Source organism: Cuculus canorus, chromosome 11, assembly GCF_017976375.1.
Source record: "Cuculus canorus isolate bCucCan1 chromosome 11, bCucCan1.pri, whole genome shotgun sequence".
Classification (NCBI taxonomy): Eukaryota; Metazoa; Chordata; class Aves; order Cuculiformes; family Cuculidae; genus Cuculus; species Cuculus canorus.
The window spans coordinates 5,790,028-5,930,955 of record NC_071411.1 but is presented as its reverse complement, the minus strand read 5'-3'; the positions used below and the strand labels follow the sequence as shown (position 1 = coordinate 5,930,955).

Sequence of the window (140,928 nt, the reverse complement as noted above, 5' to 3'; positions counted from 1 at the left end):
CTGTTTACTTAAGAGTGAGGGTAATTAACCACCCAAATGGTGAGAGAGGAATGTGAGTCACAAGGAGTCCCTGTTATAAAGCAGATCAATTAAATGGAAATCATTGTTCTTCCTTGCCTTAAAAAGTTGGCATTGCACTCCAGCACCTTCACCCACTGCAGACTGGCACCAAAACCACACAGGGAACTGGTATCCCTCAAGGGCAGCACTGGGAAGTGGGGCCAGCAGGAGCCACGCTCTTTGTGGCAGGACTGGAGCTGGGCTAAGCCTCCAGCATGCAAACATTTCTGCGCAACACAGGAATCAGCGCACAAGGTTTCCCAGCCCAGCAGATCACAGTGCTAATTTGAATGCTGTAAATATTTGACTTTCATTTGCAATTTAACCTTGCCTGCCTTCAGCTGAGAGCAATTTCCAAGTAAAGGGCTGACCTCACCGTGCCTGGGGGGGGATGTGAGCCACATCACCAGCCCCCAAACTCCACTTCTCTGCAAAGACCGCTACTCCAGCAAACATCCCTGTGCACCACAGAGCTCATGGCCACGTTCAGCTCAACCCCTGCTGGAATTTTCTATGTCCATAACTTCTCTGGGTGGGTTTTGATGGAGGAGGAGGTAGAGAAGGCTGAAGGAATCTGCCTGCATCTTTGTCCCACTCCCCACCCAACATCCACACTGGGGATATTCATGTCACCGGGCCACACTTGTGGGACACTGGTTGTATCATTGAGCTGCATTTCAGGAGGGACCCATTTGGCGGATGCAGCAACCACCTGTGTTTACCCACTCCCGCCTGATATTGGCACACACATGACTTTCAGTTTCAGCCTCCCATCTATTTATATGCCTTTGAGTGATGTGCTACCTCCTCCCAGAAGTGTTTCTGTCCTGGGCCAGCCTGCCTGGCACCTCCTTGTCAGAGACTGCCGCAGGGTGACTCGGTCACAGGCTGAGAGCACCGACACAGGGAATAGAGCTTCTATGATCGTCTTCCTGCCATCCCTGGCACACTTACAGGGCTCTGAAGCCATGCTGAGGAAATAGGTTGGGTCCTGATGAGATGTGACCGAAGCATGGGATGCCAAGTGGCTGCACCATCCCCATCCTCAGGGACAGAGATCTGCCACACTGTCCAGCAACTGCAGAGCAAGGTCACAGCCTGGATGGTTCTGCTTTGCAGCCCCAGGAGCCAGTCAGCAGGGTCCCAGTCATGGCAGCAGGATGCAGGGGTCAGCACTTGGAGGACAGAAGAGGTGTTGGTGAGCAGCAGAAAGGGGTGCTGCAGTGAGATTTAGTCAGGGGCACCTGCAGGGCTGTTGCCATCAGAAATAAAAGGAGGAGGTAGCCCCAGACAAGCCCACCCACCCATTCCCTTTTCCACAGACTAAAACGTTACGCATCCCTGCTGGGAAGCTATCTGTTCACGTCACGCCTGAGCGAGAAACGGTAATAGCTGGGCACATGTAATCAAGAGCAAATCCTATTTATAGCCCCATATAATAAGCTACATCTGAGAGAAGATGAAAGGGAAGAAGATGAGTCAACAGGGCAAATGGGGCTGAACTTTCCTCTAGCGGGACAGTTGGTTCACATAGAGACATTACCAGGAGAGCTCTCCCTGGCACTTTCAGTTCCAGTGGGTAAAGGCTGACAGCCATATCCTACCCAGGACATATCCCGTTCCCGCAGAGGCGGCCGTCGGTGCACCCCGGGAAAGAGAGGCCAGGGCTGGCAGCCAGGCAGGGGCTGTGCAGACCCTGTTGCTGCATTGTGGCCCTTTATCTTCATCCTGCCCATTAGCTCCTGGCTTTCTCCTTCCTAGCCCTGGGGAGAGGTTGGGGGCCTCAACACCCCCTTGCTGGCACTGCCCCGGCTGCCTTGTGCACTCCGTGCCATTAGTAATGGTTCCATGGGGACTCTCCATGTCCCCACCCAGTCAACAAGGGCTCACACCAGGAAAGGGGACATCTCTGCCCCAAATGCAGCACAACCAGGCTTAGCTCCAGAGAAAAGCAACCCAGAGCTCGGCCCATGAACCAGCCCACGTGCTCGGGTGCAGTCAGGATGAACCATCAGCGAGGGTCCCCAGAGTCACATCCCCGGGGACCACCAGGTCCCCTCCCTGGCTCAGCGGGCAGGCAGCTCGCCCAGCCCAGTGGCTCAGGCAGCCAACGGCTCACGCAGGGCTATTTTTAGCCTCCTCACTCAGCCTTTCATTTTAAGGCCACCCACAGGAAACATTTCCATTTCATCATGAAAACAACTCTGCTGCAAAAATAAATTATAAGGAAATCAAAGCTCTGAAATAAAGGGCAAAAAGAAAAGCCACCTTACACCAGGGAGTGGGGAGAGCAGAGGGGTGGCCTTGCTTCCTCCCAGCGGGCCAGATGCAAAGAGACCTCGTAAAGCTCTTTCAGAACAAAATAACAATGCAGAAAACAAGAAAAGCAAATGAAAATAGAAGAGCTGCAGCAGCAAGTGGATACATCAGCAGCGATGCAGTGACCTCTCACAGGGCAGCCAGCTCTCCTCCATGTGGGCTGGAGTGGGCCTTCCCAAGCTGCTTCTGCCAGGGTTTTACTGGAACGTGTCCCAGGGAAAGCCTTGCTGCAGGTCACCCACTGCTCCAGGTATGGTCTTTGGGTCTTCACTAGCTAATGAGGCTGTGGGATGCTCCCCAGGGTCCTCAGAGCACGGCAGCACCAGCCCTTGGCTCCCTCTACCTTTCCAGGTCATGAAGAAGCTGCTCTCATTAATCTGATCCATCCCAGCACCTTTTCTAACTCATGGTATTCGGAGCACGTTTCTGGGCTGTAAAAATAGCCATGGACACACTGGGAATGCGGATGAGCCATGGCCAGTGTTGCCATCCCACTGCTGTGCCAACACGTGCTCCCTTCCTCAGCTGGCAACACCCTGAGTGTGAAGGGATGCCAAGGTCACCCTGAACTCTGTGCGGTTCCCCATGCCTCAAACCCAGATCCTGTGGGACATCCTGGAGACCCTCCACGCTGTTTCCTCATCCCTGAGCAGCAGCTTCTTCACTGCAAACAGCCACACCAACACATGCCCACGAAAAACACGGGGGAAACAGGGCAGGCAGCAGAGATGCCCTCACTGCCCAGGGGACACAGCCTTTAAATGAGGGCAGGCAGGGCAGGGGACAAGCCAAGAGCCTGACCTCCGTTTCATGTCACAGCAGGTGAAACCCAAACCTCAACCAACAGTGTCTATTACCTAATTAATAGATTATAATATGCCCGAGGAAATGAACCTTTCCCAGCCCAGTGGTGAAGGCTCTTGCAGGAAGGAGGAGGAGGCAACTGCCCGCGCCTCCCCTCTAGTATTCACTGTACACACAGCCCAGCTGGGCAGGAGCAGCGTCTGGGTTCAACTGTGCCAGTTTCAGTGATTTAAAGCCTTAAGCCCCCTGCAGAAACTACTCAGGGAGAAATCCAGAAAGACACAAGGCATAGGGCAGCCCTTGTACCGTCCAGGCTCCCACGGTGGCCACCACCACCCTTGCCACAGCAGGGACACAGCAGGGGTGGGACAGACAAAATTGGCTGTCATCTGCCAGTGTGCTGGGGAGAAGCCACCGAGAAGTCACCCCCTGGGCTGGTGACGCAAGGAGCAAAACCCAAAGCCTCTTCTTCCCTCTGGCTGGGAACACTCACGACTTCTCCCAGCATGGGGTCCTGTGTGCTGAGAGCTGAGGAGGCTGCAGGCACCATTCATTTGTGGTTTTTGAGGCGTCCCCCTGTGCTCATGCCAGGAGGACATGGTGTCCCACATGGAAGGGTGACCCTGACGGATAAGCTATTGCCTCCCCAGTGTGCAGCTCCACAGGGACCAGGCTGCGCTCACTTCCCCAGGGGAATGACTAGAGTTAAACACTGAATGATTTGCCACTGATGGTCCCCACCCCACAGCCATCTGAGGCTGGAGCCAGCCGATAGCTCCCCTTAAGAGACTCACCAGCCCATGATCCTCTGTCCAAGGCAGCCAGGCACAGCTGGACCACACCAACCCAGCAGCAGCTCCGGGTTACAGCAGCTCCTGCTCTGGTGGCAGCCCCAGAGCATCCCACAGGATGCATCGCTCTCTCTCTGGCCTGCCTGGCAGCTCTGGTCCCAGGTGTGCTTCCTCACTCCCAGGACCAAGAAGATTTCCTCTCGAGGTCTGTATGAGCAATTGATGCCCCATTCGCTGCCATCAGCTCTTTGCCAGCCACGGAGCTGTGTCAGCTGGTACAACCCCAGGCATGGCCAGCTGTGGTAACCACCCTGGACAAGAGCTGCAGTGTGTCCTCCCTGGGATGCCCACAGCTTTGCCATCTCCCCTGGGGTCCACGCTGTCCCCTTCTCTGCCAGGTGACACTGGCACGTGACAGAGCTTTTCAAGGATGTGCTTAGGACAAGCAGGCACATTGCTCAGGATACCTGGCACGGAGAGGGGCTGCACCACAACCGGGTCCCCTCTCAACTCAGGGGCTCCTGGGGGCTGCACGCTCAGCGAGGAGCAGCAGGGCTCATGCCCTGCGAGACTGCTGCCTACAGCCCAGCGCCCGGCGTGGCTGTGTGCTGCCGTCAGTATTCCCTGCCCACCGACAGCCTGGCACGCAGGGCAGGGCCAGCAGGCAGGTCCCCACGCCAGGTGCTGGGTCACTGCCGAAGGAGGGACTCAGATTTATTGCTGGTGATTTAGATAGGGCTTGTCAGCAGAACGGGTCTGGGGATAGTCCCGGTGACGTCAGACGGGGAACATATCCCATGGATAAACGTTGTCAAGTGTTCCCAACTCAGGGGCAGTTACTGGCCAGAGGTAAATGAGTTCACGAGGACAATCAAAGGCATAGGGAGTGGGGCTGGCACCAAAGTGCCAAGGGGATTCCCGGGAGTGGCTGGTGGCAGGGCAGGGTGGAGCTGGCAGCCAGAATTTGCTGCAGAGAGGGCTTGGAAGACAGGCAGAGCCAGAGCGGCATTTCGTGGGCTCAGCAACCCCCTCTACCACATCCCCCCCCGCGGTCTCCTGCCTCTTCCCTGGCACCTGCCACCAGCTGCAACACTTCTCTGCTCAGTTACACCAGGACCCAGCTTTCGGGAGGCCCTCCAAGAGCACAGCCAGCATCCTCCTCTCTTCTTTGGTTTTTAAATGTTGCAGATTCACCTGTATGGGGAGGGAGTGCTGAATTACTCTGGTTTGCCCCCTCCCTGCATCAGGGCTGGCACCCCACAAACTCCTGGCTTCTGTTAGCTATTAACTGTGTTTGGTGGAAGGTCTCTCCTCAGCCCAACTTTTCCAATTAAAGAAATACCCTTTGCAAGAAAGCCCCACGTCTTATCATTAATGATGATATGAACCTACATTGACCCCAGGTGAGAAAGTGGATGTGGTTCAGCCTTACAAGATGTCTTGGTCCATGGTGAGATGGGTGAAGTGATCCTGCAGTTCAACCAGCACACCTGTGTGTCTCTCCTGGAACCCTCTCCCCTTTGGCATCACGAAACTGCCTTTGGTTTAGTCTCCTTGCACTAAACACACTTGCTACCGATTTATCTTAAGAAGCTAGCACAGAGAGAAGCACACGGGCTTTCTTTGGAGTACCAGCCTCTACCAGGTACCCCTGGGAGACAGCCAGCCCCGTCATTAGCAGAGGTGCAGATTTCGAGAGCATAGGTGGCTTTGTTTGCTTTGGCTTTTGCACATGCACTTGTTTTCCTTGGTATTTGCTCTCGTAGCTCCACCTGGGCGCTTACCCTGCAGCCCAACTTAGAAAGCTACTCTTGCAGTTCTGACCTTCCTGGTGTCCTGTTCCCCTTTGCTCCAGTTTCAGATAATTTCAGGCTTTGCTAGCTAAAAATACTGACAAGCAATTAATCCCTGTCTGCGAGATGGGACTTTCACCCTGCCATGCTGTGCAGGTGGGGAGGTGAAGCTGAAGTTTGCCAAGTTAAAAATTTGAGAGAAGGCAGCCAGCGAGGCAGCACATTTCTGCTTGAAAAACAAGGCTGAAGTTCATCCCTGCCTGGAAACATGTGGCCTCTGTTGTTCAAAACCCTTCCACCAGCTGAACCCTCATTGCTGCACAGCTAGGTCTCAGCTCTACCATTAATTCGGAAGACTTTTGAGGAAAACATCTCCCAGTGCTGCTGACATGGGGTTTCTATGGCCCCTTGTGTCTGGTACCTCAGTGCCCCACCATCCCAGGTTATTTAGTCCTGCTGACAAGCCATCGCCACGGCCAGGACCATGCCCATGTCTCAGAAGGGTGCGGAGGAGAGGCCGACTGCAGTTACGAAGTGCCTGGCCCCATGGGCAACTTTCTAATTGGTTTTGGCCACAGGAAAGCTGCAGCGGAGCTAAAGCTGAGAACATTTCTGCTAACTGGTTGTCCATCCCCATCCTGCCCTAGCAGAAGCAATGCACATCCCACCTCCTTCGATGCACCACAGAAGGCTTCCTTCAGGATTTGCTGGGGAGTCCTCATGGGGCTGACACTGGGGGTGTTTACCAGGACCCCTGGAGCATGTGGAAATCCACCAGAACAGGTTATCTTTGCAGCCCAGGACAGTCTGTGCTGTTCCCATGCCAGGTACAGATGTCATACACATACACCCGCTCCTCCCCACTGCCCAAACACACATATCACCAAGCTTATAAAAGCAGCTGGTTTTCTATCCGGTGTGCTGTGGTCACACCTCCGCACACAGAAGGTGTGAGCGTTGCGGTGACGCACCTGAGGCCTTTGGGTATCTGCACAGTGATGCTCAGCATCAACCAGGAGTGGCGATTGCTGCCACCTCACCCAGCAGCAAAAATTGCTGCAGCCACCTCTGCTTTGGCTTGGCTGCCCACAGCAGCGTTTCCCAGCCTGGGGCTCCCAGAGAGCCCACAGCAGAAATACCATTGAAGGGGATATCCCACAGCAGCAGCACTGGGACCCCTCCCCACGGCACATCTGCTGGCAGGCCAGGGGTGCCACCACTCCACACCCTCCTGCAGCCTTTGTGAGGGGGTCCCCAGAGCTTGCTGCCCTCGAGGCACCACTGCCAAGGGCAGTAACGTGCGTTTCTAGTGCCAGGGTCCACGCTGGGGACATCAACAGTCATTTAGAGTCTTACAAGACGAGGGGTGACAGGAGGTGACCCTTTATCCCCTGCAATCCTGGCCACGCGCTTTAGCTCCAGGAGCATTTTGGATCCCATATGATGGCCCATTTGGGTCCCCAGCCTGAGCACCAACGTAGGCGGATATAGACATACACATCTATTTTATATATAAATATGCATTTCTCCCTTGTACACAAACAGAAGAACCCTCCACCCAGGCAAGCACCCGCCTGGGGCCACAGGTTGGCCTTGGCTGCTGGCACAGGACTCGGCACGGCGTGACATTACCATTTATTGCCCGATGCTGGAACACAGCAGGTGCGCCTCCCTCCTGCTGCCCTGGACTTCACCCCACCTTCCCTGCCCTTCTAACTCCCCCAGCTCAAGCTGACCAGCATCCACGGCTCTATTTTAGCACGAGAGACTGGTTGTTTCCCTGTCACAGGTTCATGTTTTTATTTAACTCCCTTCCAGCTTCCCAAATTAGCACGGACAGGCCCCTGCTCTTGTTTGCTTTGGAAGAAGATGCATTGCCACAAATTATTTTTGCTTCAAGTAAACAAAGCCTCTACCTCTTTCTCTTCCACGCTCCTCTTTGATGTTGGTGGCTAATTTCAGTGATCAGAGAAGCGAGCGCAAGGGCGCTGGCCGGGGCCCAGCATGAACTATCGGGGACGCCCTGGGCTCGCTGTCCTGCCTGGGCACTGCTGCAAAGCCCGCAGAGCTGCTCTGTGCCCCTGGCCCCCCAAACGGTCCAAGGCTGGGAGCTCATCCCAAAGGCAGCACCCAGGAAAACATGCCCCACCCGCAGAACACCAGTTTCCAAACACAGTAGGAGGCGGCACAGCGGGTGGTACAGTGCCAAGCTGCTCCCGGTCCCTCCTGTCCCACCACCACCCGTGCCTACTGATGCCAGCCCGATGCCAGGCTCCCTGCTGGTGTGCTGCAGACCTCTGCGTTGCTTCCCCCACCCACTGTCTCGCTGTGGGGGTTTCCACATCCAGAGCAGCTGGGGAGAGACACAGCCAGTGGGCATCCTTCAGCCAGGCCACAGGAAACCACGCTTTGGGACCGGTGTGAAATGCGCTGGCTTGACATTGCTGCCTGGTGATGGGGACGAGGACGAGTGGCCGTGCTGTGAGGGGACAACAGCCCATTCCCAGCATGTATTTGTGGCTGCAAAAGCAGAGGTTCGTCCAAATTCAGCTCTTCCCAGTGGCTCACTGAGCCAAGGGATTAACCGCTGCAGTAATTCCTCCTTAATCTGTGGGGAGCAGCACGGGTTCCCATTCCCACTTCCCAGGCTGTTGCTCCCCCCCTCTTCACTGACCCCACTAATCTTCCACTTGGAGGAAGGGTTTCTTTTGCTGCCTCCATCCCAAAGCTTCCTCCGTGTTTGCAGCCAAGAGGAGGCACATCGCCCTGGAGGTGCCAGCACAGCGGATCAGCCAAGCCTGGGGTGTAGGTATTAAATTATGGGGTGCTGGCAGCCTGTCTTTGGCCATCACAGGGCACTGTAGGGGCTGTAGCCAGCGCTGGGTGGCACAGCATGGTGTGCCAGCATGGGGTGAGACCGTGAGCGGGATGAGATCAGATAGGAGCCCCGCAGCCACCCCTCAGGGCAGGGTCCTGCAGCCAGGGGTTTTTCAGGTGATGAGTTGCACAAGACCCCATGTCAGCAAGGGCGCACGGGGCAGTGTTTATTCAGCACTCATCATGGACTATTTCTGGGAGATGTTTTGCAACGGGAGAGAACTTCCTCGCCCGTGAGAATGCAGTTACCTTGGAGGTGCAGCCCTTCCCAACACAGCGAGCGCTTTGGCCCCATGGCAACTTTGCAGCCCGGTGCAACCAGATCCCTTGAGGGACAATGACCCCACCGAGAACCCATTCACTGCCATCTGCCCTCACAGCCTCTGTGACAGCCCTTCTTCCAACATCAATCCAGCTAGACATACACACAGCTATTTATAGCTGGGGCTGGTGTTGATTTGGATCAAGTGGAAGATAACAAGGCTATTTTTAGTTTTATCTCTTGGCCCATGAGGGGAAATAGGCTTTGCTGGCCCAGGCAGGCTCTGCCCACCCTGTCAGGGCACAGCTGGGTGCTGGGATGAGCAACTCCCACAGTGGGGACAGAGGGAGGATACACTTCAGCTGCACTGAAGGCACAGAGGATGCAGTAGAACAAGCCCTGATGGGCTGGTACCCATCGTGCCACGCTACCTGCCTGGCAGGTCTGCTCCTGGCACCTCTGTTGGGGGAACAGTGGCACAGGGAGCCCGTGGCTCCAGATTCACAAGTCTCAAAAACCAAAGCCCACGCTGGCTGCACTCCCTGAGCCTTTCCATTCCTCCTGGCAGGGCAGGTGGGTACCCACAGGGATTCTGCTCCTCCTGGCATAGCTGTGCCCTCAATGGGACAACGCACTGCCAGTGCACGTCCTTCTGCAGGAAGGAGGTTTCAAACCAAGAGCTCCAACTCAGCAATACCCAACTACCAAAAGAGTTACTTTAATTATAAAGTTCCTAGTGCTTCTGTTTGCTGTGCCGAGTGGCATCTAAAAATATCAAAAAAACACTAACTCGCCCTGTAATGAGATATTTAGCAGAGGGAGCCACCACAGAAACAAAACCAGAGGCGCCGGGAGGCTTTCCCCATCGGGAAAGCTCATAGAGTCGCTATGCACCCCTCCAAAATGCTCCAATGAAACCATGGCTTTGGAGGGAGGGGAGACAGCTTCCTCACAGCTGTGTTTCCCCTTTGCCTCAGCTCCCTGTGTGAATCCCAGGAACACAGGGGTCCTGGCAGGTCAGGGTCCAGGAGTGGTGTGAGGATACCCCAGGTGGGGCCAAGCATGCCCATACTCATCCTACAGGGATGTATTGCTGTAATTCTGTGTATATTCTTCTAGATTTTATATGTCATTTCCAATTATGCAGAGACATTGAGGTGACTTTTGGTCACATCTAAATTGATTTCGGCAACAGCCACCTCGGACTCATCCCATACGGCACCAGACCCGGGCCAAGGTGGGGTAAAGCACCAAGTGGTTCCAATTAAAGTTAAAATTGCTCAGAAATTCTCTTTTTAAACACTAAGCAATGCTGGTCAGCCCAGTTGTAACAACTGGATTGCTTTGTGAGTGCTTGGACAGATTTTAATGGCCAGATTTTGTTGGCACTGGCAGGGCTGCAGTGGGGCAGGGTCCGGCAGCAGCTCTGGGTGCCCTCGGCCCCAGCAGGCTGACACAGGACCTGCGAGAGGTGCAAGTATGACAGGAGTGAGCTTTGGCCATGACCGCACTGCGGAGGAGTGTCGATGTCACATCCCATCCCTGCTGTCTGGAACATGAGGGCACATCCCAGGAGAGTTCCTGGTTGCGGTTCAGCTTTTGATTTACAACAGCTCTTATCAAGAAAGCTTTCTGTGCTCTTCATAATGGAAGAAAAAGCAGCTAGGACTTTACAAAGGTTTCTTCTGCTCTTCCAGTCTCTCCCAGCACCACCAGTGAGAGGCTGGTGTTCCTAACGCCACCCATATCATCACATCCATCTCTCTAAGGGCTTGCACTCCCTGGAGCAGAGTGATGCTTCCATCCCAAGGGTTTGCCAATGCTACTGAAGTGGCTTTGCCTCCTTTCCCAGGGATCTCTCAGTTCCTTGGAGCAATGTGAATGACTCCATCTGAACCCACCAGTATAGCCAACAGCTTTCCTAGCTCTGATGATGACACATGCAATTTTAAGGACACAGTCCTGCCCACGCAGGTCGGAGCAGGCAGGAGGGCGCTGCCTGGGCATGCTGCTGCCAGCTATTGGTGCCCTTTGACATGCCAGATTCTCTTGGTCAGCAAGGCGAGACGTTGGCCTCCCTCCTCCCGTGCCTGGCACAGGATTGCACCGGGGAAAGCTGGAGCCGACTCCAAGCTGCTCTTTTGGCAGGAGCCTTGCTCGCTCAATTAAAGGCAAACCCACCAAGAGCAGCGTCCCAAAGATACAATGCAGTCAAGCGACAAGCGTTCAGTTTCTAGCATGCCTGGCATGAGAGCACGGTCACCTCGCTCTGATGGGACACGGGGATGAGCCAAAAAAATAACCTGAAAGAACAGGAGGGTGTTTTGCAGGTGGCTGCGCTCTGCCTCGTCTGATCCACCATGTCCCACCTCAGCCCTGGACACCTTTGCATGACCCGATTGCTTTTTGCTGGTGGATCATTGGCACGGTGGGGGTCTGGAGACGGAGGGGAGAGCACTCCTTCCCTGTGGGGCCCCACCTAAAAGCAAGAGTGAGAGAACAACTACCCCATACCTACCGCCAGCCATGCACAGGCTGCTCCCTGCAGCCACTGTTCCTGCCACCACCTCTCAGTGCCCAGCACAGGGAGGGCTGCCCTGGACCCCGCTGCTGACAGAGCACCCCACTCCTGGGACAGCACATGCACCAACAGCACCGTGAGCAGCAGTGCTTCATCACAGAGGGGGCAGGAAGTCAGTGCCCCCCAGGCTTCCACCAGCGTTATTAGCCGCTCCAGGGTTTGTTTCTCCAAATGCTGCCCATGCCCCGATGCCCCCTTGTAAAGCACCGATTCGTCCTGTCGTGAGCAATGGATGGTGTGCATTGCCGCACGTCTCACGCTCTGTTCCCCACTCTGTTTTTTGCAACTTTTCCTGGACTTTCTTCCCCCGTGCATCTCGGGTGGCTTTGCTCCAGGAAGCTCAATGCCCAGGGAGCCAGCTCTGCTGCCCATCCCACCAGGAGCAGGTTGGGCTTAAGGCTCCCTGCACACCTGGGCACGCACTGCCCACAGCACAGCCACCCCTCACCGAGACCTGCAAGGAGAAACACAGCAAGGTCAGGGAACAGCCCAAACACTGCTCTGGGGAAAGCCTGAAACCAAGTAAATACGGGCCTTGCCAGAAGGTGCTGGTTGGAGCGTGCAGCTCCTGGCTCCAGCTGCACCCCGGGATCGATGGGGAGGGAACCAAGCCAGGGCTGGGAAGCAGGAAAGTATCAGTAAGAGCAGGAAAGTCGTAGGTTTTGGAGCAGAGAGGAACTCCCACCTCATCCCTGTGCAGCCAGGAGCCTGAAGTGCAACGAGCAGAGCTCACCCAGAGCCCTGCACACAAGCGAGATGAGCTCAGCCATCCCCTGCCCCCAGCACAAGGTCTGAGGCAAGGGTGATGGTACCCAGGGCCCCCTACACGGGCGAGGGATGGATGAGCAGGCTCGTACTCCAGGCTGAACTATTACATAAGAGCAGGAACACGTGCAGGCTGCCAGGCGAAACTGTAAATAATGTTTGTGCCAGAATTCCAGCTCCAGAGCCAGAGGGACCAAGGAGCTGTGTTTGGGGGAAGCTGGAGCTGGGCAGATGAGGGCTGCTGGGCTGGGGATGGCACATGGCACTGCAGGGAACGCTAGGGAGGGTTGGTGCCCTCTCTCAGACTGTGCTATTCAAATCTTTCGCTTGGGAAAGCAAGACTCGAAACAAGCAAATAAACATTAGCTGGAAACACAAAAGCCCTGACAAATCTCTCAAATATTCTCTACATGGGCTGCGTGGCAATTGCACAACAGGAAAAGAGCCTGTTGATCTCTTTTGCTCTGTGTCAGCCCCGTGCTAGCCTCCACCCAGAGTCGCCAGCGCAGGCTTCAAACGCAGCTAAATCCACAGTCAGGCAGATATTTCCAGGTAGCCTGTGGCCAGTTGCATCTCCCTCTAACTGAATCCTGACCAGTAGCTCTCCTCGGGCACTGCACGTAGATTCGCAGGAGCCCTCCTGGCTGCAGCGCTCTGGTGGCGTAGATGTGACATGCTGGCAGGCAAGCGGGTGCTGAGGAGAGATGTGGAGAGGAGAGGATGCTGCTGCAGAGGCTTTCCTGAGCTGACTGGGATGGGAGGCCTGACATCGCTTCTCCAGGAGAACAGGGCGCTTGATCCTGCATGTGTTGCCCCATCTACTCCAGCCCCTCCAGGGAATGGGGTGCACACACTCACACCACTCCCAACAGTGGTGCTCTGGCCCAGCATCTCCTAATTTTCTCCTTTCACATCCCTCGCATCATCCCTGCTCTCAGCCAGACACCAGTAGCCACCTTCATGAGCTGGTGACAGTGTCTCTAGGAGCACGGAGAAGTTTGCTTGCAGGGCAAATCAAGACTCTTGCAAACCAAGTTAATAATTTAACTCTTTTCAGGGGTGACTTGCCCTTAAACTTGTAAGTCTGGACATCTTATGGAATGAGAGAATTTGACCCTGAGAGCACCCAGCTCTGAACACGAGACAGGAATGCTGGGCTTTGGCCCTGGACAGCTGACACACGGGCTGCGGGGAGAGCGGCCAGACCCTGCCTGATGATCACCAGCCCAGAGCAAGGAGCAGGACTCTGGTGGGGTGCTGGGCTGTGCTGGGTGCAGGCTGCAGCAAAGGGGCTCCCCTCTGCTCCTCTGTGTGCTGCAGCATCTCCCCATGCTGGTCACTTGCTGCCACCTGGTGCCACCTCACCACAAGCACTGGGAATCTGGGGTGTTGAGGATGGAGATTAGCAAATCTTGGCACCCATGAGGTCCCCATCCTCAACACTCGTGGCCTCAAGCAGCCCCACTTGCCCTCCAAAGGACAACCTTCACCTGGTTCTCCAAACAGGCCACTGAACTCTCCTGCCTACAGGGTCAAAGCCAGGACTCCAAATATTTCCCAACCTCCCGGACACCACTGGGGGTTGTTTCTCCTAAGGCGGGTGGCTGTTCCAGGCACTGGATCTGGGGGTGGCCCCATGGTGTCCCAGAACAGCTTGGAAAAGCGGATGCAAAGTACCCAGAAACCAGCAGGTTGGTAGATAACAACAATTATTCATGTTACTCCAAATCAATTTTCTTTTGCAATAGGGTCACAGGCATCCGAGGCAGAGAGAGAGCATTAGGGGCTGTATTTCTTCAGTTGGGTTTTTGACAACCGAAGTGGTGTCATTTCCAAAGAAAGAATAAGGAAATTTGAGATTAACCCAGCCTGCAAGGTGGCTGCAAAACATGTGGCGAAATTGTTCTCCCTTGTTACTAGTGGTTCCCTGTGGCTGTGGAAGGAGATGCGCCCATTTCTACAGTAGCTCACTAATTGAGCTGTAAAATAGGGACAGGATGCTTAATGAATACACAGCTGATACCATCCCAAGGGGATGCACTGGAAAGCTGGGGTAGGATACAGATTAAATTGGCAAACAGACAAAAAAAAGGCGGGGGGGGGAAGAAAAGAGAGTGTAATTCTGGAAAGACTAATGCAGGATTCTGCTGTAAGGTGTTAATAATGAGCTGTGTAAAGGCAAGCTAGAGAGAAAGATTGCAGGAAAGGGTGAATCATAGCCTGAGCAACGTCATTTGGGGGAGGATGTGGTTGTTATTGTCAGTATTTATTTATTTTACAACTAAGCTGACTGGGATGTTTGCTCTTAACACACTTGTGAAGCAAGACACCCAGTGGTTGAAGCCAGCAAAGTCAAGCCTGGAGTTAGTGCCCAGCTGCCTGTGTTACCCCTGCAGGTACAGGAGGAGCAGCTGGCAGAACCTGCAGGGTTTTATTTCTGACACACCGAGTCTGCAAATACACAAGAGGATGCTGCAAGGAGTTATGAACATGTTCACAGCATCCAATGGACATAAAAGACAGAATAAGCTTAAATTGCAGCAGAGATTCAGGCTACTCATTAGGATGGCTTGTGAGCCCAGCAGCTTTGGGGATGCTGTGGTAGGATGTCCAAAACCACTTGGGTCACTCAGTGTTGATGCATGAGTTGATTTAGGGATGATTTCTCAAGGTTTCTCCCAGCCCTACCTCCCTATTATCCCACTAAATCAGTGTGGAGCAGCACAGGGTGCTCCTTCAGGGCAGAGACTCTGACCCGGCGCATGTGATTGCCTTGGCTTTACCCACACTTGGGTGACAAAGGCAGATGCCAAGGCAAGCCTGCATGAAGCCTCCCTTGAGGCATTCTCCTGTGCCTTGCAAGGACTTTGTGTTCTTCATCCAAGGAATGCAGGCTATCTGCACCGAGGCAACAAGGGAAAGCTCTGCAGAGCCAGGGCAGAAGCACCAGTACCTGTGCTTTTCCTGGAAACCTGCTGGTTCTCCTAATGCTCCTGTCCAGGAGCATTCTGCTTTTCCCAGAATGTAAGAAAACAAATAAAATTAATAGAGCAGCACACCAGGGCTCTGTGGGGTCCTGCTCTACAAAGCGAAACGAAGGGTTCTGGGAAAGAGCTGGATTCAGAAAGCGGCCCTATGCCACCACCTGTGCCCGGCACAGCCCCCGGCTCCGGGCAGCAGCCAAAACCCCGGCCAGAGCAGCACCATCACAGCGATTTGCTGGGTATATATACAAGTAAAATAAAATAAAGCAGTCAGCCTGTTGAGATGGCTGAAGGCAAAGTTTTTCCTGTAAGAACAGAAAAAAATAAGGCTCTCTCTGTGTCGCATGCTGTGGGCAGGAGGCAGCGCTGTTGGGCAGGGAATGGCAGGGAGAAGCCACCCAGTACTAGTGGTCCAGGGAGCATCCACTCAATAAACCCAAACCGCCCCCAAGAAGCTGGTCCTCAGAAAAGGGCCTCCCAGGAGGAAAAATAACCAAACCCAACCCCATTCCACCAGATCCTGTGTGTTTTCCTTGGATTTGCCGTAAATCTCAGCTAGAGGGTCCAGGCAGGGGACACCCCGCAATGTCACAGGGCAGCATGCGGGGACAGGGGTGGAGGGGCTGTGGTGCCCCCTCCCACAGTGGGTGAGGGGGGCTGTGCCCCAGGCTTTTGTCACCCAAACTTCCATGGGAAAAATACAGTTTGTGTCCAAAAGGAGCTTGAAACAGGTTGAACCAGGGGAAGGTTCAGCTGGGTAGCAGGCTCCTGGGGTGGGGGACGTCAGCAGCAGCACCCAAACCAGTGTCAGACACCCTAAGTATTGCTCTGCCTTCCCAGAGGAGCCCTTCCAAGGCAGCAGATATGGTTATTCTCCTTTGCTGAAGAAAGGACAGAGATGCTTCCTCACTGCAGGCAAAAATCTGGCGGCAGCTGTGCAGAGCATAACCCAGCCCAGCTCTCCCTGGCTGCCTGCTTTCTGGGGGCACTGTGTTTTCCCCTCTCACAGCAGCTGGGCACACACTGACAGTGAGCGCCCAGGAGCAGCCGCCACCAGCTCCGTCCCTCCTGCTGCCACCAACACCCAAGGAGCAGAGTGATGGGCACCATCACGGACCTGGATGCTCAGCAGCAAACCAGCTTGCCGAGAGGCATCATTATGTTTATTAGTGAGCCAGCAAGTTATATTTAGCAACCTCTTTTCAGGATGCAATAAATCAACCTTGCAAGCCCTGTAACAACCAAGGGCTGACTCCTTAGTTAGCTTTCATACGAGCCTCCACCACCACGAGCCTCGCTACCAAGACCTGTTCAGGCCCAGAACAAACCTGGTTTATTCATTACAAGGAAAACAACACTTAAACACCAGGCAACAAACCAGAAGGCAAACTCCTCCCTCCTGCCACACTGGGACGCTCAGGCTACGTGTATAGTTTACCAGTACCCAGACTTGCTGTAACTGGGATCCACTGGTTTTCCTACAGCTCCCCCAGCACTGCCTGCAGGACAGGCAAAGCCACCAGGGAGCCACAGGAGCCTCTGCCCTCCAACAAGCCCCAAGCCCAGGGATGCAGCCTTACCTGGGGAGATGCTGGGGCTCATGGGGTGGAGGTGGCAGCGCTAAGGGACCAGCAGCTGCAGACGTGGGAGCAGTCCTTGCATAGCATAGGGCTCCTGCAGGCTCCCAGCAGGAAATGAAGGGTACTGGGAGTAGCAGCTGGTGTTATTTGGTGCATTTTCAGGTGTGTTTCCAGGTGCAGGGAGCTTCCCTTACTGCCTCTCCTCAGTGGGCTCAGCTGCTGCTCCGGGACCAGCTTGGGTACGACCCCTCTTATCCTCCTGTACTGCATTAATTACTAGCTTTCCTGCAGCCAGCATCACCTCAACCCATGCATGACCATAGCAGCATGGCTGGGGCACTGCAGCAGTGCCGAGGGATGAGGAGCCAGGAGGATGCTCCCCAGCCTGCCCCGAGGGATGAGGGGCCAGGAGGATGCTCCCCAGCCTTCCCCGAGGGATGAGGGGCCAGGAGGATGCTCCCCAGCCTTCCCCGAGGGATGAGGGGCCAGGAGGATGCTCCCCAGCCTTCCCCACAGCTCCTCTGTCACATAAAGCTGCTGCGGGGCCTCGAGAGCCTTCTGGGGAAAGCAGAAATGCAAATACTTTTGTCTAGATATGATGTAATGCTACTCCTAGCACACTGTGTGAATTCAGTAAGGCTTGTAATTACAGTTAAAGCTGGTATTTAATACACTGTCACGACTTTTAAGAGGATTCTTTGCTCTCAAAACTTAACTGCACTGCCCCTTGGGGTTTTATTTTGCTTCTTGAGTGTTCAGGGCCTCCTTTTACTAAAAAGAAAAAAGAAAAATTCCTATTGTCTTTGAAGAGGGGAGGCTTGAGCCTTCCCAATCTTTACCACCTCTCTTGACACTATCAAATATTCCTGGAGGCAAAATCTCCATCTCCCAGAAACGTGGAGAGGAAAGAAAAACCAGAGCAAGTCCCCTGTGTCATGCATCATCCCATATCACAGGGCCCCTCATCTCCAAAGATGCAAATCATTGCACACTGGACTTTTTAAATCACTAGATTTTAATAGCCATACAAATCCTTTGTATACAGCAATCTGTGGCATTTGAGAAACCATATAGACACTCAACAACTTTTTTTTCTGGCTTTTACCACATAAAACTATCAGCAATTTTTTTTTTAATCAACTCCTGTAGTAGAAATACTAACCAAGCTATTAACAGCTAATGTCTAGTTTTCTAAAAGAGCAATTTTCTCTTCTCTTAAAAAGAGCAGAAAAGCTGATGGGGAGTTTCAGATGTATGTACAGGTCGGGGTGCCTCGGAAAGACGGCAAGAAGATGGCTGTGAGCACCACAAGTGTGCGTACCAGACCGCGGGAGGGCTCCAGCAGCACCCAAGGCTGACCCCTGAGGAGGGCTGGGGGTGATGAAGGGGTGACGGCCGCCTCTGCTGCTTTGCCTTTGAGAGAACCATGCACCACCTTGCCCTCCAGCAGCCATGGGTCCTGCTGAGACCAGGATCATCCTTCTCCTCCTGTGACACACAGCGAGGGACGGTACCCAGAGAGGCGCAGGATCCATCCCCATATATCACCTTGCAGGCTGCAAAGTGCAGCTTGTCTGCATTGCCCGTTTCTATCTATAATTTCACTTGGCCAGGAGTTATGAACCATCAAGAGGACGCAGAAGCACGCTGTACGTTTCCACACCACTACCAGAGCCTCACGGGACAGCTGTCCCCCTCCTCGCCACCCAGCAACGCCAGGAGCCCACCCCACGCTATCCGCAGACATAAACCGCTCCCACCCCTCACGCCTGGTTTCAGTGATGTCGGCATTCACAGAATTCACGGAATTCATTAAGAAAATCGTTATTTACATCGACGTGTTCAGCAGCATACGTAGTAGAAGAGCTGAGACAAGAGTTCGCCCGTGTTTGCTGACTCGTTCCCTGCCCACGGGCTTATTGCTGACTCAGGCTCAGGGACTGAACCGCTCCAGGCATTTTCCATTCCTCCAATTCACACGATGGATTGGCAGCGGCGAAGCTGCTGTCTGTCCCCCAAGTTTTCACTTGCTATGTTCACCCTCAGGGGGAACCGTCCCCTCGGCGAGGTGGGCTGTGCACAGATGCCGTCCCCTGGGCAATGTTAAGGCATTACATATACACAGGAGCTGTTTGGGGATTTAAAAACACCCACTCAAAGTGTAAACATTTTTGCACATACAGTCATTGGACTTCCACATATGAAGTTTTCTGTTGTTTTCTGCATAAACCACGAGTTAAGGAGCTACACAAAGAGCACTCGAGCAGACACCTGGAGCACTGGGGTTCTCTTACAGCATGGCAGCATGCAATGCGATGGACTCTAAGTAGTAGAAATATTGTTAGCCTCAGTCCAGGATGCTTCTTCCTTCCTACACTTCTTATATAGTTTAGGTAGATGTCATTAAGAACTATGTGCTGGTAACTCAGGTAAGATGGGCAGCTGCATAAGGAGCATCAGCACACGGCATGGTTAGCGCTTGGTGATTTCAGCTCATTTCTACTTTATCTCTAGGTAGAAAAGGGAGAGATTGCTTCCATTCCTGTATCTATGGAGGTTGCTCAATGACCCCTAGGTCGCTGTGCCGGTGGTGCTATAGGTTTAGGTATCAGCGATTCTGCCTTCCTCAGGGACTTTGGCACATTCACCCCGATTTGTACAAGATCCCTGAGAACTTATCAAAGCTGCAGTACTTTACAATTTAAAAGACCCAGCACGGGCCCACAGCTCCCTGACAAGCTCATGCTTGCTTCTTGTTGTTGTCCATGCTGTACAGCAGCGCCAGGAACTCCAGGATGAGGTTGGCAGTCTTGCGGGGCCGCTCCACCACCACTGAGTGTCCGCAGTTCTCCAGGATGTATACGTGGCAGTCCGGGATAGCGCTCGCTAAAACACTGGCACCAGAAACATCCAAGACCTGGATGGCAGAGGAAAAAACAGTCACTCCCGTGGGCAGAGCTAGGTTTTGCCTGGCGCCATAGAAACCCCACTGGAGCTGCCTTTGCAAGTCCAAGTGAGATGCTGAGCAGGGATGGGGACACAATCCTTGCAATGCCAGCACCATCTCGCGGTACCCACGCCTGGGGGCAAAGCAGAGAGGCTGCACGGTGCTGGTCTCATCACGTGGCAGGGAAGTCTCTTGGATGTTTTCTGGTGTCCAGCTCAGTGCAAAGATGTCATTGCAAGAAAACGCTTGCACCTTTTCATTTACAGAGCTCTTTGCGTGCCTGCAGCTTGCTCCCTCCCACCTCTCTGTCCCCGCTCCTCCCTCTGTAATCAGCCCTACACAAGAAATACAGAACAAGAAACAGAAGCTCCATGCTTTTGCCTCGCTGCCTGCCCACAAACAGCACATTTCTCCCCAGTTGCCAGGACAACTCTCTTTGCTGGTACTTTCTTCCTCTCCCCAGCCCTCTCTGGCCCCGTGCTGCCTGGCAGCTTTTCACCCACCGCCTTGCAGAGCCCCTGTGTGCTAACTGTGCACAGCTCAGCAGCACAACCCACGCCGCACCCGCGGGGGCAGAGATGGAAACGAGATCCCGTGGAGGAGGCGGAGGGGGCCCCATACCTGGTCCTGCTTTCCCCAGATGACCTGCGTCGGTGCTTTGATCTTGCTCATGTTCTCATGGAGAGAATGCCTGGACTTTTCATCCACAATTTCTAAAAACACTAGTGGGGGAAAGAGGAGAGTCAGTCCTACAAGGAGGATGCCTTGCCTTCCCTTCTTGCCGGGATCTCTGCAGGTCAGCCCTGACAGTGTGTCCTCGTTGGGAGACCCACGCAGGGGCGATGGAGAGAGATCACAGAATCACAGAATCACCAGGTTGGAAAGGACCCACTGGATCATCGAGTCCAACCATTCCTAACATTCCCTAAACCTTGTCCCTCAGCACTTCATCCACCCGTTCCTTAAACACCTCCAGGGAAGGCGACTCGACCCCCTCCCTGGGCAGCTGTTCCAGTGCCCAATGACTCTTTCTGTGAAGAATTTTTTTCTGATATCCAACCTGAACCTCCCCTGGCAGAGCTTCAGATCCAACGGACTGCCCTTGCAAAGGCTGAGTCCTGTACTGCCACCAAGCCCCTTTGCAGAGAGATCCTCCTCCACGCCCATCTCCTTATAAATATTAGTACTAATTAATCCAGCTGGCAGGATGATGGCAAAGCTGCAACTCCATCATGTGAGGACAGCAGTGGGTTGCTACGGGTGACCAAGGCACATCCTCAAATCCACTAACGATGTTGCCTCCTCCCACCCTTAACAAGGCAGCAGAGGGGTGCAGGGGACAGACGACAGACAGGGACAGGCGGCCAAGGTCACCTTGTCCCCACGCCCCCGGGATTTGGCTGGAAAACCTGGCGAGAGGGGCTGCCCGCCACACACTTACATTTCCGGTAAAAATCATTATGTGGGATGCGAACGTCAACGAGGCCTTGGAGAATCTGCAGGGAGAGCAGAGGAGAGCTGCCGGGGTTGGGGGAATCCATGCCCCACACGGGGCTGAGCATGCTCAAGAGCACCTGTGAGCACAGCAGGCAGGTGTGCTCCCCACCACCCCAATGCGCCCTGCACAGCCCTGGCAGGAGCTCCTTCCCAAGAATGCCCGGCTGTCGCAACCACGCTTAGGTAACCTGCATTTCAGCAACAAGTATTTTTGTCTTTTATGATGCAAACCCAGATTTCTCCCCCAGGCCAGCAATTCAGAGCCAGCAGGCGCCTCAGCCATGACTGTGCTTTTCTTCCTTCTTCTATTCTTCTGCCAAAAAACCTCAAAAAGGTCTTGGCATTACCTTACATTTTTTTCTTACTCTCCAATCAACTCATCCCAGACTTCCTAAGGAAAACCAACTTAATGGCCAGCCCCTCCCAAAGTTCCTCTTGCCTGACAATAAAGTGATTAACATTTCCATGCCTTTTGCTTAAAAAGCAGCAAACAACCCCCCCTCCGGGCTGGACAACAGCTGCCTTAGTTATTTAATGCTTCCTGCCAGCCATATTCAGTGAAAAACTCTTTGACATCCCAGTCCACGGCCAAAGACCTGGCTAGGAAAAGTGGGTTTGAAGGGAAAGTGCTGGAAGGGTGGTCCTGCCGAGGTGACTGGGGGGGTGGCAGCTCTGGCTCTGCTTCCAGCATCACCTCGGCTGCCGCTATACACACTCAGGGAGAAGCAAACCCACTTCCCAGCTCCGAGTCCCACTTTTCTGGCCATTGCAGCCAGCCCAGGCTTCTCACCTGCTGTGGCACCTTGAAGCGAACGTAGGAGCAAAGCTTCAGCATATCTGCCATCTCCTCAGGTGTTGAGGGAATTAAAGGGATCCTGTCAATGCGTTCGGACTCTTGTAGCTCCCGGAGCTGCTTAATGAACTTGCTGTCAGTGGTACTTGGCAGACCTGGGTTGAACAAGAAGCCAGATGAGACCCCCAACAACCCCAGCAACCAGAGCATCCCTGTACTGACCTCCCTCAGCCCTGCATCTCGCTTCCTGCCTGTTCAATCATTCAAAAAAATAATCATTAAAAAAAAAAAAAATTAAAAAAGGGGGAAGAAAACAATCTGTATGTAGAGCAACCACAATGTGTACCCAGAGATACCCCAGCCTCCCTCCGCTCCAGGGCTTGATGCCACCAAGCCCGCGGGCTGACACGGTGTATTCCCTCTAGACACGCAAGAATAATTTGGCAAGAACTATAGTGCTTATTTTTCTGTGGCCACCAGATATGAATACTAACGCCTGTGCCCAGCCTGCCGCAGCACAGGGTGGGACAGAAAACTTCAGAAGCCCCATCTGCACGCAGTACTGCAGGGAAAATCCCCCAGCAGCTTAACCCCAAACCTCTCTGCAGCCCCCACACAGAGGTTTCACACCCAGAAACACTGGGCGAGCCTCTCCCAGAGAAGAACGGGAACTTTGCCACTCCCAGAGGGGAGCAGGAATCTTGCCGCCCCCAGAGCCTGGTAGCTAGGTAACGTTCGCTTTGCTTCACTACTTATTTCTTAACTGGGAGCCACTTTCCTTGTGTGGGAGGGGAAGGAGCCGCTATAGCAACCAGGATGCAGCAAAACCCTCCCCACCAGAGAGGCTCCCTGCCAAATCCCCTGTGCTTCTCGCAGCATGTCACAGCCAGGCTCCTCCAAGCCCCTTGGCCAACCGGACAGTGCAGATAGAGAGGATGGTGGGGATGGAGGAGTGCTGTGTGGGCAGATATATCCCACTGACCTGTGCCCAGCCCTGAAACACTCAGAGTATCCAAATGTGGGAGGACAGAGCTCTCCAGCTCCCTTAGCCCAGCCCTCCAGCACACTGGGGCTCTCAAGAGGCCAGACTGGGACTGGGGAGACTTTTCCCATTTCTGCTTGAGTTCCCCCTCCAGAACCGAGAGGCTGTGGACATGCCATATAAAATGCCTGCCTTCTGAAGGGAAAAGTCATTTTCCTCCAGAGCAGGACTTGTCCCATCTGCCCTTGTCCCAGCAGTCAGGACAAGGCTGTGATTTCCTCCTGTGCCCTGCAGAGATTTTCAGAATGTACGTACAAATTATTTCAAAATGCTTCGCCCTAAAAGCCTATTTTGCTCCCAGCACTGTTCTGGGATCTGCAGTAGCTCTTGCTGGCCCTCTCACCATCTCGCCTCCCCTGCACTGCCCACCTGCAGGACAGATGAGGGTCAGGCTGCAAATGTCTTCTGGGTACTGAGCAGCATAGACGCCGGCAACATTTCCCCCCATGGAAGTGCCAACCAGATGAAAGGGCCTTCTGTTCAGCTTGATGCACTCCACGAACTGGCAGGAGAGCAGAAGGACCATTGTTAGGGGACAGAAAGTGACAGCGTGGGATCATTAGAGAAATGAGACTCAAAAGCTTGAGCTTTGTGGCTCTGGCTGCCTGGGAACAGAGGGAGGAGGGATGCACGAGGCAGGGCTCACAGGGCTTAGCATCCCTCATGTCACCACATCCCTCATGTCCCCACATCCCGCATGTCCCAGCAGAGGTGAATCAACAGCAGGGCTTTACCTGGTGTATTCTCTTAGCTTGCCCACTTATAGAGTAATCATCCAAGTCCGAGCGGGTCGTGCCCTCGTGCCCGGGCATGTCAACGCACACCAAGTGCAGGTTCTTCGGCAGGAACTGCAGAAACAAACCAGGGGTGGTTACAGGGCAGGGGAACCGCTGCAAAGCCCAGGGATGGATACTGGTGACCACGTGTGGGAGCAGGGGGTCCCTCTCCTCCTAGCAGCCCCTGGTTACTCATGCACCAGAACGAGTCAGATCATGTATGAAGAAAGACATGTAGAGAAATCACAGCCAAGACTTGCTTCCCGTGGAGGAAGCAGGTATGCACTGTTCTCCCTCTGCATGTCATAGGGATAAAAAGGATCCAACAAGCAATGAGCACAGAGCTAAGGACGGTGTTTCTAGCACTTTAGAGCAATCATCACCTCCCACATGTGCAATCATTGGGTCTTCACACCACCCCCAAGCCCAGGACCAAGTAGCAACATGATAGAAATGGAGTCCCACCTTGACTATGGACAACCACATGTCTTTGTGGGCTGAGAACCCATGTAACATCAGGATGGATGGTCGGTACCCAGGTCTCCCTCTATAGGAATAACAAAACTGATAGTCATCGTAGTTTGCATATCTAACTTGCATACCCAAGGCTCGTCGCCAGTACCTGAAAACAAGGAGAAAACAACACCAGTGAGTGAGGCAAGATCAGGCCCCAGCAGCAATATAATCCAAGTTCAAAGTCCAAACTCGGCCTCACAGTTGCTAGTTTGCTAAGGCCAGTTTTGTTGGGCTCACACTGGTGCTGTTGTGGGACTAACAGGGACTAATTCTGATCATCTGGTTCCCGGACCAGACCCTGTGCTGACATGCGGTCCCTTACAGGTGCAGTACCGGCAGCTGGCTACTCACACTGCAGATGGCTCGTGGAGATTCTCTGTTAAAAACTTTTTAAAATACCCTAAATAACTGATTTAGCAATAGAAATGGGCCAAAATAACAACCCTAAAACTGAAAACACCTTGTCATGAGGAGAGGTTCAAGAGAGGCAGCAGACACGGCAAGGCAGCGTGCAGGATGGACAGGTCGAGGTAGGCACTCGTTCCAAGCGGGTAAGGTGGGTCTATCACAGGTTTATTTGGGCACAGTCTTGCAGCGATGAGGGAACATTAGCCCAGAGACAAGAACATCAGATCCTGGCCAAAACAACCCTCTCACCCAGGAGCACCACAGAAACCCAGTTCCCATATACCAATTAGATTATGTTTAGAAATGTATTTATACACACACAAAGGACCAGGGCAGGGGGACACCATCCTTACACATGGACCTAGGGCCATGTGTACTTCTAGGGCCAAAGACCTAGAAGATACCTGGCTAAATCCAGGGAAACCTGGGTTGTTCCTCTGAAAGCAGAGGCAGGCAGCTCCTGCTAGTGCACACTTGCAGCCTGCTCAAAGAGGATGCCATGAAACTGCCAGCCAGAGGGGACCTGGACAGAGATTATCGGTGACACTTTGGACACATGATGTGTACGTGCAGTCCAAGACGGAGGAGCAGGCTTGCTTTCTCTGTATTTCCCCTGTGCTCACATGTAACCCTTATCAGGACACCTACCAGGCTACTCCTGATAGCCAAGATACTGGCAAATACTTTTATATGTGATATCAGAATTTATTCAAGACACAAGAGCAAGGTCACCAGCGCTGCTGGGCTGTCCTAGCTCTCTGCCCACTCAAAGCTTATGCATAGTGCAATCCTCTTTTAGCATAATCCCTTTTTGGAGGGAGTTAGTGGGACTTAAGCAGCATCTCGGCTCTGTGCTGGTCCTACAAGGAGAGGTGAATTTCTCCCTGAATAAGTGTCTTAAGAGTCCTCGCCTCAAAGGCACCGGTGTAAACTACTGATGGGCAAGATGATAACATTTTTAGCAACTGATCCTAATGGATCACTTCAGCAGAAGACAAAATAATCTGTGCAAAGCTGAACTGATCCCTCGCAAGGTGTTAACGCGCTTAGCAGCAGCGGCTAAACTGATTAACCCTCAGTGGCAGAGCAGGCAGAGCAGGCTCCAGGGCTGGGGTCAGCGGGGCAGCCCTGGACGTCACACCCAGCAGGGAGGCGCATTAGCAGCAGCGGAGGGAGCATGGTCATCGGTGACAGGAGCCCTGCATGACCCTTGGCTGCGCCAGCTGAGGACACGCAGACCGGCAGCGAGGAGGAGGAAGGTGGCAGCGAGCGATGGGAGAAACATTCCCAGAAACCTCTCAGGGTCCTCCCCAGGGTGGTGCAACAAAGCTGGAGCTGCGCGGGGCTGAAAGGGAGGGCAGCATGGCACGCTGCCTGCCCGCTCTCTCCTGACTTTACTGATGGAGAAACACAATGATTTCACCCCAAAAAACTGACTCCGAAAGAAGTGAATAAGAAAGGAAGGGTAAAGGGCAAACCCACAGTTCTTGCCCACTGCCCCTAAGAAAAAAGATGCCCATGAAACACTGAACATCACAGTTACTCCTGCAAGATGTCAATGCTGCCAGAAATGCTGGAAGAGGAAGAGACGGAGGCATGTACCCTTCAAAATAAAAGAGCCCTGCTGGTCTCTGTTCACATACTCCTTCCTTCAGCGGAACAGAGATCGACGTACCCATGGTGCCTTTTCACTCACCCCTTAGCTTGCAACCCTGAAGGACAAGGCAGCAGGGTCTTCTCTTACCTCCCACTCAACCTGCTCCTCAAAGCTCCTGGCATCAGCCTCTCGTGCTTCCTTTGCCCTGTTCCGCTATCCCAGCCTGCAGCTCTCTGAAGGCTTCACTCCGACCACTCTTGCTCTGCTCTGGTGTGGCAGCATTCCTCCACCCATCCTCCTCTGAACCTGAGCCCACCGGGGTCCTCCCTGGCTTCCACAGCCACTCGTATGTCCAAAATAAAATAAACCCCTTCGGCTGACAAACCCAGCGCAGTCTGGACCTGCCCCTGGGCAGCAGCTTGGCTGTCCCTGGGTCAGGAAGCTGTCAACCCACCAGCTCACATTTGCAGAGTGACGTTTGGCTTTGCAGCTCCCCATGCAATGCATAACAGCAAGAAATTCTCCCATGCTGACCCAATCACTGGGGATTTCATCACACCCTTCCCTCCTCTCTCAGACCCCAGGTGCTGTGATTAAAAGGTTGCTAAGAAATGCACCATTAGAAAAAAACAGCTTTGTCACGCTGCTGCATCTGAGAGCCGGGGTGGGCTAACATCCTCCTCTCACAGGAGGTCACTTTCATTTGGGAACACCCCATGAGCAAAACTGCAAGGAGCCACCATCTGCCAGCGGCACGTGAGGACAGCCTGCTGCGCTGCCTGCTGCTGCCCGCGCCGGACCATGAGAGGCTGCCCCAGCTTCTGAAGGGAGCGTTATTCCAGCTTTCCTCTGCACCAAATCCCAGACAGGAAAGCTGCCAGTGTGCTTATCACTGATTTCCTGGGACAGATGAGGACTGAAGGACGTAGTGCCTGCCTTTCGGTATCAGCAAGGATGAGATGCAAATGGGTAAGGAAAAGCACCTCTCCATCTTCTGTGGCGCTCCAGCCCAGAAGGGAGGGGGAGAATGGGAAAGCTTCATCTGGAATTACTAGGGAGAGAAAAGTCGCTGCCTGCTGAGCAGGCTGTTAACCAGGAGGAAGCGTGTGAGCCTGGGGAGCTGCGGCAAAGCTGAGGACACCCACGCCGATGGCCGCATTGATGAGGTGGGAGGTCATCTGCCTGCCCAGCTGCCAGGCTGGGGGATGCACAGCAATGGTGATGCTTTTTCCAGCTGCAGTCTCGTCCTTAGGAAAAACAACCAGAAAGGTTCAAAGACTACCCTGGGACAGCAAGATGCCAGCAGCCCAGCTGAGGCTGCCCCAGACATAAGCCTCAGCAGCAAAAATGCAATAAGGAAATCCCATTTTCTTTTCCCAGAGATGCTTAAAGCTATACATAGCTGGTACGCCCTTGGAGAATCCCACCTCACTTGCTCCTATCGCCATTGTCCACCTCTGTCCACGCTACCTTGCTGCCCATGAGCTCTTCACAACAAGCCCTGTGTGTGTGCAGGAACCTGCTGGGGACCAGCAGTAATTCCATCCCTGTGCTAAAACGAGGGCAGCCAGGCTAATGAACTCACCAGTAGTAGATGCGGATGAGCGCTGAGGGCCAGAGGAGGAAGGAAGCCACGAAGGCAAGGATGGGGATTGCCAGGGTGCCACCGGCAATGACAAACATATTCAGCACATCCAGGTCCATGCTGCTCTTCACTGCCCAGCTTCACCTGCCCACAGTTAGGGGAGGATCAGAGATTAAGCACCAGAAATTATGACAAGTCAACGTTAAATGAGATCTCTGCAGCCAGGGAGGAGAAGAAAGTGGCCCGAAGAAAGGCAGAGGAAACCACTCAGAAGTGCAGCAAAGTCTTTTTCAAATTTAAAACTCGATTATTTCTTCTGACTCCTTAATGGAGCTAATTATTACAATTATCCTCTCAGGAAAGCACATCTCCTAACAGGTATGGACCATGTCCCGGGCAATGGGGTGTGATATGGCCCTTGGGGGACTTTGCAGATGAGGAAGCACAGCACCCCATGGGTGCTGACACCCTTTTCCCCCGGATGGGTGCAGGCAGGGCTGCCTTAACACAGGCTCTGTGTTGCTTTTTTGGAGGCGGGCATCCAACTCCAGCTTCCCTCCCCCTGCCCAATCCCAAATCCCCAGCACACAACCACTGACCTAGAACTGATGGCTTGAGCCTGGCTCTCATTACTGCTCCACACAGGCACCAACTAATCAAGGGAGCAGAGCGTATTAATGGGCTTGGGAAACGAAGGAAACAACCTGGCAGGGCACTCTTTGGCGACCTGCCTTTATCAGAGAAATATTCATCCCCACCCCCACATCTTTGCTCCTGTTCCACTGGGTGTTTCGCACTTGCTGTTGATCACATATCCCCATCCCAGCTCCCAAGCATCCTTCAGACAAATCTCAGGTGAGGCAAGTGGAGGACGCAGGGTGCTGGGGCGAGTTCTCACACAACACCGCTCTCAACCCTGAACTCGCCCCACCACAGGCAGCTGGGATATATTTTTCTCATTAAGAGATTAAACCCTGTCACACACACATCTCCTCTAATTCCTCCTGCTAACCAACTTATGCCTCGCCCTTTCCTCCGCACTAGCTCTTTTATCACACATTTATAAAACGAAACCTCCTCAATGCCTGCCCTCCCACCAGCCATCCCCTCCCATCACCACCACCACATTTCTCTGTGCCAGGACAGCAGATTTATTTCTGCTTCCTGCAAGACTCACGGCGGTGTGAGGCACATTCTATGTTCTGCCGTGAAGCAGGAACAGAATTGCCGCAGTCACATCCTCTCCTTCTCCAATGCTGTCACTCTGGATCACATCAAACCCCAACATTACACAGGATCAAGAAAAACGGTTTACAGAACCTCTGAAGCAACAGACAGGTTTGCTCTCTTCCCGGAGGGAAAATAAGAATAACAGAAATTTAAGGAATACTGCAAATATTTCCCTCAGGCACCTCCTTAACAAAGCTAAACCTCATTTCCTTCCTGAAGCCTCAACAACACAACGGTATTCGTTTAATTAACATTTTGTAGAAAGATCTTTGATATCTGCGTGGATTGTTCAGAGAGAAACCCTTTGTGCAACAGACAAATCTCGTAGGTGAGAGCAGGGCTGCACCAGAGCCCACCTAAGAGCACTCGCTGCCTTCCACCCTGTCACTGAAAATAAGGAAGAAATTAAGCACAGAAAATTGCCATCGTCCTCATCAGCGGTGTGCGACAACAGAAGGCTGCAGCTAGGGAAAAGCGTGGGGCAGTGGGGATCCCTTGTGCTCCAGGGCACGGGGTCACCACCTCCACCTCCACCGCTCTTGGAAAGCAGAACAAGGAGAAAGCCTTTAAAAAGCCCAGCTTACTTTGTAGAGATCCCCTCCTCCTGTCAGCACAGGTCCTGCTCGCTGTGGGTGGTGGCAGCGTCTGAAAACACTGTTGGAATAGAGGTAAAAAAAAGGTTAAAATTGCCCTCCTGCTTTTTTTTTTCCCCCCTCCTTTCAGACTCGGTAGCCAGGCGAGACAGGGAGTTTGGGGTATTTAAGCCACTGGCTTCCCTTCAAGATGCCTCATCTTCGCCTTCTGGCTAACCTTTCCCCTGTTTATGTAAATACAGTCTTTTACGCAGTAAACCCAAAGGAGGGCACTTGTTCCAAGCTGGAACAAAGTACAAGCTGCCATCGGAGACGAAGCGAAAGACAGTGTGACACAGCGGGGAGAGCCGATGCCAGCAGCCCCCACCGCGGCAAGGCTGCGCGGCACCCAGCGAAACGGGGCTCACGGTTGCGCTTTGGATGATTACAGCTATTAGAACAAAGCCAGCTAAGCTCCTTCCTATCCCCTTCCTCTTCGTCTTAAATGTAATTTTCCAAAAGCTCTCAGTGCCCCCCCCCCACCTCCAAGACTTCCGTGTCCAAGTGGGGTTGAAGCGCAGTGCAGCCACAGGAAATTTCTGGAGAGGCAGGAAAACGCTGGCCTGAACTCACCGCAGCTTTGGGCTGTAGAAATTCAAGCTGGAGGTGCAGTGAGAACACCAGAGAATCCCCCTGCGTGAGTGCTGGGGGCTGCTTGGAACCAGAAAATCCCTGAGAGATTCTCCCTGCTGTGGCTGTGGGGCTGCAGGTGCCCGGGGGGGGGCTCCTGGCCCCATCACGCCAGAGCGTTTCGGGAGGGCCATGGCAGACACCACTCACCACGTGAGCTGCGGCGTCCAATGCTGGCCACGCGCACCCAGCAAGCCTCGCTCGGGCCCCTCCTGGCCATGGGTGCCTCGGGGGGAGGGTGACTGGGGAGCCTTGCAACACAGGCAAGCGTTCTTCTGGGTGGGCAGAGCATCACCGATTACCCCTGGAGTTACCCCTGATGGAGGCAGCAGGAAGCAAAACACCAGCAAGCCCAGTTCCATGGTTGGCGACAGTCACTATCAGCCCATCTCCAGCACCCCTCGCCTCAGAAAGCCACCCTGCACCCAGCAGCACCGTGAGGACAGCCACCGTCACCCCATCCCCAGCACCCCCAGCCTGAGAAAGCCACCCTGCACCCAGCAGCACTGTGGGGACAGTCATCATCACCCCATCCCCAGCACCCCCAGCCTGAGAAAGCCACCTTGCACCCAACAGCACTGTGGGGACAGTCACCGTCACCCCATCCCCAGCACCCCCGGCCTGAGAAAGCCACCCTGCACCCAGCAGCACTGTGGGGACATCACACCCCAAAGCCACATGTGAGAAACCGTGGTGCCAGCCCCTCGCGATGGTGCTTTGCCCAAAGGATGAGCACCCTCCCTGCTGCACCAGTACCAGGGGTGGGAGCAGGCAGCATTGCCCCACGCCCCAGCACAGTCCTTTGCTACCAGCTAGAGAGACATCGTGGGCTTAAAAATAAAAGCTAGCCCTCTGGTAACAGCTGTGAGTCTTCAGACCACAGCTCATCCATCACTTTGAGGTGCCCTGTGACCAAGTGTCACAATAAATGGCCATGAGCATTGCTACTGCTACTTGGAAGGATCTCCAAGTACCTTATAAATTAACTTGCAAACATCAATTAGGCAAGCCTGATGTCACTCGATCACAGCAGTGATAAGGCCAAGTGGGCTGCACAACCCCGGCAGGGCATGGAATGCGAAACCAGGAATACCGGTTCCCACAGTGGCAGCTGATCCGCAGGCAGTAACCACTGCAGCCCCGGTGTCCCGCTGGAGAACCCTCCCAGGTAATGGGGTGGATGGACCCAGGACAGATGCTACGGAGAGGCTCCACATCTCCACTTGCCTCCTACTTCCTCCCTTGCACCAAATTCAAGCAGGTGCAAATTAAAGCAGGTGCCTCATCACCTGCAAACAGAGGGGCCAAGAGGCAGGAGGGGGCTGCGGGTTTCTAGAGGACAGCATGTTCATGACAGTCCTCAGGGCCAGCAGCCAAAGGGACAACCAATTACTGTGAGCAAGGTTTGAATCAGTACTTTGTCCTTTTCAAGCTCGGTGGGTCACACCAGGGAAGCTGGAAAAGACCTAGTGGTGGAGCTCAGGTGTGTATATTGATTTTTTTTTCCAAGCCCCACATAAGATGCAGCAGAAGCAGCACATCGCAGCGTGTGGGATCAAAAAACTGCACCTAACACACACACACAAAGCAATCCCACAAATGTAAAAGCAGCTCAGCTTGTTACCCAGGGAGACAGAAGGGTCTTGGCAGGATCAGCATCCCTTACAGAGCAGGTCTCGGAGCCAAGCTCTCCGTGAAGGGGCACCTGGGGGTAACGTTGGGGGGCTGCGACACAAAAGCCTTCACAAGGCAGAGGGGCTCAGCTGGGAACGGGGAGCGGCATCAAACGCACTGGGCAGCCCTGTGCAAGGCCAAGGAGGATTGTCACAATGCAGTAATCACACGTGCATGCTTTACCGCCCGGATGTACCAGAATTCCAGCACAAAGGTTGTATCAGGCTGTGCTCATTGGGACTGGGCTGCAAAACCAGGGCTGCTGCCCTGCATGTGATGTTTCACTTGCTGCTCCCTGCGCCCAGAGCACCCCGTGCCCGATCGACAATCGATTTAAGAACTCCAAACAGCTGAAAGCAAAGCACCACATATAGGCATACTTTAATTTTTTTTTTGAAGAGCTGAAGAAGAAATATCAACCAGTTTTAAGATCCCTTTGCAGAAACAGGGGGCTTTGACAGGTCTCTGGCTGAAACAAGGACCCAGAAACCCTGAGTGGCACCACTGACTGCAAGAAAACAAACCCAAAACATGCAAGCGAGCCATTCCCCTTGGAAATTGCCTCCCCCACAGCATCCTCAACAGCCAGAAAAGTAATATTGACCACAAACGACAACATAACTAATATTACGCTTCCGCAGCGGTGCATTTTGCAGCGCTATCTTTTAAGTGCCTATCACAGTGAAGCTATAATTTAAAATCTACTGACATTTGAAAGATCTCTGCCCATCAGCCGGCCAGCTCTCAATCTTAATGCAGCCTCCAGAGGGCCGGGAGTAGGAAATGCGCCCTTTCACCTTCATTTATTTATAGATGGCAGAAATGAGATCATGATTTCTAGAGCACCGTGCATCTCTGACCCATTTGCATCTGTGCAATAGGGTTGGTAAACGCGAGCGGCAGAGGCCAGGCTGCCCCAGCCCCGCTGCTGCACCCCGGGCTGGGGGGACACGGGGACGAGCTGGCGGTGACACTGCCAGTCAGCCTGCCTGGGGACACTGAAAAGCACGGCTGGAGCGGGCTGTGCCGCCAGCCAGCTGCCGGTTTAGCAACTCAGAACGTGACTGTCCTCCTGCTGGACTCCGTCACCACCGCCATCCTCCCCATCGCCATCCTCCGCACCCGAGGATGCTCGGCACAGCCCGTGTCACGAGTGCGCCCGGGCTCAGCCCTCTCCGAAAGAGGGGGGGCGGAAGCGGTAGGGAGGGATGGAGTAGGGGTAGCGGGGGTCCCCTCTGGGTCCCCTCTTCCCCCAACCAGCCCCTCCCCTCCCCCCTCACAAAGCATCCTCCTCCAGCAAAATGACGGCATCCTCCAAAGAGCAGCAGCCGGGATGCAACGCCGCTCTCCGTGCCCCATTTTCTGCTTATTTTGGGGGCAGTTTTAAGGCAAATTAATTAAATCTTATCTATATATATTTGTATTTTAAATGCTTTCTTGCATTTTGGTCTCTTGCCCACTCTCCCCCCCCACACACACCCCCAGCGATGGAACGGGGAGGAGGAGGGGGGTGGTGGACCATTCGCCGCCCGGGCTCCTCGCCCCGCTCCCCCCCACCCCCGGTCCTGGCATTGCTACCGTCAGCCCCGCATCACCCCCCCTTGCCTCTCACCGTGCCGATCCGAGCCGGGCCCGGCCGCAATGGCAGCGCTGAGGAATGGAAACGAGACGGCTCCGTTGCGCCCTCCTTCCTTCCCGGCTCCGCGGGGGCGCAGCGGAGCGCGGCGGCGAGGGGGGCGGGGGATGCGAGAGGGGCTGGGGGGGTACGGAGGGGTTACAGAGCGGGGGACAGGGCGGTGCGATGGGGTGCGAGGAGCGGCACGCAATAGGGCTGCAGGGGGGGTAAAACGGGTGCAAAAGGGTGGGCATAAAGGGGCTTCCGTGAGGGTGCAAGGGGGGGTCGAGAGGGATGGAAGGGGGGGCTGCAGTGGAGCTGTGATGGGGGTTCAAAGGGGGGGGGAGCAGTAGGGCTGCAATGGGGGCGCGAGTAGGATAAAATAGGGGTGCAAGAGTGGGGGCATAAAGGGGGTACAACAGGGATGGAAGAGGGGCTGCAATGGAACTGTGATGGAGATGGGATGGGAATTCAAAGGAGGGGCGCAATGGGGCTGCAGCGGGGGTGCAAGTGGGATATAACGGGAAAAAGGAGTGGGCATAAAGGGGCTTCCATGGAGGTGTGCAAGGGAGGTACAACGGGGATGGAAGGGGGGTGTAGTGGAGCTGTGATGGGAATACAAAGGGGGATGCAATAGGGCTGCAGTGGAGATATAATAGGGGCGCAAAATGGTGGGAATAAAGGAGCTTCCTTAGGGGGTGCAACAAAGGTGGAAGAGGGGCTGCAATGGATCTGTAATGGGAATTCAAAGGTGGGATGTAGTTAGGGCTGCAGTGGGGGCACAAGTAGGATAAAACAGGGGTGCAAGAGTAGGGGCATAAAGGGGCTTCCATGGAGGTGCAAGGGGGGATAGAAGGAGAGCTGCAGTGGAACTGTGATGGGAATTCAAAGGGGGATGCAATAGGGCTGCAGTGGGCATAAAGGAGCTTCCATAGGGGGTGCAACAAGGGTGGAAGAGGGGCTGCAATGGAGATGTGGTGGAGATGTGATGGGAATACAAAGGAGGGATGTAGTAAGGCTGCAATGGGGGTGCAAGCAGGATAAAACAGAGGTGCAGGAGAGGGGGCATAAAGGGGCTTCCATGGGGGTACAAGTGGGGTGGAAAATGCAATACAATGGGGGGGATACAGTGCAAAAGGGCTGCAAGTTAGCTACAGGGGTGGGGAGTGTGTGATGGAACTTCAATGGAGGTGCAAGGAGAGGTGGAATGGAGGTGCAACAGGGATGGAAGGTGGGGGACACAGTGGAACTACAATGGAGGTGCACAAGGGGGGATGCAAAGAGAGATACAACAGGGGTGCAGGGGGGCTGCAATGGGAGTGTGAAGGGGATACAACAAGGCAGGAGGGTGCTGCAATGATGCTGCAGCGAGGGTATGTTTGGATACAATAGGAGTACAAGGCAGCACTTGGATTACAGCGAGGATGCTCAGGGGGATTCAATGCCACTCCATTGGGGGAAGGCACGAGGCTGTAATGGGGATAAAATGCAACAGGGCGGCAGAGGGGAGACTTGACAGGGATGCAAGGGGGAACACTGGGGAATGCAATGCTGCCACAACAGGAAAGTAAGGGAGTACGCAAAGGAGACACAGCAGGGATACAAGGAGGATGCAATGAAGCTACAGAAGTTGTACAATGAGGTTGCCATGGGGATGAAACAAGGATAAAAAACCTAAATGCAATATGGCTGCAACAGGGTTACAACAGAGAGGTACAAAGGTGGATCCAGCATGGACGTAAAGGGGATGTGGTACAACTGCCACAGAGATAAAGGGGGATGCATTTTTGCATCCCACACAGAGACTGCACAGCCCTCTTGCACCAGGCCTGGGAGTGAGCTTGGGGATGGGGGACACCTGTCCCTTTCCCAGGTCCTGGGGTGGGGCTGTGATCAGGGAGCACAGAGCTCTGCCACTCTTCCTGTGGAAAGGGCACAAAGGTTAAAATCAGAGCATCCTACTGATACTTCTACACCTGAGACAGCTTTTTTTTAAGCCTGCCGTTTAGGTTACAATCCCACTACCTGCCCTCTCTTCCCAACAGATGACACTGCTCACGAAATGAGTTGCATTTCAACCTGCATTTAAAATCTACTCTGATTTTTCCTAAACTGCCATCCAAATCCTTTTGCTTTAAGCAAATTTACTTTCATTCCCCCTGGGTCACATATCAGCTTGGTATGCAGCTTGAAGATATGCCCAGAAATATGAGAAAACTCAATTAAATTGGAAATGAGATCAGCTCCTAAGTAAATGCAAGCAAATTGGGTCAAATCCTCACTGCATTTGTGCTTTGATAAAGGATGTCCCTTTGGTCTGGTGGGCAGGGAGAACTAAGAGGAGAACTGGTGGAAAGAAAGGGCTTTCCAGGTCAGGGTTTACTACGATAACTGAAAGCTTTTGGTAAGATGAGCCATCAAAAGAGGTTTGTAACTGAAACTGAGGGGTTTAGGTGGCCCAGTGAAGGCAAGGCACAGCTTTGTGCAGGTTTTTGGTTTTTCCTTTGAAGAGCTTCCCAGCCAACCTGGCCAAAGCAAAGATGAGCTTCCACTAAGTTGACAGAAGCAGACATGGGAGGGATTTCACAAGCCTTTACATGTTGTTTGCTGTCGTAATTGTTTGCTCAACTTTCATGTGTACAGCCCCAGGCTCCCACGGGACACGTGCAGAGCAGTGCTGACTCACGCCAGGGATGGATTACCCACTGGGGGGTGGGGGGGTGGTTAGTCCAGGCCACCTGCTGGGAACAACCCTGGAAATAGTCATAACAAATGACGCTTCTTAAAATAGAGAAGATGAAGAAGAGACCTGTGGTGGTTTTACGTTAAAATGGCATGAGCTAACAGAGGAACACTCTCTTGCAATCCTGGCGTAGGCATGTAGTCATCAAGAAGAGTCATCAAGTGTCTCCTTTGATGGTGGGGGGAAGAGAGGGATCTTGAGGGCTCTCTGAGCCAGCCACCACTAGGATGAGGCCACAGCTTCAATAAGTCACAGTCCCAGTGAAGCATTTGGCAGCACTGTGATGACTTTGCCAGGCAGGAGCCAAGGTTGCTCCTCTGTGTCAGCACAGTGGAGGAGGCCTTGGGCTTTCTGGGTGGCACAGGGGTCATGGGGGACCTCAGGGCAGGGCTGGGCTCCCTGTCCCTGCAGAGAGCAGGTGAGCCCCAGGCTTAAGGCAAAACCCCCAGCAGATCCCATGGCATCTCCTTGATGAGCGCCTGCGCTGACCTGCCCTGTGGGCTGCATTTCTCCTCTCAGCCCACAGCCACAACCCATCCCACAGCTGCAGCAGCTGATGGGGAACAGTCACTTCTGCGTCACCCTCCAAGGCCGCCGGCATTTCACAGCGCAGCACCAGCTGTCACGGCCCTCAGCTGAAAATTCCTCATTCCTAATGCCAGTGTCAGGAGCCAGGCTTCCATGCTGTGAGCAGGGCAGGGGATGACTTATCATCCAGTTAGAAGCAAAATGCCTTTCTAAATCGGAGTAGCCACCCAGAATTAGCTGTCCTAAGTGCCCAGGGATAAGGCAGCGAGACTTTCACATAAATGATCTTGTTTTTCATAGGAAGGTGGAGGCTCTGGCTGGATTCAGGCCAGGGTAGCTGTGGATAACTGATACTTTGGCCTCACCAAGCTGAGGCACAGTGTTGCTCCACCAGATGAAAGGTTTCCAGGTTGTGTTCCACTGCTGGGTGACAAATCCCCAGGGAGCGTGGTGGGATTGTTTGCAACCACAAGTGATGGCACGGCACTTTGGCAAAGTGAATCATCTTCCCAAGGTGACTCGTCCCCTTCTATTTCCACTCACAGTGCCGGCCCCACAGGACAATGCTGTGAGCAATCCTGGGAGGCTTTGGGCATGGAAGGGAGCTGGGGCAGGTGGGTGCTTTGTGGGCTGGGTATGGCCCCACCACCCATCCGTGGGACACGCTGTTGAGGAACACCTTGCCTTCCTCCAAGCAGAGGGCAATTTTGATGACACACAGATGCCAAAACTGATCCTCCAGGGCAGGGATAAGATCTCAGCTCACCCCAGTTTGCAAACAGAAACTCTCAGGGAGCACAGGGGTAAGTAACGCCTCTAGGCACCGCTTCAGGGGTGAAGAATAATGGAGCACTTTCATTGCACAACCTGTGACAAACACAGGGCTCCTTACTTCTAAAACATTATAAAACAAGACCTATTTGCCTAGTAACAGCTTTAAATAATACTTTCTTAACTCTACAAAGTTAACGCTTACATTACACACATTTTAATGACATCTTTAACTGCTAACAACATTGTCACAAAACACTGCGCATTTGCTGGCTGCAATATCTTTATGGAGGCGTAACTTCAAAGCCTTGTCTAATTGTCATGCGTCAAAGCCTGTGTTTCAGATTACCCTGTGCTCTCCTACATCTCAGCTAAGTGGCCTCCTTCAAGAAACTGAAAACATGATGAGGCATTTTTCCTTGAACTGCTTTAGCAGGCAGGCTTTCATGCTTAAACCGCTATTTGAACAATACTGACGTGTTAAGTTGGAAAAGAAAACCCTACCAAAGTGTCATACCAGCAAAGGAATTATGGTCTGACAGTAATTTATGAAGTAGAACATGAACCTTCCAAAATTATAAACAAAGATAAAGTATCAAAGAGGACCCCACTGATTCAAAACATACCATGTATCTTGCACAACACATATTTTTTAACCTTCAATTATACTGAATTTCCAGAAGGTCACATCAGGACACTTGTCACCACTAGAGTGACACAAGCCATTTCCCAAATGACCATGTTTGGTCAGCAGCTCAACTGCAAACTTTAGCAACATGAAATGGCCTTAGTGCATTGGCTACTTATTAACTTGAGATTCCAGGAGACTGCAATAAAATACTCTGCCTGATAATTGTGTTAAGGCCACCAGGAGACCAAAGGTCATCTCATTTGCCCAAAGGAATGTACTTTTATGGTGATGTTGGTGACTTTGGAGCTGGTCCTTCCCGCTTCTCCCAGAGACCTGCCTTTACCGCAGTGGATGCTGACAGAACCACAATTTGGGTAAAAATGATAAAAATAAAGAAACATACGACACCTTAAAGCCTGGCACAGGGGAAAGGAAGCACATGAGCTGCTTGCGTGGAAAACAGGGATGTGGTGGCAATTGCACCACCCCCTCACACCCAAGCATCACCCCCTGCCCACGGTGCCAGCACTTCCACAGGCCCTTTGGGGGGGACAGGCTTATGGGGGTGCTGGTGGGGGCAGCAGGGACACACGGAGAGCCTGGGGCTCGGGCAGCCTGCCCCAGCCTCTGCACCCTCTGCAGAAGGGGCGCAGCAGTGCTGGTGTCCCCAGCAGTGCTAAACCTCTAGCCAGCACACAGTCACCGTGTTTTTCCCATGAGAGGAGAAATAAAACCTTAGTGTTATTTTCAGATCCTCAACAAAGCCCTAGGGCAACCTCATGCTCCAGGGGTGCCCCCCCCGCCTGCCAGAGTATTCCGTGAGTCATTCTGCCCTTTGAGCCCAGAATAGGCTTCCTCTGCCAGAGCAGAAGGGGATGTGGGCTCACCCACAGTCTCTCTGCAGCCCTCCCAAAGAGGTGCAGGAAGCGTCAGTGATCCTCTCAGTTCATCTCTGCCAGCAAAAACAAAGCCAGGGGTGCTCCAAGAGGCAGCCCTGTGGCTGAAAGGAAGCAGCTGTACATGAGGGGAGAGAAGGAGCGCCCACAAAGCTGCCAGACACTTACGGCCACACTGTCCCACGGGGAACGCTAAGACACACAACATGGTGACACATCCCACCCCATCCATCCCTTAGCACCTTCTTGGGAGATGAAAGATGATGAAGGGCTGAATTGTAGTGCAAGGGATAGCAACACATCGGCCAAATCCACTGTGCATCCAGCATAGGGCATCAGCAAAGCTTGGCTGAAGGACTATCAGGAGGAGCAGGCAGGGCCTGGCAGCACCTACTCACTCCTCCAAGCTCTTGCCCAAGCTGGCTGTAGCATTGCCTGCAGCCTCATCACCTGCCTCTTCTTCCCTGGGAAGCAGCGGAAGCTGAGGAGGGGCTTTATTAGGGAACGTCCTACAGGTGCTGCTTGGCTGCAGGTGGTATCCCTCACCCAGCATCACTCAGAGTAGGGGCAAAAACCCAACCCACATTGGTTTCACCCTCTTTTGCAAGATCAGGACAGCCCTGAACTGGTAGGGCTCAGAAGCCCATATCAAGTGAGTTTTATGTCTTGATAAGGAGTGAAGAGTAGGTGCACAGAAAATGCAGTAAACAGAGAGATAAAGCAGTGCAGAAAGGAGTGCGGACTCCCTGCATCCACCCCCGTAGGTCACCTTGCTGCTCCCTGTCCCTGGGGAGAGTGGCTCTGCCTGTCCTGCTGATAACGCCTGGGTTGGAGAGGAAAGGGGAGGCTGATAAGCGAGCACTTCTGGGGACAAACACGGCATTGATAAAGGCGGGTCCCTTTGGTTCAGGGTTAAGGCTTTTATAGACACCACAATAAACACCTGCTTTTTGACACCAGGGTAGCCAAAGTGAGCTTGGTTTTGGGGGAGCTCCGGATTTTGATGACTCTGACCCTGAGACTGCAGCTGCCATGGCCAGCCCTCGGCTCCCACTGTGCTTCTAGCAAGGTCAAACGAGAGATTTACAACTACTGAAGCTCTCGTTTACCCACCCTCTTTATGAGTTCCCTCCAGAGCCCATGCTGGCCAAGGCTGTCTCCTTAGAGACTCAGCAGAGAGAGAGCTCCATACAACCCTAGAGAGCTGCAGCTGCCTCCCCAGCAAGACCTGGATCTCACTGCTTTCAGCAGTTCTCCAGCTTTGGGAGCCCCTCTGTGTGCTGCATTTTGAGCCAGCTCCATCTGACCCTGTTTAATTGATTCAGGCAGGGTGGGAAGCCGTGCTCTGGTGCTTCTGGATCTAGATCTGCACAGGGCAGGTGGGGCAGAGAGGTGCAAGCAAGCTGTGTGGCTGTTCTCAGGAACAGGTGAGAAGATGTGAAAGTACCCTGTAATCACAAGACACTTACAGGTGCCATTTAGACTTCTTGTTATACCTCCTGTCACTATACCTGATTGGGGGCTGACCAGCGTGTCTCCAGCCAAGGACTGGCACGTGGCAGACGAAGAAGGGAGAGCAGGGGGGTGTTTTCCTCGCAAAAGCCACCCTGGTGTGACCAAGCGGTCCCAGCTGCAGCATCCTCCTGTATCCCGTTCCACCATGTGGCATGAGCCAGACCCATTTGTAGGCACCTTGGGTCACCAGCCCAAGAGTGCTGTGCTGGGGACACTTAGCCAAGAGTTTGGGGGTAGCACTGGGGCCATCACGTATCTTCCTGTGGCTGAACCAGCGGGCCCCATTAGCTGTAGGCAATCAAATGTGGCCATCCCACAGCAGGGCACGTCACGGCTCTGGGTGAAAGGAGAAGCAGGTAAAAGTGCATGGCTTGGGGTGATGGGCTGTTTATCAGTTTCTCACAGTGTGACTTTTTGATCATGGTGAAAGCAGAACAAAACATAGACAAGACCAAAACCTCCATGTCCAGGGTGTCCCACCACCATTGCTTTTCACTAGGGCTTCTGGTGCCCACCAGGGCTTCTGGTGTCCTCTACTGATACCCTCCAGAAACCGCTCTCTCCTGAATGCTGCTTCCCAGAGCCTTTCCCCATCCACCCTATCCACCTCCTGGTCCTGACCTCTTGCCTGGGACCTTAGCCCTGGCCCAACGCTGCCCAGGGTGGTCCTGGCTGGTACACAGGTATGCAGGCATCCCACAACCAGTGCCCCTCTGTGGGGAGGATGCTGGGATCTGGAGGAGCAGTTGTTTCTCCAGGATGGGGGGGCTGGCTTGGAAGAGACAGCTTTCCCCCAAGGCAGAAGTTCAAAGTAGGAGATGGAAGTGAGGGAAAGGAGGAAACAGCGTTCCTGTTTGTGTTTGTGATCGACACAGCTGACTGCTCAGTCTGACCTCCCAACTGGCCACAGAGGGACGGATGCATAAACACACATGTATATATATTTATAGCCACACTCACAGCAACTCATTTTGTCCAAGTCTCTGAAGATGTTGTTCTTCATCTTGCTTTCGCTCTTCAATTTCAACTCATCTCTGAGCCTAAAAATCTGCTCCTTCAATGTGAGGTCTTTTGGAGAAACTAAAATAGCCAGACCTGAAGTCGTCGATGCTGTGGTAAAGGTACGTTCATTTGCCTGGATGAGACAGACATCGAGCTTTCCAAGGATTTCTTAGCTGCATAATCTTGGACTTTACTTACCTTTTCACAGTCGAATTTCAAGTAGAAGAAAAAAATAATTTAAAATTTGAATTATTGAATAATAATAAATTGAATAATTTAAAAAATTTTATACTGTTAAAGTCAGCCTGTGGTGGAGTAGGATGTTTGCTGTTATTTTAACATGCATGGGAAAATAACAGAAACAACATTTGCTGTTTCCTTTGGAAATGGAGTTGGGAAAGGAGGAAAACCTCTGTGCACAGTAAAAATAATTTTTACTTTAAGTCCGTAGAGCTTTGTTTGGTGATACATTATTTACCTTGCTTATGTGCTAATTATTCTGAAATATTCTTGCCTAATTAAATGTATTCTCAGGACAGCAGAATGTATCATATTAGAGTGCAGTACAAAATTGAAAAGCCTGATTGTCAATTTATGTGGACAAACCCTCACGGTCAGGCTTCCTCTGCAGCAGCTGAAGATAACCCAGCTTTTTAAAAGAACCACATTTTAGACTCTTAGCTTTTGCAATTGCCCTCCGAGACACCACAGTTAGAGAGGACACGGTGCTCGGTGTCAGCAGGATAGCTGTGCGTGCTGAACGGCAGCAATGAGGAATGCCACTATTAATCCTTTCATTGCAAGCAGCTGGAGAAGAGGGGTTTGCCTGGGGGTTGTATTTCTGCACCGTTCTTCCTATACTGTCAGCACTGTGTGTACTGTATACTGAATTATGGGCAATATGTTGATTGCTCCAAATTGCAGAGGCAAAAGGGGGCATTTTTCCCCATGAATATCACCCACAAAATTTGAAGACCAACAAAACCAGGGGCAGAAGAAGCCCCTGAGCATGCCAGGGTGTGGGGTGAGCCAGGCTTTCCCACCGGGAAGCCTAGCCCTGGCTATGGGAGACGAGCCAGGCTGTGGCAGCCTCTCCCCAGCACCCTGTGGTTCCTCTCTAGTGCTGCAGCCCACCGGTGCCAAGACCTTGTCTTCAGACTGGGGGTCATTCTGGGCTCTACAGGCTATTTCAGAGGGATCTGCAACAGATGACTGGATCAGGCAAATGCCGAGAGCATAGGAAGCTTTTGGAAGGCGTGGTGTAGTGATAGGACCTTAGGGGGACACACACCAGAAAAAGGATAGATATCATTGCAGTGGATTGGTGACAGACGCCAAGAGGCTCTCCTCAATGCCCCCCCAAATCCTCCTGCCACATCCGCCTGGGCACCCAGTGAGCTGGGAAACTTGGGTGCAGCACCGGTCTGAAGCAGAGAAGAAAACCGACATGGCAAGGAGCAGGGAGGAGAGAAAAGCATAACCGAGCGGGGATGGGGGGACCTGGGGCAGCACCCTCACAGTGGAGGAGGGAGAGTGGGCTCTCAGCAGCAGCAGCTCTTGCTTCCCCTTCCCTTTCACACTTCCTCCTTAGGGGCAAGCACAGAAGTTTTTCAACAAACCCAAACCTGCTCTGCTCTCGAGTTCCCTTTCCCAACTCTGAGGCAATTCTGAAAGCAGAAGGGCTTTGCTCCAGCCACTGTCCCTCTGCCATCATCCCAGGCCGGGCACTGCTTCTTCCACAAAGGACTTCCTTTGCCCCAGGAAATCCCTTCTTTCCAAGCTCTTTCAAGTTCTCCAAAACCCACCACACGCAAATTTTCTTCTGCTCCTTCCTCTTTCAGATTATTTCTCGCTGTGACATCGCATTACTGATGGAAATAAAGGAGAACAAGAACCGAGTTTGTCCTCTCCTGGTGGAGAAGCTCACCAGGTAAGGTGACCATGGGCAAATATTGAGAAAGATGCTTGGCAAGAGCCTGTGCTCTGCTCGGTGCTGCCTTACGAGGGTGAAACCACAGGGTCTGGGCTGTGCCTCAGTTGTCCAGGACAGACCAGGCTCTAGCAGCTTCGCTGAATACCAGGAGCAAAAACAGCTCCAGACCACTGTAAAACACATATTTTTAAATAAGTAAGTCAGATTCAATTTGTTAAAGATGAATTCTCAAAAGAGAACAGAAGAGAAGCACAGGCCCTCGCCTGGATAGCACCAGGCTGCGGCAGGGCAGCTGCCTTTCTGCAAGGCTGGGAATTGCCCTGGGTTGGGGATTGTGTGCTTGGACTGACAGTCCAGAGGAAAGAGCAGCATACGCCTGGATGAAAGTGAGATCCATCTGAAAGAGAGACAGGGCTGCAATAAGAAGGGGGGATATATAGTGAATGGAGCACAGCAATGGAGCTCAGGTGCAGACCACAGGTCCTGAGAAGGCTTTTTGCCTCTGTCACCCACCCCCGAGGCCAGGCAGGCAATGCCCCCTACCCTCAGGCACAGGCAAACCAGTCTCCTACTTGGCCCTTTGTGAAATTAGAAATAAATTCAGGAAAACCACTTTCTTTCCAGTCAGCTGAAGAGGTCAGAGGAGCAATACAGCTGCGTGGCCAGCGAGAGGCTGGGAAGGAAGAGCTACAAGGAACAGTACGTCTTCATCTACAGGTGAGTGAGCTCCTATCAGCAGCAAGCCAGCCCCTTACTCTGCCCTCCTGTCTGCCCTGCAGAGACAGAGGAGACACGCTGGTGATGGCTTTGTTGTGAGGGAGCTGGAGAGGTGCAGGTAGGATGGGCTGTGCCTGGGTGTCGGGATCATTCCAGGTGCAGCCACCAGCCTGTCTGTATCCACCCTGGACCGTGGCCCAGGGCCCGAGTCAGTGCATAGAGTGAGCGTTAGACACATTCCTGCAAGCCACGAGCATGACAACACCTATCCTGTTTATTCTGCTGCAGGCAACATCTGGTATCAGTGAAGCAAACCTACCAGTACCCTGACAACCAGCCTGGAGACGAGGATGTCTTCTCTAGAGAGCCCTTCACCATCTGGTTCCAGTCTCCCAAAACCGGTGAGACATTTCAGAAACAAATTCTTTTCCCACTAGTGAGTCTCATGGAGCAAGACAGTGCCAGCTAGACCCAAGCACGTAGTGGGGACAGGCAAAAGGGGCTGCATCCTGATTTCATTCTGCGTTTCCTTACAAAGGCAGCATTTGCCTTTGGGACTACTGCCTCCAACACTGCCTGCATCTCGGTGCACACCACAGCCCCAGGAAAGCCTCTGCCCTAGCCATGGGCAGTGGTTTGGTGGATGCGCTCCATGCTGCCGGCACAGCCCCAGGAGCAGATACTACCTTGGGTGTCGGAGCAGGGTTTGCCTTGCCCTGACACAGCACCTCACTGCATCTCAGCTCAGCCTCAGCTGGTGGGGAGAACTATACAATTACACAGCAAATATCTCCAATCCACAGCCGGAACAGAAGTTGTTTCTTTTTAAGGAAACACGTTCTTGCTTCCAAGTCAATCTCTGTTTCTTTGTGATTCAGTGTGTGTTTAACTGCTACATTTTTTTCCTGTTCTTTTGCCTTGTTTTAAGCTGTCAAGGAGTTTGCTATAATCCCTCTGCACACTGCACCAGAGACAGCAGTTCAGGAGATTGACGAGCTCTATGATGTGTATTTAGATGTAAAACAGCACTGGAGAACGGAGGTTAGTTGACAGATCTACGTTACTAACAGCAGTTTTGGTACTGAGTCACCTGGCACGCTATTTGCTATTCACAGCCTGATAATCTTAAAACCAATGATAACAAGTCCCAGATTTTTAATATCTCTTTGATGTATTTTCATCGAGTTCTCCACATTTGAATCTGTAAACTTGATCTCCTGATAAAATTGCTGTTTTATCATCATGCCTTGGTGGTGCGCCAAGGAGAAGCCCCACTGCATTCAATGAGCACTTGCAACCTGAGCTGTACAGGCTATTGAGAACATCTGTTGACCCTAAAAGTCTTTGCTGATCTTCTTTTGAAGAGCTGTCCTCATGATTACTTTTGAAAATCCTCCTACATTCCAGAACTTCATCTTCATGGGGGACTTTAATGCTGGATGTAGCTACGTTCCCCAAAAACAGTGGAAGAACATCCGCCTGAGGACTGACTCCGAATTCGTCTGGCTAATTGGCGACAAAAATGACACAACAGTGAAGATGAGCACAAGCTGCCCATATGACAGGTAAGGGGTTCACTGCCAAACTTTTCTGTTTACGGCTTTCTGAGAAAAAAAATATGGAAAGCTGTCAGCGACTGGCAGATAAAGCAGATGTGTATGATGCCTTCAAAGATGAAACAGTGTCTAGGCGAAATGAGATCTGAATACTTCTAGTCACGAGCACGAAACACTTTGTGGGCTTTTTGGCAAGCAGTTTTGCAGAAAGGGCAAGATTTCGTGCAAGAATCAGCAGTTTCTGTGGCTTAGGTGGAGATAAATGACAGGCAATCATGCAGCACTTCTCATCTGCAGGGAGCCCTGCAGGCACCCAGGTGGAAGCTGCTGCTGCTTCTGTGCCGGCTTTGCACCATGGTTTGTGCTCTTGAATTCGTAAATTGGATTGACAAACGCAAAATCTAGTTCTGCTCAGGAGGTGGGACACCTCTCCCTCCCCAGGCACGTGGCGAGTCCTGCTGCTACCTGCAGCTCCCTCAGCAGGAACAATAAATATGTGAGCTTCTTAGAGCCCAGTGTAAGTCAAGACTTAAACCTCTTGCAGAATGAGCTTCTGGATCACAGCAGGGCTTCATAGAGACTCCAGTCATTGATGTCCTTTGATTTTTGTATCAAATTATGGCTTTGAACTTTGCTTTGAACTTTGAATTCTGTTTGGGTGAGTTTAGATATAAGTCATTTCATGTTGGTTTCCAAGGCTAACACACGCCAAGGATGTAGGCGTCCCACTCCCAAGGAAAGCAATCAGCCAAACTCAGTAGAAAGCATGTGCTGGCATCTCTGGGTAGGTAGCCCATGGAAAAGCATAAATCATAGATAGCTGTGACACCATCAAGGCCACCTCTCTGGCCACCAGCTTGGTGCAGCATGGCTAATCAGGCACCCTATAACAGAACGCCTTTCCCTCGGTCTTTGCAGGATTGTGGTCAGAGGGCAGAAGCTCATTGGTGCTGTTGTGCCAGACTCTGTCAACATCTTTGATTTCCAGAAGGACTTTCAGATGACTGAGGAGCAGGTAGGCACAACACAGCCTCTGCATCAGGGAGTCAAGGGCTAACACAGGAGTGCAAAGCAAACAGCATCCAGGCAGTTTTGAACATGGTCTTGGCCATGAAACTGTTGCATCCTCCCAAAGTGATGCAGTGCACGCATTGTACATCCCCACCACTGCACATCCACCTCCACCTCCATGCCATCACGGTGAATCCCCCTGGGGCAGGGTTTGGAAAGAGCACAGGTGGTCACTTCCTAACTCTTCTGTGCCTTTGTCTTGCAGGCGCTGGGGGTGAGCGACCACTTCCCTGTAGAGTTTGAGTTAAAAGCAAAACCTGGCTTCTTCAGCTGGCTGAAATCACGGTTTTCAAAGAAGAGGAGATCACGAAAGAGTCACTACTTAATCTCATGAGCATGCCAAGTCCTCTCACATGGCCTGGAAATACACAGATGTGAACAGGTCTTGTAAAAGATCAGCATTGATATACTCATCGTAAGTGCAATATTTAGGGGGGGAACCCACATATTTTGGTTAAGAAGGCAAATTAAACCTTATTGTATGCAAAACCAAATCAGGTAGAAGCAGCACACTAGACTTATGTACTCACCCCAAAGGTAAAGAGCTATTGCAAGGATAAAATACTTTTGTGTGCTTTGTTTGTAATGGCTGAAGGGCAGAGATCCACACATTCATGTGGGCTCTGGAGCTCTGCCATTCCTCTGCAGGGGCAGAGGGATTAAAAGGAACTTTCTGCATCACGCATGTGTGTGGATGCAATGTAAAATGTTGCTAAACTTAAAGTATTTGCTCAATCTGAGTTTGAAACAGCTCACGGCATCATGGGTTTGGGGAAAAACAGAAAGAAAAGACAAAGGCACAGGCATTGAGAACCCATTTCTTGCACTAACATGGCCAGGGATGGCAGAAACAGAGCGTTGGTGGTTCCCATCCCTGCCTGCTAACTGCAGGTAAGAAGTCCTGTGAATCCCAAGTGACAGTGCTACCAACAGAGAGCATGAGTGAAACTGAAATTAAAAACTGATTTCAGTATCCTGATGTGAAAGTGAGCTGAATTTCCTCCTTCCACCCCTCCCCCAAAAAAGCCCCTTCATGGCAGCCTGAAGTTCTCTGATGAACCAGACTTCAATGATGATTATTTAACGTAGTGGTGCAGCAATCTGTTTTCTCAGCTCAGCCCACAGGCTGTATTTAGTGCAAACCAAACCCTGGCACACAGATGGCATTTGAAAAGGGGGAATAATCCAACTGTTAGTGGAAGGAAATATTCATCTCTCTTCATCCCAGTTTGTCTGCTGATCCAGCAGAGGACCAGCAAATGAGATATGCTCTTAGGAGAGAAAAACAGCTTAGCCTTTGCGAAACTAAGTCTCTGGACAGAAAGAATTTGAGGAAAGAAACTAAATCAGGAGATTATCCCAAGGGAAGGGCATGCAGGGCAGACACCACCACCCCCATTCAACTGCAATTAATCTTGAAATGATACAGCATTTCATAAGCTCCCTCAGTTATTGCCAAGGCAAAAGGAGAGAAAGATTTTGATTTAGAACAAATATTTGCATTAGGATTTTTATAGAAATGCCACTGTCTGGCTGTGAGGAGTGATGGTCCATGTGAAGACTGAAATCAGTCCGAGTCTCTGACCTCACATCTTAGTCCTGCAGAAGTCCCTGCTCTCTTTTGGCTTCCAGAAAGAAGCAATGCACAAAGGAATAAATTGCACTTGGGAAAGCAACAACAGATGCATTCAATCATAAAAAAATTATGTAAATATAACTAAGTTTCACTGAAAAATCTTTGTCCTTACTGGTGACATCACATATAATCCTTTACCCAGCATCTGAAGAGGAGAGACATGGCCAGAAAGCACCTGATACTCCTTGTTCTGCTGTTGCCACTGCTTTGGGTGCAGCCCAGGATGCCTTTGGTTTCTGGGCTGTGAGTGCACGTTGCCGGCTCATGTTGAGCTTCTCATCCACCAGCACCCCAAGTCCTTCTCTGCAGGGCAGCTCTCTTTTAATGGACTGCAAGCAGCCCTGAGGAGAAGGACTAGAGGTTCTGTGGGGTGAGAAGCTCAACATCAGCCGGCAATGTGCGCTCGCAGCCCAGAAACCAACCACATCCTGGGCTGCACCCAAAGCGGTGGCAACAGCAGGATCGGGGAGGGGATTCTGCCCCTCTATTCCTCTCTTGTAAGACCTCATCTGCAGTATTGCGTCCAGTTCTGGAATCCTCAACATGAGGGGATGGAGCTGTTGGAATGGATCCAGAGGAGGCTGCAAAGATGATTGAAGGGCTGCAGCACCTTCCCTACGAGGACAGGTGAGAGAGTTGGGGTTGTTCAGCCTGGAGAAGGTTCTGAGGAGACCGTATAGCGACCTTCCAGTACCTGAAGGGGCTACAGGAAAGCTGGAGAGGGGCTGTTCACAAAGGCTTGTGGGGATAGGACGAGGGGCAATGGATATGAACTGGAGAGGGGCAGATTTAGACTGGGCATAAGGAGGAATTTCTTCACGATGAGAGCGGGGAGGCACTGGAACAGATTGTCCGGAGAAGTGGTGGCTGTCCCATCCCTGGAGGTGTTCAAGGCCAGGTTGGATGGGACAGCCTGGTCTGGTGGGAGGTGTCCATGCCCATGGCAGAGAGGTTGAAGCTGGATGATCTTTACGGTCCCTTCCAACACGAACTAATTCTGTGATCCTAAAAACTCTGTTTCCTCCCTTTCCTCACTGGGAACTCAAGATGGAAAGAAAGGCCCCTTCCCCCCGGCCCGGCTTTCCGCGTTGCTCGGGCTCCCCCTGGCGGCAGCGCGGGGTCCCGCCGGTCCGGCCCCACCCCCGCAGCCCCCCCGGGGCGGGCAGGGGCACCGCAAAGCTGCCCCGTGGAAAGGGACCGGCGGGTGGTGTTCGTCTTGTTCGACAGTGGCTGAACTCGAGTCAGCAGTGGCCAAAAGGGACAAGAGCATCCTAGCTTGGATCAGCTTGGATCTGTGGCCAGCAGGAGCGGGGAAGGGACTGTCTCCCTGTACTCAGTGCTGGTTGGGCCGCATCACAAATCCTGTGTTCAGTTTTTGTCCCCTCACTACACGACATTGAGGTGCTGGAGCGCGTCCGGAGAAGAACAACAAAGCTGGTGAAGGGTCTGCAGAACAAGTCTTATGAGGAGTGGCTGAGGGAACTGGAGTTGTTCAGCCTGGAGAAAAGGAGGCTGAGAGGAGACCTCATTGCTGCCTACACCTGCCTGAAAGGAGGTTGTAGCGAGGTGGGTGCTGGGCTCTTCTCCCCAGTGACAGCGATGGGATGAGAGCAAATGGCCTCAAGCTGCGCCAGGGCAGGTTGGGATTGCACATTAGGAAAAATTTCTTCACCGAAAGGGTTCTCAAGCACTGCAACGGCTGCCCAGGGGATGGTGGAGTCCCCAACCTTAGAGATGTTTAACAGACAAGTCGATGATGTGCTCAGGGATGGTTTGGTAGTGGACAGGGATGGTTGGACTTCACGATCTCAAGGGTCTTCTCCAACCTAGTGAGTCTATGTTGCTCTATAGACACCTTTTCTACTCACTGGTGAGAGCTGGCCCCAAAATGTCCCTGGTCTCACTGTGCCTGTAATCAGTTTGCAACAAAAAGGTACCACATTTTCTGGCTCTAGGCCCGCTTATTCATTGCCCACAGTTATTTAAGTAGGAAGCATGCTGTGATGACCTTTACAAGACCTCCTTGCTTTCAGGCAGCAGCTCCCAGGACTGGGTGCTGGCAGGCTGCAGGGCTCATCCACGCAGGGGACTCCTCGGTGTCCCTTGCCGTACCCGCACCACGCTTTAGTCCAGCAGGAACCACAGCCTGCCCAGCCCCTCAGGATGTCTTTCAGTGACTCCGCTTCTGCCATTCTGAGGTTTGCACCTGGGTTTTTGGAGCCATGTGAGACCACACAGCACCAGCACCATCATTCCCTCTCTACTACACCCACCTGTGACAGATTCCACCAACTTCCTCCAATGGGAGAAACTGCAATTTGGAGCAGGAGCTCTTTCCTTGGGGCTGGATTTAGCCCGCATTCCTCTCTACCATGCCAAGGGTTAAGTGACACCACCTCTCCACTCTCACCTGGTATAAAACTATGAACATGCTTTCTATGCAGTCTGGTTCTGCAGCCAGTGCAAAAAAAAAAAAAGGTTAAATACTTCATGTGTCATTTTAAATACAGTGCCTCAGCTGTCAAGCGTTTACAGGATATTTTCTGTTAGTTGGGAGACAAGTTTATAGGAGTTAATTTCCATATTGGCAAAGGAACCAGAAACCTCCCCTGAAAAGCTCTGTGAATGCTAGTGTTTGTGATATGACCCCTTTCTGTGCACTTCAGCTGGGAGCAGGGCCTGAGCCCAGACATTTCCAGCCAAGCCAAACACAAAATCCCACCTTCTCCCCCCAAAAACCTTAGCAGAAAGAAATACCTTCCCAGAAGGGCCAGTTCCTCCACTGGGCTTGAAGGATTCAGAGGCTTCCAGCCACACATGGATGTAAATATTTGCAGTACCAAGGTCCTGCAGAAATGCAGTTCATCACAGCAAATTTCTGTCAAACAGAGCTCTGGGTCCTGCTAAATCATGTTTTGCCTATCAGGCTTTTCTCTTTAAAATCACATATATTAGCCTTTCATTCATGTTATAGAAAGAATGTGCCTTAAATCCTGATCAAATTAATAGTGGCATGAGCTATAAATCCAGCCTGATTCAGTGACAAGGTTTTTTCGAAGTCTGCAATATAAATTCACAACTATGAAAATTAACTCTGATAGTCCAAGAAATACTGAAAAGCCATTTAAAAAATCATTTTCCCAAGAGGCCCCAGGGAAACAGCCCCACATGAGGCAGAGCTGGCAGCAGGGCTGTTTTGATAACCTTCCGTGAGAGGGACCTGCTGAATATTAACAATTACTGTAGGCCGTGAAATAAAAAATTGCTGCAGCCCGTCCTGCTGCTTCCTCTCCAGCTTAGATGGAGCCATGAAGATGTCATACCTCATGGCAAGATGGGGATAGAAATATCTCTTAAGTTATTTAACACAGGGAAAAGTTATAGTTATTTTTCAATGATGTTGAAAGGTGCATGCACTCTTCCCACCACTGGCTGCTTGCTGTCCTTAGCAAGTTAATTTTTGTGGCCGCTCCACAGCTCTCGGTGCTCAGGCAGGGCAGAACTGCTCACTTGAAGTGGAGCACAGCTTTTGCTGGAGGTAGCCTCAGCCAACATAACAGTAAAGGTCCATCAGCTTCACCAACTCCCATTAATTTCAGGTAGTGTGGTTAAACCGAAGCAGCCAAGCGGTAACAGGCAAGACAAGGCCAGGCAAGAGCAGGTTTACCTGGGCAACAGGAGTTACACAGGCACGAGTCTCTCCGGTTTACTCAACCCAACAGCTGTATCCAGGTTGTTTTGTTTAAAAGCATTAAATAGGAGGTTCACGTTTATGTAGCACAAAGCTTACGAAATACAGTTACCTATAAAAAGGAAATAATCTGATAAACCTGGGGCAGGAAAGTCCTTGGCATCTGCTGCGTCTCAGGTTTCAGTGGTGCTTCCAGCAGGAGCTGTGTTTGGAAAAACATCTGCTGGTTTCCATGGCTGTGCGTGGGAGCGGGCTGGCCCCAGGTGCAGTGCCACACTGGGAACCACCTTCTGCAAACAACGCCGAGGAGCTGGAGGAGCCGGCGGGTGCCACTTGCAGCACCTCAGCATCAGACCTACAATCTCACCGGGGACACGCTACTCCCCAGCCCCGCTGCCCCAGTACCGGTACGCAAAGGAAAACCAGCACAGCCACCTCACGGCCAGCTCGCGCTCTGGCCCGCTGCTGCCCAGTACGTTGTGCCATGGCTCAAATTTTTGCCAGATGTTTTATTTCAGGAAAAAAAAAAAATAGAGAAAAAAGAATGAATGGCACTGGGGTTATGCCCAAGTTCTTCTCGCCTACCTGCACAGCTCCCGGTCTGGGGGTTATTCACTCTGCCTGAAGCTGCTGCGTGCTGGAGTTTTAATTTGACTTCACTGACTACATATGAAAAGAATCCAATGTTGTTGAACATGCACATTTTAATGAAGCAAACATTTCTATTTAATAAGTTATAAGATACAATTTTACAATCCTGCATTTTATTCCAGTTTATTTTGTTTTTACTTCCTAGTTTACAATGTAGTGAGCATTTCACATTAAGGCACAAAAAAAGCACAGTATAAAAAACCCCAACCTTCTTTATTTCCCCAATGACTGTGCTGGAGGGTAGTGCATCCACACGTAACTACAGAACCGTAAGCGTGAATTTCTCCCTAGGGACAGACAGTGATGTTTCAACAGCTTTTCAACAAATCCTACCTTCTTCTAATCACAGAGTTAAAGCTCATTTGGAGAGTTTACTAAAGTCCCAGCAGCTGAAAGCAATTCAGATATGCACTTGGGAAGTAGCATGGAGTAATCCAGGACAAAGAGAGCGGTTAATAGAAGTTTTTTCACTCCCTGACCCTCAGAAGGAATGCCTTTTGCAGCACAAAGGGGATTTCAGGAGAGATGACTGTCCTTCAGGCATGTCCTTGGACTGAGATATAATAAAATAACTTGCACCAAAGAGCGGTTTGTTGATTGGTATTGCTATTATCGGTAAATTTACACACTCGCCCTTCCTCCCACCCTATACTCGACCACAGATGTGGGGTCCCATCGCCAGGCTGGCTTCTTTACATCATCTCAGCTCCTCACCTGGCCTGCAGCCTCCAGGGAAACCACTGATCCATCATCCCAATACACAGCTTTGCTCTCACCTGCATCAGTTTCGGTCACACAGGTAAGAGCTATGCCTGGCTCGGCAAGTTCACGGACTTTATTTAACCCAGCCAAAACAGAGGTTGTTAAAATAAAAATCAAATAGAGCATGGGAAATTACCTGTAAAGTTTCAAAATCTCACCAGAATCCCAAGCAAATTAAAAACTGCATCACTAGCATCATGGCCAAAAAGCTACCTGTCTAGATTTACAAAGCGTTACGAAAGAAAGGCTGAAAGCTTCCAGGAAGTCGTTTTCAGTCTGCTTTTGGTTGGCTATAAAAGATAAACTTTTCCTAAATGTAAACCATTAGCAAAGCATTTTCAGAAACATTTTAAATTTGAGTGGTAAAGCCACTTTTAGTAGCTTTTTATAATGTTAAGCGTTAAAATTGATCAAGTATGCAAAGGCACCTATTATAGTACCAGTTTTACCTTATTTCTTTACAGAAAAGAATTTGAACTGGGGACAGCCCAAGTCATATTCCATAACTAAAACGTAAAGTCTCCAGTCAAATAAAATCAGTAGTTAAGATATCCAATTACAAAGACAGATTCCAGTTTTCAATTAACATCTAAAGTCTTTAACATCCGCAAGGGAAATTAGTGTCTAGTTATCCACATGATTCTCCAAACATTAATTAACAGTGACCCGGACGGTACTGCAAAGGTACAATTTGAGGAGGATATTAAATAGATCGACATTAGCTTGGTAAGTAGGATAGAAGTGAAATGCTTGTACAAAATAAAGTTACAGAGTTTACTTCTGACTGTATTGAAATGTGAGCCGTGTGTATCTAGATACTGCATTTTGCAACAGGACTGCACCCAGTATAACTTTACATCTGAATTGCAAACACAAAGATCAACTCTGACGCTGGGCAAGTTTAAGGAACAGTGACGTGGAAGGGACTCCCAGGGATGTGCTCATCACCCCACATCACTGCCAGAGTATAGTCACCCCTTTCCTTGACGACATACGCTACATTGTACTGATGGCTGCCCAAATGCTTGATAGATACCTCTTCACAGGGTATTGTAGGTCCATGGACGCCAACTAACAACATATTTGAACCTACAGCAAAATAACAGACTGTTAGCATTCCTAAACTTAAACAAATAAGCACGGCTGTAGCATAGTACTGGCTCCAGAACACAAGGATTTTGTTATTTTAATTCACAGAGTGGTAGTCTGAGGCACGGCTACGCTAATTTGGTATAAAAGGGAATTTTATTTTAAAAAAACCTTCCAGCCCTATAGAGACTAAGGTTTATTCGTGCACTTTGCCAGACCTGACAGGCTACCGCTACCTAACGAGCACAGAAGACATCAACAGGGCTCGTGAAAGCATGCTGGCACTGCCTTTTAAGCACTTCATTACAAAGTTAATAGCAGAGACCAGTGAACACAGCTGGCCTGTAACCCGCCCACCACGAAGTTCCCAGACGATGGTGATCAGCACTCAAGGCTTACGGGAACACCTTGCATTGCATGCTACAATGCATTACAAGAGTTGCTTAAGTTCAGCAACCTGTTTGTTCTCATGCCATAACCCTGTGGTTTCTTTCGGGTGCACTGGCTGAGACAAATCCACTTGGAGAGGAACCGGCATCTTTACAGTCTCTATATTACGACTGATTTGGTGAACATCATGTAGCATTTAGAGATTTTTCTTTAGAACCAGGAGCTCAAGCTCTGAAATTTAACTTTGCAAGTTGGTTTAGTGCAAAAACCACCCAGGCAAACCACCCTGACACCCAGCTCACTCCTGCATACATACCTGCTTTGCTGCAGTCCACGGAGAAGGAGCTTTTCTGACCCACAAAAGCCTTTGAGAGTCCTGCTCCCCTAGAAACCACTTTGCTGGCATCCGAGGTGGATTTGGGAATGGTGCTATAGCAAGTTTCAGTCGATGACCTTGTCACCGACTCAACCAGGATAGAAGAAGTTTCATTGGCACTGCCTGGGCTAACCAGTCGCTGTCCTGGAAACAAAAGATGCCCAACATTCAGAATCATCCCACTTGAAAGGCATTCATAAGGAGGTTTTGAAACCCTCCTAACAACTAGCATGCATTCTACATCCAAAATGCATTCTGGGAAAGGAGCCATTTCCTACTTTGTTTTTTAAGCTGACATCTTCCAGCAAGACTGGCAACAATCCCATCCCAGAGCTCATGAGTGGTTAAAGGACCACAGGAACTTCAGGATTCATTAAGCAAAGCTGGCTGCTTAAGAAGAGTTAATTGTGCTTCAATCACCAAATGCCAAAAATGACACTAGTTGGCAGAAAAGCAGGTGCAATTTTGCAATAACTCATTTTGAAAGCAGAGCATGTCCCAGCCCGGGGGAGCGCAGTCCTGCTGTCTGCTCCCAAGACCACCACCACACCACGGGCACCATGAGAAGGTTCAGTAGCTCAGGGGCAGCAGGAGAAATGAAATCCAGTCTGTGCTTAAACACAGCACTGAAGAGAGAAAGAGCTTCCTGAGCCAGCCTTCCTCACACCATCTAAAATCCTCCCAGACATACTGACCTCTGGTTAGGTGGAAACTGCACCACAACGAGTTCAAGAGGGGCATCAATTACACTACAGGCGACCAGGTTTCAGGCTTTGTTTAGAGGTGAGTGGGTAAATAAGTCATATTCTCTGCTGCCAATGCAACACCTTAGCACTACCTCCGGATTTAACATTCCCCCACAAAGCTGTTTTACAGCCCTCCACTGAGTCAAGCTGGCAAGCTCCATGACTAATGCTTCTGCTGCCTCTCCTGAGATCCCAAATCTAGGTTTTGGAGGTGATGGGGAGAAATGTTTCACCCCCCGTGTTTTTGGGCATCCAAACCCGAATGCTGCACTCTCTCATAAGGATGTATTTGCTGAATGACACGAACTACTTCAGGCACACAGTGAATACTGGTTAGCTTTTTTACCTGTAACCTTTGCCTTGAAGGGGCTGCCCACTATGTGGTTAGGTCCACCATATTTAACTCCAATTAAATAGTTTCCTGGAGCCATGGGTGTGTACATGACTTTGTAACCTTCTGGAATTTCCTGGCAGTCCATTTTCACCTTTGATGGCCCTTCAATCGTAACAGAGAGGGTACCTGGACCAGCCTTGGTCGTGTTAATGAAAAACTCCGACTGTAATCCTAGAAAGACGTAGCACAGTAAGACACACTCTTCCTCATACTTGATGTTACACAAGTAGCCTCAGTTATTAAGGAACAGGTAATTTAGTGCAAGACTAGATTACACAAGGCTACACACAGGGAGGGACAGCACACCCTCCCCCAGCATCCTCACACGGGCTCTGCACTTCCAGCAGTCTCCTCACCAGCATCCCAGCTCCCTCCTGCTCTCGCATTGTGTGACTGTATGGGAGAAGGGGTCATGAGAGCCCTTCAGGACCAAAACTGAAGTAATTTGGCATCAAAAGACTGGCTTAGAGAGAAAACTCTTAGAAGAAGAGCCTTTCTGCCGGGCATTGGAGCCCATGCCAACACAGCCTCCTGCACGGCTAAGCTTGGGAAAGCTTGGAGTCGTCATACTGCCTGGATCATAAATCAGCAGTGAAGAGCCCACAAGAAAGCAAGACAGACGAGGGGCAGGAGATCTCCTGGAGGAGGCGGGTGTTTGAACTGCTCGGCAACAGCACTCCAAGCAGTTTGTGGAAACAAAAGCCTGTTTAATTACAGCATCTGGTTAACACAGCTGAATTACTGCTGCTAATACTAAGCCAATGATACAACGCCAGCAACATAAAAAAACATTAAGCAAGACTTTCAGCCCCCAAATAATTTACTGACAAACTCTGGCTTCAAATGTTTACGATCTTTGGGCTCTTGTATCAGATACTGTTGAAGAGGAATAAAGTGCTTGTGCTCAATCAAAACCAGGATGGTTATGGGAAAGTTTACTACAACTCGCGACTGAAGCATGCATAAACTAGGGAGAAGTTTCTAGCCTCTTCGCACAAGAGGCTGCTGTGTCCTGTGTTGCAACGCTGGAAGAACCCAGCTCCCACAGAGGATTGTACCATCTTCCACTGCCTTGGCAGTAAATCTGCCCAGCACCGCCTGCCTGGCTGGTAAGGCTGTCAGCTCGCAATATGCTCTGTTCAAGCAGAGGAAAATTAATTTCCAAATCCAGCAAGCTTCATGGCTTCTCACTGAAGACCTCTTGCTCCAAAAAGCTGCTGCTTTTTCCCTGTGCCCCAAATGAAGGCTCACATTGTTGGAGGCTGCAGACACACAACCCTCCCGGGGGGACGTTCCAGGTGCTCAGCCACCGGCTATTGAAACCTCTACACTACACCATTGTTCAGAAACGCTGCTCGGCAGCTCCCAGGGCACTGAGATTTTGGCAGTGGCCAGGATTCAACAAGGGGGCACAGAGTAACTTTGCTGAAGTTAAGCAGTCTATTTAGATTAAAAACAATCCCAAGCACCTTTATAGATGGAGAAAAATTCCCCTGTCCCTGACGCACCAGTGGCTAGTATTAAGGAGTGCTTTTGTTTCCACCTACTAAAGCAGCACAGGCTAGAATATCTTTATTTAATATAGTATATCCACACATTTCCAAAACCAATTGCTTGGTTTTTCCAGAACGGCAGAAGCTTTGAATGGATAACTGCAATATTTTTTTTTCCAGGGAGGAAAAAAATCGTTTAAAATGGAATCCACAAAAGACAGCAGTAGACAGGACAAAGGGAAGCAGTTATTGCCTTGCAGATCAAATGGAAAAAAATAATTAGTTTTACTCTGGTATTCCCCTGTGTGTGTGGCCCAAGAAAGCACACAATCAAATAAATCAAAGTGCATATCCTGGAATGTTTTCATATCTTCTTAGACCATAAATCATGTAAATGAAAAAAAAAAAAATCCAAAATCCCCAAACCCTACATTCTTGAGTTGAGAACTATCAGATGGGGCAGCCACAGCAGATAACTAGGTGTCAGATTTCCAAAAACAGTCAGCATTCACACTGCATCTGAAGCTCGTATAGCACACCACAAACTGAACGTCTACCGTACGCCCTAGAGCTTACACATCGCACTACCTTTACCTTGGAATTTCTTAGAGGTGCAAGCACTGAAGAAAAGATGACTTAGTACCCCTTGGCACCCATTTAATTAATTAATAGCAGTATGCAAGTTAAACAGGACTCCATCAACTAGACGGCCAACTCAATACCTGTGTTCACAAAAGCTCCAGCCTTCACAGACATCATGTTCACATGTGGAAGGGAGCTAGAGCATCTCCAGAGCTCCCAGGGTCCACAGACGTGGAGCTAAGCTAACCTGCAGAGTCATAGCCCAGTCGCTAACCAATTCAAGTGACTCTGTGCTGCAGTCACTGGTTTCCAGAGGGTTTAAGCCTTCATTAAGGCTCAGCACAGACTGCAGACGCAGTAACTAATGGTTAGTAGACTTGAGGAACATGCAAAAAAGAAAGCAAAATTAGCTTGCACTCAGGTTGGCAGAGAACGTGGGTTAGTCCAGCTGCTTAGCAGAGAAAGTTGCATAAAAATATGCCTAGGAACAGCTTCGGGCTCTCACAGAAAATCGAAGTGCAAACAGGTGTGTATTGGAGCAGTAAAAGAAGTGTTACCCGTGGTACCGCTCTCCAAGCCGGATCCGTATGCTGTGACAAGCGCGGGATTGCCTGCCTGCCCGGGCTCGCCAACACGCACTTTGAAAGGGCTGCCCACAACGTGGCTCCCGTTGAACTTCACGTCAATTGAGTGGATGCCATTTTCATGGGGGATAAACCGAACAGCATACTTATCTGAAAGAGAGAAGGGGCTTTTCTGATCAGAGATATGAATAAAACAGCAATTAAACCAAACACAGGGCTGGTTAGCAATCCAAGCAAGGCTTCTGCAATGCTTCGACATTATTTTGGTCCCAACTTAAGCAATCCCATTTATACAAGCTGCTAAGCTCATATTCAAGTAGGAAAACTCTGTTTAACACAGGAGGTGTCATGGGTTGCATTTTCACCTCATCTACTAGGACCTGATCTCAGTTGTCATCTAGTCTGCAGGGCGAGTTTTAGGGTTATTTGCCTCACACTTGCACTAAACATGACAGCTTAATCACAGCCCAACCTGTCAGCCACGGAGGAAGCAGCACGGAGAAGAAAAGCAGCTGGTAAGACCAAGCCAAATCTTACCAGTGGGCTGAGCTCACAGGCATCACACCTTTATTAAACAGTCATTTAGCAATTTGCTGATATTTAACATTTCTGATTCTATGTTAACCCAGAGGAGGGACTGATCTCCCCCTGCCAGACAGCTGCTGTCTGTCCATAGCACAGACCATAACTCATTCAGACTTCAAGTGAAAAAGCTCATTGCTGAAACAGGTGTTGAGCTTCCTGTAGTGTTTGCTTATGTTCAGCTTCCTTGACATTTCACATGAAGGAGTGAGTGAGAGTTAAAAATAAACTATTAGTCACTGATGGAAGCATAGCTTTGAAAAATAAACTTCTTTCCTGGCTAAATTCAACAATCACATCATATTTCATTTATGACTAATATCACTGCACGTTTATCAGTAAGCCAAGACTTAAATACCTGTGTCTTACACAGGTTAGAGTTTTATCATTTCATAAGCTATCTAGGAAAAGCATTGACATAACCCTGACCAAACAACTCTTGACATCAAGAAGCAGCTCTCCAAGCAAGGTCTTGTCCCTTGGGTACACTGTTTGCAAGCCAAAGGAACTTAACCCCCTCGCTATGGGGCAGCCGTGCGTGTTTTGGAGGTCACCCAGTTTATTTTGACCAACACAAAGCCATGCTCACCTGGCTCCAGCTCAGACACATGGCAGTCTTCGACAGCTCCGGAGGGGCTGTGGACCTTAGCATCGATCTTGCCCTTTGCCCCATTCAGCCTTATAGCAAAGGATGCCGGCTGATTAACTTTTAATCCAGACTCCTGAGAATGCAACAGTCAGATTACCAAATTTAAACTTCTCATTTCAGACAGCACAAGATTTGTGGCAGGGAAATAACCACTTCAGCACAATTTATTTTAAGATTTCAACAAAAGGCACGAGGTCGTGACTTGCATTAACTCTAAAACCAGAAGGTCTCTCCCTCTTAGAGGTGGCTGATGTAAGTCACTCACATCACCACGGCCCATCTTCTCCCACGACAAGAGACCATTTTTGCAAGCCAGATGACTCTGCCAAACCAGGCAGAGGCAGGTTTACAAGACTAGTCACCCGTTATCACTGAGGTCAGCCCCCAATATACACAGGTACTTGATTTAAAGAACATTTAAGCTATAGCTGCATTTTTCAGCCTGTTCATTCATTCCAGATTCATTCAGGAGAAAAGCCTCTGATAATCCAGTTGTCTGAAAGAGTAATATGCATGTTTATATTTGCCACAAGAGGCTACATTTAGAACACTACCATGAGACATCTCAACATGAGAAAGTAATTTAAAACATAAAACCAGATGTTGCTGTGTTGCCAGGCCATCGGTGGAAGGCGATGTAGCTCAGCACCCGTACCGCAATGGCCCTCCACCAGAGCAGCCATACTGCTATCCAGCAGTAATATTTCATGCTAAACATACTTTACCTGAATTTGTTTTCAACTAAATCCTGAAGAGGGAAATAAATGCAACTGAGTAGAACTGAGGTAGAATGTATAAAGCAAGTCCCTGATGCGGGTTTACTGGAGGCTGATGCTGCGCACTGCGCACTGTTACCAAATACTCAGCTTTATCTGCCTCTCCAGGACTTAAGTGAAGTGAGTATTCCTGTCAAAGAGTCTTTAAATGAAACACAAGAGAAACATCAATACCACAGTGACTAATTAACGCCCTTGTAACTCCTGGTTAGAAGAGATACCATCGGATCAGGCTGTCGCGATTCATTTACACAGCCAAGGTGGAGGAGTCCTGCAGCCCAGGAAAACTGCTGGGAACTACAGCTGGAACATATCCAAAAAGAAAGCCTTAACCAAAGCACTAATTATCACCACTCCATGAGGACTGAGGTGCAGTATATTTAGACACAGATTCTCAGTCTCGCTTCCAAGTTTCTGGCTTTGGAGGTTTAAGTCAGGCCTTTAATGTTACTTGCACTTCAATGCATGTAACCACACATAAAAATAATATGGTGAGTTTAACAGATAAGCCCAGACCAACTACAAAGCTGGGATTCACTGAGACTCGCTGTTGTTCGTGAATTATCTAAGCTGCAGCTGTGTGGTTTTCATGATGTAAGCCAGAACAAATCCGCACTCTGAGCTCAGGGCAGGGCCCCCCTCCATCCACCCACACAAACACTCTGATGAGGCTACAGCAATGTCCCAACCATGCAACCCTACACTGCCTCATCCATGGAAATCCAGCTCTTCAGCCCATATGCCAGCTGAGTAACTCAGAACCAGCATTGCTGGTGGTTCACATTAATGTTTCCATTCTCCTTGGCCTCCCCTAGCTAAGAGGGTGGAGAGCATGCTTTAGCTCCTCCAGTATGCGGTTAGTAACCTTTCTAGAGCCTCTTATTCTTAGGTTCCAATTGTTAACACCTCTAATACACTCAGTTGAGCCTTTTGCCTTCAAATTCTGGCTCTGCTGGCCTAAGTTACCATGAGGTCAGCTGCCAAAAACCTCTCTTGAAAATAAGCACCATCCAAGGCAAGGCTATCACTAAGAAGAAAGGACAACCATTTTGGTTTCAGAGAACAAGGACGAAATCAGTCAGTGTGGCACGTTGTGGAGATGTTTCCTTATGTCTCACCTGAAGACTAGTGACAGTGAGCCTGCGAGCATCATCAGAGGGAGCGATGATGGGAACCAGGTAGGGACTTTCAGGAATGTGCTCATCATTGAACTTTATGGACACCTCATAGTTGCCTGTGGGGAGAAAAGAAGCAGTGAATGTCCTTAGTATCTTTGAAAGCAGCAATCAGTATTATTTCAGTTTAATTTGGTCTTGGTACATACCTGGCTCTTGAACAATGTATGACACGCCACAAGACCCATCTTTATGGTCTTCAAAGGCAATTTCTGCTTTACTTGGGCCTTCCACAGCAATAGACAGTCCTCCAGCTCCAGCTTCCCGTGTCCATATACTGAACTCAGCTGTTGAACACATAAGAACACACAAGTGTAAGTTCGCAGCTGCTGCTGCTGGGTTTAAGTTTCTTCTTAACAGACCGTGCAGCATCCCACAGTTGTGTATGAGGAACAGTAACTGGTTCCACCATCCCGAGTGATAACACTTAGCCTCTTGGAGAAACTGCTTGTAGCCTTGAATTAGCTTATCAGCCCTGCATAGCACACCTTGTAAAAATCAAGCTCATTCTGTAAGAGCACTGTTTCCAAAGCATGGATTTCAAGAATTCCCCATCCACGTGACGCAGCAATATTTCCCCATGTTTCTCCATTGACTGCACCTTTCTCGGAGCAACCATACAGTGTCACGCCAAGCTCTGTTCAAGCTCAAGAGGAGAAACCAACAGAAACCAGAGCACCGAGCTGCAGACGTGTGCATAGCAGGCACCGAAGCCAAGCAAGAGCAGAGAACTCACCTGGGATGCCTGTCTCTCCACGCTCCAGCCCTGGGCCTCCAGCTCTCACTTTATGGGCTCCTCCCTCACCCAGCGGCCCCACAGTGAACTGGAAGGGGCTGCCCGGCACCGGCTGCCCTCTGTATTTGACATCCACAGTGTGAACCCCCATTTCTTGTGGCACAAAGCGGACACAATAGGTGTTTTTGTCAGCTTCCATGATTTCTGCATCAAAATTTCTTCCAGAGGGACTAGTCACCTGGGCTGTCATATCCCCGATATCAATTTCTAACAAGAAGAGAATAAAAGGCACGGATTAAAAAGTGACAAAGGGCTTTAGTGTTTTGTTTTTGGAAGCAGGACTTGAGCTCAAGTGATTACACAGTACAAATGACAGGAAAGGCACGCAGGTGCCAGTTTGGACGCTCAGCTAGATGCCTGTGCCGAGCAGCAAGCTACAGATTACCAGGTGTTAAGAGACAGATGAAGAGGCTGGATAAGTGCAGCCCACTAAGTCTGGCCTGTGTGATTCACATTTGCCAGACAGCAGTACAAACACCTCCAGCCAACATAATCGCCTTAAAACCAGGGAGAGCTGTGCAGCCCACACTCCAGCTTGCTGTACACAGAATCCATGAAGAACTTGAGGGTACCAGTGGATGAAAAGCTGGACATGAGCTGGTAACATATGTTCACAGCTCAGAAGGCCAACCGTATCCTAGGCTGCATCAAAAGAAGTGTGGCCAGCAGGCTGAGGGGGGGGGATTCTGCCCCTCTGCTCCCCTCTAGTGAGACCCCACTTAAGAGCCCTGTATCCAGCTCTGGAGTCCTCAGCACAGGAAAGATGTGGACCTGTTGGAACAGGTCCAGAAAAGGGCCACAAAAATGATCAGAAGGATGGAACACTTCTCCTGTGAGGGAAGGCTGAGAGACTTGGGGTTGTTCACCCTGTAGAAGAGAAGGCTCCATGAAGACCTTACGGCGGCCTTTCAGTACTTAAAGGAGGCCTACAAGAATGATGGAAACAAACATTTTAGCAAGGGCTGTAGCAATAGGACAAGCAGTAATGGTTTTAAATTAAAAGAGGGCAGATTTAGGTTAGATTATTTTTTACAAGAGCAATGAAACACTGGCACAGGTTGCCCAGAGTAGTGGTAGATGCTCCATCCCTGGAAACATTCAAGGTCAGGTTGGACGTGGCTCTGAGCAACCCGGTCTGGCTGAAGATGTCTCTGCATGCTGGGGGGAAGCTATCTTAGTGACAGGATGGCTTAATGACAATGAAGTTCCTATTTCTAGTGTTCCAGGTCCCACAGTAAACAAGTGCAAGTTACGGTTCTGTGGATAAGGACATTACTTACCTGGAATTTTTAGGTTCAGATCACATATGCTTCCCACTGTTGCCACAGAAGGAGCCCGTCTTGTTCGTGTGATGCTCTCCTTAACTCTTCCTTCACCACTTATCTTCACAGTAAATGGGCTGCCTGTAAGTAGCACAGCAAGTCGTTCCTCCTCTGCTCACTACACACTGCATTGAGCGGAGGACTGAAAGCTTCCTCTAACTGCCCCCCCACCCTGTACAGGAAGTTTTACGGCCAGTGGAGAGTCCAAGTGAAATACGCCCATGTAAGCAGAACAGTTTGAGATACTTGCTCCTTTTGGAGGGCGCTGATAGGACCTCCTTGAATCTTTGAGACTTACAGCCTGAGCCAGATCACACAGCCCACCCACGGTTCCAGCGCACTAGCCAGCTAAGTAAGACTTTTGTTGTTCTAACCAGAGTTACTGAACACTCCTGCTTACCTGGAATGTGTTCGTCTGCAAATTTAGTGGACACAATGTACACGCCAGGTACAGTTGGGAAATAAGACACTTTGCAAGTTCCATCTTCTAGGTCTTCAGTTTGGATATCTACCTTGCTGGGTCCTTCAACTGCCAGTGAGATCCCACCATAACCTACAATACAGCTAAGTCAGCCTCAGATTTCCATAGTGCTGCTATAAATTTGACATAAAATAGTCCAAACCCACAGCAGTAGCTAGTTGTAGCAGAATACGAGTTGCACAATGCCTTAATGATATTTTTGTGGTGCTAATCAGTCAGATATTTAAGGCACAGCTTGCATTCAGCTTCTAAAATGCTCCGACCATATCTCTTTCACTTCATTAATGTTGAAAAGTTGGCTGCAAAGACTGGCCAAAGCTCCACATTAAAACAACAGGAAAATATCTTCCCCATTTCTGTCCTGCTGTGTGCAGTGATGCTAGAACCAAGCACCATCAAACGAAAGAAAAGCTTCATCAGTATCTCAGTGACAGTCCCTGTTGGCTATAATTGAAGACTGTAGTCAAAACAATGCAAATAATTTTAGAAGTTAATAGCATTGTCTGTAGTTTATAACTGACAATAATGACAGTGCCTGCTTAACAAACTGTTTTCACCTGGTGCTTTGCAGCTTGCAACTTGGTGGTTGCACACCACAGAAGACAATGCTCTCATTTAGAAAGGATACATATCTTTCAGCATCTCACAGTCCCTTTGCAATGGAACTAACCTGCATCTCTTGTGTCTACAATGAAATCACACATTTCAAAAGTCCGTCCTTCTACCAAGCCACGTCCATAAACCCTCGCTCGTCTTGCATCTCCTATCTCAGACTGGACCACCATGATTGTTACAGGGCTGTTTGGTACATGGCTCCCATTTTTCTTGATGCTAACCAGATGTTCTCCTACTTCCTGTGGAATGAAGGAGATGCCTACAAAGCAAAGAAATAAGACAAACTCATTCACTCTTAATGCATGTCATACTTGATTAAAAAGCCTTAATCACACCAAGAAATGAAATAATGGAAGAGCACTCTCTTTACACATGTTGAAATGTTGTTCTCAAATGGGCCACAAAGCCATCCACATATACTGATAAAAAGCACTTCAGCCACAACCTGGCACATATCCTGCAAGCTAACACAAGAGGTCATTCTTCATACTTTTCTGTCTTTGATCAACTGTGCCAAACAATATCAACCACTTGATTTGACAACACTCCTCTGGGAGGGAGCAGAGAAGTCAGTCATTTAACATTGCAAAACAAACTGGAGTAGAGGCTGCTATACTACTCTCCCAGATCAAGGCTATCAGAGCTTACCAATGTGGTTATTGGGTAGCCTCTTCAGAAGACAAGGCTCATCGCGACCTGATGGAGCTTTAATGCTAGCTGTTAGGAGACTGAGATCGGTCTCATTGATGTCCAACAAAAAGTCAGCAGCTGAACCAAGCTTAACCTGGGACCGCCTTCTGTTATCATCTGCATATATAAAGAGAAATGAGTCAGAAACTATTACAATGTTAGGCGCTGAACAAATGGAGGACTTCATGTTCCTGCTGCAAACAAGGTTCCCCATGCTATCAGAGGTTAATTTTCATTATCAAGTGCTTCCAGAAGTCCAAACTTTATACCTGTGATCTTAGCCGTGAACGGACTGCCCGGGATGTGCTTGTCGTTGTACTTAACCAGGATGCTGTAATTCCCAGGCAGAGTAGGCAGGTACGTGACTGTGCACGTCCCGTCTTTGTTATCAATGCAGCTGATCTCTGCTTTTGAAGGTCCTTCAATAGCCAAGTCCAGTCCACCTAAGAAACAAGGAGAGCAGCACTTCTGTAAATCTTGGTGCATACCAAGTCAAAAGAAGATCCAGTACTCAGTACTGAAAATGCAGCTTAGATGCCATTTTTTTCAATGGAAAGCAGCAAAAAGCACTAAGGCAATTCCACTAAGACCACAACTCTATTTAGTCTGTTAGATTTACCTAGAAATGATTCCAGGTCCAGTCATCAAGCCACCTTCAGCTTATTTTTAATTAAACATTTTGCACTCTGTACCACAGGGTACATCTACTGCTCTCAGGAAGAAGTAATAAAACAGTTCTTACTGCAAGTTGCTGCCTGATATTTGCACAAGTCACTTGTATCGCACCAGAGATTCATAGTCGGACAGATGAATGCAAAGTGATGCTGATGTGTATTGCATTTCCAATAATTTCCTAGTTTAGGGTAGGATGAGTTTAAAGAACAGGCTTACCCTCTCCGGCATCTTCCATGACAATGGTGAAAGTTGCTGGTTTATTGGCAACCCCATAAATGAGGCCCAGCCCATAAGCAGACACACTGCCGCTGTTTGGATAATTCACATAGAACTGCAGGGGGCTTTCTAAAGGAAAAAATAAAAGCGAAAGAAGTACTTGTAAGAATAAATGTCCTGGACTACAAGAACAAAACAGACATCAAGTTGCTCTGACCCAGTGGGATCTTCTACTTATTGATACTCACATTCTTCAATGCCACTCTTACTACTTGATATTTGAAGAACCTTCACATGACTGTAATGCACTTATAATGAATAAGCCTCCTCTTTCATCTTCAAAAAATACTTCTCTACCATTTGTTCCACATTCCGTCATGACAAAGTAAGTGTTACTCAAACTCAAATTACCAGAGATAAGCTTCAATGATGTTGTAAAGGGTCTTATTCATTAGAATTTTTTTTTTAGCACATTAAATCAGAACATGACTCAGAAGCAGGCTTTCAATCCAGGCACAGATCCTGAATTTTGGTAGCTCAAAATTAGGAACTAGCACAGCACATTGTCTGACTCAATGAACCCGAACTAGCAGATTTGAAGGGTATCCAAAAACATACTTGCCAGCCTTAGATTAGACTGTACGAAAAATACAGTCACCAACAACCAGTAATGGTGTCACAAAAAGGCACAGATAGCTCTGATGTCCAAAGCTATATTTTTCAGCTGAGACAGTAGCAAGTTTGATTCATGACAGCCTTTAAGAAGGAAATGTCAGGATGTCACCCTTCTGTCCAGGCGTAGGGTAACGGTCTTACTGAACCCATAAATTTGACACCTTGGCACTTATGGAAGTGCTATATCCAAAGTGCTGAAGATAATGAAGTAGCACCATGCATCGCATTATCGAGCTCCCTGCTTCAGCCAAAATTACCCTGTGTTTCTGTACACCAACAGAACCAGCAATATTTTGGCTGACGTCTACACATCCTTCTATAGATCTGCTTATTTTCACCCCAGCTCCGTGCAGCCAGCACGCTCTGAGAGCCACAGGGCAGCTCCAGTCCCCAGGCGAGGTAAAGCATCAGCTGAGGAGCTGCTGAAGTAAGGACAGAGAAGAGAAGAGAAGAGAAGAGAAGAGAAGAGAAGAGAAGAGAAGAGAAGAGAAGAGAAGAGAAGAGAAGAGAAGAGAAGAGAAGAGAAGAGAAGAGAAGAGAAGAGAAGAGAAGAGAAGAGAAGAGAAGAGAAGAGAAGGATTCTGTTTGTTAAGATGCAGCCAGGAAGGAGGAAAGATTACAGCAGAGTGTGCATGTGTGTTTTATTTTATTGCAACAAGATGGAAAGAGTAACTACCGTGTTCTAGCCAACTGATCCTCCCAACAGAGTGGGGATCCTATGCCAATGCAGTTTTAAGGCTAAACATATACTGTAACCAGTAGTTTTGCTGAATAGCACAGCAGTAAATTCCCATCTGAAAAAAATCGTAGTTCAAAAATTGTATGTTTCTTCTTCATAATAAAATACCACAAAAGCTAGTTTCCAAACCCAAAGTCCATTTTAAGCCTGGCTGGTACTATTAAACCACAATGGAAGCTCACATGTGCCGGCACTAACTCCTTTGCTGTAGTTGCTCTCTGAACTGCTTGCAGATCAACTGCTGCCGAACACTACCAGGTTCTGAGCAATTCCCACCGCAGCGTATACCACTAAGCTGTACAAACCTTAACAGGGAGCAGATGCATCAGCAGAACACGGCACTTGGATCTGAGCCGCCTACTTTGTCAGACTCACCTGGGATGTGATTTCCCATATATTTTATGTGCATTCCATGCAGCCCGACCTCAGTAGGAGCGTATCTCACTGTTACTGTGCCATCTTTGTTATCCACAATATCTGGTGTATCCGTCTTTCCAGAGGGCCTGAATACTTCACCTACAAAAAGCCATTGTGGGAGTTACACAAAGAAAAGTTGCCTGCTTCCCCTCTCCCACCCACAAAGAATTGTCTGGCCATGCTAAATTGTTCCAAGTCCTTCCCCACAGGCACAAATAGGAGACTAATGGGAACGCTAACCAGACATGCTTTCTACTTAAACTACATGAATATAACACAGTGGTAGACATCTGGCAAACAGTCCTGTGACCTTATAAACTCTACAGGCAGGGCTGTTTGCTTCAGCCCCTATAATTTCCACAGCAGGCCCCAGGAAAGGCACCGATCTACCTCATCACAAGACACTCCCCTCTCCTGTGGCTGTTTTGAAAAGGAAAGATCAGTTGACCGTTCAGCAGGGACGGGCCAGGACTTGGGGTGGGATTGCTGAGCTACAGGGCAGAAGAGGACCCGGTCCATGTGCGCTGGAGCTTAGTGCAACTGGGGTGTTACTGGGGTGATGCTCTCAGCTGCCAGACCCATGGGAGACGGGTCACCTGCTTTGGAGAAAGTAGGTGACAGGAACGCAGGATCAGACTGTTTTATAGTATCTAAACAAAAAATAAGTAGCAGAGCTTATCAAGGATTCATGCAGCTGCTCCAGAGGGAAAAAGCAGCAACAGGTCCTACAGTACAGTGGCTCACAGCCTAATACCGAGAGCCACGGCATCATCAAGAATATCCTCATTTAGCTCAAACCATTGGCAGGGCGTATCCGACTCACCCTCAGCGAGTGTCACTTGATGTGAAATTAAACAACTAAGTTGCTGGCAGGATACAATCCTCCCATACACATTGTGGTCTAGACCACCCAGGCTGGTAACTGCAAATGGATAAACTTGCTAACAAGAAGCAAAACCTCCCATAGGAACTATGTGTAGCCCAGGTACCTGTTATTTCTCCTTTCCGTACAGCAAAAGGGATAACCATATCAAAGGGTCTGAATTCCATGCCATTCATGTCTCCAACTGGGACATAAGCTTCTTCTGTGACCTAAAGGAAGCAAAAGAACGGGTCACTTCAAAAACGAATGGTAGACCCAAACAAGCACTGAGCAACTCCACTGTGAGCACAAGCAGAAGAGAGCGCGTGGTGATTATCGCAGCCAGCCACAGGACTGGGCTCAACCAGAGCAGTGTCCAGCCAAGCTCTCCTTCGTGACACCACCACACTGCAGAGCGGAGCGAATCAAACACGGTGCGAATGGAAGACATGCTGGAAAAAAGTTAAGAGATAAAAATGGAACGCAAAGGGATGGAAGACAATGTAGTGCACGCAAGACCCAAAGTGGCTCCATCTGAAAGGATTTAGTTGCTTAAGGCCTGGAAGAGAAAGTGATTTTTGAATGGGGCAGAGTGATTGCAACACAAAACGGACAAAAGAAACAAGTTTCACAAGGCAACACTGTGCTGTTTTACTGGGAAAACAAAGCAATGCACTCAGGTTGCTTTTGCCAACAGTAGATATTGCAGAAGTAGAAGCTGTAGGTGTAATGATCCTCTTCGTGTTTAAATGAAAATTTATTTGAAGAATCCCTTCAAGAAGCAAAGAAAAAACAAGGTCTGGATCCCAAGAACGATTGATCAAACAGAAAGAATGAACACAAGGACTAGAGCAATTCAAGCAGTCCCAAGAAGCAGGCTGTCATCTGAAATGGAACACAGATGGGGGAAAAACAGCTGAAAAATGTAAAAATTGTGTACCCAAGGGCGGAATCCGGGGGGATGGGCGCCCACTGGCTCCTGCGACCGCACGGCGGCATCATCTGCATCTACAGCCTGTGCAGGGGTAGAGGCAGGTTAGGTGTTACTCTGGTATGGTGGCAATTCACATCTTTCAAAGTACAGAACACACACCACCTTCCAGCTCCTGAGCACCTTCCACCGTGCAGCCCTCACAAGTCCTCTCACCAATGCAATGACCTGGATCCAACTGGGGCAGCTTGAAAACTGCCTGTGTCTGCATGCATGGGACACTGGCCGAAGCCACCAGTGGTGCAGCAAATGGACAAGGCCAGTATGGGCCATCGTTAGGAGCTTGGGAGGGAAGCTGGAAAGCAGCGCCTGCCTAAACGTTGGTGGAAATAAATTGCAGAGTTCCTTTATTACATGACTGGTGTAGGGAAGGAGATGAGAGGTTTAAACTTAAGATACAAGTCCCCAAGCACTGCGCAGCACAGGGAGGCAGGGGAGCCTGCTGCTGTGGGAAGGCTGCTCCCAGCTCATGCACTTGGGTGAATGACCCAGCCCACGGCCAGTCACAGCTCCAGAGCTATTCTTCTGATTCATAGCAGGGATAGTGTCGTCAAGACACTGAATGTGTTTTCCCCCGGCGCAGCCTCCCTTCCCACCAGGCATGCCAAGAGGATGACTTGCAAATTCCCATCTCCCCCATTTCACACAACAAGAGTGGCTCAGGCTCACATCCACGCATGCAGCTCCACCGCGCTCAGCCACCCCAGTTCCTCCTGCCATTTACACCACTGCAAACCACCTTAACAAAATAACCCGCTGGAAACTTAGGCATGGAAAGACTCCACTAAGAAAACCAAAGCAAAACAGAAATACTGCTGTTTCAGTGTTCGCTGTCCCCAGCTGAGACACCCAAGTCAAACACGTACAGTATCAGTCAGCTAGGAAGTGGGAATTTTGGCTGGCCGGGAGCAGGCTCTCTGACTTGAATAGGCATTTCCTGTGGTAAGCTTTGAGCAGCAACCAAGGGAACTGTTTTTTCTCACAGAAACCTTTGGAGACACTGGTAGTGATCTGCTGGGGTGGCAGGTAGGAAGAGCTGGCGTGACCGGCCCTGAGGACTCGCCTAGAAACTCCAGCCAGACCCAGCACAAGTACTGCCGAGTGGTTTTCCAGAGTGAGACGCACCAGAGGCTGTCTCAGTTGAGGTTACAAGACAAAGACTTGTTCTGCCAACACCATGAGCTGTTCTTGTGAAGGGCTTCCGTGAGCCCCAACAGACACCTAATCTGCTCTTCAGGGATGCTGAGGTTTTGTTTGTGTTTTAAACCGAAACACAATGAAGTACTGTGCATTGGAAGGAACACAATTAGAAGGCAGTGGATTTGGCCGTAACAGTTTAACTAGCATTTGCAAATAATTTTTAAGTGTGAGCTAACAGTCTGCTTCCCTGGGATCTGTTACCAGACTGTTCCTTATTTTTGGGTCAACATTAAAACCAGCGAGAGGCTGACAAGTCAGAGCGCTGTATCTGACAATGGCTGAGTAATTAGTCGTGGAAGCGGATTATAACCACCCTTATATACCACTTATGAAAAGAACTACAGGAAATTAAAAATGAATTTGTTCAGAGAAGCCAAGTCTTCATTCTGCGATGGCTTCTATCCCTCCTCATCTAACTGCATTGTCTGCTCAACATAGGCTCTCCAAGTAACAGATTCGTTAGCTCTTCTTTGTCTAATACATGCCTAAAAACACATTTACACACAGAGTTAACCTATCACTAAATAAAAGTAGAAACAAGAATCCAAGTGGGAGGTACTTTTGGAGCAGAGCTGGCTTACCATGACAGTGAAAGGACTGTTGGGAATTTCCACCCCACCAAAGCGGACATAAATCACATAGATTCCTGGTTTGGAGGCTGTGTAGAAGATATCGTAAGTCCCATCCTCATTTTCAATAACTGCTTCATCTGCTTCAGCTTCTAGCCCATCTGGCAGCAGCATGGTGCACGTCACTTTTCCCTTCCCTGCTGATTTGGCGTCTACCACAAAACTAACCTCCTCACCAGTCTTCACAGTGGGTGCAATTCCAGGACCTACAAGACAATTTTCATTACAGAATGCATTCAGAGGACAACCTTCCCAGGCAGGCCGCCCACAAGGGGCCTGGGAAACACAGCACCAAAATGCTGGTCCCAGGGACCCACAGATGTGGTTTTGGGAGCAGATGTTCAACAAGGGACATTCATAGTGTTGGTCAGCACAGTGGCATGCAAGAGCTGGCCACTAGCTTTCCTTCTCCTCTGCAATCAGAGAGGCTGGATGAGAACAGAGAGGAAAAAAGCTATGTTTGAAGACAGCAATGCCTTAACCCATACTCTTATCACCATAGTCCTTTATGCAGAGCCAAAGGCACTATCTTCTGGTCAGTGACTCAGCTGTCACCACTTTAACATACACCTCCCTGTGTAAGTAGCTATAAAAGGGCACAGTGGCCATGGCCATATTTCCTCCTACGTGATACACAAATGGTTTTCCACTATTTGGCCAAAGATCCCAAGAAAACAAAATCATCAAACAATGCCCAAATTGTAGCAATCAGATCCAGCCTGAAGAATGCTGTGTTTCAAGGAGAACTATTAAGTCTTGTTTTCAGTACATATTAAATACCACTGCTTTTGACCGTCACTTGTTACCAAGTAAATGGCTCGTTTTCAAAATGGAAACAAACCTGCCATTTTAATACCTTGACAGTATTCCAATGTCTACCCCTACGGAGATTGTATTTCAGCTTTATAGCAGAGTTGGGGGCATTTCTTGGAAAAGGGAAATTCAAGCCTGCACCTGAGACTAACCTCCACCACAGTTAGTTTGAACAGTTAGTGACTTGAGTTACTTGGAAGAGTATCAGACTCAGCTATTAAGGCCTCTTTTAAACAAATTTTGAAGCAAAGGGGATACCTGCCACTCTGATTTCCATTTTGCCAGGAATACGTTTCTGTTTAAGCAGGCTTGAAAGCAGCCAGCTGCTGGACAGGCATCGGGTACCCTCTAACTGCAAGCTGCGAATCAGCACAATGCTCAGACACTCTCACAAGTCTACAATCATAGATTAAGTTTCCCTGTTAGATTTGGTCTTGCCTAATTTATGTATTTATTTTAAAGTCATGGGATTTAATATTCAGTAGCATTCCTGTAACTAGTTCCTGTCACTTCCGCTCCCTGTCACAGCCTCTGCTGGCTGGGACGTGGCAATGTGCAGTGGTGGCCCGCCCAAAGCTGCGCGATGACCATCCATCCTGAGAATGGATAAGGGTCAAAGCTCTAAGTGTGCCCCCACAACAAAAAATTTTGAGTCTCTCCCCTATACCAAGGAATTGATTTTTGTAGTAACAATGATTTTTGTAGTAACTTCTCATCTTTAGGTTCTCTCCTTCCATCCACATCTTCCAAAAACCTATTCAGACCCTGGCCAACCTTGACCAGACAGAAAAGCAGCAGAAGCCTCCACTAAGAATACCCAATCTGAACAGGCTTCGCTAACATAGAAGCACACAGACAGCTATTTGCACCATCTGCTTTTCCTCGGAATAAGTAGTTTATTGCAATGCCCGCAGTGCAAGGAGCATGATGCAGTGAACGTGTGCAGATGTGTTATTTTTAAATCGACCTCACTGCAGTTCTCAGGAGGATTTATCCAGGCCAAAATAAGCACCAGACTTTGGCTGCTTCTGGCTGTTTATAACAACCCAAGCAGTTTGAAAGATTATGCTAGAGACTGCAAGACATTCCTCCTCACCCGCAGGGTGGTTGCTTCTTTATCTTTAGGAAAACCCCCCCTTGCAAGAACAGCAAGATTACATAAGTCTCCAGCATCTTCTACACTCATTACATCAACTGAACCATGCTCAGAAGGCAGCTTTACACAAACAACAGCAACACAGAGGAGCCAATACCCACCTGTGGCAAAACACTTGCTGGCATCCCCAGCTGGAGATGCCCGAATCCGATAGGGAGAGGACGGGATATCATCTCCACCATACTTCACGCCAATTGTATAGCGGCCAGTTCTGTCTGGGACATAGGTCACTGTGTAAGTGCCATCCTTATTGTCATTAATCTTCACTCTCTTGGGTTCGCCCTCTTGGTCCTGAGGAATGCAAACCAGAAGGTTTAGGCACTACAAAGTTAGTTATGAATTCTGTTCACAACTGCATTAGTCAGTCTCAAACAGATTCAGAACTGCAACTTTTTGAGAGTTAAATATATTTCACACAAGGACTAATACCAGGAACAGACTATTAGAAGCAAAAAGGTACCAGATCACTATAAAACAAACAGTGCTATCATCAACTGTCCTCTGCTTGGTACAAGAATGTTTACAAGATGCAGCAACCCATTTTAAAGAACTTTGTATTAATTGTAAGAACATCATCCCATTCTGTATTTTATGACGTAACACTGCCTGCAGTACAGTAGAAGCTGCAAAGGACTCCAGATTTCAGGTACAGCGTGGAAGAGCTTACTCCTTTCAGGAAGGCTTGTGAAATGCTTGACAAGCAACAGTAAAGAAGGAGAAGCAAACAAATGCCATAAGGAGGACTGCCTATATGGTCCCACCGCGCAGGACTTGGGGAACTTGATCTCCAAAAGCCATGGCCAGGCTGAGAGCTCTGATAAGTATTTTGGATCTCTGAAGAGCACACTTGCACGCCAGAATAAAGGGAATTGCTTTACTGCACTGCAAACAGAGGGACAGCAAGAATACAGGAGCAAGAATGCAGAAGGGCAAGTACAACCAGCCATGCCATGACCTAGGCATGCCAGAGCTGAAAAAATGTGCTTTATGGCCCACTAACCAGAGACCTTTTCACTGAGGCCACAGATTCCAGGCACCAGAAATTTCGGAAGAGCAATGACGAAGTCAGATAGAGATACTGTGGGAATATTTTTAAGTAGCTTATGACTTTTGGCAATCTTGAAGGAGATTTATTTGTTAATTTATCATCATGTAAAGCTCAGTGAAGATGTCATCTCATGGCTTTGCAGAACTAAGCTGCAGCCATTTCAAATCCCACCATTTCCATAATCTTACAAGAAACTATTTTTTTTCATTTTGGGCATTTGCAGAGCATAAGGTTAACCGAGGGCCACACAGAGCACGCGTGATGACTTTAAGACAGTAGTCTCATAAAAGCAGCCTTAAGAGCTTCACAAACAGACTGCGAGACATTCCTGTACCAGAGCTTTAGGACCAGGCAGCAGCTCAGTCTCCTGGACACTGAGTATGTCAGGATAATAGCTGTGCACACTTGCAACAGGAGCCGTTTGTGCCCACCTGAAAGCATGTGTTTCCACTCCTGCTTGGTTACGCAGTTACTTACAGTGATGACTACAGCCAGATGTCCCTGCCCAGCATCCTTAGCATCCACAGTGAACTCCACAGGCAGGCTGGCCGGTATGCCGTAGGAACTGAGACCAGGTCCACTTGCTGTCACTTTACTGGCATCATACGTAGGAAGCACCTTCACCTTGAAGGGACTTAAAGGGAAACCCATTATTGCCTCCTTCTTCTCCTGAGTGGCTGATAGTTACTGCAGGACAGCCTGGGGTATGGATACACCTCCCCTACAGCGTCTCAAACCACCACAGAACCCTAAAGTTGTGCAAGGAGCTGCACTGGTTCAAGTACAAAGGAGCACAGCTGGCGCTTAAACAGTGCTTGTGCTGCGAGAGCATGATCAGGTAATTAAATTTTCAGTTCCTCTAAGTTTATCTTCATCACCTTACCTGCGAGGGATCTCTTCATCAGCATATTTGACGGAGATCATATATGGTCCTTCCTGCGTAGGTGTGTACACAACTGTGTGGGTGCCATCTCCGTTGTCTACTACATTAACAGGCTCCACAACTCCTAGAAAAGCGACAGATGATTTTCCCAACTGATCTATTAAAACCCAGCTCCTCATCAGCCATTAGCTGCCCAAAGCTCCAAGATGCACTGCTGATTTACAAGTTTGCAACAAGCTAAATTTGATTTTTTGTTTTTTTTTTTAAATGAAGGGAACGGGTCTGGCTCAGTGATCCATTTCCCTTATTTTGTATTTAAGAGCCACGGACTTAGAGATTGATTTGTTATCCACCACTCCCTAGGCTCCCATCTTCTTGCTGTAAAGAAAAGCGATCATGAAAATACCGGATAAAAATCTGCCTTTCTGTGCAGCCCAGGCCAGTAGCAATTGCTCAAAATACACTGACGATCTTTCGTGAAAGTGAGTAATGCCTATAATTGCCTGAACCATCATTTAAAAGATTACATACTGTTACCAGGATTCACCACACAGAATTGAGCCCTAAAGCTATTTGGTGCATAGCATTCACCAATTTGAGTTTCACAATCAGATATTTGGGAAGACAGGCTTGCTGCCTAGGCAGGAGTGCCCTGCAAGCTGCCAAAGTCCTGAGAAAGCAGGATCAATTATTTCAGTTTGCATTAAGCTAAATCTACAGCAGATTATATGACGTATCAGTTCAGCTCAACACACAAAGCAGTCTAAAATTACAAGTTGGCTTTAAAACACAGGAAGGATCAGCAGTAAGTACACACAAAGGAAACATATAGTTGCCATGCAAAGCCTAAAAGCAACACTGTTGGTTCCCACTCCCTTCTACAGATGATTCTTGCTGTTGCCAATTGGATTTCCAAAAGCCAAAGTTGCCAGTAGTTAATCAGAGGTCAAACCTGTCTCAGTGTCACCCTTTGGATCACCTTTAAAGAAATCCGAAATCGCTTTCAATGGGGAGCGCCATCCCTGGGAATCCGTCTCATCCGCTAAAATTAAAGAAGGGTTACCTGAGGGGCACCAGCATGACCTGACACTCAAGTGGGGAAGAAGCTCTCACCTCCCAGCAAGGCGAGACCGACAAGATATTATGCCTACCAAAAAACCAGCTTCCTAGGTTAATCATTAGGTTAACCTTTCTAGGTTAGTCATTAACACTATTGCTTGAGGGCTTTGCTGCTCTGCAATCACTGAAGGGGGTTCCACCATATTTCAGAGACTCCTACACCCCAGTGACATGGGTTTCTAAAATCACCACTCACGTGTGAGACTTTGGATCTACCTTTTGATGTCTAAATCTGAGCCAGACCTGCTCACCAGTGATGCTTGCTCATGTCATTTCTTCCAGCTCTGAATATTACGATAAGGCAAAAAACATTGCTCGAAGCAGCACCACCCAGGACACAGTTCTCCTCCTTTTACAGCATGACACGTGGGCCAGCTCTCAAAGATGCACATGCTGGATGAATAGGAACTGAGGGAAATGCTCACTTAAGTGGAATCACCACCTTTGTGAGTAAGGCCAGGACCACATTACCCACCCAAACATAGAGATAGAGTGAGGACACCTCTGTGGAGCACTTCAGTTCTTACCTCTGGGTCCTGTCACCATCACTTCGAGCGGTGCTACTCCTGCCTTGCTGGCGTCTACAGTGAAGGACTGTGGGATTTTGGCTCTAACAGCTGTTCCCAGACCTGGTCCTGCAATCTTCACCTTGCTAGGATCCACAACATCCTTCACAGGAACCTTGAAAGGACTGCCTGGAAGTTAACACAGCAAGTGTGAAACACCACAGAGTTAGCAGTTCAAAGAAAATGCCCAAGTAAATGCAAACAGTTGGCTTCTAAATTGCCAAATCCACTGGCCCCTCCTAAAACCCTCCCTGCAGCTGCAACTCGGAGGAGCTAGTATAACGCAGAGGTGGATTCCATTATGCTTTACAAACTAAGGACAGAACTGGCACATCAGCCCTCAACAGGTGAAACATCTTCACAGGAACTGTTTTGGAAGAGCAGCTATTCTGGATAAATCTGCTGCTGCCCTGCTTCAAATCACACTGCTAGAGGATCCCAGCAGGGATAGGAATGATGGCAGCTGTCAGCAGGAGCTGATCTGCTCCTTGGGAGGGAGAACCCTTGAACACTACTGCGCAGAGGAGCTGCTCAGATCCTAGCTCAAAGGGTGAAGCACCACAGCCTCAGACTTTTAAAACTTTCATAGGTTAATGTAATTCCCATGACGAGCTTGCCCATTAGACAATCTTACTGCAAAACAGTGAAGGCATCCAGGTACCAAAGGGCTATTTTCTTAACCTAACATACTATGCATCACTTGGGGCAGGAGAGACATGACCTAATACAAACAACATGGGTTATATCAGATGTTTGTCAAGGCTAATGCCCTTTTTCCTATCCCACCCGTCTGTACCCGCTCTTTTGTTCTCCCTAGCTGGTGGCATAGTCTCGCTGAGGCTCCTCCACATCAGAGGCTGTTTCTGAAATGAGAACAGACAAATGTCCTTCCTAAAAACTACTGCACAATAGCACACTGCGCTCCACACTCGCCTATGGAGCGCGAGGAACAAATGCCATCACTGTTTCTGCCTGAACTCCCAGGAAAAGCAGAAAGTCAAAACATTAACAACTCCCAGCATGAGTGAAACACAGCCACCAAGTCCTTAGACCAATGCCTTCCCTTCTCTGAAAACTCCTAAGCTCTTACCAGGAATATGCTCTCCCCCATATGTGATGTTAACATCGTAGTCTCCTGGAACATAAGGAACATACTCGGCACTGCAGCTCCCATCCTTGTTATCTTTACAGCTTATTTTAGACTCTGAAGGTCCTTCGACAGTTATTCCAAGGCCACCAATCCCTGCCCCTCTGCAAGAGAGAAGTGCACATTGTTAGAATTACCTACTTCTAACAGCAGCTTCATAACCTTCATGTGCTCTCATTGCATTTTTTCTCGTACTGGATATGCAGTAACCTGACTTTCAACATCCAGCCTTCAGCACGCTCTGGCATGCAAAGCCATTCTGCATAAGCTCACTCTCATCTTCCCAGAATTTTATCTTCAGCCATTATCAACCTTTAATCTCTGCAGAGCGGAGTGCTCAGTACACAATAAGGCAGCACACACAAAAATCAAAAGGACACAGCTTGGCCTTTTCATAAATAGCTGTACTAGGTTCAGCATCCTGCATCGTACAGCTCACTGCACTCCTCTCTCCCTCAGGAATTCCTTATGGATCAAGTAGGCTCAGTTACCTGGTGACAACTGAAAAGGCATTTGGCTGATTTGTGAAAGCTTCTTTAAGTCCGGGTCCTTGCGCCTTTACACGTGATGGATGGCAGCCCTCTGTCACGTTCACTCTGAAGGGACTGTTTGGCACAGCTACACCATCATAAGTTACATTGACTGTGTGTGGACCTGTTAGGAGGGAAAAAACACATCCCAAATTCCCTAAATATTCTCATTACTTAACATCACTTTTACAAGGTGCTACAGTCTTAAATGTTAGTATATGGCTAAGACCTTCCTCCTGCATTTCACAAGACTCCCCTAGCGTTTCGTAACAAAGATGCCATCTATCCACTGCTCTTCTGCAGCCAAGTCACTGTAAAAGTCAATTCTTCAAGTTAAAATAGAGTTACTTCCTACAGAATTATCTCCTCCACTGGCAAAAATCTAGAGTAAAATGCCAACAAGTTACTGGCAGACCTCAGCAGTTTGCCAAACGAAAGCGTCAGAAGAGCTGCTTGCTCTTGGCTTTTTCCCCTCTCAAGTTAAAAAACCAAACAAAACAGAGGTTACCCTTTTCAAATGGCGTGTACTCTACTGAATACGTTCCATCGGCGTTGTCTTGGATGAGACAGTCTGTAGGGGAGCCAGAGGGGCTTGTGATCTGCGTCCTGATGTGGTCACCGCCAGCCTTTGTTAGAGGTCGAGCATCCACAGTGAAGTCGGTTGTAGCTTCTCGATAGACATCTGCAGGATACGTTTTGAAGAGTCACTTCAAGAACTGCATGTATTTCCGACAACAAAATATTTTGTGAAGCAGCATGATAAATAACTTATTTGCTAACACAACGAAGTGCCCCTGCCCAAGGGTCACCATGGGAACATGCAAGGCTAGCACAACTTTTACTGCTCATAATACTCTGTGTGAATACTTGCAGAATACTGCAAGTCCTACAAACTCTGATAAGAAAAGTTATTCTCACCTTCCCCTTCCACTCCTGGTCCAAACACTTTAACTCTGCTTGTGTCCACTGCTGGCTCCACTTTGACTCGGGCTGGGAATTTAGGCACTTGTTCTCCTCCGTATCTCATCTTGATCACATACATGCCAGCTGTGAGAGGCACATATGTCACGACATAGGTCCCGTCTTTGTTATCATCAATTTGGACCTCTGCTTTGGAACCAGCATCTGACACCATGTCCACCCGCAGGTCCCCAGGACCTGCTTCTGTGCAGTCGACATTCAGCAGCCCTGCCTCACCTACTTTACCACGTTCCAGACCTGGGCCTGTGGCAACAACTTTAGAGACATCAAACGGCATCTCTATGTCTGCCTTGAACGGTGAACCAGGAATGTGAACCTCTTCAAAGAGGATGTTTACGAAATACTCTCCAGGCTTTGTAGGCAGGTAGGAAACAGAGCAGGTCCCATCGCCATTGTCCGAGCATTCAATTTTAGCTTCACATGGGCCTTCCACCGTCAAACCTAAACCTCCAGTTCCTGCCCCTTTGGTGTCTATTGTGAATTGGGCTGGTTTTCCAACAAGGCCCCCTCGAAGACCCGGACCATGAGCTTTCACCTAGAAAAGAATATGCAGTTGAGTTCAACTCATTTTTTCCACGTTATCGACAGCACAGGCTACCTAGTTAAACTTGTTAGTACATGGGACTCAATTAATAACTCTTAAAAAGTACAGAGAAAGAAATGCCTCCTCTGCCACTCCTCCCAGGTTTACTGTAAAGTTGGTATCTCTCCTCCAAAGAGGTTTCCAGGCAAGGATATTCATCCTCTCACCATACGTGTTTTTATGTAGCCATGGGATATAAGAAGGTAAAGATGCTAAAATATTTAACCGCTGTACACGTTTTTCTTGAAATCCACTTCCTTAGAAAGAAGCAACTCAATTAATACAGTTGAGATGCTCGTGAGGCCAACTCCTGTTAAACTACAAGCAACACTTGTATTTGCCACACGATGCAGGGTGCTTGCAGGATTTTTAGTTCAGCTCTTTCAGATACAGTGTTAGTCTGCGAAAGGTAACGACTAAGTGATCTGAGTAAGGATATTCCTGGCTCTGGTTTGGACAAAAACAAGCCGAGTATCACTTAACAGCTCACAATTCAGCCTCCAGGTATCAGTGGTTGTTACAGCCCTAAACCATTCGCTTACCTTGGAGGGGTCTGGAGGTAGCGTGGCCTCCACTGTATAAGGGCTTCCTGGGATTGGATTGCCATCATAACTCACATCCACCACATACAGTCCTTCTTCCCTTGGGATGTATTTTGCAGTGCTGGACTCCTTACCCAGAACTGGTTCCACCAGACATGGCACAGCTTTCCTCGCAGGACTGCAAATATTAACATCCAGTTTACCTTGCCCACCAGCTCCTTTGGTGTCTATTACAAATTCCTGATCCTTCCCTACTTCCACTCCTGAAAAAGACAAAACCCATATTACATTAAGGATTCAACATCAGACAGCGCTCCAAGAAATCTCTCATGCACATACCATCAAGGGAGCAAGCACTGGCAGACCCCCTGCTCAGTCTGCATCCCTCTGCATGCAAAAAACCCCCGTGCTAAACCAAACAGAAAATAAACAATTCCTTTGGTTAACTGGAGCTACAAAACTACCATGCTAAACAAGACAGTAACGCATGGCCTGACAGTATCAGAGGCTCATTTCAGGGATGCAATAATACTTCATAGCCCTAAGTTCTTCCACTTTCAGAAAACAAAGAAATTGTATAAATGACATGCTGCACTGTGGCAGTTACACATTTTCAAACGAACAGCCACCTAGCCCCAAGGAAACCAGATTTCATCAGCAGATGCCCAGTCTGGCATAGAGTCCAGCTCTGTTTTCAAGGGCCTAAACCCCAACACATGCTTTGTCCACATCACTATGTAAACTCTGCCAAAAACCAGTAGTCTAAATTGAAATCCAGTCCTCAAGAGGACCAGCTAAGTCAGAGTAGTCAAGCTATAAAGCTGGAGCTGGTTGATCCCCAAGCAAGTAAAAAAACAAGTTTATTTTGCCCGCTTCTGTTCCAGCAGGACATGTGAGCCATCACAGATTCAGCAGACACATCAGAGGCAGCCTATGGGGCTTTCACCCCAGAGGTACTTACTGTTTTCGAGGCCATTGACTTTAACTTTGCTCAGGTCTAGCGGAGCAGCAACACCCACAGTGAAAGGGCTTTTCGGGATAGGGTCACCACCATAAGTCACCAAAACCTTCATTGGACCCTAGTTGGAGAATTTACAGGTTAGATCAGTCCCACACTTCATACTTATGCACTAATATCCAAACAGTACCTAACCACTTCCCCTAATCCATATTAGCTGGCCACAGCCAAACTTACTGGTTTATGGAGTCTAAAGCACTCATCTCATTTCAGTCCTTCAAAGCATTAACTGTTTCTTATTTAATATGGGAAGAGAAAAAAAAGACAGTTCTTTCCAACATTTAATTACATTATTCAAACTGCCTGGCAAAACCTTCACCTCAGGCTGGCTCTCACCCCACCCCCAGTGCTCTGATTCAACAGCTGAATGAATGTCCCAGCGCTCCAGACCAGGTATCCCCTTCCACCACACAAAGAAGTCAGGCCAAAGCCAAACCTGCCAAGTGGTCATATTATTACAGCATCTGAAATACCAGGGGTTTAAGCTATACAAGTCAGAAAGATTAATACTCTTGTGTATTTTGGCTGGAATACTGCACAGCCATGGCAAGCTCCAGCCCACGATGTGTGCTCCTTTCACTCGCTCCTACTGCAGTCCATATTTTAGCTATATTCGCTGTTTGCTTACTTTTCGTTCTTGGCCAATTCAGCTCCCAAGTGAAATAATCACGGATGTTTCACACGAGCTAGTGAATAGCTTCCATGATTACCCTTGGTTGTTTTCAGAAAACACACACACGGGTAGCTGTAGCAACACCGCAAGCGAGATAGATAAGGCTGAGTAAACAGCATTAAAGCAAGGCTACTCTGCTGCTGACGCAGCCTCTCAGGAATTTAACTACCTAGTCCATCCTCTCCGCCCTGCTCTGAAGAGTCCAGAGTTCCATTTGTAACCTAGTGCTTAAAAAGCTGAGCAAGACAGGGTCCAGGAATGACCTACATGATCGCAGCATGGAGGGACAACAAGGCTACTCTAATTGCTGTGAAGCCTCTTTTCATGTCCTCTTTTTAACTACTTCCACTGCTATCTGCGAGCATCTCCTGTAAGTCCACAGTTCTTCTGTGACCCAAGGTACTTCTTCAAATAGGAAGCCAAGTGGGAGATATGGTTTGGGCATCCTGGCTTTCTTCACCATCGCTTTTTATGTGAAACAGCAATATGGCACTGCTCACACACACGCAGAGTTCGGATGATGTTGCTCGCTTCTGCATACCAACCCTGACTTAACGAGCAAAAGCTTCTCCAAAGAGGCCCGCCAGCCACATCCTGAGATCATGCAACTGCTTAATCCAAAAACAAATGCTAGCTCTATGGTCCTTCCAAGAATGCTAATCCAGAATTATCAGATAAATAATGATGCAGTTGTCCACATCAGCCCACTTCTATACAGCTATGTTCAAGGACGCTGGTGCAGATGACTGAGTAGCTCGTGTGTTTGTTCAGCGGAACAAGAGCAGCAAAACACTTTCATTTCAGCATCACAGCACCTACATCTTCAGAAATACATGAGATTTGTGCATTCTGGTATTTAACGACCCTTTAAAAACATGAAAGAACCACATAAATGAAAATACTTCTTGCTTTTAGCAGCTTCCACTTTCAGCTCTTTAATGGCGTTGCTAGGAAGCATCTGTCTGTGAACCAAAACGAGTTAGACGGAGTTTTTTTCCAACCCAAGGGAAAAATCTCAAATAGAGACAAATACTGCAGCCCAACTGTGCTCCACCGCACCAACTCCTTCACTTTCCTACTGCAGAGCTGTCACACTGTCACCCAAAGGCTGTGCTTTTTGTCCCTGCTCCAATTTGCCCTACAGCTCCTTTGCCAACAGCAGCTTGCTGAGAGAAGGCACATCCCAGCCCCGATTTGCAGGGCCATGGCAGCCCAGAGCAGGCAGAGCAGCAGACAGCTCTTTTTCAGATTCCAGGAAAATTCGCTACCTTTCCTCTTTGACTGGGAAGGTGGGGAACGACAAGATGAGCTGTGCCTATTGCTTCAATATGTTACTTGTTCCCAGAAAAGAACACAGTGACAAGTTATCAGTAACTACACCAGAAAACTGCATTATTGCTTTCCAGCCTCAAGTTTCCTGCAGGCTTTAGGGATCCTGGTGAACCGGACACCCTGGCAAGTTTTATCTGCTTTTTCCTCTGTACATGGATACCAGGGAGGGAGGTCACGGTACTATGGTAGGATGAGCCCTTCCCTCTTGTATTCCTTCAGGAGTTGGACCTACCTGCTGTATTGGAGTGTACCTAACAGTGTGGGAATAGTCATAATTGTCAATGATATCCAGATCTGCCACCGCCTCTCCTGGCACCGGGCTGCTGAACTGTACATCCAGTGGTGCTTTTCCAGCTCCTTTAGTGAACACAGTGAAGTGCGTTGGCTTTCCGTTTTCCACACCTGAAGAAAAAAGTTAATGCTGATTTATGCAGAGCTCACACAGAGAAACCGTTCCCAAGAAGCATTCGGTACCTATAAAGCCTACTCAAGCAAAATGCCAAGGGAACAGAGCTGTTTCCCATCGCCTGGCACCCCACCCAGCTGCATCCAGCACTGTATGGCTGCATCCCAGCAAAGCCCACCCAGGCAGCAGCTACCCTGCAACAGCCTCTCATAGTCCAGCACCGGCCACACCATCTCACACGAGATCTCACCGGTTTTGTTCAGCCCAGGTCCTTCAGCTTTCACTTTGCTGGCATCATGCGAGGGGTCCACTTTAACTCTGAATGGGCTGGCAGGAATTTCCTGCAACAGAAACATAGCTCTAAACATAAACTTCACTAGCTGAACTAGAGAGATAATAATTTTATAATACTTCTGCTTTAACTTCAGCACTATCTTGACTAAAATTTCACCCCACTCCAACGCTCTGCTCTGTCTTAATGAATACTGGGCATTCAAAGCCTAGGGCAAAGTTAACAGCTGTATTGTTCGCAGGGAGGGGCCTCTACTCTTTTTTTTGTTTACAGAAAACTTTTATCCCCATATTCCCTGGAGGGTCATTTTGGTTTTCTGTCCTTCATAAAGTAGCTTTGCCCCATCACCGAGACCACACTCATTATGACAGCCCAACACATCCCACGTCTGAATCTGAGTGTCTGCAGCCAACCCCTCTCACTTGTGTACCCTTCATGTACTACAAAAGTGTTTTTAGAAACAGTGACGAGACAAGGTGCACGTGAGCTGAAACAGAAGGAGACAGCTGTGCACCACCACAGCCAGCTGCGCAGTGGCACGTGCTCGGTGATCAAAGAGCAGACAAACAGAATGTAGAAACACAGGCCGTAAAATGACAACTACAAACCTCTCCTGCAAAAAGCACTTTAATAGTGTAGCGCCCAGCGGCAGGTGGTGCATATTTCACTGTGAACGTATCATTGGCATTGTGGATGATGTCAAAATCTATGTCTTCTTCCTCATCACTGACCACACGAGCATCACATTTAATTCCAACACTGACATCACCTAGAAAACGGCAAATAAAGGTCTTGCTACCAGCCGGCACAGACACTGCTAGCCAAATAGCCAGCACATTCCCGTTTCCACTAGTTGCCCAAGTCACCTCATTAATTGATGTAACAGATCACATCACAATTCATTGTAATGTTCTGCTTCCCAAGGTTTTTCCATGAAACAAGGGAACAGTACGCAATGTTGCATGCATGACCTGTGGTTCTGATACCACAGCAACAGCCCAGCGTGCCTTTACCTTCTCCTGCATCTGTGCAGTCAACAGTGAAGTGGGTCGGCTCGTTTGCTTTCAGGCCAGTTCTCTCCACACCAGGTCCAAACACTTTGACTTTCTGAGGATGACTCCCTTGACCTATAAGGACCTACACAGATTCACAAGGGTCAGAATCACACATCTATGTCACGCTTGAGATGACAATCAAGTCTGAGCATTTGGACAGAGGCTACAAGAAAACAGTACCAAAGTAAGAACTAATTGCCCCAAATCCCCCTGGCTGCATCTGGACTGATAGGAGACCTCCAATGCATGAACTAGAAAAAGCAGAAAGCTTTTTTCAAGCAGACAGATTCCTATAAAAAAGGCAGCAGAAGGGTACATTTTCTTGATGTTCACAGAAAGGCCATAACATGATTCTTGTTATAATGACAAGTAGCTAGGAGCATGAATGTCCTACTTGGGGCTAGAACTAGTAACATCCATGTCTATACTCACCCTAAATGGGCTATTGGGCACGTTCGCTCCTCCCCAGACGACAGAAATTGTATGTTTTATTGGTTTCACTGGCACATAGGAGCAGGCAAACACACCATCAGGCTTGCTCTTTATCTGGATATCAATAGGGTTTCCTTCTCCATCCTAAAAAGCAGTTAAGTACAAGCAGAAGGTTCAGGTACTTTAAAAATGTTTGTATGGTTTGAACAGCCCGAGACCATTCAAAAATGTGTGTTTTTTTCCAGAACTGTAGCTCACAAATACTGAAGAAACATGCATATTACACTCCTGTAAGTCTTCTTCACCTAACGCTTGCTCATTCCTAACACTGTCCTACAACACAAACTTTAACAAGCTCGCCTGAGATTCACAGGCTCAGAGACACTTAGTCTGCTTCCAAATGACAACTCCAGGAAATGATGGCTTGCTTCGCTGAGGAGACTCCAAGAAGCGAAGCCATGTATTTCATGCACCAGGGAGAAGTCACCTTGTCTTGAGTCAGGTTTGCTGCCTGACTACATTACACAGATCAAAGCACAGAGGTTTGAGAGAATTACACGTGCTCAGAACTAAATGGCGTGTAAGCAAGCAGAAATACTCAAGGCATTTTTCCCAACAGTATTAAAGCCCTTTTGTTGAAGTTTCACATAGCTGCCTTTGGCTTTTTACCTGTGCATACATCTTCAGAGGTGCTTTCCCAGCATCCTTGGTTTCAACTGTGAACTCAGCAGGATTGTTCACTATGCAGCCAGTCTTCTCCAAGCCTGGACCATAAGCTTTCACCTAAAAAAAACCAAACAACAACTCAAGAGTCTTAGCTTGCAGTTCAGAAAGAGAAGTGAAACTAAGGGATTTGCTTCTGAAGACCTCCCCACAAAACCCAAGAAGCATGGGATACAAGCAGAGGCTAGTGTGGAAGATGAGAATTTGGACTAATGCAAGTTTTCATTACATTAAGTCAAAACCACAACAGTGTTATTAGAAAGAGCTGAGTAATATCTGGCTGGAGCATGGCAAATTCAGAGCTTTAAGAACAGGCAACTTAGAAGCCAAGTCTGCTATTAGAAGCCTTCACAAACATCTCTACTGTAGTTATATCAGATGTGTTATGAGTGAGCTCTTAAACACCACCTTATCTGGGTTGAAGTCTCCTGAAGCTGGTCGGATAAATGCCATGTAAGGGCTGTCTTTTATGTCCTCATCATCACACATGATGTGCACAGCATATTCACCGGGCTCTTTGGGCCAATACTTCACATCACATGAGCCATCATTCTTGTCATCACACTCAATTTTAGCCTGAGAAGGGCCTTCTATTGCAAAGCCTGAAAAGAACAAGTAGGTTCCTCATGTTAGATTTGTGGTGGCTGCTAACATAACACCACTTCTCCAAACTGCTTTTTTATTAGCTATAACCAGGCCTGATGCTCTCTAACACTCCTCTTCAGTAATATAGGAAATAATCCATCATTCCCTTCTGGATCTCATCCTACAAAACCATAGATCAACACTCCCCATCAAACACAGTCCTCTCTCTAGGACTTGCCTTTGATACTCCGATATAAGTTTATGTTTAGGCCAGAACACCTTACAAACGTATTATTTTACCACTGGGAAAGCTATAGTTTCCCATGAATTTATTGCTAGCATTGAAATATAGAAATACTTCAGGCAAACAAAGTAAAGGAACACACCAAGAGAGCCAACTTCTGTGCCAATGGACTCCACCACAAAGTCAGCCGATTTGCCCACAATCCCCTCATGCAGTCCCGGCCCCCAGGCTCGCACTTTCTGAGGACCTGCTTCATGACCCACTTGAACTTCAAAGGGGCTACAAGAGAAAAGGAAAGCACAGGATAAGGAATTAGGACAAATACAGCATTGGTAGTTTTTTTTCCCCAGGCATTTTAATGAGGCCTTATATTGGACTTCCCAAATTAATAGAAGCTATCATGTGGTGGCACAGTGCCCAGCAGACTGTCTTTCAAGCAAACAGGTCATTCAACCCATCACATCTTGCACCAAAAATCCAGAGTGTCAAATATTTGGCTTGTGCTGCTTGCCCTGGACATTAAAATAACAAATTCCTTCGAAAACTCACAGCAAAGTCCAAGCTGCGTGATCCACCAAGTTTTATTACTTTCTGTATTCATCATTTTGGGTTTAGCAAGACTGATGCGAATCCCCCTTCAAAGCTTTCCCAATATAAGCTGCTCCAGATCTAAAAGAGGCTGTAGGTAAACTGCCACAGCAACTGCTAGCCACTAACTTTGTTGACCCCCAGAGCTTCTTTGAAGGTCAGCACTGCTTTAAATGCCCACCAACTGGCACAAAAATTCAAATAAAGTTACTTCTAACTCACCTTTTTGGGATGTTGTGCCCACCCCATGTAATCGTGACAACGTACTTCCCTGGGGTAGCTGGATAGTATTCAAATGCATATACACCATCCATAAAGCCCTTTTGTTTCACCAGCTCCTCCAAGCCCTCTGTTGAAAGATCAGTTCAGCATTAAACTTAACAGCTTCCATCCTGCCTTCAATTACTCAGAAAAGTTCATGTTTTCTAGTGTTTGTTTTAGCTTGCAAGAATAAATTTCTTTCACCAGAGAAAAAAAGGTCAGGTTATAAGCGAAGTTATTTCTAGTTGCCCTCTAGGACAAAGACAGCAAATACTTCCAGAAGAAATACAGCAGAAAGTATTTTAAGTTACCAGACTTAATAGGTTCCCTTGTGTTTTATTTTCTTAGTCTGCAGTATGATGCATGTCATATGTTAAAACAAAAAAGCTTAACGTTTGTCAGACTTCACAACCACAAGTATGCAGGGAATGCCTACTTTTCATTTTCTTCAAGATGAAGAATTTAGGAAGAAAAGCTTAATACACTAAAATTTACATCGATACGTCTGTTGCTTCCCCCTGAGTCCGGCATTAAGCCACAGAGAGTACCTCTGTGTGTGGAGGAGGTGAAGGCAATACAATGTACCTTTTAATACCGTCCCAGCAAGGGGGAGGTGACCAGCTCACAGGCACAGCAGCTCCAGGAGAGCAGCAGCACAGCCACTGCTGCTGGCAGCCCTAGGAGCCCAGTGCACAAGCCAGCACTCCCATCATCCCAGCCTGCCATGGTCCAAGTGGAGGGCCACACACAGTAGGAGCTCAGGACGCAGCAAAGGAGCTGGGGCTGGATCCTGGCAGAAGGTTTCCTTGTCAGCCTACAGGTTCTCTCAGCCCTCCCCTCCCCTGCTCACGTGCCTGACCATCCCGTGCAGCCAGAAGTGCTGCTCTGAGCCATTTTGAGCTTTAAAAGAGCAGGATTTCCACTCTGTCCGAGATCCTGGAGCATGACTTGCTTCCACAGACCAGATGAAGAAGCAATGAGAACGCATGAAGTCTGGAGGCCAAGGCAGGCAGCTGTGGATTTTCTCAGCTTTACTCACAGATATGCATTAAAATGGAGAGACCTAAACCCAGCTCTGCAGATGGAAACCTTCATAATAGATACGAAATAACAGAAAGACCTTCTGAAATTTGGTTATTTATGGTGATACAAATCCCATCAGTTCCATCAGGTCACTGTATCCTTCCTTACTGCTCTTCCTTTTCACAGTCTCTGCCTTCTCTCCTTCTCCAAAACACATTCATAGCACAAATTCACTCGAACACTTACTCGGTCCCTTTACAGTCACTCCAATCTCCCCGCTCCCTGCTGCTCTCGTATCAACCTTGAAGTCAGCCGTTTCCCTCATGCGGACACCCTTGGGCTGCAGACCTCTACCGGTGGCACGACATGCGTTTGGATTGCAGGCTGCAAGGAAATTTCAGACATCAATACTGCCTTTGATTCTCAACATACACATCGCTTAGCCAGCTTGGAACAATTTTTAGTTAAATGTTGTCTCAGAGCAACCACAGCTTAGCTTTCAGCACAGGCTTTAACATTATAGCATTAAGGCAGACAGACAGAGTCTGCACAGCCGTTGTCTATGTCCTATAGCTTTTGGGCAGCAGTGTGTGGTGCAGCCAAACAATACTGACCCCCGATGAGGGCCATTTTTTCGCATGAAAACAAATGTTGAAGCCCTGTTGCTTTCCAATTTGACGCCAGTTATCAATACAAAAGTCATCGCATACAGATATTCACCATACTAGGCACAGTCTTCTTCATGCCTTCCGCACTGAGAAGCACACTGCAGCATGGGGTGAAGTCTCCTTTTGCAGATAAGCCCCAGTGAACAGTATGTGCTGTTCTTTCACAAGTACATGACTGGAATAACCGCTCTTAGAAGACATAAGTTCTGAACACGCTTTGCTAGGAGACGCCACGTCACAACCCTCTGTTTGTCACAGTTCACACTTTTAGAAGCAAAGCCAGAGCCATAAAGCCCTCTGCAGACCGAAGTAGCCATGGGTAGGGGCAGTCAGTTAGGTATGGCTGAGCAAGAGCTTACATCTGACCCCTTTAGTCCAAGTGCTTCTGCAAGCCTGCAGAGTGGCTACATAAATAAGCTAATGCACACTTATGAACAGTTTTGGTTACACAGTCTCAGCTATCACACAGTCTCCAACTCCAGAGACCTGAAGAGTTTGAAGAGATTTACAATTAATCACAGTTTCCCAGCAGTGTAATCCCAACATGCATTTCCCCCCAAATATGCCGTGCTTACAGCAGAAGGCCACGTCTGCCAAGCAGCTTGTTAGGTTTTCACTCATTTCAACGGCTTACTAGTTTTACCGTCACCGCTGCAGCAGCCAACATCGCTTGTGTCCTACACCAGACAGTGTAAGCAAAGATCATGTACCATCTGCTAGCTCTGAAAACTCGGTGGGAGCACACAGGAGTGTGCCTAACGTGGAGGGGAAATGTCTTGCACAGCCTTCACACAACTAAGCCAGGCAGCTTGTGATTCAGCCAGTTTCACTGGCTGGGTTACACACCACTTCAGTTTGCTTGCAACTTTCTTCCCCAACCCAAACAAAACCAAAAACCCTTTTGGCTGGGACAAGCTGCACGCTAGAAGCTTGCGAAAAGCAAACATCACAGAGCATCCTCTTACCAACTATGCACACCTCTTACCAACTATGAAGCCATTAGCAGTGAAGTCCAAAATTCCACAAATGGAGGGTAGCTCAGGAGAGATGAGCAGAGATCTAAAAGCGTAGGAGCACGTAAGGATGGAACAGAAAGCAAGTTAGGTGTCAGTTAAGGAGGAAAACAGTAAATATAGTCATTTGAGGAACAAAGGTGGAAAACAGCAAGACACTGCATAGCTGCATAAAACAGTTCAAAAAAAAATACAAAGGGTAGCTTAACATTTGGAGGTCTAGGCAGAAAGGAAACTCTAGCAACAAAAGCCGTATTACTGTTAAAGCACTGTTTTACCCTGCAAATACCCAGCTGACCCAATGAATCAGGTCTAAAATGTTGACCAGGCACAAAGAACGTCCAAGGCAATATTCAAGCATATTCTGTGATCACATCCAAGATGAAAAATGGCCATTAACATTTAGAAGCATTTTTAAAAAGCATACCCTCTCCAATAAGGACAGTGCAAGGAGTTTTGGGAATTGCCTCCCCAGCAAAAGTCACTTTGACAATGTGAGGACCAGCTTGAATAGCTTTGTAGGTACAACGGTAGACTTGGTTGCCTTTGTCTTCTACTGCAACTTCAGCGAGGCTTCTTCCCTGAGGATCCTCCACTTCCACGATCACGTCACCCACACCAGCACCTGCAGAGCAAACAAGTCCAGCTGAGCCTTGGCTTCCCCACAGGAACGTGCATGTGTGTAGGATCACAGCCAGCTGGCTGGGCTCAGCCAACTGTCCTCTGCTACCACTTCTAGCCACAGCTTAAATATTCAGCTGCTTCTGACAGCAACCAGACATTCAAGTGGGGAGGGGACAAGACAGGATGGTGGCATCTCCATGAAGCCAAACTGACAGAGCTCTGCCACTCCACCCAAAGTTTCATGACAGTATTGTACTGAATACACGTGGAACCCGTTTGTCCTATTGCTACCACCCCGTAGCAACTCTGCTGTGGAGAAGCACACAATTTCACCAGTCAGTTCAATTTCTCAGGCTTTGAAGTGGTTTAGATTAAACGCTCAGACAACATGCATGCTGCTCTGGACAAGGATCCTCCTCTGCCAGGCCACACACATTCACTTTGGTTCAGACACCTGCTCCTCTCACATTTTATTCAATTCATCATGCAACAAACAGTTTTCCAGACATTTCAGAGGCCGGACATGTCTTTACATGATTCAGACCACTCCCTCTCCCAATTAGAGGCTGAACATAACACTTCCCCTCACTATAACCACATTTAATTTTATTTCTAAGCGCCCTCAGGCAGAAGGCAATTTAAAATATGCTACTCAGCATATTTTGGTGTTTAAATACTTCAAGTAACTGCCCTAAGTAGTTTCACATTGTTCTAAATAAATTAGCATTTGTAGCATTGTATTGACTCATTCCTCAAGGCTACAGCTTTGGTCTAAGAGCAGGCAACAGGTCACATGATGGAGATGCCCCAGTGAAGATAGCAGCCCTCTAATAATTACGAAAGAGGTTGAAACCAGTTAGACACTGAAGTATGAACCCACAGTAGCAATGCGGCAGATGCTTTCTGTAAAGCTAAATAAAAAACACTTAAAGCGTTTACAGTTTACTCACAGATCATCCTTCAGAGGTGGGCATTTCACATTCCTGTTTTAAATGAGCTGGGGGAAGAAATCAGCCAGAAATGTGTCTGCTGCCACTGAGCAAGTTCACGGCAAATTTCTGGGTGATACTTAGCACCTTTGTGCTCCAGCTCAGCTCCACACTTCAAACACTTCATACACTGTGGAAGCCCCTAAAGCAGCCTGACACTATTAATCCACCTCTGAATTTGATGGAGCTGCAAATCCTAACCCACTCTTCAGTTAGAGTTTATTCTTCCATGGGTTAGGTTCTCCTCAAATTGAGGAAGGTGGAGGATTTCAGGACTCATTCATCCTGCTTACCTGCTGTGTAGAGGTCAAAGTAGGTAGGTTTGTTGGCAATGTTTCCTGTTGCCTCCAGTCCCGGTCCCTTTGCTGTTACTTTGCTCGCATCCCCCTGAGCTTTGTCAACGTTCACTTCGAATGGGCTCTTTGAGATGTGCTGCCCAGCAAACAGCACCGAAACCTAGAGACAGACAATGTCAGCAGGCAACCCACCAGGCAGAGCTCAGCGCCACACAGCCAAGTACAGGATCAAGCAGCTGTGTTCCTAGCACAGTCTATGCCTACAGGTGAGAGACACCATCCATCCCATAATCTTCATCTTGTCCTTTCAGCATAACTGCTGGCCATCTTAAAGCGCTACTGGTCAGTGGACCAGCCAAGCCAGTGGGGATGCCTGAATCTGGACGTGCCAGCAAAAGGCAGATCACCATCCAGCAATGAAGTGGCAGCAGAAGTGGTGTTTATCTTTTTAGGCTGGTTGTGGCGACCAGCCAGTCAGGCAAGTGCCAAACAACAGCATCACCCACTGTATGTCTGCTTCTGCAGGCATCGGGGGACATAACTGGGTGGGAAGAACTTCTCTGCAAAACCCCCATGGTGGACAATATCACCAAAAAAAATTGCCTTATAGAAACAATCTGGTACTTTCCTCTGTGACAACCCACAAAACTGATTCCATAAGCTGTAACAAGTGGTCCCAGGTGAGAGGAGAGCCAGCTGCAGTACTTATACTCAAAAACCCACACACTCTCACCCACCACAATCCCCTTCCCCCCTGAGAAGGGGATGGTCTCAGACCGAGCACTAAAGGCCACATCAGATTACCTTTTCTTCAGGGTGCCCAGAGTGGCTATTACACCATCAGGAAACAGGCAGCCCTTGGGGCTCACATTAACAACCAGCAGAGCAGCTTGTTTAGCAAGAGAACAATGGTTACTGACACAACCTACCTTGTGAGGTCCAGTAACCCTTGGCACGTACTGAACTGAATAGGTCTTGTTTTTGTCACTGGATGGTGTTACCTTTGCCTAGAAGAGAAAATACATCCATTGTCAAGCTGTGCCTACGCATGCCAGCCTAAGACTTTTCTGGGTAGCACTTGATACTTCAAACTATTTCCAGAGTCAGCAATGTCAGAGATGTGTTTCTGTGGGAGTGGGGATATTTGCTACCTCCTCTTCTCATATGGAAAAAGCCTCACATTTATTTTGTCTTTGCATAAGATGAAGTAAATTACCCTCTCCCCATCCCTCTCTCTTGCTGTTAATTGCTCTACTAAGGCAGGCCAGAACTGAGAAGACATTAAGTCCAACGTACAGCTGTATTTTTCTGGAATGTTGTAACATGATCAAGTGGAGCACTTGGATGAGAAGTTTCTATAAACACTAAAACCAGCATTTTAACTCAAAATGATTCATGGCATCTAAATAGCTGCTATAGCCATTCTTGCAGAATGAGTAAGGGCAGAAGTGATTTACTGATGTGTGTTATCTAAAACCGTGTCAGAATGTACTTGGCCAGTCAAACTAAAGCACTGTAACTACTGGACACTGGAGTTATGTTGGTTCATGAAGTTTTTTCCAAGTTCATCCAGTAAGGCAATTATGAGGAAAAGGTTGAGGCTTGTACTTTTGATAGATGGTATTTTGCAACTTCTTTTTAGATTACTTATCTGTTAAAACTCACTTGTGAAAAATGAAGACTACTGCAAAAACTTCAGTGTTCAGACCAGCTTTGCTCTTCCACAAAAAAAAAATTTAACACACATACCTCCTCTCGGTTTCCTTCTGGATCCTCTACAAAGACCATCAGATCTCCCTGCCCAGCACTGATGGTGTCTACAGTGAAGATGGCAGGCTGCTTCACCATGTTCCCATGAGGCTCAATCCCTGTGAGACAGGCAGAGCAGCACATTAGCTTTTGCTACAAAACCCAAAGGCAATGTAGAGATGACCCACAAGCTGTCCAACCCTTCCTCCCACAAGAGCCCTCAGCACCAGCTTCACCAGACCACCACAACACCTCTTCACCACCTGCTCAGAGCATCGTGCTCACAAGAACCCCTACTCTTACAGCGCAAGCATTTTTAAGACTTGGGTCAATCATTGGTGGCCAACTCATCTCAGGATCTCTGGCCGAGTCAGGAACTCAGCTGGCATCTGGTTTCAGGTGAAAGCAAGTTACCCAGTTTGCTGAAGCCACATACCAAGGGTCAGCCCTGCAGCTGGCGAGCGCTCAGCCGCTGCCAACAGCGACCGTGGTATGTCTCAGAGCTGGTCTTTAGGACCGCTTCCCATAGCTAAATGCTGAAGTGGTGCTGGACTACAAGAAGAACCACCAGGGATGCATGAGGGGAATCTGGGCAAGCCTTTCAGTAAAGGCACTACCCTAAAGCCAAGGCTGAAAGACTTATTTAAGCAAAACTATACTCCATTTTCTCCATTTTACGCTATCTTCAGAACTCAGCTGTACAGACACCGCTCAGATTTATTACTCTTTGAAAGCTGCTCAAACTATTTTGCCAGAGTGAACATCATACAAATGGCACACTGCGACCTCTCTAAACCATGAAAGTCCTGCAGTTCACCGTCACTTCCATTCGACTTCTAATCAGTTTCCTTATTCCTCAGCACAGGGCCTGCTTCAGCACGCATTTACCAGCAGGGTTTCATCATCTCCCTATACTTGGCCCCAGGTCACGACACCTGTCATGGTGGTGTCAGACTGAGTGGGTGGAAGAACTTCCCCTAAGTTGCTGCTTCCAGACTAGCCCAAACATATATGCCTTTCCTTCCAAGGGAATTACTCCTCAGCTTATTCATAAAACTGTGGGCACTACTGCTCCATAGCACAATTAGTGGAAAGTGCAACGTCTGATAGGTTATGAAGGAAGTGGTTGTGAACAACAGAATTCCTGAACTTGTTTATCTTCAGAAAACAATAACTTGAGAGCAACGCAAGGAAAATCATGTTTTTACTAGGAAATCTGAGCATTCAGATAAGGTGTTAACAATTGACGTATTCATTCTTTCAAACTAAACCCCAGACTATCATCTAGTTTAAACAGCTATAAGTTCGCTCTGTCCACCACATGAGCATTAGGATATGGTATTCAAATTAAGTATCCCTCCTTCTGCAAGCACAAGAAGAATTTCTTATCTCAGAAGATGGCTTCAGCCAGGACAGCATTAGTCACAGCACTTTCTCAGTCTATGTTTCATCTTCTAAATTTTACTCTCCTCTCAGAGATCTGCTTTGGCTGGGTAAACGATGAGCCATAGTGCATCAGTGATGACCTGCACAATTGTGTCCAGCACCTCTGCAGGCTCGCTTTCACATCGGAAAATCAGGTTGAAAATAAAAGAACAACCAAGAAAACCAGAAAAAAATAGACTAAGTTTTGTTTCTTTCCATTACACTCTTGTACATCCAATTTGGAAATCCATTAATTATAAAAATCTCGAAGGACCACAGCTGGCCCCAGATCTAAAAAAAAAAGATGGAATGAAGAACAAAGTGTAATGCATAAGTAATGCCTTGCTACACACCAAGTACATTAAAGGTTAAAGTCTGTTCTTCATTTAGTTGTGACTGTATTCCAATCTAGAGTAGAACCACATCAGAAGTTACAGGAATTATTGATTTAAAAAGTTAAAAATAAGAATACCTATGTAGATCTACAGTTGCACAAATATCTATGGGCAAGTCCTTCCAATTAGCAAATATAGCCTTTGCAACAAAAGCTTGACACTAATGTTTGTAGGGTTCCTAACCCGCCTTTGTGTGCAAACAAAGTATACACACCTACTGATCAATTAAAACAATTTATTTAGAATTAGCTGACCCTAACACACATCAGCCACCAAGCCTGGGAAACCGAAGACCCTGCCTCTGCAGAGAGCCCACTCGGAGATGCACACAGATTTAAAGAGTTTTTTTTCTCTTTAAAGGAGTGCTTTCTCATAAGAAGCATTCACTGCTAGATAAACGCCTGTCAGCGGCATTACTGCTAGCTTAAGTTTCACACCAAGTTTATTTTAGCCCCGTATCATGCTACTTCTTCCAGCTGTGGACTGCAAGGCTGGCAGCTTGCAAAACAGGTTCAGAGACTTTGGGGAATTTACATGTTAGAACTAGGAGTGCCTTTTGGACTATATCCATGTATTTCTGAAACTAGGCACCACACCAAGAGCATACAAGTGAAACTTTGAAGTCAGTTACAGCAGGTCTGGAGTTCAACATAAGCAAAAAACCCCACCCAGCTTTCCGAAGAGTTAAACGCTCTGCACAGCTTAAGCTCACCGAGTCCTTACCTCTGCCATAAGCCCTTGCTTTCTTTGGATTCAGTTTGGGTTTTAAAGGAGCTCCTGGTTTCAGCTTGGCTTTGGGGAACTGGGACAGGTAAGTCATTACAGAGTGCTCATCAACATCAGGATGGATAATTTCTTCAGGGGTAATAACCTGAAAGACAGCACAATTAAGTACATTGTACCAGTGCTTGGTTACCGCTCATCAACACCGAAACAGAGCTATGACAGACTCTTACATTTCAAAATTCCCGCAGGCTAATATGATTTCTTACATTTATTTTCCCTTTGATACACACAACAACATTTATTATCTCATGGCAAGAAGATCAAGCAGCTCATTAGAGTCCCAGTGTGGTTTGGGGACTTTTTGTGCTTTGATTTATTAGAGGTTGTCAGGAGACTGTGACAAACTAAACAGCAGCAAGGCAAGACAACAGTAGCTATGTTCCCCCCAAAAAGCAATACGAGGATAAATTAGTAACTAATAATCCTGTGTGCTACAGCCCTGAACTGCAGTGCTTGCAAAATGCAACTTGTGACCAGTTTCCTCTCCTGCTGCATGACAGAAGCTGCTCCAACAGCTTCAGAGACTTCAGCACTTCTGTGAAACTTTATCAGCATGAAAATAATCCACATTGCAAATACATTGTTCTCTGTTTGAAAGTCATCTTTGCAGGTGGTTTCCTAGGCCAGTGAGTTTTCCTTCTGTGAAATTAAACGCAGGAAAACAAACTCACTCCACAGACTAAGAGATAAGAGAGCAAGGCACTACTACACAGGCACTTTCTCCCCTATCCTATGTGCTGCAACACAGCTGTCTTCAGAAACCCCTATATAAAATCTTACAGTCAGAACTCTGAAATGCAGTGGTGCCTTTCATTGCAATTTGCTTTTTCTCAGGTAATGTCACGGGAGTAAACTCTAACTTTTGGAGGTGTCCAAGCAACTTCACCTGCTTTCCTCAACCTACGTTCAAGCTAGTTGCAAGCACGAAGCTAACTGCCGTGCTTCCCGCAGCACAGCCTTACCTGTGGCACACCCAGCCAGTCGTCCGCCTGCTGCATGGCTTCCCGAGCATTGTCAACAGGTTTCTTCGGATCCCAGGTCTCCCAGTCAGGGCACAGGCCTGCAAGTACATTTGAGTTCTTAGGTGTTATCTGCAAAGGACTTTCCCTAGCTGAAGAAGGCAAGTACAAACACCACAGCCGCTCCTGTTAAGCTGCTACATAGCAAGATGTTCAAAGCTTTACAGAAGTAACGAAAATAAGATAAGCACATATTGCTCACTGAAAATGCTTCCGAGATCAAACCCCAGCATTTCCATGGGTCCTCACTGCACTGACAATAAGAGCCAGGTCAGAGAGACTTTCACCAACCTTTCCTGTCAACAAAAAAGATGCAGAGCTTTTCAGTCAGCCACATAACTGCACTGCTTTAAATTTAAGCTGGGCAAGACACCTTCCAACTCCAGCATGAATACATCTAGCCATCTTTTATGTTTCACTGGCTCTCCGGCAGCAAATTTGGAAAAACGCATGTCAGCTGCTTACCACAGCACCCCAGCTGAACACCAACAACTGCACTAGCAAGGCCATTTTACAGGAAGGCAGGGAAACTATGCCTTTTTCACACTTTATCACGTTACTCGCCTTAAGGAGCACAGCTTTAGCTTGCTAAACATTGAAGTTTCAGGTAGTGCGCATCTTCTGGCTGCTCTGTGCTCCCTCTGCAATCCTATTTCAGGAGAACATACGAAGCCTCCTGCTGCGCCCTGAAGTTGAAAGGTTGTTGGCACTTGCTGTGGGAACAAGCCTTTCTTGCATTTGGGAGCCAGCATTTGCGCCTTTGTCCCCTTACACCCAATACAAAGCTCAGACGTGGCGCCTCCAATAATGCAATCACACATTCTGCTTTAGGCCAGTATTTCTCTTGGCCAAGTCATTTACAATTTGCTGCTTCCCACAGCTGGCCTCTTGGACTGGAGTCTTCTTGAAAGCCTCACTCCTGTCTCCAGCCCAGCAGCAAAAATCTCCTTCCACAGGAACAGCAAAGCAGTAACCAGGAGAGCAAACAAGAAAATGCTGACCACCAGAGTAAAGGACTTACCTGGAGCACAGCTGTCAACAAGAGCCCCCAGTGCTTTGCCATCCTGCCAGTTTTGATTGAAGTTTGTGATGGGCAAGTAAGGAATTTTGTTCTGGATCCAGCCCAACAGCCTCTGCTTAGGGGTCTGTTTCTTTGCATCATCATCACCTTCATCCTCCCACACTGGCATGGAAATGGAGTAGTGGAGGATAAGGGTCCATATCAAGCCAAGGATCAGCTTCAAGTTTCCATCAACTATGGCTTTACTATCTGGAAGACAAAAGACATATGTGATTATTCCCCACCCTAAAGGAAAGAGGTACTTTCATAAAAACTGTGCCTGCAGTCATGCCCAGGTAATCCAGGATAAGAGCGACCCTGGCCATTGCCAGTACTTGCTCAGACAGAGGCACCAATCTTCACACCCAACATTAGATGGGAGAAAAGAGAGGAGCCCAAGGACTTGGTGATCTCCAAGTGTGGTGTGAATTGCCCTTGAAGCTTTACAATGTTAAGTTAGGAGAGCCAGTAGTTTAAGATGCTCTGGTATTTTGTATTTGGATGATAACTTCCACCTGCTATTTTTAATGGCATTTGTATCTTATGAAAGTGGCCAAACAGCACACAAAGAGTTCACAAGAACATCATTCCAAGAGGGGCAAAATACCGCAGGGTGTATCTGAAGCACCATTTAGGAAACTGCTTTTAAGTACAGAAACGTGCCTCCCCCCCACATCAGTAGTTTGCATTAAAAATGGTAGCAAAAAACCCCCCAGAGTGCTATACAATGAATTCCAGCAAAGTCAGAGTTTAGATTTAGAACAAAGTCCAGATCTATCATGACCCAAGTGTAAACAGCAAAGCAGGCAGTGCAGGTCTATCGGGCATCCTTTGCACAATCACACTCCGCACAAAAAGTCATCCCTTTACACTAGAAATTGAGAGTTAAAAGAAAAGGAAAAGTCAGCTGCGGCAAAACTGTGTTATGTTCTAAACTATGAAAAACGGCCACACTGCAGCTCTGCTTTAAGATACACCATGCAGCTGAGTTTAAGGCTGCTGAGTGTCAAGATCAGAGAGCCTCAAGAAACTCTCTGAAGGAGCAGGGTATTTTCCTGCATCAGTTTGGCTTTACAAAGTGACCTCCGCAGTTTTGTGAATATTCTTGCCACTTACTTTGGGTTTAGGGAGTCACATGTCGGATGCGTTCCCTGGAGCTTGTTGCAACTCAGGTTGCGTTACACTGGTAACAGCTCCGGTCTGCCCAGACTCAATCAAACCAGGGTTGTTCTGCAACATTACAGGATACCTACAGCCTGGCTGATCCTTTCATTTACAGCAACGTGTCAGAGCAGAGCATTTTACTGTTCTTTCCTGAACAACAATGAAAACTACTAAAGAAACCTCTATCTAGCCAACAGAAGTTACAAATGACCTAAAAGCTTTTGTCTACTCTTCAGTTCCCAGAGCAGATTTGGAGTAAAGACAATTACAGTGGTATAAACTCACTTTCGTGACACCAAAATAATTCTACAGGGATCTTAATGAGTCCTAGCTAGCAAAGGAAAAATGTTTGGTATTTTCATGGCCTTCTCTGGTTCAAATTCAGAGCTTTTACAGGCAGAGTCCTCCAAGCCAAGCCTCATCATGCCCAGTTTGCACAGGGCATGCCTTACTCGCTCCTCTTCCGCTAGACAGACCATAGCAGCAATCCCATACTATCAATAGAAAAAGATATCCTGACTTTTAAAACAAGTGATTATACAGAATAGTGACCAAGAACACAAAGCACCAGGGCGTTCCCTTTAACCCAATGCTCAGGCGAAGTGGTTAATATTTACATGGTTTCACAATAGGGCGGTATGTCCTGAACAGATAATACTGTAACTTCAGACCCTGAATGGCATTTGGCCTTTCTGGATAATTAACATCTGGTTTCTACTTAGATTTTATTTGTATTGGACTTTTTTTAACATCAGTTTTGACTGATCTTACAGGATTATGATAAGCATCTGCCACTTAACTGCTCACCGCTGATTCTACATTCAGTCTGAGATATATAATACATAGCTACGAGGTGATTAAGCCCCACTGGGTTTTAATTACAGGTTCCAAAGTAAAAGTCAGCATCACGTAAGTAGTGTTTCTCCTAGCGACAACTAAACAGTCCCTGCTGTTACCCACTTCCCTCCCCTTTCCAGCTGAGCTGCAAATTGGTCAGTAGAGAGAAGATGCACCCTTACAATCTATTAGGGAAAGCTTTCTTGAAAGAAATCGTAATAGAACACACGGAGAGACACCCAAAGCCCTGCTGGCAGGCTCACCATAATGCCTGAGCTCCGCAAGCTGGAAATAAGGGCTGCAGTGCGCAAAAGCCAGACTGTTTGAGTCCCACTGCCCGCCCACTCCCTGCGCCTGCAGCACCTCTGACCCGTACCGCCACGGCAGGACCACCCGCTCACACCACCGTCCATCACATCCCTGTGCCAGAAATGCCTCCAAACTTCAGTTTCAGATTTATACTGACACCAGCATTTTTAGTCGAGTGGACGCAGTAATGATTTAGTACACTACAAGCGTACTTCTTTCAGAAGGCCATGCAGGGAGGAAAGCCAGCAGGACAGAGTCACCTCAAGCACACTGCTACGTGCACATAACTTGAGATAAATGTCCTGTTTCGTATTTAGAACACTTAAATAATGCCTAGATGTGGATACACTGCAGCAACCAGCTGCACGCCCAGAGCTTCCTCCAGCACTCCATCACCACCTCCAGGGGAACAGCTGAGCAGCGGTCCTTGACCTGGGGACAAAAGAACCGGTGCACAAGACAGCATCACATTGAGAGCAAGAGTATCCCATCTAATCAGCTTCATCCAGAAGCCCGGGCTTGGGGCCACTGCCCTGATGACAGGAAAGGGTCACCACAGGCAAGGGACAGGTCTTCCTCCCCAGGGCTGGTGCCATCCCCAAAACCGCACTTTGGTAGCAGAGTTAGCAAGCTCTTACAGCCTCCCAGCTTCCTGACAGGCATTGGGATCTCATGATGTAATTTTTTCCAACCGGGCTTGCAGGAGGGCTTGTCTGCTTTCATTTGGGGTGTGGAGAAGGGAGGGAGAAGAAATCCTAGGCAGAACAGGAGACTTTATCAGCACCCAGCAGAGCCACCCATGCACCCTACCCACAGGCACCCCTACTCTCAGCTACAGGGGATCCCACTGGCAGCTCAGCCCCTGGCCAGCCTGAGCTCATGACAGCTATCATGACATAAAAAGGCCTTCCAGGTTCTAGAACAGACCAGAGCCCAGCCTAAAGCATGTTTGGCTTCCAGGCGTTGTTGCAAAGCTCTGCTCCAGAGACTCTGCATTGGTGCTGCCTTCTTATTTCACTGACTGAAAACATTTAGTGTATTCTCCGCAAGGTCTTTTGGTCATTAAGACACTTCTATCTGCTAACAGGTCCTGCACAAGGAGCACTGAGCTGGTCTGGATAACCCTGAAACCCACTTAGTGCAAACAAATTTGCAGGCATCCCCCACCAGCTCTCAATGCACACTGCCAGCATAACACAGCCAAGATTCTGGAACAGGGACAAAAAAATGTGTTTCCAGTGACACTTAAGCACCAACAACCATTACTGCAAGCATTGCCACGCACACCAGCTCGTGCGACTTTCCACTGGATTCCACCCGCTCCCTTGTCTGATCCAAGACCTTTTTCCTGGCCATCCCCGGCTGGAAAACAGATTGCATGAATAGCAGATCTTGCAATACTGCTTTCCTACTATGGAAATTACTTTTAGGCATACTAATTACCCACACAACCTATACTTTGCAGTTTTACAGAGCCTTTCAAGCTGTTTCCCAATTGCTCCTCTGGAGCTCACTGTAAATTGAGAGCACAGAGAACCACATTCATTGTGGTCAGTGCTTCAGAGCCACAGCGCAAGACCACGGCCTTTTGAGAATGCTCCTCTACCAACAGCACTGTTTGGCTTTCAGCTTCGATGAATTAGGTAGACAAGAACAAACTGTCTGCTTTCAGCTGAAATAGAGAGTGCATGTTTACTCCATGGCATCAGGCGAGCTTCTGCAGATTAAAGGAGCCCCCTCCATGCAGGCAACAGCCAACAACCCTCGCCTTCCCGTGGCTCAGAGGAAGTGAGCTGTCACATTTCATCCGCCAAGATAATTCAGCAAGGCTGAACAAATTCTTTACAGCATCACTGTAGACAGCTTTAATGTGACCTTTTTTGGTCATCTGCATAATTTGCTTTATTCATGTTACAATGCCTAAGTTAACATCTGCAAGATGCACTTACACGCGTGCCAGAACACACTTGCTCTCTGCTTCCCTCTCTCCATGTACCCAGTAGGTGATGCATGCTTTGGAGATCAAAGTTCCCGAAGAGCTGAAGTGCCACAGGACCTCTTGCCTGCCCCAGAGCATAAGAGGACTTCAGCAACCAACTTCAGAGGTGTGATCTAGAACACAGTGAGGGATCCAAGGGTGGGTTTTCTCTTTTCTCATTAGAGCTCAGAGGCTTTGGGCTGTTACATGCAAGTCCTGCTGATGCTCAACTGCAGACTCCAAATTTGTCAACGCTCTTAGATGAACAATTCTAGACAGCACAGAAGTCATCATGGCTAGACACACAGTTTGGAAAAAAGCAAGAAGCTGAAACACTCAAGTTTTACTTAAACAGGAATCTTTATTCCCACCTACGTTGTTCAATGCGCATTTTAATTTCACTTCCCCTACGCCAACCTGCTTTCCTCCTCCTAGGAGTACCCAATGGCAATCCACTGTCAACAGAGCAGCAACTGCCATGAAGCAAGACGCAGCCCTCGCTCAGCTGAACGCAGGCAGAATCTGCTCATGGGGACACGCGGGAGCTGCCGAGAGGCTCTGGCCTCAGGATGCAGCTCGACAGGACTTACAAGCTGACCGCTGGGGAAAACCTGCCAATGAGTCTTAAGCTGTTCTGCAGAATCAACACCAGCACTGAACAAGCAAGCACTCACTCTCCTGTAAAAGAAAAATAAAACCTATATATAGCCTACAACATTAAGTTTTATGTAGGAGTATCCTGCTTCTTAGTCAAGCTCTCAGTATTTAAGTGGCTGCCTGGTAGGGTGAAGAGGAAAACAGACTGAATCCCAGAGCTCATTTACTTCCCCCATCACACCTCCGAGTTTAGATTGTAATCCTTATTCTTTTATTATCCTATTAACTAAGTGGCAACTGGCCCAAAAAATGGATTATGGCAATTCCATAGGCCAGCGATACACACCACCGGTCTGTCTTGAAAAGGAACCAAGTTTTAACTGCTCAAGCTGATTTATAATTGTTGCTTTATACCAAATATTAACATGATATGTTGTACTTGGACTGTTAATATCATACTCCTTAAAGCACAAAGAAAGATATTAAGGTGCATGACCAGCCTGAGCCAGCAATGTGACCACCGAGACAAACATATGTCATTTTTAGGGCTTGGGCTACAAAAAACTTCCCAACTTACCAAGTGGAAAGTCGCCAACACTACAGAGCTTGTTCCTCTGTATTTCTACTTGCAGCTGCCCCATGAGCAAGTGCCAGAACTGAAACCTGGCTCCGATTTGAACCTTGCCAATTCATCTACTCCAGCAGAGACCCCCAAAATGTACCTGCAGTATGTGGCTCGAACTATATGACCTTCATTAGTTCTGTTCAGAACCAAGTTACCAATTTCTACAATTCACCCCCTCCCCCAGTGTTACAAACGTGTCTGCGACTTCTCTTTTGCTTCTGTGCAAGTCTGCTTTGCATTCACATGTAATACTCGAATTGTGGCAACACTCCTTGAACTCTGCCCTATAGCAGAGCTGCAAGTCATCCTCTGTTGGACAATTAGTGGAAACAAGTTAAGCTACCGCAGCAGACAGCTTCCTTATTAAATTGAGCTCATAATACAGACTATGCAAAGTCTGGTGAAGCAAATGAAGGACTGAAAAAGTAGCTTTTCAGTATTGTTTTTATTAATTCATTATTACATTTTCAGTATAGATTTTTTTTTTTTAAATGGTTTCTTCGTTGAAGCTGCAGTCAATGCAGCTTCAGTCTGGGCAAAGTCATGTCAGAGTTTCGCTGTTGATCTTTACACATGGAAGTACCATCATAACCAACACCGATCTTTGCATCCAGTTTCTCTAAAAAGTGGTTACCCTCTCCAATCTTGAGGTCTTCCTCATTAACATTTTATGTATTGTATGGAGGAAGAACCAAAGATGCATGCTCCTTAACACACAGCAAAGGAGTAGTCTCAACAACAGCCCTTACTCCTAATTTCCAGACAGAAGTACCTTTGTACAGCACACAAAATTCGTCTCAGCTATGGATTATTTATGTACAGACTAGGAATTTTAAATCCTGGCGTCTTGAAGTTTCTGAGCATTTCCCCGCCTCTAATTCTCCTCTATTGTTAAAGATCTATAGCAACTGAGGGAAAGAAAAATTAAGCACTCATTAGGTCTTAATCTTTTGCAACAGTGAAAACTCCACATTGAACCAGACTTTTGGAAAGCCCTGCTCCACACTGCATGCACGCCAAACAGAATTATGCAGAGGAGACGGAGCTGAGCAAGCTGCCTAAGGAAATTATTTGCTGAAGCATATAGTATGTGTTCACAGGCTTACCGTGCCTGCTAAAGACATTAGCAACATCCTCTGTAGGGATAGTATGTCTTTAAATCAATTACACTGGTTCCTCTGTGCTTTGAGAACACACTGCAACCATTTCCTCCAGTGACCCTTAAGCCCAAGTCCACCTTGCAGCTTCTCCGGGCTTGGCACACTGCTTGTCATCTGGCTGCATGTGGGCAAATTAGCCCGCAAAAGCACGGGCAGTGCCCTTGCACAGTTGGCATTGGGTTGAAACCTGGCCAGTTCTGTGGATTCCTGGATTTGACCTGCTAGCGCCTAACAGCAACGTGCTCCAGCCTCATTGCACCTCCACTTCTCAGCGGCGTTTGTGGGCAGCTTCACAAAGGAGCCTCAGGGTGCTCAGTACCTGAGGAAGCGTATCTTCGGGAATCGCAAGTGACACCACGTACGCAGCAGATCCACTATGCTTTTCACAATGTGAATTTTTCAGAGGCAGAATACCATTTCATTGGATGTGCAAGAACAGCGTCCTGATCCGGGCACAGGCAGGAGGTGGGAAAAATGTTAAGGCTTGCTGTGAGGGTTTGTGTGTGTGGTTTTCTTTTGGTTGTTTTTTTGTTTGTTTTTTTCTCTCCAAGGAGACAGAAACCTCCATGCTTACCATAGTGTCTTGTTAATAAAAAGAAAAAGTAAGATGTCTTTGTGAGATTCTTCCTAGGATTTGAGATATTGAACACTGCAATTCAGAGGGTTTCAATAGTTTCTGCTTTAACTGGATTTGAAACCATACAGAGCAGAGAATTTCAGGCCACTATCACACTCATCACCCTCTACTGTCTATGGTACGTGTTCAGCCTCTGGAAAGGATCTCAAGAGGTGGAACAGGCAACTGTAAAAATAAGGTCAAATACAGCCCTGGCAAGAAGGAAAAAAAAAAAGAAAGAAATCATACAGACTTTTAACACAGAAAAGGAAAAAAAGAATCAAATCAGTGGAGCTCACAGGAGTGAAATACAGATTAAAATAGCTCTGTCCAGCTTTTTAATGGGCACCTGGAGTCCACTTAAGACTCACATAGAGGAGAGAAAGCCAGAACACAAAGCATTTTTAAGCCAGGAGTGTAACAACAACAGCAACCAACCCAGCTTGTTCAAGAGAAAGTGGAAACCTCCGGGGGTTGGAAGAAGTCAAGAATTTCAAAATTAGGAATTGTTCAGGTGAGTGGGGGAAAAAAGTTAAACTGCGGGTGGCTTAGGATTAAATTCTTGAACATTGTCAGTCTGACTATACCGAGGGTTTCTGTTGCCTTAACAGCCATATCCCAAGCTACGGATATGAGAAGGTAAGTGTGTGGATTTGACATTCAAGAAGAGCTCCAGGCAGGAGGTGTTAGAGAACACACAACTCTCGCAGCCAGTGCTCCTGGGGAGCACCTCCAGCAGGAGCACAAGGAGGGCTCCACACTGCCTGCACGCTACTGGGCCAGATTAGCAGCGAGCCAAGGCGCAACACAGAAGAATAAGAGCTGCCATTCACACCAGCTATTTCAGACTCTGTTGCTCCTTGCCAAGCTGGTCCCCACTCACACCTACAGGACCACAGCGCATATACCCAGCCGAGCCGCATACAGGAATACCGCAATAATTTTTGGGGTGGGAGGGGGGGGAAAAAGAGGAGTCTGAACGTTCAGCTTTTTTTACAGCAGCAAGTTTCCATGAGTGCTGCTTTGTTCGCAGCGAGCAAGCCCCTCGTCAGCTCCGCAGGGCAGCCAGCCAGTGCGCCACCGCCACGCTCCGACCCCAAAACCCCAGCTCTGGCTCATTAACACGCATCACCCAGCAGCCGCGGGGCAGGAGGCACCATCCTGCTCCCCGCTCGTGCCCACGCCTTGCCGATGGAGAAGCAGGCTCTGGCCACCCTCACAAGCACGCAGGGCTTGCTGCAGCACGCCACCGTCCATGACATCATTGCCAAAACCGCCCCGACAATGGGCCCTGTGAGCGCAGGCCCCCTCGCACCCAGCAAAGCGCATTCCCCGCTGCTGAGCTCATCCCACCGCCCCTCCGCTGCCGGCCCTGGGAGCGGCCAGGACACCGCAGCTCCCACAGGCCTCTGCCAGGGATGGTGGAAGCACCCCACGCCGCTGCTGAAGGCGGCACTTGGGAGCTCAGCGCCCCCGATAGCAAAGCTCGGCATTTTGGGGTAGAGATGAGTGGAAGTTGGGCAGCCAGGGCAGAAACGGGCTTGCAAATCCTTCGTGTCTCACTGCGCAAAGGGAGCCCCAGCCTGCTCGGGACATTCCGGCTCCAGTTTGGGGTGACAAGCAGCCCCCGTGCTCCAGGACAGCATGGCTGGCAGCACCTCAAAGACCAGCTGCATTGACTCCATGGGCATCAGGAAGTCCATGGAAAGTGCCAGACAGGGTGGGATCGGGACGTGGGAAAGACTGCAGGATTACACCCACACTGCCTCTTGCCCCTACTGCCCCAGGGTCAAATGCCAGAGAAGGAAATCACCAGGAAGCCATGGGGACCAAGCAACACAAGCCTCCAGAGTGCTGACTAATCATTCAGGAATGACTTCTAAAGGAAAAGTCCCTACAGTGGGGAGTGAACATGCCGGAAAGAGGATTTCTGTTAAATGATGGAGGGAGGAGGAAAGAAAGGAGTTCTCCTGCTTTTGCCATGCTCTGCCGGGAAACACTTGGCTCAGCTTTTGAAGCCAAATGACATGACAAACTACACCTCCCCTCCTGTGGGCATAGAACAGGAGCAAAAGAGGAATGATCCTGTGCCAGGTCTCTGCTCCTCAGGGGTCAGTACATCTATTGCCATAGCACAGCAAGGCTTCACCTTCCCGTGAGAGTGGGCTGCTACGCCCAAGAGAGCAACACAGCCATCCAATTCACAGAAAACAAGTTCCACTTTAAATATGACATTAAAATTATAGTCAAATGCAAAACTGTCAAACCTTAGCAAGAAATACTTGTCTAGGAGTCTGATAAACTGGAGATTGTTATTTCATGCAAGCATGCAAACAAAAAAACGCCTCCTCACGACACATCATGTGCTTACACAACCAGAAAGCCCAGCCTTGATCAGCAAGGCTGAGCTGATAAAAATGGCTGTAGAGTCTAAGAGTTGTGTAAGAAGTGTCTCCAAGAGCGCTGTAACCATTTCAGCAGGATTAAGGTAATCCTAAATCTCACTGGGTCACTTCAGGTTGCACCAAGGTTAAAAACCTGGCCAGTTCTTGCAAAGACCTTCCAGGGGCTGGCAGAGGCATTAGGTGACAAATCGTTATTATTGTGCTGCATCTTACATTACTGAAGGAAGGTTACCAAGCTTCAGTGTAGAGGACCAACAGGAAGGTCCATCCTCCAGCATCCGCATGCCCTGGAGATGGAAAAGGTGCAAAATATAGAGCTGCAAATAAAAAAAAAAGCCTCAGCAAGACCAAAGAGCAACAAGTAATGCAGAGGTTTCCAGACGCCAGAGTGACCTCTGCATTACTGATGAACGTGTTTACTCACAGTGGGGGTAGGTCAAGATAGTTATAAGAAACAACATGTAAAATCCTGTCGAGATAAATGAGCCCATTCAGATAGGGCTGTCTAACATCTTCTGTGCAGCAGACGCCAGGCACAAAAGCTGCAGTGGATGGAGTTTCTGAAGCCAAAACCAACACATTGGAAATTATCAGAAGTGATTACTGTTTGGGGAAATCCTTGGCCATAACATACAGCAAGAGTCAATTTTTCCATCTGAAACCAGAATAGCCGTACTGACTATGATTCACTATGCACAGCACTGTTCAAAGGAAATCCCCATTCATACAGCCCTGCACAGCTCAACCCATCTCCAGTCCACACTGCAGCACCAAAGAGCTCAGCCTTGGAGCATGCTTTGTGGTCCAGGATTGGTGACACACCAGAAAATACCCTGCCAGTTACTTAAGCTACACAAAACATTTGTGGTTTGTCTCAGCACTGATAGTCTCTGATTTTAAGAGCCTAACAGCACAGCTCCACACAGATTTTCTTTGAAGTGTGTAAACACAGACACCCTGTTACAGACATGCTATAGCCCTCTGTAGCTGACAAAGTTATTCTAGAATTTATCAGCAAGTCGGCTATCTCCGTCCAGAGATGCAATAGGAAAGGTGATTTATCTCTAACATAAAATGCAGATAGGAAGGGCTGTTACGAAAATCTCCCTCCAACATCTGAGCCATTTCAACATTCAGAAAAGTACACGTTCTTCTTATAAACACACAAGAGGGAAAGCAGCCCTACACCCACACAATGCCACCAGAACATGTCTTGCCACGCCACTGCAATTCACCACTGCTGTGGTGGCGCAAACCACCTGAAATCAGCTGTGAGCTCACCTTCAACCTCCAGCCACCACCACAGCATCGCCATGCGAGTGCCCACTGGGAGGGGGATGACACACCTGTTCAAGCCCAGCTTCTTTCTGCAGCCATGCACCAGGTAAGGATGCCTGGGGCAGCTGCATGGTCACTACAAAGATATGCATCCACTACACATCCTTGCAGCCCTGGCAGGCACTGGGGCTTTTCCATGGCCAGTACAAAGATGCCTTAATGCTTTTGGTGTAAGCCAGCTAGATGTTAACTCTTCATAACATCTTACGTACAGACACCTATCCTCCCCTTCTCTAGAAACCATGACCATCTTTGTCCAAGAAGGAAGGCAGCCACTTTCTTCCTGGAATATCAATCCTTAAATTAAAAATATTCAGCATTGCGCAGTTGCTTCTTGAAGGAAAAAGCTTTCCCCTCTTTCTGGAGAAATAAGTGAAGTTATTTGAACCTTTTTTTGTATACTTGCGCAACCCAGCACTAAACCCGTCTCCATCTGCGCATAGAAGGCTCACCTCTGCACGGTTGAGATTTAAGCCCTGTGTGTTTAACATCCCGCACAGGACAGTGCTGTGTTTATATGGTTTCAGCTACAAGCTGCTAACACAAGGAATAGACTCTTGGCGTGTGGCCAAGGCAATTCATCCGATGGTGGCAGCCACTATCAGACAGAGCTCTTCTGAGAGGGCTTTTCATGAGCAGGAGAGGGATGGTGAATCTGCAGAGGCACGGTCTGCACGGGTGGTCTCTGAACACCTTAAAGAGGACCATATGGTATTAATGGTACAGCTTGAGCACATCTTAGCCACAGCTGAGCAACACACTTGCACAGACCACATACCCCCTCCTCCCACCCCAACTCACTCACCACACAGCAAAGCTCTGCTTCCGATGGGTGAGTTTTGCATCACTCCAAGTAGCCCAGGAGATACCACCACCCTTTCTCAAGCGCTACACTCGCACACCACGGGTCCTGTGTCACCCACAGGCTCTGCTCAGGGGCCACCCTCCCACAGGCTGCTCCTAGCAAGCAGCAGGAGCAGCTCTGCTCATTTGACACCATCAGCCTAATCCAACTTTGTCAGAAGCTGCTCAGCCATAACAGGCTCTCATTGCTAACAGCATTCCAGAGCTAGCCAGCGCTCAGATGGATACCACCTTTCCTCTCCGGAGGCTGGTCTTCAAATCTTCCAAGTAAAGACTTCATACGAGTCTTTCCAAACTTCACAAACTCTCAGCTCTCCCTGCTCTTCAGGGACAGCACTCCACCACACACATGCTGACTGAGCAGGGTGCAGGCAATTACCCAAATCCTCACCAGCTGCAAGATCTCATTTTTAATCTGCAGTCTCACACTGTTCACATTTGCAAGCCTATTGTATTTCACATTTTTAACACAAAGAAATAAAGCACTAGCTCTAGGGGCAATTTTGCTAGAGCTGGAATAGTTGCAGCAACATCGCAAGCTACGCTGCTCTACCTGATCTCCCATTCCCGTTTCAGTTACCGACCAGGTCAGGTTCAACATTAAGCCACCTCATTACTTATCAATTCTTCCACTTCACTATGAAAAATGTTTAGTTACATGCTATTACTACTATCCAGACAGATTAAAAGCCCCATAGGTGTCTCCTACCCCTACACAAGCACTGGGCTGCTCCTTTCAGCTTCTACATTTGAGCTTAAATACTTTTGCTGTGCTGGTACTTCCTCAGAAGCCTGAGCTAATTTTCTTATATGTAGAGTATGAAATATTCTGCACCTTATTAATGCCTATGTTTAAGTAATAAAGCTGGTTAATTAAAATATTTAAGCTTCCTCTGCCTCAGGCAGTGTTTTCAACCAATAGTTCTAGCATTTCACGTAAAGTTCATTTTTGGGTCCTGCAATTAAAAACCTATTAAAAGTACACAGCTTTCTTCAGTTATTTATCTATATCAGAAGAGGTATCCTTTAGTTATAAATACTGAACCCCAAGCTAGGCTACAAAACCACAGCAAAATTTGAAGTACATTTGTTGAAGTATGGTTTCATGCCCCCGACTTCAGGGGGCTTCCCCAGTTGAGTCCGGGTTGTTCAGCAGAGTTTTGCAGCCAGGAAACCCCATACATATCTGCTGTTTCCAGATATGAAACTAACTGTTCCGGTGCTTTCGTGGCAGAGCGAGCCACCTCCACGAGCTGACTCTTGCAGAGTAGCTCCAAACTGTTTACTCCCAGAAAGTGGTACATCGGGATATGCCCAACTGAGGATCCCGGTAGCAATGCAGTTAATTCTCTGGGACAAGGTCTTTGCAATATCCTTGTCCAGGAGCCCCACATGCTCCTATGCCTATAACTGCAGATGTCTGCAAGTCATTAGTGTGCTCAGTAATGCTCATTTAGCAGCCACTAATCATCCAGTGTGACAGCACCAAGGGCAGGGCTGAGCCACCCGCTTTACAATGGCACTGAGCTGAATGTAATTAATGCTTCTCCACTCTTACATTTTTGAGGAGAACCTGAACAACTATCTCAGGCTTCTCTAACTTATTTTGGATGGTGTGCCTGCTTCTGCACAGCTCTGGGGCTCAGGGCTCCTTAGCTGCCTGATTCTGTGGCCCCTCATGCAGACACCTAGTTTGGTCTTTGGGAACTCAATCGAGCTGGCAATCCTCACACTTGCTCACTACTCAGGTTAGGTCAGAGAAATACTATTAGTACAGCAGTTAGTTTATCAAGCTTTGCCAGCCAGGGCATTCTCTGAGAGCAGCTATACTGAGTGGGTGGTGAGGGCGACCCTCCTCCCTTCAGCCACCTTTATTCCAGGTAGCAGTTCAGCTGCCCAGCACACACACTGCATCCTCCGTTAAGTGTCCAACTCCTTTAGCCAGCACTGGATACCATCGGGCTACCTAACCACAAAGCATTAAGAGAACATTCCAGATGGCAGCATTACAGAGGGTCCCATGGTCCCAGTTAAAAAGTACCCATGTCTTTGTCCCAACGTCTGGCAGCTGCAGTGTCCGGCACTGCTAAGCACGAGCTGTGGCACTGGAAGTCACTGCTCTTTCAAGAGTCACCACAAGTCTTCCTAGCATTCACCAGCCTAATTTTACTGTTTCTTCATAGCAGCATTTTTACCACAAGCCTAAAAGTGTTACCAAAAGCAAAAATGCCTGGGTTTAGGATTATTTGCGAGACCAAGTAAAATTACTCTGAGCCTTGCAGAGACAGCCAAAGCTGTTTCTATTTGACTTTTAATTAGCTCATTGATCTTGTTCAAGCAGTTACATAAGCTATCAGATATTTCCATGCAGCCACACAGTTAATCAACAGCTGGAACAAAGCTGAAACAACACAATTAGCATCCTAAGTCTTCCCACCACCAGTATGTTAGGTCTGCTCAGACCCCAACTCTTCCCCAACAAGGGAATTTGTTAATTCTGTCTGATCAAGCAACAACTGCTCAGAGCCACCACAACTAGCAGTGACTCCGGCAAACAGCAGCTCTGCAGAAGTATCCGGGTATTGGAGCAGGCTCAAAGGTGCCTGGGTTTAGGATTATATGCGAGACCAAGTAAAATTACTCTGAGCCTTGCAGAGAGAAGGAAAGCCTACAGAAATTCACTAACTATGAAGTAACAGTTGATATCTTGCACCATCAAGATGAGTTTGATACCAACTTTGTTTGGTAACCAGTGTTCCCTGTTCTGTAGTGAGGATCAAAAGCAGTTAGATGAATACAAGATCTGTGTCTCATGCCATGATGTATAAAAGGTGTATTTGTTATGTTTTCAGCCAGGGAGATACAGAGATAACTGCAGGACCCTGTACATACTCCCTGGCTCAGGCTCTTTGCTCCTATGGTCTGAGCCCAGAGAGATCTGCTGTTACCACTCAGCTTATCATAAAGGGAGGATCTGCACAAAGGTAAAGATCACCTCCAAGACACATCAGTGTTTCAGCCTTGAGACCTAACCTAGCTGAGACCAAGCTTGCCAGTATTTGCCTATGAGAAGTCCACTTAACCTGCTGCACCTACTGCTGCAAGGCTGATGTGAAAAAAGGGGATGTAAAGCAGTTAATTACACCAATTAAAGGAAGCACAGATAGAGTATGTTATTATCTAGCCAAGGGGAACAGTATTTCCTCTTCTGTGTTTGAATAACCTTCAGATGCACATGGCATGGGTGTTTGCTCAGAGCAGCTCCCTGCACAGGGCCCTCTGCAGGGTTCCAGAGGAGGCTTTGAGCCTGGTCACATAACACAGCTCACCAGTGGCCACCTACAGCTCATTTTAGGCCCACCAGCCACGACAGTGACCTTTAATATGGGCTCATAAATACAGATGCACACATTGTCTCCTCACAAGAGCAGCCACAGGCTAATCAAAACCAGTAGGCAGCTGCAAGAGCCACGGGTAGCCCAATTCCCGGTGGGCTGTGAGCCATGGAGGAGAGCTTGCCACCAGCATCCCATCCCCAGGTCAGGCTGGAGCAGCTCCAGGTCCAGACTCACTCATAGCACCTATGGAGGGCACAAGAGCCAACATTTCAGGGCTGCATTTAACAGCTCAGCTCTGAGTTCATCTCGCAAGGAGACAGCTTGAAGCATCCCCCAGATTTCAGCACAAAAAGCGGGTGGGAAATACACCAGCAGTGGACTAGCAGGAAGGGTGGCTCCACCACTTTCGGTTACTGCTCTGCGGCAGCGCGCAGGGCCTGCGGCCAGCGTTGCAAACCCTTACACCCCACCCAGGCTTGCAGAAGACTGCAAGAGCCGCTCCAACAGTGCGGTGAGAGCAGAGGGTTGCTCACAGCCTCTGGCTGGCTGCTCAGCACAGCCTGCTCACATGCGCCCAGGAGGTGCAGGACATGCTGCTGCGACAGCCCTTGCCCATTTTCTTCCCCTGGCATCAGGCTGGGTTTCAGCAGGGCAATCTGTCTGTCTGTGCCCACCTCACCCTCGGAAGACCCAGCCTTCAAGAGCTGTGCTGCCACCCACCCCAGCCAGCTCAAGCTGGAGTAATTCAATGCTCTGACAAATAAATGCATCACAATTCACAGCGTGCCCTGAAGCAAGGGAGAAGGAGCTGTGGCTCATGATGTCATTACAGCCCACAGTCATTTTTGTGCTATTACTGGGTAACATTGGCAGAAGAGTTCATGCAACCTGCTGCTGTTGGATGAAAACAGCTTGTCCCTTTGCAAGAAAGATCCCAACCTGGATGCTCAAAGGTCTCCCATGACCAACTGATCACTAAAACTTACTATTTTTCAGTGACACAGAGAAAATAACTCTGAAATATTAGCTGAATTTATGCTTTAAAGTTAGATATTGCTTTCAGTGTTTATTGGTTCCTTCCCATTAGATTAAGCTGTTTCCTCAGAGTTATAAGGAACAGTGGAGGACCACCACCTATGTGATTCAGAGGAAATATCTCATTAGCAACCAGACAGTGCAGCTGTATGTGTGGCTGCTGCTCTCAAAGGGTTTATTAGAGAGCCATGGCTGCTTTCTTCCAAGGACAGTATCAGTAGGAGGTCCAAACAACCTCAACCCATCACACCAGGGTAGACAGGATTCAGCTGCTCCATCCTCTGCCCACCCCCAGGCAGCTCCAGGGCAGTGTCTGCTGTATTTCTCAGCGCAAGGGAGGACATGCAAGGAAACCCTTGCTTCCCTGGGAACTTGGGCAAAGCTTCATTTGGCTGTTGTTTGAAGTGGCCTAGTTTGTTTTCACTAACACAAAAAAAAATCCAGTTTATTCTTGCCACAGTTGTGAATATTACAGTTGTCATGTACTAGCACAGTAGGAAGTAGACATTGCATACATCCCACTACGGATGTTAGACTTCAACTGCTTACAGCAGAATAATGTTTACAGAAGGAACTGCAATCCATTATCTGAACCCAAAGGCCACCACAGCAGATCCAGTCCTCACAATGATCTACCAGACATTACGTAGATGCCTCCAAAACTCCAAGTCAGTTACAGGAGGGACAGAAAGCTGAGGGAGGCTCACAGGTTACAGACCACATTAGATCCCAGAGAACTAACTGGTTATGACACAATATAGTCACTGCAAGGCCTTTGAGCACAGAAACAACAATTTATCTCCTAATGATGACTTGGAACAAAGTATCCTCCCTGTTGGATTACAGAACACTGGTCCTTCCTCAGGAGGAACACAAACAGGTGAGAGTGCAAGCCACAGAAGCTTCTGCCTTGTGGAGGAAAAAAATCTGTATCAGGTCCCTAGAAGAAATACCTCGGGGGGGAAAAAAACTCACTTAAGCTTCACTGCATTAATCCAAACCAACATGCAGAGCTCATTCAGCCCATTGAAAAAAGAACCTTGACTCAACTCTGAACCCAAGGTCAAGTTCCCAGGAAGAGCAAGGGTAGCTCCACTCACCCCACCCAGGCAGTGGTTGCAAGAAGAGCAGGCGAGTATCCACCTCTACCACACACACCACCAGTACAAGCAAGAATAGACACAGAACAGCTAGCACAGTTCACAGACAAGTATTTTCATAATAATTGCTACGCATATTTCTCTAAACAGGACATGAAGCCACACAGCTGCTCCCCCCACCCTTACCATGAATTCAGCCTGCAACAAACTAAGCCTTGTGAGTGGTGCCATAGGGTAAGGGCTGTAGCAAAGAGCGCTCAGACCTCCTTACAAGGACAGGCAGTGCATTCCCTTAGCCTTTTCTACCTATAAATTGTTTTGGGTCCTTCACTTGAGGGTTAACAGCTACGCAGTTTCCTTCCTCCAGCAGAGACATCCTTGGAACCTCTGATTCTGTTTTCTTTGCCAAACCCAAGCATAACACAACAACACATCCTCCTCACCTACTTCCACATACCATGCATACCCATCACTACCCTGGGAGCACCTGCACAGAGATGACTCCCCCTCTCCATGGGTGGGTGCTCTGGAACAGAATCCACAGTGCTACCTATCGGTGTACAAACAAACAACAAAACAAGAAAACTCACAGGAACCTACTGGTTTCGCTACAGAAAGCCTTGCCTCACCAAGAGTCAAAGTCAGTCTTGATGCTTTGTAAGCAACAGGTCCTGGGACGAGCTCCTCAGGCACCTCAGTACCAAGCACTAACAGAGCCAAACCCTGGGGCACCGAGCTTAGTATCTTCATTATTCTACTGACTTGCAGATCAGGTGCCGTGTTCGTGAGTACCACGCCAGGTAGTAAAAGAAGGCAGGTCCACCCGAGGCCAGTGGCAGAGACTTGGAGAGTTTCGAAGTAGAGCAGAGGTCCGTTCACACCAGCATCACCTTCGATGCACTGCTTCACCCTGGGGTGCTGGCTTAGCAGGTATCAATGGTCTAAACTTGGCACGCCACTGTTCAGGTCCCAAACTAGCTGCACACTGAAGTCTGTTCCTGAAGAGCAGAGAAAGCAGAATTTCTCTGCAACTTGGGGGATTCAGAGACCAATGTTTTACATCACGTGGAGTAGACGCTGAACAATACTGGCAACAGAGAAGCACAGCCACACAGAATCATACTTAGATTACAGTGGTAAGCTAGAAAAACAGTTATCCAGATCCATTTAAATTTAAACATCTCCATGTAAGTCAATATAGGACATGGCATTAGAATATGGAGCAGTTAAGATACTTCAGTCCTGGAATAGCTGGCATAGCATTCAGCGTCTTAAATGAAAAAGCTGTTTAGCACATTAGTCTAGCTGGTCTCAAGCAATTTTACTGAAGTTTGATCACTTTACAAGTTTCCGCTCGTTTGTAAAAAGAATGCACGAACAGTCTCCATAAGCTACCTTAAAATTTCCTGTAACTTGGATCAAATGGCTCATGGAAAGCCACTTTTCTTTAGACCAGCAGTCCAACTATTGAAACAGAAGGTCCTGAGGAGACAAGTCACTCTCAGAAACTGAAGCCACCAGCAGTCTCCAGCCGTGAAGCCCCCTGTCAGTCTATCAGAAACAATTTCAGGGGAAGGATTAAGTGTCACGTTTCCAAGAAGCAGAAACCTGCTTCCAAGACACCAGATAATTCCCAGAAAACAGCCTCCAGGGAAGTCACAGGTAAGTGACAGACAAAATGCAAGTGTATTTTGACTACCTCCTTATGATGTGTTAATAGCATCTGGAGCGGGACAGGGAGAGACCCCAAGCGTACACAGGCCGAAAACACATTTTCCTTTTTCTCAGTTTTCAAGCACCTAGCTCGAGGCAGTACAAGACAATACATTTATCAAGTTTTAGAAGAGAGAGCTATTCCTGTAGAAATTCAAGATTTGCTTTGTCACCTTGCAGTGCATCAACAGTCTAGGGAAGAAAGTTAGTTGGTTTTCAACAGTTTTCCTAAAATAAGATTTTTAAGAGGTACTCGAACGACTCACAGGTCAAGGTAATTGCCTCTTTAGAGCATGCTGGAGGCCTGCACTACAGAGCATGGTGCATGCAACAAGTACACAGTCACTAATCAAACCCCCACCTGATACACAGGTTAGGCTCAGTCAAAGACATCCCTTCCAGAAGTGCAGGTGGGACACCCCAAGACCATCATGGTCTCCATGAGCCAAGTGCCAACAGACCACAATTATAACCTCATCCTCTGCTCACTCATCTCCCTCCTGGCAAGGCTCAACTCCCTCCAGTCACTGCAGCGGGAGCCAGGACCACCACCAAGATGAAACTCCAAAGCAACCACACAGCTGTAGCAGAAGCTGGTACCAGACCTCAGTGCCTGGACGCTCCTGCCCATCCATTCACCTGCATCACCACTCAACACTGCAGTGGGGAGGCGAGTCAGACCAGCTTATTAATCTGGTGAAAGCACAACCAGGAAAGAGAAACCACATGTTTTTCAGTTCAACCAATGTGATTGCTGCAGTCTAAGATTGCAGGTTTACCAAACAAACCAGCCAGCCACTCAGCGCCCATCCTGCCGCTGCCAGCAGCATGGAGCCACCAGGCAAGCATCAGCTGGAGGGTGCTGCCAACAGGCACCAAACACCAGAGCACGCACCTAGAACCTGCCAGCTTAGGAGCAGCTTGGCAGGTCACAGCCCAAAGCCTCCTGCCAGGCTGCAGACATTGAAATCCTCTGTTTCTAAGCTAAATCAGTTGACTCTTATTACCTGGTATCAGGGTTTCTGGGGGCAAGCCCAGTGCCAACTTCACTTCAATCCCCCTCCTTTCTCAGCCATTTGCTGCCGCATTTACCAAGGCGTGATGTGGCTCCTCTACAAAGTAATCTGCAGAGTCCATCAGCTCCTTCAGCCAAGAGCAAAGCCCTTGTGCCCTGCATTCCTGGCATCCTACTTCCCAGCGCCTGTCACGCCGAACGCCACTCAGCACCCAGGAATTTGCAATTATCTTCAGTCTAGCAGACAAAAAAAGAGAGCTAGACTTAACGCTTGTTAACACTTCACTAGCACAGGAGCTACCTCACATGGACCAGAAGACTCCACATTCAAGCCACCTGCCCTAATACCAGCTTTTTCAGAGCTTTCAATCCTATCTTAGCTGGACAGAACAAAACACCTACATGCTTTAAGGCTGTTTTTGTAGTAAACTACACGTGGTCTCACGTGCACTGAAGAGAGGGCACTTCATACCTAGAAGAAAAGCACTCCAAAACTACCAACAGACTTTGAGAAGAGACTAAACAAAGGGTAACAGCAGCAGGAGAAAAGCTGGATTCCTAACTGCGCATGCAGAAAGGACTGTGGTCAAACACTAGAAATTTAAACTGATTTCTTTGTATGTAGGCAGACTTAATTTCAATGGACAAAAACCGAATGCCAAAAGCTTGCTACTGAAAAAGCTGAAATGTGTGGTTGTAGTACAGCAGCGGTAGCTGAGCCATAATACATGGCTTCCAAAATGTTCCTGGAAGTTAAATAATAACTGGAACAGGCACTGCATCCACTTAGCAGAGTGGCATTATTAATGCCAGAAATCCAGCAGCCACAGCTGTCAGGTTTTCCCAACTGATCTGGCTCAGAGCTGGCCCTAAACATCCCAGGCCCTAAAGACCAACCTGGTCATAGAAGTTCTCTGCCCAAAAGCCTTTACTGGGACATAGCTCTAAGCCCCATAATAGCCTTGGTTTTGTGCAGCACACAAAAGAAGAGATTCAAAACTAGAAACAAAAAGAAATACCCAAGTTTTTCAGAACCTGCAGGGAGAAATACACTCGGGACAGATGCAATCCAAGCCTTCACTGTGCCTACAGGAGAGGTGGCATGAGCTTTAGTTCCTCCAACCAAGTGGAGCACCGCAAGGCTTGCCTTCAATTCCTTTTTTTGGAAAGCGTGTTCAGGATGTTTTTTCAGCAGTGGCTCAGTTTATCCAGGGCTGTACATATAGTAGGGCTCCTGTGCTACCCCTTGGCTGTGATGGCACAGCACGGATGGAGCTGTGAACCCTTTTATGAAGAGGCTGGAATATGGAAAAGGCACTGGCAGCCATTTCATTCTCCAAAGCTTCAACTACAGAGTTGTGTGGTTTGAGGTGGGTTTTGGGGGGTTTGAGGTTTGTTTGATTTGTTTCATTTTGGGTGGATTGCTTTTGTTGTTTTTGTGGTTTTGTTGTTTGTTTGTTTTTTGGGTTTTTTTTTTAAGAGCCAACACAATGCAAGTAAACTGCAAAATAGTTAGATAAGACTTAAATGATTACAGCCACCCTACAGCTCTGTCTAATCCCGTAAGGGAGCTATGCTGCTGCAGCAGTGTTTCTAGAAAGGAAGTTGCTGGAAGCCAGGCCTGACCAGACTAACCTTGATCTCCCAAACCCACAGCCCTCGGGAAGTCCTGCAGACAAATAGGAAGGCAGCTGGGGCAGGAACGTTTTTCTAGGGCGAACAATACAATAGGAAGGGAGCGCTGGCCTGGTGTTAGCATTGTGGCTGGTAAGGAGCTATTCCAGCAGCTGGAGAGGTGAGCTCCAATATTACCAACAGCAAGCTCAGCCCAGGAGTCGGCAGCTGCGATTCAAACCCCACTGTGTGCAAAGGAAGGGCTTCTCTGAGCAAATAATTAGCACCAGCTCTATACGTAGCTGAAAGTACAACAGCTGTGTCCCACTGTCATTGTCCCCAAGAGGATAATCAGCCATTCAGGACTCAACAGTCCTCATTAATCCAAAGCTGCTTTTACACCCTGGTAGTGAGGAACACAGAGTACCCACCTTCTCCACCCAGCCACAGGTTTCCAGAGAGGTCTCTCCCAAACTACCGAAGTTTATATTTTCTTACTATTGTAGCTAAAGCCTCTGAAGGGAAACTGCTTCCACCTTGGCCAAGAGTTTTAGGCAACTGAGCAGTGCTGCACTCACCCAAATTCAGCTGTGCTGTTCATTGAGGCCAGAGTCATCAGGAGGCAGTAATTAGAGTTATCTGGCAGAGAGCTAGAAAAGGCATTCACATTCCTTCCCAGAGATCTCAGGCATTCAAATTATTGCTTTAGAAACTGTTGCAGCCACACCTGAGCTATTCCCCAGCCACCACACACATTCCTGAAGGATCATCTGCACTCCAACAGCTTTCATTTCCTGAGCAGACCACCAGTCATCTAGAAATCGCACCCTCCAGTGTGGCACATAGAGGCAAACCTAGTGCCAGCCGGGGCAGGCATTAGCTCAAACCACTTTTCCGGAGGAATTAGCAGAGGTCCTCCTAACTTTTCTACCACAGCAGAGAAAGTAAAGAGAAAGCGCAGTCTGTTCAAAAACTGCAACCGCACTTAGGCGAGCTTTACCTGAACACTGGGTTCTATGGAGCAAAAGAAATCTCCTCAGGCTCCTCTAGAGCCTATGATAGTGCCCATCTCCCCGGTGCTCTGCCCGTGGGAGCCAAGCGCCAGCTCCCTGCCGGAGCCCGGGACCCCCGGCTGGGGCGAGCATCCTCCCGGCTGCATCCCCTGCCGGGGCTACCGCAGGGCTCCGCGCCGGGGGGAAGGGGCTGCACAGGGAGACAACACGCTCTGGCTTTGAGCTTCTTCAGGAAAAGACCTGGAAGCAGAACCTCACCTATGAAACTGAGAGACTGAGGAGGATAGGATAACACAGCCGGGCTGCGGGACAGCCCCGCAGCACACACTGCACGTATAGCTTAGACCCAAAGCTCGCTCTTCATTGAGAAACCGCATCCATCCCTCCTCTCGGGGTCCCGCAGCCCCGAGGAACCTGCGGGCTGCACCCAGCGCCCCGCGGGGCAAAGGTCCAGCGCAGGAAAAGAAAACACAACAAAAAAAAACACAATAAAAGCACTTTAAAAGCCCCAACCCCCCCAGCTAGGGATGCACTCACCGATGGAGACCAGCTTGATGCTCTCCCGCTCCAGGAACTCGAGGGCCACGGAGACGTTCTCCAGCTGCATCTGGCGGAAGGTGGGACGCTGGTGGTACTTGCGGTACATGCGCTTCTGGCTGAGCACCTCCAGCAGGGCGATGAGCCGCAGCCCGTCGCTCAGGTCGTGCTGCAGGTTGCCGATGCGCTTGTTGACGCAGCGCAGGTGCTCGTTGCACCAGCGGGTGAAGGTGTTTTGCTGGATCCGCTTCCAGGGAGCATCCTCCGCCAGGTCCTTCTCGGTGGCCGGCATCTCGCCCTCGGGATCCGCCGCTCTGCGCCCGCCCTGGCCCCGCGCCTGCGTGCTCATGGCGTGCTCCGCTCCTCCTCCTCCTCCAGCCGCTCCTCCTGCTCCGCCTCGATCCGCCTGCGGGGAGGGACCGCTCAGCGCCCGCCGCTCCCGGCTCTGCGCGCCCCGCGCCGCCGCCCGGCCTTTATCCTGCGGGAGCGGCACCGCCCTCGGCCGCACCGGGGCTGGACCGGGACCCACCCGGGACCCACCGGCACCTGCCCGGGCTGCAGGGGCGGGGGGCATCGCCGGGCTGCAGCCCCCATGGACAACAAACACACCCAAAATCATAGAATCTTTATAGAATCACAGAATCATAGAATAGTTCGGGTTGGAAGGGACCTTAAAGCACATCCAGTTCCACCCCCCTGGCATGGGCAGGGACATCCCACCGGACCAGGCTGACCCGTCCAACCCCGCCGTGAACGCCTCCAGGGATGGGGCAGCCACCACTTCTCTGGGCAACCCGTGCCAGTGCCTCCCCACCCTCATAGTGAAGAAATTCCTCCATATGTCCAGTCTAAATCTGCCCCTCTCCAGTTTATACCCATTCCCCCTCATCCTATCCCCACAAGCCTTTGTGAACAGCCCCTCTCCAGCTTTCCTGTAGCCCCTTCAGGTACTGAAAGGTCGCTCTAAGATCTCCTCGGAGCCTTCTCTTCTCCAGGCTGAACAACTCCAATTCTCTCAGCCTGTCCTTGCACGGGAGGTGCTCCAGCCCTCCAGTCATCCTTGTAGCCTCCTCTGGACCCATTCCAACAGCTCCATATCATTCTTATGTTGAGGATTCCAGACCTGGACACAGTATTCCAGATGAGGTCTCACAAGAGTGGAATAGAGGGGCAGAATCCCCTCCCTCACCCTGCTGGCCACGCTGCTTTTGATGCAGCCCAGGATACAGTTGGCCTTCTGGGCTGTGAGTGCACATTGCCGGCTCGTGTCAAGCTTCTCATCTACAAAATCTTCAGCAGGGCTCACAGCTCAGCCCCTGCTGCACGGGCAGGGGCCATAGCCAGGGGCGCCAGCCCCCTTGGACCACAAATACAACCAAAATCCACAGCGCAGCCCCCACAGCACTGCTGCATGGGCAGGGGTCATGGACAGGGATGCCAAACCCCTCACACCACAAACACATCCAAAATCTTCAGTGTGGCTCACAGCGCAGCAGGGGTCATCGCCGGGGATGCCAACCAACTCAGACCACAAACACAACAAAAATCCTCCTTGCAGCCAGGAGCGTGAGTCCCGCAGCACGGCTGCGCAGGCAGCGGTCATAACCAGGGGTGTCAGCCCCCTCACACCACAAACACAACTGAAATCCGCAGCATGGCTCGCAGTGCAGCCCCCATGGCACTGCTGCACAGGCAGGGGTTATGGCCAGTGATGCCAAACCCCTCACATCGCAAAAACATCCAAAATCTTCAGCACGGCTCACAGCGCAGCCCCCGCGGCACTGGTCTTGGCCAGGGATGCCAAACCCCTCAACCACAAACACAACCTCAGCACAGCCTGAAGTGCATCCCTCAGGGCACAGCTGCACGGGCAGGAGCCGTGGCCAGGGGGTCCAACCCCTCACACCACAAACACATCCAAAATCCTCAGCATGGCTCACAGCGCAGCCCCCGTTCCACCCAGGGCAGCGCAGCATCCCTCACTCTGCACAGGTGACACCACCAGCCAGGGAGCGGCCAGGGGTCAATGCAGCCATGGGAGGACAACACAGCGCTGGGCCAGGGTGGCAGAGGCCGGCAGAGCCCAACCTCTGGGCTGGGATGGATTCACGGTGCACGTCTGTAAAACACTGCAGCCATCAGGCGCGCTGTGCAAAGTACAGCCTGGGTCAGCAGAAGCTGATGGTGCTCACGGAAGATGCAGCATGCTGCTAAGGCATAGCACCCTCTGTACCAACACACATGATTTTATCCACCATTTAAAGAAAATAGAAATCTCGAAAAGCAGCCAAGCGAAGCTTGAATTCTCAGGGGTTTCTTTCCTGTTTTCCCCCACTCTAGTGACTGATTTCCTGCTGTGCCACTCCCTGCCGACAGACAAGACGGTGACTTGCCGCTGACTCATTTGATGACAGCAAAGAGTCAACAGAACTATCCCATCTTGCTATACGCTGACTCTGTGCGGATTGCCCAGACATCTCATGACGCTCACCGGGTCAGTGAAAGCCGCAGTGAGGTGTCTCTGCGTGTCCCTGCCCCAAGGGGACCCCGTGCCTGCCCGCTTTTTGTCCCCTCGGGGCTGATCCTGCGCACACTTACGGTCTTGGCTTTGCTGCCAGGAGCTGCTCCACCGATGTCAAGCGAAGCGTATGCGTGCGTATCGATTTACAGCAAGGCCGTCACACTGAAAGATGTGAGAGTCTGTCAGAGAAAACAAATCCATTAAAGCACAATCAATAAAGTCTAATTTAATTAAATGACCGTTAGCCACTCACCACTAAAATTAGAATACAGATTTCCAACAATTTTCTTTCAAAGGTTTTATTCTAATGCCCTTACTAAACTGCGGCACTGTGGTTCCTCCCCAGTGACCTAACAACTCCTTCCGCCAAACTATCTAAGTTTTTGTTAGATAAATTTGTTCACAAGAAAATTAGAAAGAAGCAAAGGTAATGAGGTAAATTGGGAATTATGCTTAAACTTCCACTGCTCCCCAACCAGTAAGCAGCATCTCCTCCTGTTTTAAAACTATCAAAGAAATCAGAGAGCACATTTAAATTACTGAAAGGATGAGACCTCATGGCACAGCAGACACTGTCCTTTCCTCAAGTTATTGAGCCACGCTGCAAGGATTTGGTTATAAACTGACTTTAACCAAGAGATTTTATTGACAGAGCAAACCCAGCGACAGGCCATAGAGATGACACAACCGGGGCAGGCGGTGCCTCCGCCAGCAGCCCAGGGGAAAGCAGGTGGGAAACATGCAGCAGAGCCTTTTTTTTCAAGGGCTATTTCTCCCATCATCCTATACTTCATCTTTTAACAGATGCTAATTGCTTATTGCCTTTGGCCTGGGTTGGGACTCCCTAGCAACCATCCCACATCTGCATTATCTGATGGCTTATAATGTTTTAATTTCTGTTCCTTTTCACCTAGTAATGCACAGTCTTTTTAATATTGCTTTGTGCCCAGGCCACGCTGAAAGTTGAAGCTTTAGCTATTTTTTTCTGTAACAAAAGAAGTGAGTAAAAGTTAAACAGGAAAAAGGCAGAATCAATATCAGGACCTTAACTTAAATATTTAACTAAAATTTTCAACATAAGTCATTTTTTCCATAGATCCAGTAAAGAAAATTTTCATCCCAACAACATATTGTGCAACAACATGTTCTGCACACATAAGGACAGCGGTTTCTTCGAATGGTTTTGTGCCGCTTCATCAATCCATCCACCCACCCTGCCAGCAGTGTTCAGGCACGTAAACAGATGGGAAGCACTCAGCAAAGCGCTGGCATGCAGCTGTAAGCCCAGCTCACCACATCAGCCTCTGGAGAAGGGCATCGGCACCATCGGGGACTGCACGGGGCCGGTGGGATGCTGGTGGTCTGGATGCAGCAGCCCATGTCGCAGTTGCCTGTCCCCGCACATCACAGGGCTTTTGGACAGAATTCGCCTTTTTGTATCCTGATTGCTTTCATAATTATTGGGAAACAAAGACTGCTTTATGGGAAGAGAATGAAAAGAAGCAGAATAATTTCTGCTCTGGGGAACAAATTCTGTTTCCTTCCGTCCTTCCTTCCCATTCACAGATGACAGATGACCCTCCCAGCCATGATCTGAGCACCGTTTCTGGTCGATGGGCAGCAGAGGAAGGCATTCCTACGTGCAGGCATCACCTGCGTGGGTGTTTGAGTCCAGCGTGGGTGTTTGAATGAGTCCAGCGTGGGATAGGCGCTGTCTCTGAGAGCTGCCTGGCCACAAGGGTGGCACCTGGCTGCGGCAGTGACCGCTGTGCCAGTCAGCTCCTCTGGCATCGATGCCTTGTCATCTGCAGCTTATGTGCGTTCCCTTGTGCCACTCCACACCGGGTTGTTCTTGGGGTCATATTTGGCCTGAAAAACTGGATTTCCTTTGAAATGAAGTTGGAAGACACTGTAACGCAAGTGAACATGTGTTTCAGGTTTCACCAGAGAAGTAAAAACAAGCTAAGCCATGGATCCGTACTTGCTGGAATACCATCTTGGTACTGTATATTATTACAAATGAAGTAATGTGTGCCTTGCAGAAATATCTTATGTGTATATTTATACGGGTAGATGTTTGTGTGGACGTAGGCACATATGCAGAGAGGGAGGGAGATTTCAACAGTACGCTCTGGGGCAGATACTTTTTCCTTTTAATTTGCCCTGTATGACTAAGATCTTTCCATTCTGACTCTTCCTTTGCTCACTAGATGCATATATAAGGAAGGAAGGACATTGTCATTGCTCTTTAAGCCGTTGCGAAAACAAAGCATTGAATTTTTTCCATTGTTTTAAAAGTGCTCTTCTTCCCTCTTTTTGATTGTTCACTGCAAGGCAGGACTTAAAAAGATCCTGTTTATTCAGCAGAGAGGTATTCCACTGCCCCGTACTTACTATTTTATCACAGAGCTGCTCAGAATATTCTGCATTTGAAAATGCAGCCTTGACAAATGGAATGAATTCTAATGGCATTTGGTTTCTCTATTTTTAGCAAAATGACATTGAAAAATGTCTCTCAAACCAGAACATGGTGTTAGGCTCTGTGAATTTACAGGGAGTTGGTTTATAGGCAGGAATAAAAAAATGAGGAGCAGTTTAAACTGTAAAAGGAAATAAAAGTTGACTGGCCTTTACAGGTCTGCTGCTGTGCTTGCTGGGATCCATTACAATCCTTAGTGGAAATTTAATCTCAGCACATATTGTTTATCACATTTTTGGGGGCCCTGGAAGTGTACTGTAGGACTTTGTAGTGGACACTTGCCATGAGTTTTTTGGAGCATCCTAATAGCAAGGGGAAATAGCAGCTATTTTATTCAGAAAGGTCTGTTTAAGGCTTGCAAAAGCAGAAGGGCGTGGGGAGCGGCGTTGCGGGCCCTCGCTGACATCAGTGGACGGGCAGCGCATGATGGGGGTGACTAATGAAGCCTGATGATCAACTTTATCACGGTCTCATGTGATGATATGTTCTTGGATGCTTCCAAATCATGGGCTATTTATGAGCGATCACAGCCATTTGGGACACTGTACACGTTCTCTCCTTGATGCATAATTCAGCAACAACTTGCTTTGATCGTAAGAGAACGAGAATCAGAATTAATATCAAATATTAAGCCAACATCTGCACAGTTTGCTTAGAGCAGGAATAGGCTGTGGCTGAGCATTCAGGGCTGAGTCTTTGCAGGTAGAAGGGCTTTTCCCTGCCTCTGGCAGGCTGCAGTCTGGTTATCACCCCTCTGAAGATCTGTGCAGCTAGAAACATCGTCTTCTAAAGACTTCAGCAGTGCTGCTAATACATGAGGAGCAATGATTTTTTTCCCCCACGCTACAACTAACCCCACAGAAATGATTTTGAGGATGCATCACATCTCAGCAGAAACACGCGGTGAAAAGCCAGCAAGATGCCTCCATCCTTTCCAAAGGTTTCTGTCCAAGTCACTGTGCTGTGAGAGTTTGTACCCTGGGGGATGTGGAAGCTTGGGAGGAGTCAGGGCAATAGCTTGGAAAAAGAAAAACTGGGCCATGGGCTATAGCACCCAGATAGCTTTAGAAATTTGTCAGGAGACCTTAAATATTTATAAGTTTTTGGCACATAAACACAGGACAGCATTGTGCATTGCAACAAAAGCCGCATGCAACAAATGCCATAAAATAAATGATAGCATATTCAAAATACTGTGCAGATGCTAATCCCCACAGCGCCACAGGGAGACTCATCCGCTAATCCAGCACTCAGCCAGTAATGATGAAGAGAAGCTAAAGCTCAAAGTAGTTTGGTTTTTTAGAAGCCACAGACACCATAACTCAATGGGATTTCATGACTAAGTGACCATAAATGGCATTTCTGCACAGCCGGCAGAACCCATCCTGGCTCAGCAGTCACCGCCAGGTCCCCAGGAGCAGCATCCAGCCTCCTTCGTCAAAGGTTTCTGAATACACCACGTATTTTATTTGTCCTGTACACTATTTACTGGGTTTTAAAAGACAATAGAAGTGTTTCTTCTTGATTGATGAAGTGGTTATTAAGCCTCTCCTTTTGTTACCGTGATCTCTACCAAGTGAAGCAAAACTGAGACAAGACGTTCAAGTCAAAGCATGAATTCAATGGATTGCATCATGGATAGCATTTTCCTTATTCAGCAGCTCTATGGAAGGCAAAGAAGTTCTGCATTATATAAATATTGTCTGGGACATTTGATACAACTTGTTCTGAGTTTTTCCATCTCCTTTTTCCTCCTACCTCTGTTATCGAGGGAAAACAGCAATAGCGGAGCACGCAGCAGCAGTTCAGACCAAATTGGACAGGGGGATGTCTTCAGGCAGAGAAAGCTCTAGAAACATGCTGAAAAATATAAGACTTGTCCTGGAATTTGTGTTAAAATCTATTATTCAGAAGTCTGTTTAGGCAACAGTTGCTTGTAGTGGCAGTTGTGTCCAGGACATTTTTTGCAGCTCTCTGTGTCTGGAAGAATAGCATTTTTCTTCCATACGTAGAGGTCTTGCTGCATTATGTCTCTATATATATGTACGTATTGCTGCATTATGCATGTATCCAGAAGCTGAAAGTGCTGCCAAAATCCGCTATCCGTCTTGCAAACACAGCGCTTTGCCAGAGCTTACAGTGCTTCTCTTGCTTTGGAATCGCAGTGAGACTTGCAGCTGGAATTTAAAGCTCTGGTCTTGACACGGGCTGTAAACAGCCCGAAAGCAATGTGACAGCTGAAACTAAGGGAGACAACCAAACTGGGATCCATTTAGCACAAACTGGAAGAGTAAGGACAGAGTAGTCCCTGGGAATTCACTTCTTTGTCCAAAATCCCATCTTTGTTTGTTCTTATTGAAACGCTGCAAAATTCGTCTATTTTTTCCAGGCTTTTAAGAGCTAAAGGAAGGAGTTTAGAAGGAATTGGCATCTGGGAAAATGGGGACTGTCTTTGTAAACTGTTTACTTTTACTTCTAATTGGTGAAGATGGCTTTGAGTGAGAAATGTATACTCTCAGCTATGGATAGGAATCTTTCTTTTTGCAAAATCCAAAGAAAAGTTGTGTTGGTAACCGATGACGATGCCTGGCGATGCAAATATCCCCAGAACAGTGCTTGCTCTCAGCCAGGAACCCCATCGAGCACCAGGAATGCAGCCATGGCCACACTGTGGGTGTCCGAGCAAAACGTAGCTTATCCAAATAAACGTGACTTGACATATCAAACACTAAGTTGAAAAATAGTTTGAAATAGCAATGCATTTTTAAAATAACTCAGGATCTGATTTCATGACCTGAGAAGTCAGATCCTATACAAAACCGCACAAAGCTCCAGTGTGCAGCTAATCACAGCTTCCTGCCCGTATCAGATAGCGCAGGCACAGCGCTCATTAGACATTTTCTCTGCTTGCTCCCAGCTTTACCTACTGCTTGTGTTTGCATCCAGAGTAACCAGCGCTCTCTTCCCGAGATGGGATGCCCATTTTTTCATGGGGTTTGAACTTCTTTTCTTATTCTCTTACTCCATGAATTGGAGTTCTCAGGAGTGACAAAACCAGCGTAAAATCAGAATAAAACATCTCATATCTGCCAGAGCTCCTGGACTGCAGGAAAGTCCAGGTGTTCACCGTTTGCTCTTCAGGAGCTGTTTTAACCTGGGGTACAGATGAATGGTTGTGTTTGACTGCAAAGGAGCAGCCAAGCTCCTCCTTGGGACAGCTGGACAAAGCGTAGGAAGGAACGCTTTCCAGGAGAATAGTGTATATTTTTTAAACAAGCCAAAGCCCTTCTGTGTGACATAAACAAAACTGTTGACCTATGTGGAACCAAAGGGGGAGGCCTTTCAGCAACCCTGGCACGCTCCCCAGGATGCAGCAGCCACACGGATGAGAATGCCAGTGCCCGGAGTGAGCGAAAACACACACATCCCTGCTGTTTCAGAAGAAAGGCACGATGCTACGCAGTGCTCTTATCTACCATCCCCTCTGTGGTGTTCTCATGATGGTGAATAATCAATCAAAAAAACAGTTTAAATGGATTTGCTTTCTGCAGAAAGCTGAAGTCACTCTCCTTTCTTTTTTTTAAAACATTTCTCACTAAGATATTCCCAGACAGAAATCTTGCATAAGAAGCCTTAAGCCTACTGACTCATTTTGAAAGCTACTTTATTAGCCCCTACACGGGCTGATAAGCCTTGGCTGGCGCATAAGGACATGAGGGCTGTACATTGTTCTGCTGCGCAGCCCAGCGCCGTGCTGGCAGCCTGATCTTGATCCAGCCAAGCAATTAGAGGATTTAACTTCCTCCATAAATGCTTGTATGAGTGAGGCCGTATATTTGGGGGCATTTCTCTGCTCAAAAGGGAGTTAACCTTTTAAACACGTTGCAGAGCCAAAAGGAACAGCAGAGGCCTCTGTGGGCAGCATCATGCAGATTTGGGTGAGAATTAAGGATAATAAAGAGTGGAAGAAAAGCACTTGGACCTGGCCAGCAGTCACCAGCCTCCAGCCACCATCCCCCATGCGTAGTTGTTGGTTCTGCTCTTAATATCTTGCAGCATAACAATGTCCCCTGGCTGAGCTCTGCCCAGCAACACCCTGTGAGGAGGAGAGGGAAGGAGAGGCGAGTGCAAGAAGCACTAGTTGGGAGAAAAGGGCAGGGTGTTGCCGCCATCCCGGAAAATAATGGGAGATGTCACCCCGGGGGTGGGTGAGAGAAAGGCAGCAGCTTGGGAAACCCTGTGCTGTGGGTGCTGGCACAGCCTCCAGCAGGAACTTGAGAGCTGCGTGTTCAGGGATGGTTCCACAGTGCTTGTCCAAAGAAACCAGAGCCCCAGGTGGGAAAAAAACAGGGTAAGAAGAAAGCTGAGCAGGTCACCCATCCCCACAGGACAACCTCTGAGTTGTGAGGACCTCTGCTCTGCTCTAGCTCTGCCCTTGGCTTGTAGGGCAAAGCCTGCGATTCCCGTGTTCCTGCTTGCCTCAACACAGTGATTCCTGGATTTTGTGAAACAGGTCCAAAATCACCAGCTAAAATACAAAGCAATGAAAGGTATGCTACTGGGATAGATGGCTTCAGAAAGGTGTTACTGGTGGAGCTAGTGGGACAGCTGGTTCCTCTTGTTCCTTCTGTACCTGACAGAGACCCGAAACAGGAGATAATATCAAGAATGAGCACGGTCACACGCTCTTCAACTGAAAAGGACCAAAAAAGTAAACGTAGATCCTTTTCAATCAAGGAAGAGTGTATTGCAAAGGGCAGTGCAGCCATTCTGCACACCAGCCGTGTGGTGCAGCGCTCCTGGCGAGGAACCTTGTCTTTGTAAACCATATGCATTGTGGCTTCCGTGTGGGTTTAAACACCAGTGGAGAGGCTGGTGTGACCCAGAGGGGGGAAAAGGAGCCCTACCAAACCCAGTCCTGCTAAAAGAAGCCCACAAGAGCATAGTGTAAGGGCTGGGGCGTGGCTGGAGACCCTTGTCTGAGGGTGGTTGCTGTGCCTTAGTCCCAGCAGCCCCATTGCGGCAATGATGGTGGTAAAGAAGGGAGAGGGAAGAGTAAGAAACCACAGCAGCCACAGGTGAGTAGTTTTATCTTTAGAACCATGGAGGTGACCCAGCTGAGGCCAGTTGTGCTACATGGGAGCCCCACAGAAGCCTGGCAGCGGGGAACCCCACCAGTGCCCAGGCAGGGCTGTAGGAGCCTTGCAAAGCTCTGGGTTATCATCACTGTCCTCTCAGAGCCATTGGGCACTTGCATGGGAACAGCACGGTGGCCACCCAGGTGCCTCCAATGGCCCTTGTTTGCTTTTGGCCTCTCTGAGGCTCAAGCTTAGGGACAGAGGTAGTGGCAGCTCCTCTGGGGCCCAGAAACTCCCCTTGCTTTGCAACGTATGCCAGCAGGGCCAGGCATACCCACAAGAAGCCCCCGTGTCCCACTTTCCCCATGGCAATAGTCTTCTGGATATACCTCTTTTTGGTTGAACTTTGTATGTCAAACGTCTTTGTCGTTGTGCACGGACTTTGGTCCCTGTATCACCAGTCACCACTGGCTGGCAAACTCCTGATACGACCGTGTCTTAAAGTGTTAGGCTGAGCGGGCCACGTGCCAGCACACCCGAGTTATACCCATCGTTCTGGGAGCAGCAGCTGGGAAAACTCCACACCGAGAGCCTTCGCTCCTGTCAGAAAACCATGAAGCTGGCCATTATCACACTGGTTCAGCCTCACAGGAGCCTTCCTCCTGCTCCATCGCCAGCCTCGGTGGTGGTGTGCCTAGCCACGCTCAAACCCATGGAGACACCGGCCCGCTGTTTTCTGTCGTACTCACAGCAGCAGTAAATTTTCCTTCTACAACGCAAAAATCTTCTCCTTAGTTCCTTGACAGCAGCAAATTTCCAGTAGCAAAGTGGGGGGCACAGTGAAGCGGTTGCAAACTGGTGAAGTGCAACTGGAAAAGGGCTTTGTCATCTGTACTCCAGCCTAGAAGGCTCAGGGCAGGAGAGCAGCGGCTGGTGCAGTTCAGTTTCCCTTCCTGGCAAATCCCAACCCCTCTGACAGCTCTTAGAAACACTAATTAGCACAAAGTTCATTCAGCTGCCGGCCTTAGAAAATGAAGGGATCACTGCCCCAGAGGACTTTACAGAGGGTCCTTCAACCCAGGGCTGGCTAGAAGTCTTGTAAGAGATCTGGGGGTTAGAAACAAAGCCGCACGCCGTGGTTCTGCCACATTCATGCAGCCGCGTGGGACACGGCGAGACAACGGCCACCACGATGGGTGTCCCGCGCAGGACCAAGCCTGCCGACGTGGGGCTGAGCAGGGCACTGGCAGGGTCCTGGTGCTCGGCGCACGGTCCTGGAGCAGAGCCGGTGGTGGGAAGGGGTGCCCATGGGTGCTGAACCCCACGTACAAACATTTTACAGTGCTGCCATCTGCTGCTGCCCGTGCCGTGGGATGCTCCTGGCACAAAACCTGCCGTTACAGCTGCTCCTCACCCCGCTGGGCACAGGTCACCAGCCGACTCTCACGCTCCCAGCATGGACAAACCCCAGCAAAATGGATTATTGGGTTAATTTGATAAAAATCCTCTGCGTTCGGCATAGGTGAAGGGTTCTCCCGCTCTCCTCGAGCCTCAAGAACTGCTGCAGGGTGGGAGGCAGGGAAGGGGATGGATGTGCTGCCCCTGCCGAGGCCTGGGAATATCTCCTAATGCTGCAGGAATGCGGTTATGTCATGGCGAGTCCCCCACACGCCCTGCCACTGCCTCCCAGCCATTCGCCAGCCAAAAGCTCTGGGAAGCATTGTTACCGCCGAAATGGAGGCATAAGTTTCTGCTGGCAGGGCTCTTGGCGGCGAAATCTTGTAAGCCATAACAAGCGCTGGCTGTGACAAAGCCACTCTGACATTTCCCATGGTACCTGTCCCATCCCCGAGAGCCGTGGGCAGGAGGAGGGGGGAAAAGGCTTTTAAAAATCTTTTTGTTTCCATTACGTAGTTGAGTGTTACCAGGGGCGATATTTCTGACTGTGCATGAATCCTTCCTGCTGAACTCCCTGGGCATGACGCGCCCACGGGAGGGGAAAGCATGCCCAAGACGAGAGCAGCTAAAGCACTCCCCTGCTGAGCTGCTCTTTCTGAAGCTTTGTATTTGTTTTTCCAGCCAAGGCGCTTTATTATTGCAGAAAGAACATGAGCTATTTATGAGCTTTTTTACAAATTAGTTTCTCAAATTGTTTGCAGCAGCACAAGAAATGTTGCAGTTGTTAAAGTTCATAGAAAGTCTCGAACGCTCCTGCGCTGCAAAGCTTTTCGTTGTGCAACAGAAACAAAGCAAAGTCGCCCCTGACATGCTTAGACATCCGACCCTGAAATGCTACCACCTCTCCACCGAGGCCGCACGGCTACTCATCCTGCCCTCGTGCACATCGCTGGAATGAGCCAGGAGCTGACCCAGCACAAACTCAGTTACATATATGATTTTAAAAACAAATAACTATTTATTTCCATTCACTACGTTTAATTTGGGCTCGCATAGAAATGGTGTTCATCCAATAGTCCAAAATATGTCACGTATTAGGAGCTAAAGAGTCCAACCCCATGAATGAGTCATCACCCAGTGGATGAAATCCCATATCTTCATGGCTGCTCATAAATAAGACAAGTTCCACTTTATAGTAAGTCATAAGTAAACAATGAACTATATGAAAATCAGAATCAGCTGTGTTATAACTTTACGGGCACAGTGCCCACACAGAAATGAAAAGCGAATGTGATACCATCACTATTTGGCTTTGGAGGCTGAATTTGGGGCTGAAACCCTTAACAGGGGGTTTCATGTGTGTAGCAGGGCGGTCAGATATCCAGACCTTTGAGGCCACTGCAGATGCCTGTCTGCCATAAACAACACATTATCCTGGCCGTTACCACTTCTGAACCTCGGAGCTCGATGGCCAGATTTTCTGAAACCATCATCTGTTATCTTCTTGCTGCAGCCCAACATCTCCAGTTGGTGCTCCCATGCGCTTGCAGCCTGTTCCTGCATCAGTGCTCTCTCCAGGCAGGAAAGAAGGGCAGCAAAAGCTGCTCCTTCACCCTGTGATGAGTGTTGGTACCTCCCACGCATCCCTCACGAGCACTACCCTGGGTGCAGGGCTGGGTTCACAGAGTTTTTGCTGGTTTTTTTAATAACAATTTGAACCAACATTGTGAGAAATAGCAACAAATAGCAGTAAGCATTGATCAACCACTGCCTTGCTATAAAATTAACAGCAAATAAAACTCAGCATTGAAATAACTGGAAGTATGACCACATCGCAGATAGCACAGTGGAAGGGCTGAGTGAGAGAAGACACACTCTCAGCGTGTAGCAGCAAAAGGGCCTTGAGCAGGGGGAGCGGCTGACGCCACCTCTGAGTTTGAGCTCCATCATCGCCCCCGGGAGGGTCTCTCCCGGCCACAAACAGCCTATGGGGCTGCGGCCAGATTTACTCAAAAAATAAATAAATAAAAGAGCATCTTTCTACTCCTGAGGAAGAGAAGTGTTTTGCTATCTTGTGGTAGACTTTGGGAAATGAATGTTTTCTCCTCCCTCTTCTCATATTCTATTTGTGTTTGGGTTAATGGCACAGGTGGGACACTCATTCTTGGAGCATCACAGGAAGCAGATCCCTGAATTTTTGGGAAAACCAGGACGTGCTTGGGCAGTGCTGGAGGGGAAGTGGCAAGTGACCAAGGTTGACCACTTCAGGAGATATTCAGCTTTCATTTACATGGCACCACACAGGAAACCATTAAAGGGAGAGGCATCCAGAGCTCTATTGCCTGAAGAAAGCACTCTGGAGATAGGTGCTGGATAAAGGAGCAGCCTTTGAAGGCTTCCAGGCCTATGTGGGTGCGGTGGTACACTCGGCAGTGGAGATGTCCTGCTGCTCCCTCACCCTAACCCTCTCCCTTTCAGTACAACAGCTCATGCTGCCATTGAAATAGCCGTAGGGCCAAGACAGTAGCTGTCTGGCTATGGGAAGGGGAGAAACCAAAGCAGCTTCTCCTTGCGAGAGCAAATCTCCAGCGTCTGCCAAAACACACAAGGACTCAGACTGCCTTGCGACCGTCCCTGCAGAGCAGGGGCTGGGGCAGATCGGGACATCCATCCCACAGCCACGTATCTAGAAACAGGGAGGGAGAATTTTGAGATGAGGCAGAAGAATGAAAGCCCAGAAGAGGCATAAGTGTGGTCGCTGTCACTCAGTCCACCCCAGGGGATGCAGCGTCTCATCTGGAGGGACGGGAGCTGCCCCCTCCATCCCTTGGAGCCTTTGCAGTGCCCCTCCATCTCCGACTGCATTTCTCTAAAGCGGCAGGGCCCTCTCAGGACTCCACAGATGATATCCAGGCCCTCTTAGGAGACCTCCAAAGAGGTCCTCTGGCTTCCTGATTGTCTTCAGCCCAAGCGGCTCCAGCAGTCAGAGTGGACCCGGCAGCGTCGCGACAGACTCTCTCCCGCAAGCACGCTCTGAATGGGGAAGGCCTTTTATTTTCTCAACCCCATTATAGTTGCAATAGAGCAAAGCACGGATGTAATCCAACCAGAGATGTGACTGCACAAGCCCTAGTCTCTTCTGGCTGTGCAAGCAGATGTCCTTCCATATACATTCTCCTCTTAATTTTGGAAAATTATTGTACCTTATTAATCAGGTTCTGTAAATGGATGAATAATTTCCACAAAGGAAAGAATGTAAAACTTACATCGGCGCAATATTACTTCTAATCAAGTGATCTTCATAACTCTCCAGTGAGTCCTTCATATTTTCCATATGTAGCCAGCTTTGTCACCCAAAGCACGTTGTATTCAATAAAAATACCAGCCTTCATTACAGAAAAAAACCCTTCTGGTGCAGAGTTTTCCTGGCATTGCACATCTCGGGTTCCCTCACTCAACATGTTTAGAATTAAATCACAAAACCTTAACTTACCCTGTAACGATCTGTTTGTTTCCAGATTCATATTCCCACAATATGTTTGTTGACAGCAGTTGGGCTCTTTGACAAAAGACAAGTATTTTTTTTCCCCAACAATGTATATTTACTTCGTTCTGGTGCATTACAGGAGAAGGGTGCAGGCTGTATGAGCTGTCACCAATAACGTGACTCTAATACCAAATGTAATTTATTTAGTACAAACTAAATGTTTATACTAAGTGTTCTTTGTTCTGTACATTATCACTTCAACATTCAGCTTTTTATGAAGAGAGCTGTGAGAAATGTTGAGCTCTATTTTGAAAGACCTTTTAAATTTAGCATCACTATGAATTGAAGCCAAAACCCCGATACGTACAGTCCTCAGGAGGAGGATGGTAAAAAGCTGCTCCCCTCAGTTTCAGTCATTTAAATAAAACCGTCTTTTCGACTTTGTATTATGTGCTAGAATAGAATAAAAGCAAACCAACTCTTGAAAGGATACATTGTTTCAAAGTAAATTCAAATTATGACACCCCCGAATAATGCTGAATGCAGTGTTTTGACATTATTGCACCTTATTCCTTTCTCCTACCCTTAAAATAATCCCTTCGAATTCATATCATTTTCACAAAGCACTTTGATCTCAACAGAAATGAAAGACGCTGGGATGAAATCTGGTCAAACCCGTATGTTCTCAGCCTTTCTCACCTGCATCTTGATGGACGGGGCCAGGAAAGTGTCCATCCTTTGGTGTCCACCGTCGAAGCAGCAGTGACAATGGGGATCCTTTAATAAACTGGTGACACCCAATGGCAAAGCAAAACTAAGTCTGTCTGGAGAGCCCTAGATGTGGACTCTTCTAGAAGTAACGTTTACCTCACATTTTTCTGGGTGCAAGTTTCTCCGTCAGAAGTATATTGGACTTTGTTAGTGGCATGAATATAAATCCCATATAAATATACTGGAAAACTGCGTCTAAGCGTGGTATCCACCACTCAGAAAAGACGAGAAAGGGAGAGCAGTGAGAAGGATGGCTATGGCACGAGAAACCCACCTTGTAGCGAAGGGCTTTGGGAGCCTGATCTGCTCAGAAGGTCGAGGCCAGATGTGGTCACGGGCTGCTGCGCCTGCATAGGGAAGAGCAGTGTCAGAGGCGAGGGTTCCTCCATCCCCGGAGGGAAAAGGACTCCCTGGCAGAAAGCTGCAGTTAAAGAAAGCCAAGCGCTAGCGAAAGGTATTTTCAACCTGGAGCAACTTGACCTTGTGAACAACTAACTGTATCCTTATCCGCTTACTACAGTAGCTCCTCCACCACTGGAAAAATCAATGTCAGCTGTTTCTCTCAAACACACAATTTAAATACTAACTACTGAAAGTGGTTATCCCACCTGTTATATTGCACCTCATCCCTGATTTCACTGTCCCTGTTTCCTTGGGGGTAATTTGTCCTACGAATAGTGATTCCAAGTTTTACTCTTAGAAACAATATCTTACTATTACTTCCATTTTTATGGCAATTAAAAGTATTCTTATTTGCTTATTGCAAAATATTGTAGACGCAACAAATAAAATACCTCCAGGTTTATCTGAAGAAAGGAAATCCTTTCTGTGGGTTCCCCTTTGCTCCCCGCTGAGGTGATGACTCAGAAGACTGCAAAGTCCCACTGCGCTGCGTGAGGGTGTTTCT

At 48.7% G+C, this 140,928-nt stretch overlaps 3 protein-coding genes across 6 annotated transcripts; 1 reads left to right on the top strand and 2 right to left on the bottom strand.

Moving 5' to 3' along the window:
• Positions 1–17,838: 17,838 nt before the first annotated feature.
• Positions 17,839–33,881, bottom strand: ABHD6 (abhydrolase domain containing 6, acylglycerol lipase). Of its 2 annotated transcripts, none has more exons than XM_054076886.1 (10): positions 33,756–33,881; positions 29,792–29,861; positions 27,978–28,121; positions 24,337–24,493; positions 23,830–23,943; positions 23,465–23,597; positions 22,051–22,208; positions 21,205–21,259; positions 20,385–20,485; positions 17,839–19,733 (listed from the first exon to the last, which is right to left on the bottom strand). In XM_054076886.1, the coding sequence occupies exons 3-10, from the start codon at positions 28,094–28,096 to the stop codon at positions 19,557–19,559; spliced, it is 1,014 nt and encodes a 337-aa protein (XP_053932861.1). In that variant the 5' UTR covers positions 28,097–28,121; positions 29,792–29,861; positions 33,756–33,881; the 3' UTR covers positions 17,839–19,556. The 2 variants fall into 2 exon arrangements, with proteins under 2 accessions (XP_053932861.1, XP_053932862.1); XM_054076887.1 differs by lacking the exon at positions 33,756–33,881 and adding an exon at positions 30,413–30,600.
• Positions 33,882–41,718: 7,837 nt separating this feature from the next.
• On the top strand, positions 41,719–48,973 carry DNASE1L3 (deoxyribonuclease 1 like 3). The gene is made up of 8 exons (XM_009571088.2): positions 41,719–41,963; positions 43,686–43,774; positions 44,402–44,494; positions 44,783–44,895; positions 45,423–45,535; positions 45,902–46,059; positions 46,969–47,065; positions 47,327–48,973. Exons 1-8 carry the CDS (start codon positions 41,832–41,834, stop codon positions 47,453–47,455), a joined length of 924 nt encoding a protein of 307 aa, XP_009569383.2. The 5' UTR covers positions 41,719–41,831; the 3' UTR covers positions 47,456–48,973.
• Positions 48,974–49,746: 773 nt separating this feature from the next.
• On the bottom strand, positions 49,747–140,352 carry FLNB (filamin B). 3 transcript variants are annotated; one of them, XM_009571107.2, is made up of 48 exons: positions 140,296–140,349; positions 126,886–126,987; positions 124,288–124,693; positions 100,991–101,239; positions 99,913–100,010; positions 98,888–99,035; positions 96,345–96,463; positions 95,525–95,602; positions 94,593–94,755; positions 93,114–93,311; positions 91,252–91,389; positions 89,944–90,070; positions 89,276–89,412; positions 88,713–88,906; positions 88,251–88,364; positions 87,582–87,725; positions 87,108–87,231; positions 86,703–86,863; positions 86,053–86,143; positions 85,629–85,798; positions 83,335–83,452; positions 82,374–82,636; positions 81,186–81,783; positions 80,776–80,949; positions 80,229–80,391; positions 79,681–79,841; positions 78,552–78,719; positions 76,906–77,029; positions 76,500–76,656; positions 75,076–75,265; positions 72,958–73,211; positions 71,126–71,200; positions 70,313–70,415; positions 69,282–69,422; positions 67,493–67,621; positions 66,871–67,044; positions 66,560–66,718; positions 65,967–66,170; positions 65,216–65,368; positions 64,774–64,896; positions 63,434–63,700; positions 62,847–62,984; positions 62,641–62,756; positions 60,687–60,819; positions 59,489–59,665; positions 56,809–57,027; positions 55,657–55,860; positions 49,748–54,950 (listed from the first exon to the last, which is right to left on the bottom strand). In XM_009571107.2, the coding sequence occupies exons 3-48, from the start codon at positions 124,634–124,636 to the stop codon at positions 54,763–54,765; spliced, it is 7,875 nt and encodes a 2,624-aa protein (XP_009569402.2). In that variant the 5' UTR covers positions 124,637–124,693; positions 126,886–126,987; positions 140,296–140,349; the 3' UTR covers positions 49,748–54,762. The 3 variants fall into 3 exon arrangements, with proteins under 3 accessions (XP_053932352.1, XP_009569402.2, XP_009569410.2); XM_054076377.1 differs by lacking the exon at positions 56,809–57,027 and having other exon boundaries at positions 49,747–54,950; positions 140,296–140,352; XM_009571115.2 differs by lacking the exon at positions 71,126–71,200.
• Positions 140,353–140,928: the final 576 nt, after the last annotated feature.

What these genes read in the sequence shown, in the direction of transcription:
- DNASE1L3 (XM_009571088.2), top strand. Translation starts at nt 41,832, where the DNA reads ATGTTGTTCTTCATCTTGCTTTCGCTCTTCAATTTCAACTCATCTCTG. An exon ending in CAGTACGTCTTCATCTACAG is followed by an intron (nt 44,495 to 44,782) that starts GTGAGTGAGCTC and finishes ATTCTGCTGCAG; the next exon opens with GCAACATCTGGTATCAGTGA. An exon ending in GTTCCAGTCTCCCAAAACCG is followed by an intron (nt 44,896 to 45,422) that starts GTGAGACATTTC and finishes CCTTGTTTTAAG; the next exon opens with CTGTCAAGGAGTTTGCTATA.
- FLNB (XM_009571107.2), bottom strand. Translation starts at nt 124,636, where the DNA reads ATGAGCACGCAGGCGCGGGGCCAGGGCGGGCGCAGAGCGGCGGATCCC. An exon ending in CATCAAGCTGGTCTCCATCG is followed by an intron (nt 101,240 to 124,287) that starts GTGAGTGCATCC and finishes TTTGTCTTCCAG; the next exon opens with ATAGTAAAGCCATAGTTGAT. An exon ending in TACCTCCAGACCCCTCCAAG is followed by an intron (nt 81,784 to 82,373) that starts GTAAGCGAATGG and finishes ATTCTTTTCTAG; the next exon opens with GTGAAAGCTCATGGTCCGGG.
- ABHD6 (XM_054076886.1), bottom strand. Translation starts at nt 28,096, where the DNA reads ATGGACCTGGATGTGCTGAATATGTTTGTCATTGCCGGTGGCACCCTG. An exon ending in TAATGATTTTTACCGGAAAT is followed by an intron (nt 20,486 to 21,204) that starts GTAAGTGTGTGG and finishes TTCCCCCACTAG; the next exon opens with TGTTTTTAGAAATTGTGGAT. An exon ending in TCTGGGGAAAGCAGGACCAG is followed by an intron (nt 19,734 to 20,384) that starts GTATGGGGCCCC and finishes TCTGCCATCCAG; the next exon opens with GTCTTGGATGTTTCTGGTGC.